Below are 144,179 nucleotides of genomic sequence, written 5' to 3' on the forward strand. Positions count from 1 at the left end.
TTTTGGCTAGGATCAAATGTCACTAAAAACTCACTTTTGAAGTATGTACATTTACACTCGATACCATATATCATAGCCTAGTTTTCTTACTTGGTGATTTTATTTTGGAGCACATCTAGCTAATAGCGATCTTGCTATCTTATCATCCATATTTAGGGCTTGTGACGTAGTATGTGGTCAGGTTCAGTCTCACTTAAGTGTGTAGAGAGAAAACATGGTGGCCATAACGAGGCGAACTAGTAAGTAGACACCAGCTCATCAGCTGATGAAGTGAAGCCTACATTTATAGGTACTTCAATCTTGATTACGTCCGCATGGTAACAGCATACCACGAGCAACCAAAAAGGTCCAGAAACTTCTTAGAGATGGAAGAAATCATTGGAGTATGTTTGCCTATATAGGTTCTGAACAGTACGGACTCAGGCACTGTAACACTAAAAACGGATGCAAAGCGTTGACAAGTAAGGCTAGACCTTCATAGGTGACTGATATCCCGAAGATTGCTTGAAAGGGTTGTTCTCTTATATAAATAGGAGAACTCAAAGATAAGGAGAGATTTCGCCAGATCAAATACAAATGTATCAGTCCATATTGGCATGACGTGCATTGGCACAACTGAAGTTTATATATATATATATATATATATATATACATATTGATAAAATATTGATAATAAATTGATAACACTCTTTCTACCAACGATCGCGAAAGACCAACAATTAATTATAATGATAGCAGATGGTCGATGGATTCTCTGGTTATTGAGAAATGAGATGTTTCGCAATTACTTCAACACCTCAAATCGGATAAGTCTGGTTGTTCCGTGAAATATTTACTATAGAATCATGAAAGCCTTGACAGATCTGATTGTTGAACCTCCGGTCATACTGGTTAATATGTCACTGAGTTAGTCTAAACTGCCAAGAGACCAAAAACCGTGGAATTATAAATCTAGTTTATAATACTAGGTGTAGAGACTTAATTGGTAACAATCATCCCGTTAGTCTGACCACGGTAGTCGCCAAAATATTAGAGAAGATCGTTCAGGTGGCTGTTCTAAGCTATATGGAACGGAATAATATTTTAGTCAGGGAACAACATGGTTTTATGAAAAATATTTCGTGCCTCATGAACCTTATTGTAGGACAAAATTGAGCAGTGTTGAAAGATATTAATATCCCGGTAGATGTTATTTGAATAGATCAAAGTAAAGCACTGGCAAAGTCTCTCACCCGGGCCTCAGATTAAAACTGGAAAGTTCTATAATTAATTTTGAAATTAGATAGGTGACTTTCGCAGTGATGTGAGATAATAGTTATGGATAAACGATACCTTGTTAACATGAGAATCTGTAAGAGTTGATTTCACCAGTATTCAATCACTTATCCTCTTCCTTCAATCTGTGTAAATTATTTATGAACTGTAGTAAAGTCATTTATCCTACTCTTTGGAGATGAAATCAATCTTTGGAGAGTCCGATAGGATACTGTCGTAGAGTGACTTCAATTCACCGGTCTAGTGGATGTATACGTGATCATCACGGTTTATTTCTGGTAAGAGCATAGTAACGCAAATAGATAACTGCAATAATTTATACAGCAAAACATTAAATGAAATCGTATTACCTAAAGCAATGGATTTTAATGATCTAGCAGTCATAATAAGCAAAGACCTTATAACTACCAGTAACTGTTGGACGGTTTTTTTCCTAGGGCCTTAGATTCTTGTAGACCATTTGAAAGTCATTTTGTCACTTGGATGAAGAAACGTCCGGGGCCGCGTTTGAAATAATGGATTCAAACAGCTAGTCCTCGTTTCAAGTATGAGGCAGATATGGTAGAAAGAGTTTAAAGTTGAGAAACCAAAGTAGTGAAATATCTCACTTGTCTGCCTCATGAAGATATACTGAGACATCTCAACCTATTTGTACCATCCTAAGTCAGGTTACAGGGTGATCTAACACTAGGTAACCAAATACTGAGCGATTATTTTGGCATTATTACATCTGATTTTGTTTTTCCATATACGACTGATCATCTGAGTAGAAATCCTAAGAAATTTCAAAAACCGAGATCAAATTGTTTACGTCTGCAGATTCGTTTCCTGCATAGAGCTGGAAACCACTGGAATTTTCCACTAGGAAGTGAATTATCAGAACCTTCTGTTATTATACTCAAAGCGAGACTGAATTTTTACTTTATTGCAAGTTTCAAAGGATAATATGGATTGATTGACCTCCTGACCTTACTATCAAGGTTTCGTGTGTGGACTAAGCTGTTTGTTCATATTTATTGCTTGGTTTTGTCCTGTGTACAAGGTCGTGCAACGATACAAGTTCGAACGGATTTACGAGTCTGTTCGTTTGGATTGTTGTTAGTGGAGGCTTTGGTCAACTGATAAACGTCCGAAATTTGCTCAGTGTTGTTATTTGTTCGCTTGTGAGTTGTTATCGTGCCCAACGATGAGTACTTACAATATACATATGGAAAAGTCGTTTCGTTTTGAGATAAGTCTTAACCTGTGAGCGTTTCTCACTTAAAATTCGAAAATTATTGATGACGTCTAAGATTTGACATTTCCAAGTAATTTGTAGATTGTGATGAAGTCGGAGAAAAGACATTTTCGCAAATGCGATAAAAATGATCTTTTTGTTATGATTTGCTTCGTCAGTATTTCGCAGAATGTTCAGAAATCATGACGTTTATGTTAATCTTTGAATAAAAGGTATTTTTCTTTGTAGTGAAATTATTACTAAAGCCTTAATTAGGTCTCTTTAGCGACTAATCAGAGATATATCTCTTATGTGACTTCTTAAATAATAACCATTAGAACAATTTTACTTTTCTTTATCCGGAAAAACTTGGATTTGGGCCTTAAATCATCTTATTCATGATGTTCTAGATGTCTTTTCTGGGTAAAAGGATCACAGAATAACAGTTGCGTACAAGAGTTATCGACTGGTTTTTGAATCTTTATCTGTAAATATTTAACTGAGTTCTAAAGCATCTGAGTATAACCGCTTTATCAGTGGTTTAGTTAACTTTGTGGGTCATTATATTTGCCATCATCTTGTATTTGAAGAACACCGATTTTTTCTACATTTTGGACAACCCTTTATCAGTACATAATTTTGGGAGTTTTAATGCTAAAATTAATTTGTGATATGCCTATAATAAACGAGTTGACACTGCTATAGCAGGTTATATAGTCCTATTCTATATAGAATAAGTGTGTGACTCATTGACACTAAAATCTTATGGTTCAGAGTGAATTCCAACAATTTTGAATGGAGCTAGTGTGTGACAGTCTGCAAAACTAGAGCGACTTGTTTTCTTTGAAGCTGTACACACATTAATGTCTAATATTTGCGAATATTTCGCCTGTACAACTAGGAAACATCAAAATCCAAATAGCATCGGGATGGAACAAGATAGATGTGAGATATTTTGGTAATAAATAAAAATAATATTTTAGTAATATCCCAACGAGTAGAAAAACTAAATCCTTAGACGTTTCGTGACTCAGTATAATCAACTTCTCTACTCGTTGGGGTATTATAAACATATTATTTTCTATTTATAGCAATCTACCCAATTCTTAATGTATTCAAAATTACGAAGTCAAACCTTGATGATGCTGTTATCGTGTAATGATAAGTTCAGTGCTAATGAGCTTCTCAGATATTTCTTCCAAGCTGACCGAAAATTTAAATGTTTACTTTATTACAAGTTACGAATGATAATACCGTAAGCACAGCCAAGGCTACCTAGTGTCTGATTTAAACAAGACCGCTTGTTACATTCAATTGCATCCATTTATTTATTTATAGCAATACATACATTCAGAAAGTAGTGGATTCCTAATCGAGTCTTTAAGTAAGTCTCGAAGAACCTGCAAACCTCAGAGTGATTAGCATTATCGTAGGCAAATACATCATGAGTTCAGGTCATATCAGTCCAGTTATAGCATTTTGAGTAAACATTAAATAGAATGAAAGCGAATTACGACTTAACACGAAAAACGTGATGACTCTTCGTCTCGTTTTGATTTATCTAATTTCTCTGCTCAGTCAACACTATCATGGTATTCTATTGTTTCTCTTCACCTCCTCAGCATTCTTTTTTGTTGGTCATTAAACTTTACAAGCATTCTTTGCCCTGTTGAAAATCTTTTTACCTAGTAAAAATAATAACTTGCTCATTTAGTAGATGTTTTATGTTTATTTGACAGCTATTATTGTAGTTACTCCAATCATTTTTACCATTTAAAGAGATGTTTGGTTTTCTAATTCGGCCATTCAATTCTGTACTAATTTCCAAACCTCTTATACCACCTTAAAGTATTGGTATCAAAATTGTTATCAATAACTTGGCTGTTTTATCTGCCATACTAATTACAGTTTGCGGTTACATGATTATAAGGAGTATCTAGGGGAATATTTTGCCTATTTCGAGAGGAAGAAAATATTTGCTTGAGGATTTAATGCATGTGCTAAATATTTAGGATACATGAAGCAAAGGGACCTGACTTTACTCTAAAATATTTCTTTATGCCTTAGAAACTAATAACTTGTCGTACTGACAAATAACTTTAATTTATACTCAGAAGTATTTTGTCATTTTTAAACGTTCTTACTGTGATCTATGCTTTTGACTTCCAGTTCAAATGTCTATAGTTTCCCTTCAAATCGGTCAATGTGGTAATCAAATTGGAGCAAAATATTTCAGTACTGTATATGATGACTGTTGTGCCAAGAAAAATCCACTTCTATCAAAAACTGACACAGAATATATTAGAGACTCGTTAAATACATTTTTCTACGAATCTTCAAGTAAACATTCCGTTTAGAATTTGACTTTGCTTCAGAAGGATGTTTGACAGCCAGGTGTGTTCAGATAGATATGGAAGAAAAGGTTATTGCCAGTGTCACTAAAAGTACCTGTCGGGAGAAGTGGAGTTATTCTCCTAATAGCTTTTTTACATCCAAATGTGGCTCAGGTACGTTAATATTAAGACCCTTTTTAGTCTAAATGATGTAACTACATGATAACAGTGCATATTCTTATTTCCAGTGATATTCTATTACATAAATTTGTTATGCTTTTTGGCAACTTAATGGTTGGCTATCTGTCGAACTGTTGCTTCAAAAAACAGTTAGGTGGTTGAGTAATCATGGACTAATAGTCACTCGATGGTGAACATAAGCATTTAAACCTTTTTACTCATTATACTAAGTAATTATGTTACATAAACGCCCTGGTAATCACAAACAACGAAACTAGTAAGTAGAAAATGGAAAGGTAACTGAATTGTCAAAGTTTTCTAAATGGCCAGAATCTGACTTATAATAATAACAGCTTTTAACTGCTGAGTCCTTCGCTGACGATCCAAATCGTCTAGCTTGTATTCCTTTGCATTGCTAAGATCAAAGTTTACTAATTATAAAAAAGTCCATATTTTGATGTTTTATTTAAAGTTTCCCCAAATTGACTTAGCTACATCAAATTGGTGTGTTAATATATGTGGTTTTTTAAGTTCAGAACACGCTCTTTAGTTAGTTAAATCACCACATGGAAATATGATCTATTTACATAAAAATTATAGCATCTGTAGGAATCCAAGAAGTTTAAAAGTTTCACTGAGCTTGAAAATGTGCACCAAATTAATGAATGCTTATAAATTTATTTCGACGAACTCTGTACAAAATGATAAAGTAAGGGTTATTATATGTACGTTGGCATAAATTTTATAATGTGATGGTGACCGCTTGGGGCTGACGAAAGCAACGAAGATGAGAAAGACAACACTGAAAGCACTAGACATCTGTTTAGATTTGTCGAAAATGGGGTTTAAAGGTCGTCTATTGACAAACGCATTTGAAGAAAACGAAATATTGATATAAACTGAGATTATTCAGTACTCCTTTAGAAACATTTTAACTGAGATACATCTAGTTGTTAATTGCCCACTGCTTCTGTAATCAATCAATTCTTAACTAGAGGCTGTTAACAACAAACGTGAAGAAACTAAAGAAGTTTTACGTACAGACATAAATTTATGGAACACAACTCTTGTCGTACTTTCTAACTTGAAGAGTTGATTTAACTTTGTTAATCAGGAGGTTCTATATCAGTTTACTTTATTCAAAAGCATACAGAAGAAGTGTACAAACTTACTAAATTTCTTTCACTAAAATACTATTAGTTGAATTAGGGCTTATAATGAACTGTTATCAGAGTAATCTATATTAATCAATGTGAGTCAGTGTTGCTCATTCTTCCTGTTTCAATTAAGTTTCTTCATATGAACATCGACTAACACTTCAGAGATTGGTCTCCTTATTTAAAATCTCACTGACAACTTTGCAATGTTGAGGTAACATAGTCATATTTAACAAAAAGCTTATATGATTAGGTTGTCATTAGATTGGTATCCCTCATTGTCATACAGAAAAGCACACACGAACTCTCACCACTTTTATTTTTAAAACTTACTATTGATGAACGTTAATGAAATTCAATTGTGATGAAATGTATCCCATTATTCTTCCGGTTGTGATTTCTAGGCAATAATTGGGCGTACGGTTATTTCGTTCATGGAAGTGAATTTGAAGATCAGATACAGCGTTTAATTCAGAATCAACTAGAAAATTGTGATTCACTAGATGGGATCTTGGTAACAATGAGTTTAGCTGGTGGGACAGGTTCCGGTGTGGGTACAAAAATACTCACGTAAGCTTAAATGTTAATCTTGTCGCATATTGATATATATCGGTCTGAATAAATATTTATTTCGAGACATAAACTGTTGATTTTTTCTGATATTTTAACTTTTTAAACCTTGTAAACAACCTATGCTGTGTATCTGTTTACTAACAACAATGATGTCCTTTGGTTAGTTAAACTCATTAGTTAACAGAAACGATATGAATTTAAACAGTCCTTAATAATGTGGTTATGTTCATTGTTTAATTATACCTGTTGGATTGAAAATATTTTCAGTTGTCAGTCTTTTATCTCGCAGTATTCTCTGTTATCTGCAAGCCTAACTTTATAAATTGCTTAGCTTAGTACCGACTGATATATTTACAAGGGTGCTAGAACACCTTTTTTGTCATTGTTGAAATATAAATTTATGTGCTTATAACTGGTAGTATTGGATTCCTGTTCGGTTATATGGATTACCGGTTACCGTCATACAGATTTACTAATACCACTGCTACTGTCGCAGCTCTCTTCGTTATGTTAATAAATTTGCAATTAATATTTAATCTTATAACTGTGTGTAATAATTTGTATATGTTATTGCAAAAAGTCTTGAGATTTTCCTTACTAAACTGATTAGGATGGACAACAAAACATCGAGGAATAAAATAAAGGTAATTAGTGAGGACATCAGCACCACTGCATATGTGCATACTGTGCGTATTGCCTCGATATTGCCTTAAGTTACAAGCATCATTAGCAAAAATGGATAGTGGCTATCATTACTCAGTAACTAAGTGGATAACGCGATGGCGTTTGAAACGAATGGTACTGGGTTCGAGTTTTAAAGTGAACACCAACTTTAAGATGCAGGTACATCCAGCCGATGAGCCCCGAATAGGACGAAACGCGCGTCCTAAATTCCACTGCTAACCACTACTCATTTGCTAATAACACTTGATAAGTTTCTGAAAGGCAAATCTGTTCACACTGATCACTAGCTGGATTTACATATACCATGCATTCTCCATTGTATTTCGTAGCATGTTGGAGAAGTTTATCGATAGGGTGGAAAATTGATAATCATTTGCCAAATGTCCGTATTGAATATACTAGTTTTTTTCTCTTGTTTACTAATGATTGGGATATACTTCAATTATGTTTACGTATTTGTTGTTCGGTTTCCATTTTTGTCTTGTATACCTCACAACTTCGACAGTTTTAAATATGTTAAATAGTTTCATGAGTAGTTTTTACTTCGTAAAGAAAATGTTTATTATAAGATTTTGAGGTTGTAAGGCTCTTGTTGGTTGAGACATTATCAATATACAAAATATGTATGTCCGTTAAATTGACACTGAAATTTTTAATGTTTTAAACATGACGAGTATGGAAATGATTATTCGGGATTCCGAAAGGACATCACATGAAGAAGTATGCTAATCCACTATTGGAATTAAGTGTATTATTAGGACACCTGTTAACAGACTGAATAAGTGTTTGACATATTTCTTTCTATTGTTGCCCTGAATGATTCTGAAAGGTATTGTTTAGGCACAAGCTATTTCAAATATAGGTGATATCATACTTTATTTTCAAAGTATAACAGGTATCGTTAGTGCAGTAATTTTCATTCAAAATACACGTGATACCCTATTCCCATCTTTTAAAAGCGGTCAAGGAGAACAAGCATACTAATATCTGAAATGTTCCAGTTAATTTTTCTTCTCCAAAAGACTCAATTTGAAGTAAAAGTACTGATTTGTACTATTCGTTTCATTTATTTAATCTTTTCCGGTATGATCACTTGATTTTTTATTTTACACATTGCTCACATTAATTTTCCTTACTCCTCTATTCATGCGAATTCCAACACCTTGAACGAAGATAAATTTCATGGTTTCTCATCAGCTGCTTGCAAACAAATATGTAATATAATGAAAATAAATTTATTTGCATATCTGATTATAGTAAATTTAAGCATTAATTTAGTGTTTACAAGTAATTCAATTTTAAGAACTTTTGTTCTCCATGTAATCGAGGGACAAAGTTTTATTTGCTTTTAAAACATTATTTTAATATCCCATATTAAAGTATAACAACTACTTGTATATCAAAAACTGTGTACTGTTCCTTTTTACTCATGACTTGATTCATCAAATAAACACATCTCATATTTTAGACATTTATCTGACATTATACCTAAAGCATGTGTGCTCACACAGTTGATATGGCCATTTACACGTGGTGAAGTATCTGTTCAAGCTTATAATGCTATACTTACACTTGGACATTTGTTGTCTCCATCTACAGCCAATAGTCTCGATGGTTTCATAATGCATCATAATGATACGTTACATGCTATTTGTTCAAATCGTCTTTTGGCTAGTGATCCAAATTGTCAAATCGGTATAGATCATTTAAATGCCCTTCTTACTCATCAGTTGGCTGGGATTTTACAGGTATGTATTATATATAGTTATAAATTCACCAAGTCCATATTATCTGGTATAATACAGTCACATCGTTTTATTATACACAATGCAATATCACTGACTTAAACGATTGAATAATGTTTAACGTTTCAAATAATATACATATTATGCTATAGATTTTATGTTGGGAAGAATATCTGGGTATTTCTATTTTCAAGGTTCTGAAGAGATTTGGTATTGTCGGGAAGTTAGCTTTTCCGTAGACTGAAGTTTAGGTAAATTATACAACTTATATTCACTTTCCTGAGATATTTTATTCGCTTATGTGTCTTAAGATTCTATGTCACCATTTTGTAAATTCTCTTTATTCTGATCCAGAAGAATTGTTAGTTTTTTATTACATTTCATCCATAACGTTTTAAGAGTATTATCCGGGCTGGATAAACGACTACATTTTTGCATTTTGGTTACAATAAATCACACACGAGTTCTCTTTCTTACCTCTGTAATACCAAGCACTGCTCCGCAGCACATTTTCGTCAGTGTATATTTTAGGAATAGTGTTGGAAGTAGTTAATCGTTTCGTTGTTTTATCTATCGTATTAGATAAATCAGTCTTTTTTGTTGCGTGGTCCTGGAAATCGCAAAAGTGACTCATTTAATGTTTTTCAATTCATATCTCATAGTGCAGAAAATATGTTTGTTTGTTTATCAAATAATAAACATGGAGCATTTAACTATCATACCTTACGAACGTAAAACAATACCACTGAAAATAAACTAAATGTGGATAAATTACGCAGAATTGACGCAGTTATCTGACTATAAATCAATGTGGAACGAGTGTGTACAATTACCAGCTATTAGTCAAGCCATATCGGTGGTTTTGCGTTTTCTGATTGACATTTGTGATATACATTTAAACAGTGCTTCGAAACTAACTGATAGGATTAAAAATCAGTCAAAGCGACATCAACCCATTGATTCCTTGTCCTGTTACATATTTCCAGGATCCTATTGTTCTTTACGTTTCATTTAGCTCTAGATTGCTTGGATTTTTCTTTCCAGTTGGTTTTATGATTTCTTAACCTTCGTGTCTATCTTTTGTTGTTTCTTTTTTTGTAAGCTGGTATAAACTTCGATAACTTGAACTGATATACCCTGTTTAAAGTATGGGACCCCATGCTGTTTCTCTTTATTTTCCTGTCGGTATAAGCAGATATAATTCTATTTACCTTCTCAGTGCATTACTATACTGAATAGGAAAATGAATGCGAATTAATAGCTTGAATCAAAATAATCGTCTACACATTGGTGTGATTGGAAAACTAAAAATATGGTGGTAAAATTCTACTAACATAACCCGTAATCAACCTAACAAAACAGTCATACATTGCATTGTATCATCAATTATTCGTTACTTGAGGAGATACATATATAACCAATAGAATAGAAATAACTTACTTAATTCTCAAACTATATAGTAGGCTGTTTTCAATTTTCGTCAATTACAAGTTGGTTTTATAAACTCATCACAGTGGCAGGACACAATAGTTGTAATGATAGGTTTATCATTATTTCCTTTGCATTTTATTATTTATAATGTGTTTTCGTTATCACTATGATCATCGTCCAAAAAAGTTCTTTTACTGCCTGAATCGTTTGGTTTATTGTGTTCTCATTTCTGACCACGATAGATTAGTGTTAGATAGTCCTTTACTCTAAGATTTATTGCAGATTAACGGCGTAACATGAAAGCTTTAAGCAGCTGAATCCCGCTTTTCCTACTAATAGTCCGTCCACTAACACTGATGTATATGCTGAAGGATCGATGAATAATGCATATATTCTTCTCTAATCTCAATTGAAACATCAGAAAGGTCACTTAAATATTGAGCATTATTTTTTTTATTTTTAAATTTCAAAATCATTTGATTATATACATATAATACAAGTCAATGACATAATGTAAATAGTCAGTCTCAATATGTACATGGCTGTAATATTTATATTAAAAATATGGATTACAAATTTAGGATTAATTGACAGTCATCTATAAACGGGAAAAGATATGGAAATATTCAGTGGATCAAAAATAAAAACTTGCGGTTAAGATAACATGACTACAGGATAACATAACTGTGTGATAAACACACATTAATATTCATACATATCCTGATCCCTCAGGTAATAGATTCTGAAGTTCTGTATTTTCATCTAATAATTATGAATTTAGAATGAAAAGATAGTAATAAGTTTATTGATTCTAGGCTGTTCTAAATCTAGTCACCTGACTGACTTATGTGCCTGGTCTTACGTTGTAGCTGACTGACTGAGTCAGCATATCTATTTGTCTATGTCGAATACATTCAAGTCGTCCATAGGTTTGTTGAGTGATGATTAAATCTGCATAATTTCGTCAAATATATTTACATTGTGTTAATTTGTTGCTGTAGTATCTATAGATTTATGAATATAAAATGACAGTAAATCTCGTGATTTCTATTTTTCTTCTTCAACAGCCCACTATAAATTATACTGAGACAGAATATTTTAAGGATAAAAAACGTTTAACATCTTATTTATTGGATCTATGTGGACATCCTGATTATCGAATAACTCGTTTACGTTGTTTACCGTATATGCCTGTAGAAAATCGTAAATTCTGTACAGAAACTTGGGCTCAATTAGCCCGTCATGCTAGACAAATGTTATTGATGGGTTCTGCTGTAGAAGATAGTAAGACTTTCGTTTTCTCTATACAGCTTCATTGTGTGTATGCTTTAGTTTTAATTTTTTGTAACACCTCATATGGAAGCATATATAGCTACTTACATAGTTACGCCTGTTACCTATCGTGGAGGAGCATAGACTGTCCACCAGTACTCTATCGAACTCTATCCTGGACGATTCTTTCCAGTTGTTTCCAGCTACTGTTCATCCTCCTTACGTCTGCTTCCAATTCCCAACACACTGTGTTCTTTGGGCTTCCTGTTTTCCGTTTCCCTTCAGGATTCCAAGTCAGCGCTTGCCTCATGATGCAGTTTGATGATTTCCGAAATGTATGACCTATCCTCTTCTAACCTCTTTTTCGAATCTCTTCTTGATCTGGAAGCTGGTTTGTTGTCCCACAGTAGGCTGTTGCTGATGGCATCCGGCCAACGCACACTGAGTATCCTGCATAGACAATTGTTTATAAATACTCGTACTGTTTTGATGTTGATTGTGGTAGTTCTCGAAGTTTCAAATCCGTACAGTAGAACTGTCTTGACGTTCGTACTGAAGATTGTGAATTTGATATTGGATGGCAGTTGTTCTGAGTTACATATGTTCTTCAGGTGTATGAGTGCTACCCTTGCTTTGCCAATCCTTACCCGTACGTCTGTATCCGACCTTCGTTATTTACCAATGATGTTTCCCAGGCACGTGAAAGATTCCACCTCTTCCAGAGTTTCTTCATCAAGTGTGATTGGATTGGTATTTTCTGTGTTGCACTTGAGGATCTTGCTTTTCCCCATTAAGTATATTGATACCTACTGATTCAGAGGCTTCTGCTACCCTGGTTGTCTTGACTTGTATTTGTTCGTGTGTATGGGAGAGAAGGGCCAGGTCATCTACGGAGTCCAAATCGTCTAGTTGTATTCAAGCTGTTCATTGTTTTCCATGCTCCCCGTCAGATATGAAGGTTTTCATAATTCAGTCAATCACCAGAAGAAAAGGAAAGGGGGAGAGTATCCAGCCTCGTCTGGCTCCGGTCCTCACTTGGAAAGCGTCTGTTAACTTTCCTCCATGCACGACTTTGCAGTGTAGTCCGTTGTATGAACTGCGGATGATGCTGACGATCTCAGGTACTGCATAGTGTCAAAGAGGGTTCCATAATGTCCTTGTATCCACACTGTCAAATGCTTTCTCATAGTCAAGGAAGTTGATGTATAGTGAGAAGTTGCGTTCAGTTGATTGTTTAACGATGATTTGTAGTGTCACGGTTTGGTCTGTGCACAACTGTTCCTTACGGGATCCAGCCCGTTGATTTTGAAGTTGAACGTCTACTGAATTTTTCATCTTGTTCAGCAAGACTTTGTTGAAAACGTTGCTAAAAAAACACTGACTGGAATAAACAAACATATTTACTGCTCCATATGTAAATGCGTACTGATCAATTCACTGCTCAAAATTATGTTGTAACATGGTAGTTTTCGGAAACTTTTAACTACTGGTGTTGTATCCTTTTTTATTGACTTCGTAAAATTTTCTCATTTTTTACCGATCTTATAAAACTGACGAATAACCCCTTAAATATTTGTTTGTATATTTAACTGCCTAGAAGTTCAATTTCATTATTAATAAAATGATGATTTTTAAAAAGAAATATTTACATAATTCTTAATTGTGTTCAATGGTATCGACGACACATTGTTTCAAAGTGGACTAGTTGAGTAATCCTGTATTAGAAGAATAGTTTCGATAATGCAATGAGAAGACGAAGATTATCAGAACTATGTGATATATTAGCGCAATACATTTCGAACAATCTGGTCACACATATACTTGTTAAGAGCATTTATATATAAAAATAAAAGGTCAACTAGACAGGAAACGGGGTAAGAGGAGATAAGGATAATGATAAGAGTAATAATAATAATAGTGTGAACACAATTTGAAACCTAATCACTCTGGATAATAAGTCAATATTACCAGGGTAGGTTTAAGGTAAGAACAAACTGTTTTTGAACACATAAAGGGGGTTTGAATTTTCGTATGGCTAAGGCTTCAATGAACCTTAGTATACGCCCTTTTACACTTTTATACAGCACTACAAAAGCTGAATTTAGATCAATCTTGTGACCTGTTTCAATTATATGTTTAGCAATAGAGGATGATGGATGTTTATCCTCTGCTCTTATCGGTTCACTTGATTGTATTTGTTTCTGAAGCCATTTGGGTACATGTTCACTCACCCTAATGTTGAGATCACGATTACTCCTCCCTATGTATTGCTAAACATATAATTGAAACAGGTCACAAGATTGATCTAAATTCAGCTTTTGTAGTGCTGTATAAAAGTGTAAAAGGGCGTATACTAAGGTTCATTGAAGCCTTAGCCATACGAAAATTCAAACCCCCTTTATGTGTTCAAAAACAGTTTGTTCTTACCTTAAACCTACCCTGGTAATATTGACTTATTATCCAGAGTGATTAGGTTTCAAATTGTGTTCACACTATTATTATTATTACTCTTATCATTATCCTTATCTCCTCTTACCCCGTTTCCTGTCTAGTTGACCTTTTATTTTTATATATAAATGCTCTTAACAAGTATATGTGTGACCAGATTGTTCGAAATGTATTGCGCTAATATATCACATAGTTCTGATAATCTTCATCTTCTCATTGCATTATCGAAATTTATCAAAGGGACTAATTGTTTTAAATTTCTTAAAAGAAGAATAGTTATTTAATTTTTTATATACTGGTAGTTAGAGTGCGGTGTAGGGTTTCTACTTTGATATTTTAGCCAATAACAAGACATTGTTGGTATAATGTCTGCAGTTAAGTTTTCCTTTTGATTATTTCTTTATGAAATAACTTGACTTTAGTTAAAATCTCTGTAATTATAAATAGTATTCTTTTGTCCATACTGACTAGGTTTCCTCTGATACAAAGTAACTAAATAAACGATTCTTCTTAATGCGCGATTCTTGTCTATTTTTTAATTCTAGCATACAAATTATATTTTTACTGTTTATGGTCTTTCAATGAATGTGGTCACATTTATAGATAAGCTCAAAATATCGAGTTACTGAAAATGTTGTGTTTAGTACTTAATTTCTGCTGAAAGTATATTTTCTCTATTAACAGCCTTCAGGTTATAAAATTTGGTCTTATGATAATATTTTAATGATAATAAAACTACCATTGTTTAACTATCTTTTCCGGCATTTAGAACTTGATTGGTCGGCCAGTGCTTCAAATAGTGGATCTAATAACCGAATTGAAAATTCACGGCTCCCATTACTTTCCTATTTATCTGTATTGCGAGGTGACGGAGCAAGTGATCATGTTCGAGATTCGAATACTTTTGTTCATTCACTTACCAGGGATCTTTTGATTTCTGGACCTCCACCAGCTCCTGTTCCTTCTTCTTTTGGCTCAGTTGTTCGTGGACATCATCGTCATTTTGGAGATTACCCTCGTAGTTTGTTTGTTGCTTCTAATGGGGGTGGTTCACGTATAGACATCGTCTCTACTGCTGAAACTAATCGCAAAGAATTATGGATGTCTGCAGCATCGTTAGGCGATACATCAGCTAGTTTAAAATATGTGTCTCTTCGTGCCTGGGAACTGTTTGCTTCTAGAGCATACATACATCAATATGAGAAATATGGACTGACAACAGATATCTTTATGGATTGTGTTGCTACAGTAGAGCAAATTGCACATTGTTATTCTACTCTGTCATGGTACTAAACGTTTGTGGGTTTCATTTTTTACTTACTCATCTTTTGTACATATTTTCGTTAATATTTAAAAATGAACCAATTCGATTTTATTTTCCATTCATTATTGTTTTTTGGTAGCGGTTTTACCTGGTTCCTGAACGCTTGAAATTCCTCTGTTGTTTTCTCTTTACCAGTCCTTTTATTTTATAAAATTAGTGACCACCATGTTCAAAAAACCTTCTTTCATTACATGTATGTTTTATTTTTCTTTGACAATATTTGCTAGCTCTTATCATGTGTTCTTAAAACCAATATTAACTTTTGATTTAATAGGATACGACTGTTTTCAGAAACATTAAACCGGCAGTCTTGCTTATTCCCGTAGTTTCTGGTTAAGTTCTCTGAGCTTATTGGCTTAACTGTATCGCTTTCAATGTCATTTTGAACAGCATATTTAGCGTGTAGCGGTAAAACCTCAAAATAAATAATTCTTTAGGTTTTTGACATTGATGCTGACCTTATTAGTTTTACTAGACACGCCCTAGTTGAAGGCGCTTAGTCATGCATTAGCATCAGATTGTGAGTAGATACGCTGTGCTACGCATCTCTTGCAACTACTAGCCAGCTAATATCAAACGCTTCTCAACATGTCGGCACTATAACTCCGAACTACATCCCTGATTTGATTGGTTTTATACCGTTCGATTATAAAGATGCTACGAACTAAAGCGTTGTCAAACTCTGAATATCTGTGGCATCTTTGGGATCGAATGCACTTTTCACTGCCAGCTTACAAACATTCTGTAGAGGTGCATTGAGACGTAAAGAATGGTTTCTTTACAATTCCGTTGAAATAGATGTGGCTGAGATTCAGGTTGTAAATAGCCATGTCCAATATCCCAAACTTCGGTTACTCGACAGTGTTGTTTCGCCGATTGCTAAATAGGCTTGTCTACTTTTAAGATGTTAAATAACTAGTTCGACACAATTGGATACGTCGTCATCAATATTCGAGTCTAGGTGTGTAGGCAGTGCGTTTGCGGCCGAGTAAGTCACGTGTCCGATTGAGTTAAGTTTTTGAGATTTGATAGACTGTATACTGTACTGCAGAACATATCGTCCGGTATTTCTGACTTGAGTGTCAATATGAAGCATCTAATGTCGAAGTCTGCTAAGCGTGAACATGTGCCTAATTAGTAATACATCACCTGTTCTTTCTTTTGTAGATCTTTACAAATTACAATAAGACTTGGCAATTATAATTAAAACACGTAACGATTGATGCTCAAGCATCTGTCAACTACTCATAATGTTGCACAATATTACTCTTTTTCTTCTCAATAAATTTATTTAAACATATACTATTTCTCATGCGGATTGCAGTTTTCATGTGCTGTGTTACGGGAATAAAGGCGATAACAGGAGACTTTTGGGGTTATGCCAAAGGTGTTTTAAAAGTGGAAGCAAAATCAGAGAAATCGGCGTATATTTAGGCGAAAAGTAGGCAATTCAGCAACGTTTGAAGCAGAGTGACATAAAGGGGAAAAAAACCTCATTATTTCCACGGACAGGTGAAAGAGCAGACATTGGCGCATTTTCCTATTATTTCCCCTTTTATTTTCCAACGCATTTTCCCCTTTGTTCGCCTTTATTTCCCGTTTATTGATTGATTGGGGTTCTTATCCTTTTGGAGCGAGGGAGGAAAAACCGTATTTCCATACTCTAGATGGGGACGAATAAATCCAATGAAGATTATGTGGAAAGTTCATCCATCGAACTGGCTGAAAATGCGCTTTAACCTTACCAGTGCAAGGTTTGCTCGGAAGGCATTTTTATCGCAGTTAGCGTAAGACTTCAAATCATATGGTATCAACACCCAGATCTTTTTCAACTTGGGATACCTCTACAAGGGAGTTGACTCAGTTGTAGTTGTAGTCTGCAACATGTCTCAGGCGGTCTACTTTACATTTCCAGTTGTTAAAGGTAAGTCCATTGTTATCTGCCCAAATTTGAAGTCGAGTTGGATTCACCTGAAGTGCCAGTTCACCCTCTTGGTTGCATATCTCTTCAGAGTTTCACATCAGCGAAAAGTAATAAATCTGATGATACCTGATGTGAAATATCGTTTACATATATCAAGAAAGGCACACTTGAAGCACCTGCCACGAAGAACTGAACACGAATTGCTTGAATGAAATCTACCATACGGTAAACACTCCTCAAACTTGTGCTCAACTTTTTCACTGCTTTGTAATTCTTCAATGAGTCATTTCACATGCTTCCACAAAAACGGGAATTAAACTCCATGACGTATGACCTTGACTATGAAATGCATCAGGACAATCAAGTAATCTAATGAAATTCTTCATGTCTTGGAAGTCAGTTTCGTGCAATACCTCGTAATTAATCCATACACTTCGAACATCAAGGAACGAGCATTTCAGCATTTATATGAGCGCCTTTTCCAGATTTCGTACGTTAATTCCTGCAATTAGTCGAGTGAAATAGGCTTATCTGGAAATGCCGAATCTTTCGGTAAACTGTACACACCCTTTTCGATGAAAGTAAGTAAGTGAGTCACAATTCCATCATGTTCAACGTCTTTCCTCGCCCTATTTCAGATTTCAAAACTTCCCATTTACTCTTCGAAGGCATCATGATTTGGATGTACATCCAGTTGTTCAATCACATGCTCCGTCGCGAAGCCTATTCTTAAGGACCAAGGACAGCATCACACTATGATTTACCAATTTCTTTTCCTCTTTTATTATTAACATACCTAGGTTCCTGCCTGGAGGATTTGGTGATCCCCTGCTACTAGACACGGAAGCCTGTTAAGCGAAAGCTTCTTCTATTCCGTCCACAACCATTTGAACCACTTGACTATGAAATGCATCAGGACAATCAAGTAATCTAATGAAATTCTTCATGTCTTGGAAGTCAGTTTCGTGCAATACCTCGTAATTAATCCATACACTTCGAACATCAAGGAACGAGCATTTCAGCATTTATATGAGCGCCTTTTCCAGATTTCGTACGTTAATTCCTGCAATTAGTCGAGTGAAATAGGCTTATCTGGAAATGTCGAATCTTTCGGTAAACTGTACACACCCTTTTCGATGAAAGTAAGTAAGTGAGTCACAATTCCATCATGTTCAACGTCTTTCCTCGCCCTATTTCAGATTTCAAAACTTCCCATTTACTCTTCGAAGGCATCATGATTTGGATGTACATCCAGTTGTTCAATCACATGCTCCATCGTGAAGCCAACATGATAATTATCAGTATTCGAATTGATGTGCTGACTAAAATTTCCTGGACTAGTTCAATTTAAGACAAATAGGACTTGATGAACACAACTGAAGTGGTCTCAGGTCCCTCAGTGGATGGCTTCAAGAGGAAACTTGACCAAAAAAATACTCACTCATAGATTGTCAGATCCCGCTTAGACCAGCCATGTCTGCAGCACATCTCACAATTCACAAGCTGTTGTCATTATCAGTTAGTCATTAACTCATCCATGTCTCGCTTATCATTGTCTCTGTTTATCTCTTTATTATTACACCTTGATCTCAAATTGTCTGCTTTATTAATAAACTAACTTATTTATTAAGTTCTTGAAACCGACATCTTCTGTATTCGAATTTTCCCTTCATTATTCTTCACATTGTAACCGACTGGACTTCTGTCGTGTGATTTATTAACCGCTGGTGTCCGGAGACCTTACTCTCATGAGAAAAACTCACTAACTCAGATTAGAAGATATACAAACCCACAAACATTTATCAAACGGACTAGAATTAGTGCGATCATATGGCTAGACCACCCGTACTTCACATTACCAATCTCCGGGAACTGTGTCGACACAATGATAAGATATCGCCAACAAATCGGTATGTGCAATTCATAATAAGCAAGAAATCAGTTATAAAGGAATTAACATATGGTGTAAATACTTCATTAAAGCTAGTCGATATAGATATGATATAAAAGCTTGCCTAATATGATTTCGTGGATTTTCAAACATTATCACGGTGTATGTTGAAATTGTTTCAAATAAGCACTGGAGTTTGTGAAAGCATGCAAACGTATTTTTTTAAGCATAAACACTTATTTAAACGTTTTCTTTGTTGAATTACTGGACCAAGTGTCAGAATGATAGCACTTCCAGAGAGATAATTCATTGATTAATATAAACCAGAATGTTAGTTTTGTGTGAAAGTTTTTTTCACTGTTAAAGATTCCTAACATTTTATGGTTGAAATGCATCGCTGTCTGTAACACCAATTTATATAAGTTTACCATTTGAGGCTATTTTATTCTCTTCTGTAATAACAAAATCAATAAATGATATAGAGTCGTTGCCGTAAGCAAACAGGTTTTTTCTTTCGTAGCCATAGTTTCTACTCTGAGAACTGGTAATAAACCAGCTAACTCCACAGTTCACCGTCTCAACCTAAAGTCCTGTTTGAAGAGACTGGTATCGGCTTATATACATAAGCCGTACTCTAGAAGTTTAATGAAAAGTACAAAAATCTCGTGGTTAATTCTCAGGCTTTGGCAGCCTTTTACTAAATTTGAGGTGACTGTCGTCGGAGATCATCCGTGATGAAGTCCACGAAAGCTGGTTTAACTGACGTGTTGGTGCCTGAACTGATTATTATTTATACATGGATCTTAAAGCAAAATGGGCATAAGTATCTACCTATTCTGTGGAACGGTTCTTAGTAATCCAAGATTACAGTCAACATGCTTTGTTAGATTTTCGAGACCTGTACCAAAGACGAAATAACACAAGCGATAGATGTCGCAAACCAGGCTTTCCTTCACGACGCAAGAGAAAGTAAATCAGTGTAGATGGTGATGCAAAGAAAAGGTAGACTTCATCAGATGTTATTATTGCATTTTGTTAAAGGCTTATCTTCAAAGAAATTTACTGTACTTTTTTCAGCTGGCTTAATTACCACTTACCAATCAAATCACAAGCTTTGGATTCAACAAACATTTTGACTTTACCTTATGTATATCAAGCACATTTCACATAACACTGTAGGACCTAACATCGTTCAATTCTAGGTTTACTTATTACATTGGGCATTTATTTGTCTACCATGAGCATGGAAACGTTTCATATTACGGTCATTACATGGTGGTTTCGCTTCAATTGACTCGTGAAATCAACTATTAAATTATTATAATATCCACAAAAACCCCTTCTGATAATGCTAATTGAAAGGTTAACCGTTTTTTTCATTTGTAGAATGCCCTAAACGAAAGTCCGACTCTTACGTGAGAAACATACCAACAACTTTATCCCTAATAGAAAGAATGTGGGAATATAAATTATTCGTGAAAAACACATATGTATATTTTATTTTTTGGTTTTTTGAGTACTACATCGATAACGTGAGTGAACTGTGATTGTGTGTTCATATCACAATGTTTTCTAAGAATTGTTCACTAAGTTCCGTAAAAACTACGTGTTAATATCCGCGTAAGAGAAGAGTACAACATTTTCGAGACGAGGTTCTGTCATTGTCGTTATCTGTATATTAGATGACTGAAAATAAACGGATTAAGTAAGAACTTGAATTTCAATGTTCCTCACCGTGTATCCAAGTACTTGAATTGACTAGCATGTATAGAAGTAATAAATAAAGTATGATATCACTTGATGGACACAATTAAACCGATATTATAGTAGTATTTGAACGAGTATGCAGTTGTGTGCATTTACTATATGTATTAAACGCCAAAGGTTCTCTAATGACAACGTTTACTTCTAAGCACACTACACAGTTCGTTCCTACTCTATATAAATAAATTCTATTGAATCACGTTAAACACCTCCTCTGGAAAGTTCAAGATATTAGTGTAACTATACCTATTCCCCTTCCGTGACAGACGTTAATCGGAATATTGCAAACCGATGTCCACTAAATGGTAATGTGACCTCCATTTCGAGGATAAAAGCAAATAAACTGCATTCCTTAAGACGTTTAATGGCTTTTTCAGATAAGGTTATGTATTTCCCTGTCTAATGACGGCGTTAATAAACCGAATTATCCTAGACAGTACCAATTTAAGTAGTTAACAGATGAGTATTACGGTGATGTTATCCAAATACTCTTAGCTCTGTGAAGCAATAATGTGACTGACCTCTCCAAGTAGCTTTAGTATACACTGTAAGCTTGTCCCACCTGGCATCGTATAAACCCGACATTTAAACCCGTTAACAACAACTCTCTACCTTCCTGTATTGCTGAGAATGTGAAAATAGGTAAATAGGGATTATTGAGTATTTTATTAGGAGATTTTTAATGCACAAAGTGCATTTGATTATGCATCATCTTGAAATATGTTCAAGTAACTTAGGTTTCCAGATGGTTGTGAGTATCTGTATAACTATGGTTGACATTTAATTGGTAGCAGCAATTACCCGCACTAATATGACGCTGGAACTGAATAGGGCATTCATTACGGAAATCACCAAACTGCACCACAAGGCAAGCGCTAGCTTGGAATCCTGAAGGGAAGCGAAAAAGAGGAAGGCCAAAGAACACACTGTGTCGGGAATTGGAAGCAAACATTTAAAGGATGAACAGCAGCTGGAAACAACCGGAAAGGATTGCTGGCGGGTGGCCTAAGCCCCTCTACGATGGGTATTTATTTATTTCAACACATAAATACCGGTACAAGAGGGCACCAAATATATATGCACACCATATTTGTGTGTGTGGGCTGTGATACTACCCGGGTGCCCAAACCGAAGCAGGTAGTTTCCTTAGGGGGCCACACCCCGAGCCTTTGACCTAAAGGTCTGATCCACAAGGCAGTGGAGCATCGTGAGGAGATGCATTCCCATGGTAGCCGGTGACCAACGATTGGTTCATACGCCATTTGTTCCTGCAAGATACTGGAGCCCATGTGCACCATTGGTTTGGGATCCGGTTAAAGCGCCAGACATTTGCTTTTCGTCCTCTCATTTTCGTAAACAACACCCCCGCCACGAGAAGGCAATGAGTAGGACTTCCCTGGCAGAGGCTGTATACGCGTGGCTGTGTGAGAGCATTTCGAGAGGGAGGGCGAACCCACCCCACTCTCGGTCGTACTAGGGCATTTGGGGGTAACAGGAGTATGTTGTCCCGGAGTCGGCAGCTGCACAGCATTGTTACCATGATATACCACTGGAAAACGGAGTTCCTACTTTGCATATGAATACTATGGGCACATATCACCTACAGTTATCTAAATTATGGGTTTTCTTACACTCCAAAAGTGAGAATTCGACAGTCCCAAATATAATGCAGATTACTAGAGAATTGTGCTCTACCTCTTGAAGTATACTTAATGTACTTTTCTCAATTTTCTCAAAGACAGTTAATAAACAAGTTATGAAATTTCATTGTTTTAGCAAGCATAATCTGCTGGAGTAAAATGACATATGAAATTTCTTTTCATAGTTGTACGTGACAGGTGTTTGTATCTTAAAGCAAATAAATGCTTAAATGTATAATGTCGTAAACATGTGTACACACATTAATTTACTGAATTATAACTGTTAAATACGATCCAATTCAGATCAAACAAATATGTCTGTTAATCTAACTGTAAATAAATTATAAGGAAAGTGGATTAAACATGAATCATTTTGATTTATTTGTTGGTCAAATAAATCTATTTCACCAGTCCTCGATTTTGCACCTTTTCTCATGTGTTCAAGATTTATAGTTAACGGCTAGGGAATCGGTTTGATCTTTCAATTAGCTAGTTTTTCAATGGTGACCTCAATTAACCCGTTTGAATTTCCCTAAAGGTTGCATTTACCTTGATGAAAAAACTCGTTAAAACCTTTAGTTTAAGGATCTGAAATTACTTAAGGTCTTGGCAGAATCTTGGAAATTTGGAGTAATTAGAAGTGTTGAGACTGTGTTGACCCTGAATTACTTGCAAACGAAATCCAGGGTTCCCCGAAAAACCATCAATTTTAAAATCACCCTATTCAAAACGTTTATTTGTCACCTAAATCATGCTGTTGCGTACTCTAGGAGGTCCTGAAAATAATCAATTTTTGTTCGTGAAATACTATTCGACAGAACTGCAATAGAGTATCAGTTTGAGGTTTAAGCTTGATCTAAATAAATTTAGCAAGGGAGGACATTTATAGTCAGAAATTCACTGCCACAATAACTTGCTAAAATAACTAGGATGCCATATATATAGCGTTCCTATATCTGAAGCATATAATAAGTAAAAACAGTCAATTATTTCACGAGAACCGACAGCAAAAGATACAAAACAAGTGTGAGCTAGGGGACAGGTTAACGTCCTGAACTTTAGGGTTATGAGACAATTGACAGGTTTGACGACGTATTTTCTGGAGAAGTTTGGTTACAAGGACTTCCGACGTCTGTCAGACTAATTATTTGTCCCCACACCCAACCGTTGGATTATGAGGACCTAACCGATATCAGCAAAAATGACTATGACCACCAATATAATGTCGGGAACTTCGAAATTTGCGCCAGATATATGGAGCAACTACTTTTCTACTGAACTTGAAGAATACAAGTCCTACAGTTGTTTATTATTGTTGAATTCGATATGGTGACAGTTCGCCATGAAACGCATCAATCACAGTCGTACCAGGAAAGCGATATGCTATTCGAGGCCTTTCTAGCAATTATGTGTACCTAGCATTCGCTTGAATTGTTTTATTTGTTTGATAGTAGCACAACTCACTAATTAACTACAATTTCATGTAATATACTATGTTAGGAAGTCACTTATATCACTTGGCTATTGGAATTTTGGCACCTTGGGCAAACTTTTAGGCCTTTATCGAATAGCTATATGAACAATTTATAACCTCCTTAACTGATATCCACTTAAACTTACAATCACGACGTCGGCAGTTCACAGATAAAATAGCTCTGTGTAATGAAAGAAAACCTTGTTTTACGGAAAAACAACAGCATCTATACAAGATAACCCATTATATAAAAAACACATTTATTTTACAGATCACAGGAGAGGTTATCAAATTAAAATATAAACAAATATATTAAGATGTAACAACAGAAATCTGATAACTTTGTACTTTGAGTACTGAAAAAAATGAATACCCCATCATTGCTGCTATGAAACAGATTGTTTAATAAGTGCACTTTCTAAGATTGCAGGAGCGTCAGGACGTTTGACCGGATCGTAATCCAAAAGTTTGAGAACGAACTCAGTCTAAATAAATGTAAATGGCGAAAACATTGTTTAACAAACTTTGATTAAAATCATTAGAGTAAAGAAACTTTGAAAAAATGTTTCTCAGATAATAATTGGAATGTCAGACATTCAAGATTACGATCATTGTCTTAATGGATTCAAAAAACGAACTAGATATTCTACGACATAGTCAATAAGGATTTCCAATCTAATCTTCACATATCAACTCAAATTATTTCGTGTGGAAATATGTGCCAGAGAGAGAAAGAGGGAGAGAGTCTATTTTTATAACTGTAGAATAGATGACTAGTAATACCACTGTTTCCGTTATACGTTAACAAATTAAAAACTTAAACATATCAAAACTGATCCATAATGAATCATAGACTATCAATAGAATGATAGAATCGTACGATATCGTTTTCTATCATGTGAAGAGCTTGAACAGACAATTTTTGTAAGAAAATTTGTAGAAAAAGAAACGAGCGTGTAAAAAGTAAAAGTTAATTAACTGATCTAGGCGTCAACAGAAATAGATCTCATCAACAAATAATGAAATAATAATACAAAAATCGATAATTAAAAAATACGTACTGAACTCAGTAAGTAGCTTTATAATACAAGCTAAAAATTATGCCGACTGCTCAGATTAAGCTGAATGAGTGTATTACTTTAACTCAGTGGTCACCAAAATACAGGAAAAACTGTACATGTAATAATGATCAGTTTGATAAAGAAGCACATATAAGCTGATCATAATAGTATAGCGATCTAAAGATAGCTTTTGTCATGTATTGACAATAACTATCTTCAAGTTAAGTTGATATCTTCACAAATCACTCAACCAAACAAAGATTAAGGACCCTATAACAAGTTAGTAGAATGCTATTAGGTCAGTAAGCTAAAAAACAAACAAATTATATAGTGTTTCAATGCAAGTGTAAGAGATTAATTTAAGCAAAATATTTACCTATCAAAGGTCAATGGCTGCATGTATTTATAAAAATCAAATCGATCCTACCTTGAACAAAAAAGCTCTACATAAAACATTGGACTTCTCACTCTGAACTCTTTAGTTGATCAAGTGTTAAGAACATACACAATGATAGAATCGAACTCCATACCATAGTGTGAGCGATACTAATTGTGAATTGGAATAATATACAAATCCAAATTAAAACATTTAAAGCAAACCAGCACAATTAGTCAATATAGAGTTGATAGGACGAGCTAGAATTAGGCCTTGTAGTTGCGAATTCATTGATTTGAGAGTAAAGGGGCTACAAAAATGATATTAACCACTTAATTATATCATTCGATCATATTTATTTTTGTGTTAATAATTTGTGTATAAGCAAGTGATTGTATTAAATAGAATATAGATTCCTATGGTTAGTGATTTGTTTTTTTTTAATCTTAAATCAGTAATTCGATCTTGTGACGAGCTATCACTCGATCACAGATTATCATTTATAGATTAGCATTTATTTTTCTCTTTTTATTTTGATATTCAAGAAATTGTTCGTCAACCTTTATAAAATCCTAATTTATAGCAAAAATATCTTTAATGAAACACTTTAACTTCCTGTCAAAAAACAAGCATTTTTGTCTTGTTTTATGTAAAATATCATCAAAACAACATGGTAAGAAATAAACTCACTTCGAATGGATTACAGATTGTAAATTCCCTAGGAAGTTTTTGATGTTTTGCTCGGGTCAATGTAAATATTCTTTCCATTGATGTATTAAATATTATCAACAATTCGATAAAGATCAATCCCAATGAAAAGATATCCACTTTATGATTATAATTATCCCCTCGTTCCTGAAAGTTTAGACGATTGAAAATTCACGGTTGGATTTACAAAAGTCATGACAACATTCGTTACATAATAACAGATATATACTTAGTGAAATACCAAGTATTGTTAATAGTGGGGTATACTATGGAACTAGACTTCAGCTTATTATAAGTGGGACATATAACGCCCTAAAGTAATTAAAGGCTCGTTACTGTCATAAACAAGGATTTAATAAATAACCTACTAGCATACTTAATGAACTACTGAGAAAACAGATCCTTTGTAATCCAATATAGAGGAATTTTTAAAGCAATTAGTCCCGAGCGATTATCATAATCGCTATAATCAAGAAGACGTGTTTGACCACAGTAAAGAGCCTTTAGCACAAAATAAGCAGTAGTGAAATAAATTCATTTCCTTTGGTCATTTAACTTATAAAAATTTAAACAAACGTATAAAAACATTTTGAACAGTGGTTAGACAGCATTCATTTTCATCAACCAAACTTGACGATAATATTAGCTTCTAGGGGATATTCTAAACTGAGTGAAAAATTTTATGAGTAAACTCTAAGGCATCTTATTCTCGTTCCTCCATAAAACAGACAATCAAGGAAACATACCAACCACTATGGTACGTGTGGCATTATGTTGTATCGATGGACTTATAAATTACAAGGAGTCCCTTGATCGACGGAATTTGTTTAAGACAGATAGTCATAAACTAAGTAGGCCAAGTGTAATACATCGTACCCAATCACAATTGATTGATCATTGGGTGGTGATCAATGTCATGCGCGTCTAGTCCTTATTAGTGCAGATCGAATGCTATCGATCATATGAAGCTGGGTGACACGAGATCGAATCCGCCAGGGAGCATCAGTCCCCTCAAGATTACAGGTACACCTTGCTGACGAGTGCCAAGTAGCACGAAACACGGGTCAGGGGTTCCCTGTCGACTACCTCCAACCACCATCTAATTTCACACCGTACCTAAGGCAAACGAACACATTGAATATGAACTCAACCATATCGCAGGTTTTTTTTAAATTCGACTAAACAGAATTGGAATTATTATTATTATTATTATTTTAACGCAGATATTGGTACAAGGAGGCACCAAATACATATGCACCACACAAATCTCATTTAATTTGTGTGAAGGCTGTGATACTGCCCGGGTGCCCAAACCGAAGCAGGTGGTTTCCTTAGGGGGCCACACCCCGAGCCTTTAGCCTACAGGTCTGACCCACAATGCAGTGCAACATCGTGAGGAGATGCAATCCCATGGTAGCTGGTGACCAACGATTGGTTCATACGCCGTTTGTTCCTTCAGGATACTGGTCCGACGGTTGTTGCTACCTTGACGTGGTGGTCGGGCTTGCCTATCGTGATGAACCAGTCGGGCTATGCTGGCTGAAACAATCGTTCCTCAAGGTCTTACCATACCAGACAGATTGGTTGAAGAACGGTAAGACTAAAGACAGCAAACCCAAGGTCAGAGGGCGAAGTCGCACTGCAGACTGTACAGAAGTATGACGGCAGTAAGGTGTTTCCATCAGACAACCAGCATGACAGCGATGCTGCCTTCCCACAAGGAGGGGTGGGGTGGGGTTAGAAAAGTTCGACCTTAAAAATGCACACCCGCCTTGTCCCACGAATATCCGTCTCTGGCGGTAAGGTCTCAACAAGTACGGAGCTAACACAAAAATTAGTAACTAGTAGTCACCATTTACAGAGACTTAATAATTTCAGCGAAAAAATTAAAAACCAGAGAAATGTGAGAACCGCCAACATAAATTATGTTTGTACAATAATACAATAGCTAATCAAATGACAATGATTTCTAAAACATAATTTAGCTAAAATATCTTACTTGCTCAGGACTCATGTATAGATCTGTTCCCACGTGATCAGTATGTCTACGTGTCAATACAGAACGCTTTTGTTGAGCAGTGCTAATTTCTTTCAAAGGATATAGTTGTCGATCGATAATTGCATTGTTATTATTATGCTCTGATTCACCATTCAAATCATTTACAATAGTAGTCACTGAAGGACATGAGGGCTGCTCCCCTTGTTTATTGCAATTAATACAAGAGCTGTCTGATTGATTTAATTTATCATCAACCATAGAAGTAACTAAACCAAAATCTGCAAGTTTAAGACGATTGGTTAAATCAAACAGGATATTTGAAGGTTTTAAATCACGATGCATTAAAGAATGATCATGTAAATAAGCTACAGCTTCAACAATTTGACGAAACATACAAATCAATTCAACTCGTGGTGGACGTGATTCTGGAATACTATGAGAAACAAGCCAATCACGTAAACTTATTGGAGAACATAATTGCATTTGAATGTACAAGTAGCATGTATATTTAGTTTCATTTTTAGATTTATCTTTGATGGATTGTTCTACAAGGCTTGAACCATCTAATGAAAATGTTTCAGTACTGATTTGATGATCAAAAACGATAAGACTGTCATCCAAACAAGCTTTTGAAAGCTTTCGATAGCTGAAATGCAATCAAAAATAAAACAACTAGAAAATATTCCTAATATAGAAAAAGGTTTGAGTCCTATAAACATCAGTCATAATTGAATGAGATTAACAGAGCATAAGATAATTCAAAACTTCTCACAAACTCTGAATATTTTGCTTCTCCAGCTGAGTAAGATTTTGAACAGACGATATAAAGTTGAAATAAGAGGATTATATTCGTTTAACACTTCGATAGGAAATTCGGTTATGAAGTAGGATTTTATAAATGGAAGCGAGCTATGATATTAGAAATGGATGAATAGAATGTCGATTGGTATATGCAATGCAGTGATACAGTGTAAACCGGTGAAGACTGTTTCCAAGATTGGAGGAATATTGACGTTAGCCTCCATTTGAACCGATACTAGAAGATAAAACAGCTAGCCGATAAAGTAGATTCTCTTCTATTTAAATAATATGCTTAAATACAAAATAGTGACACAAAATAAACACTACGACATGACATAAACGATTGGAGAATACCAGTTTTATGGACAGCTCACCCTCTAAAGAATTGAAACCTTGCCCATTTTATCATCTCCTACAAAATGATGCGGGATAGTTCAAAGGTGAAATTGTTAAGCAAGTGATACTTTTGACCTATTTAATGTATTATTCAGTTTTCATGAAAGTCACGTTTCTGTTCAATTTGCAAATTATAACCCCATGAGTGGAATATTGTTGTTGAAGGCACTCCTCGATCACTTGCTGATTACCACTAAGGAATAAATGCTAGAATGGAGGGTTCTTATGCTACAGGATAATAAAAATCAATAGTTCATTTTAAGTTGATTAGTCCATGTTTATTAACAAATAAAAATCCAGTCAGAATAATTCTAAACCTAGAGTTAATAACCCTAATTTAAATAATAAGAAATCACGCACCTGGAGTGATGAGACTCATTCAATCCTATTGAGCTTTTATCTACGCAAAGCGATACACTTGAATGGCGCGAATCGATATTTGACGAAAAGAGAGTATTTGATAGACAATTCTCATTGTTCCCACAATCTGTACAGTCGCCGCTTCTGGAAGTTAAGTCGTCAGATAAACCGAGTACTAATTCATCATGTGACTCTTGCCAACCAGCAGGAGGATATTCCTTCCAAGCCCGATGGTAGCGGACAATGCCTGGATGGTCAAGTGTAGCTAAAGCTGAGAGAAGCACAAAACAAAAAAGATGTCGCATGGAATTGTGTACAAAATCTATTTTTAATGCTGAAAAACTATTTCCATTATCGATCTATGAATGAACTAGAAATAGAACTTCAGAAAATCCACAGGTGAATTAACTAAACCAAAATACATGTATAAACGAAAAGAATAAATAGAATATTTCTAGCCTTAATAATGCCAGCAATAATATGAATTAAGATCACAATAATATAAGGAAATACGGGTTAGTTACTATTTTGGGGACAGAGATAATAAAGATTAAAACTGAATGGAAAAATACATAGGTAACTACTAAAAGCTAAGCAAAAATCATTCAGACTATAATTTAAAGTAATTAATACAACGGAAGGAATTAGAAATTTGATAACGTTCGATAATAGATACGAAATAGTACGGTCAGTATGATCAATAAAACTTGACTAAACTGATGGCGAAATAAGTAACACAGACATTCGATATCCGACCAATAATTAAGAATTGAATATGGGCCCACAATAGCTTATCAACTGAAATACAAGCGGTTCACACAGAGTGAGTCTACAGTACAAATCAACAGTGGACGACATTTGCAATGTATATATATATATATATATATATATATATATATATAGCATAGTCGGATGGATCGTGCTTTGCTCAATCGCTGAGTACTGTTACAGGTATGAGGGTGGTTATCACTTCCCGGTAGCCAATACCGTAGAAGGGTTCTTCTAGAGGTAACTGTAAAGAGAATTGAGTTATAGTTGGTTTTAGTTACCTGAGAGTGACCGCAGTACCCAATGGACAAGTGCTTGAGGCCGGTAAAACAATGTGTTAACTCAGTACTTGTTGAGACCTTACCGCCAGAGACGGATATTCGTGGGACAAGGCGGGTGTGCATTTTTAAGGTCGAACTTTTCTAACCCCACCCCACCCCTCCTTGTGGGAAGGCAGCATCGCTGTCATGCTGGTTGTCTGATGGAAACACCTTACTGCCGTCATACTTCTGTACAGTCTGCAGTGCGACTTCGCCCTCTGACCTTGGGTTTGCTGTCTTTAGTCTTACCGTTCTTCAACCAATCTGTCTGGTATGGTAAGACCTTGAGGAACGATTGTTTCAGCCAGCATAGCCCGACTGGTTCATCACGATAGGCAAGCCCGACCACCATATCAAAATAGCAGCAACGGTCGGGAGTTCATTCGCTAATCACACCTTACCATGACTAGTATATCGGTAATCAATCAGGCTTCAATTCACTTAAAGATTCCAAGTATTAAATGAATGGGAATTATTAGACTTCTTGATGTTAATTAAACTACCCATGTTGCATAATCATAGTTACATGAATATGAAAAGCTGAAAACAACAAAAAGGATAGTGTTCTCCCATAAAACACCCGCAGATTATGAATGATACAAAAAGCAACGGTAAATATATAAATATATACCTTAGATTTAAAAACTGTTGGAAGCTAGTTGGTTGTCAAGCCATCTCTATAAACTGGTTGAATGTTGAACAGATAATATAATGGTTATTCAATCAAATATCTACTTTCATATGAAATAACTAGCAAGATTTGTATAATAAAAGTCAGTGAATCACTATATCATTCCGATTTCGTTGACATTAAACAAGCTTGTAAATAAATATGCAACAAGCTTTTATGATCTTAAATTCACATAGTGTTTGCTATCGCGGTGAAGAAAGTTGTGCAATTCAAAATTATAAATATTATTATTTCATGCATACCTTTTACTTCTCGTAAAAATATATTTTTATCATCGTCGGTATCGTTCATTTTAATACGTTTGATAGCATAACGACAACCATCAAGACGATTTTCAACTTCAAACACTTGACCGAAACCACCACGTCCAAGTCGACGTATATACTTGAAATCTGTTTCAAATGATGAAACAAAACTAGGTGGTTGCATATTGACAGTATTAAGCAGAGACTGACATGAAGGATTTGTTGTTAAGTTATTCGGAGTTGAACATGATGGACATTTTGGTGAATCACACAAGTCTCCCGATGAACTATGTGTTTTGACAACAACTGATTCCAAATTACATGGCTCAGACTGAAACGAATAGTTTTTCAACCTAAATTAATGAAAAAACAATAACTACGTCAACAATAAATATACTTTTATTATATCCCGATGAATAGAAAATTGTATTTCTGACGTTTCGTGACTTGATGTACGTCACTTCTGTAGAACAAATAAAACTACGTAAATTTAAAGACAGAAAAATCCTACTTAAAATTAGTAGTAAGTCATTTTTAGTGCCAGTCACCGATCCAAAGTGTATTGATTTGAGCATTTATTTCGTATTCAATAAATCATGAACCCGGTGTGGCTAATATCAATTTTGATTGGTATTTTAGATAATGAATTTACAAAGCACGGGTTCCTGTACCCGCTTTTAGGTCATATTTAAGGTGTGAAGGTTAGTGGAACTACCCGGAGGTTTAAACTTTAGTAGGTAGGTGGAGAGAGATTCAAATGTAATGACTTAATAGTTGGACGCTGAGTGTTTTAGCTATTAAGCCACTCTTCTGCTTGGTGCCTTAGTGTTTTATCCATGATTAAACGCTTGTAACATAAAAAACTATCGCTTTTCTGCTTACTGTGTAGCACTGGCAACAAATAGCTACATCATATGTAGATTATAGGAATCAGCAAATGTTAAGAATGGTTGTCATAAATTGAAAGACTATTTTGAGAAAAATATATGACGGTATATTACTCAAAAATGACAGCTAATAGGAAAATTCGCAAAAAGTATCACAATTTACCACCTTCAGCCTACTGGAATGATGATAAGTCAGTTTAAGTAACTATTCATAAGAATTCGTAACAATCGAAATTCCCTACAAAGTTTCATTGTTCAATGTAAATTCGTAGAGCAAATAACGTGTATCATCAATAAAAACAAAATAATCACTAGCAGATATGCTTTGTTTGTAGGTAAAATGATTAAACAAATAGCTTGGACAGAAGTCACAAATCCTATAAAAGAACAATAACTATTAACTTCATTTTACTTCTAAAGAATCTAAGAGATTTGACAAAACAACAATTATTATTAATACCATTCTGAATTTCAATATTTTTATTAATAATGATGGACTATACTTGGTCCGTAATTATTTAATCTTCCACGTTTAAAAAATAACAAAATTGAATATATTCGCTACTGCTACTGTATTTATTACCATTTGAAAAGAATCAACAGCTCATCCTTTAGATACCTTATCATGTTTTTTTTCAAGGATGCATATTAAAACTCCATAGAAGTATGCTAACAAATATGTAGGCATTAAAATATTAGTTATAAGTATAAGTTTTGTCAAATAACAGTATTGTTGATTCATTCATCATCTTATACACTCGTGGTTGTTATCGATTATCTCTTTTTACATAATTTAGTAGGATATAAAACTCAAAGTTAATTCAACATTAGACTAAAACATTTAAAACGGTTTCAATAACGACTAAAGTATTTTACTATAAAAGAAAGATGTATTAGTCTAACACCAACCCACACCCTACTATTCTAAGCAACTCGCATTAGCTCATTGTTTTTTAATCTAAAGGATAACATACTAAAAAGATCGTATTACCCAATCTACATTTTTTGAAAACAATATAGGAGTATGGTTTAGATATACAGATAATTCTGTCCTAGATATCACTATCCAAGTGTAAAGATGTATTAGAATTAGGTGAATTCTAGGTATATAATTAAACTAACGTAAAACACATAAAATAGACTATTTACCAGTCGGTGTACTTTACAACCTTAAATCTCAATATTGTACAATTAGTGCAGTAAATAACTAACAATCAACTGGCAAATTACTAAAAGATAAATAGAATAGAAAAGGTTTATTTAAGCATATTGCCTTTTTTGGAAAAAAGAAACCTACTGTGTATCATAGTTAATTCTCGCATTCATTATCCAATGTGCCGTGAAATAAATTACTCCAGTCAAAACTACCAATTGCATGAAATGTGCAGACAGATTAAATCCTAACGACCTACTATTTTCAATACCAGACGGTGAATGATTTACAGCAATCTCACTGGCACGTAATAGGAGCATAAGTAAATCGTTTGCACTGTCAAGAAATTGTCCTGGTATACCACTAGTGTCACTCATTTCAATATCAGTCGAAGTTAAAGCCTTTTCAGGTATCGTTTCCGGTTGAAAATCATGTACAGGCTTGAATTGTCCCACATTACTTGGAAATCCTAAAGCGGTAGCTTTTTCAATTGTTTCTTCAACACTATCATATAAAATAAATGGTTGTGTATATTTTTCTAATTTGGGTGATTTTGAATAGGATGCTTGATAGTAGCCAGTTAAATCAGAACGACGATTATTCAGTGATTCAGCCGAATGTATAGATAAACTTTTAGACAGATTTATCGTTTCCGGATTGGGAAGATCAACACCATCTTCAGTCTGAATTAAAGGGATAGAACATGATAACATAATTATTTAGAATAATATTAGTTGAGAACTAATCTACGCGTACAGGAAAGCATAAAAAGGTCAATGAATTCTTTTATAACGCAAACATTTGAGAAAACTCACAACGGTTGACTTTAGCACTGATTAAATTTGAGTCTACCGTTTACTAGTGAACCAGTTTAAGACATCAAAGTAAATCTCAAAACTCAAATGAAATTGTGAAAAATGATTTTAGAATCCGTTAAATATGATATTAATTGGTGTCAGATCTACAAAACTTCAAGTCCGAATTCACATAATTGCTAAGTTCGTAATAAGCACAAACTCTACGGCACACTTAACCACAATGTAATATTTTAATAACCATGATGAAGAGAGGTTGTACTCTTGAATTACATTAAAAGTGGTTCATATAAACCTTACACAAAACACTTTATTGTAAACAAAATGTAGGACTTCGTAGAATATACAAGTGTTATTACATCGATTACTTTTGTACTTTATAAAACGGAGGGTCAAAACCATAGGTACTATAATAAAGTTTGTCTGAAGTACGGTTTCAGTGCTTGACAAACTGACTGATTATATCACTTCTAAAAATGAACCTTATGGTTAAGTTTACAACTTCTATTCAACACCACATGATTGCATTGCATGAACTTACTTGAACATATAGCTGACCATTTAAGCTGCCAAGATAAATAAGACGATCGCGTGATGGACATTTAGGTTTTTGTTTACGTGGTGAGGAAAGAGTATATTTCCCATTGAACAGATTCAAGCCCTTTCCTTTTAATGATCCAAAATTTGAAATGGCAGTTGTTTTTTTCAATTCATTCACCTTTTCAATTAATAGTAAGGCAACTCTGTCATCTAAAATGATTATTAACATTTCACCATTATTGGAAGTGAAATTGCAATGTCTACATAAAAAATACATGTACAACATTAATCGAACACAATGTCTGGAAAAAACGAGTGGGAAATTGTTATGTCTCGACAAGAATAAAGAATGGTAACTTTTGGGATCTACTGATGGACCAATACTAAATGTATATTTCTATTGTATAATTATTAAGTAACTAAACTATGCATATTCATATTCCTCTTATTATAAGTTTTATTTTGACCCATAAACTATTATTATACGTCTTACCATTCTTGAGTTATAATTACTTACTTTACTTACGCCTGTTACTGCTTGTGTAGGAGCATAGGCCGCTCACCAGCATTCTCCATCCAACCTTGCCCTGGGCAATCCTTTCCAGTTCCTATTCATCCTTTTCATATCTGCTTCCCAGTACTGCCAAGTTGTATCCCCTCATTTCCGTTGCTATTTGACTGGTCTTCCCGGTCTCCCACATTGTTCAGACGTTCCATGTACCTATAAAAATTGTTGCTCTGGTTGTTAGAAGGGGCATCGGCATCGTGGCTTCCGAAAAAACTCGGCTTTCACCATGAGGCGTCATAGTTCTTCTAAATGAAGACCTTCTAACTCCCAGGGCAGAGTTTAAATAGTTTGAATTATTTTTTCTGGTTAGCGTTTTTTAGCGAGTTAGTTTTCTACGGGATGGGGTCGCTAACCCCATGCCCCTCCTTTACCCGGGCTTGGGACCGGCAGTAACTCTAGAAGAGCTACAGGTGGAGTTTTTCTCGAATTATCCCGAGTATATTAATTCCTACCTTTCTCATTCACAGCCACATCTGGCTAATTCTTTTACAAATGTTATTTCATATTTTATTGGTACGTTGTGGTCTGTTTGACTGGTGTATAAACTCAGTATGTTTGAAATATAATGATTCATATTGCAGAGGCTGAGACTGGTGTTCTGGACTTAACTGGCTGGGCTAAGCGGAAAGCAGGGCCAATCAGAACTCTAGGCCGCTCATACGGGTTTACGCGTCATTGATCCGATCGATAAGTCACTGCACATTAATCGACGGTCACAAGTTATAACAGAAATAAATCATGATATGCACAAACGATAGATACTAAGCGAATTCAGACATTATGAATGATTCCATAGTTCTACCTACAGCAAAATATTTGAACTCGGAATAGAAGATATTATTGACGATTGAAATTATTTTGGTTCACGTGAATTGTCTAAATGAAATTAGCTCCGTTTGTATTCATGGATGATTCTTGGGTGAAATAATTAATGAACCATAATGTATGATAAAAAAGATCATGTACAGTTATTGTGGAAGTAATTATATATGTTGGGAAATGAATCTACTGAGATTAAGAAGTATTAAATACAACTCACTTTGTATACTCGATAAAAAAAAGTAAACTGTATTCGTATTTCCTAACAAGATTTCTTAATTAGCATAGAGATTTTAAAAACTAGTTTATTCAATCGACAGTCAATGGTATTACAGAAAAACCATAAAAATACATTTCTGGTTACGATGTTTCTGAAGGACGTCAAATTTGGAGACAGTTTATGTAACGGATTGACTTTAATCAGATGACTACTAAACACTAAGGAGTGTTGAACAGATATTTCCTTTCCCCTTCAGGACTCACAGCGGCATGCACTTATGAATCAAAAGGGATTAGACTTAAAACCTTCGGATATTGCAGCGAACGAGCAATTTTAGGTCGATGAGTTAGGGTCCGATTCTTCACACTAGTAGCCCCAAGTCAATCAAGAATGATCTACGACCATAAACCATAACCAACTATAATATCAGTTTCACATTCCCTACTTGGATTAGCTCCACTGATCACAATTTCCCATCAGAGCGTTGAGAATTCTTGTTCAGTCGAAACTAACAAAATCAGACCTTGTTTGCGAACACCTTACAACAATAATATTCATGATCTCACTGGTGACTAATGGGAATCTCTACTGCCACTACAGGGAGGCTAGAATTATTCTATCACTATCGTCTCTGAAGAACAGCTTGCGCTTGGAAATGATAATGGACTAGCATTAGTGACATTTAGACAGTATTTGAGTATGGTCGAAACTGGTATTAATGATTATGTAGTGCGGAACAGGGAACAGTTAATTGTGAAGTTAACATCTACTGACATTATAACTCATAGAGTAAGGTTACACCAGTCAACTACAACGTAGAACCTGGTAAATACGTGCATCCATCCAAATTACAATGCTCCACTAGCACAGAGAGATGAAATTATGAGCTAAAGTTCCAGAACAGTAGAGTTGGTAACAGTACGAGTGGTGATTGAAAAGATTAGGCATCGAAGATACTATTCAACAATATATATAACGAGGTGTTGTGACGAATTCAGAAGCTTAGAATTTGGGGGAACACAAAGAATGGATGTACCTGTGCAATTCCAAACGATTGTGATTCACGTCATTCAAAGTCTCCAATGATTGATCATGATAATCACGAGGACCCTAGCCAGGTAGTCTACACCAATTGTCAATAAATTTATGAACTGATGCCATGCTTTGGTTTATCCGCTCATAACTTTCTTCCAGCTTACTCCTACACCACACATCACCCGTCGAGGTAGGTGGCAGTTGGACATACGTAACACATATCTCAACCACCTCAGTTGATGGAGATTTACTATCAAGTGACTTGCCAACCTTACAAAGTACCTTATTCCTAACCCAGGCATAGCTTATTCTCTTCAGAATTTACTTGTCATAACCTTGAAAATAGAAATACCCAGATATTCTTCCCAACATAAAATCTATAGCACAATATGTATATTATTTGAAACGTTGAACATTAATCAATCGTTTAGGTCAGTGATATTGCATTGTGTACAATAAAACGATGTGACTGTATTATACCAGATAATATAGACTTGGTGAATTTATAACTATATATATATATATATATATATATATATATATATATATCAAGGTCAGTAAGATAGCAGTTGATTAAAAACCATCTCGCCATCCAGTGATAATCAACTAACTAAACTAAACTAAACATAAACAATAAAATATGCTTTGATAAAGAAGGAATCGCTAATGGTCATTTATATGACTAGTTTGTTTCTAAGCATAACTTGCTTCGATTATTACTTCATGGAATTATCATTGCATTGTCTGACACATTTCTCGACCTCCCATTACACCAAGTTTCTATGTTTGATCTTGTATTTATCTAAAATAACCGGGAATAGCCTTAAAATTTTCGTATTTTTTATTTATTACTTATTTGAACACATGAATATTGGGCACCAAATATATATGCGCCACACAAAACAATGAGAATTCGAAGAGAAATAGAAAAGAAAAAAAACTAAGGAGCGCAAAAGAAAAAGAGAACAATGACGAAGAGATTGGTGTAAGGTAGTGTGGTAGTAACGAGGGAACGGAAAGGTACAATCAGAAGAAATCTTTCAGTTAAGGAAGACACAACCACTTTTTATGAAGAAAGTAAAAAAAGGTTACAGCAGAATCGCCACTGGCTTCTATTCTGAGCCATATCTGATAACGTCTCTAGCCACTGTGTTGCATCATCTCTCGGACCCCAACCAGGGAGTCGTGAAGGACCAACACAAGCCAGTCCTTTGCAGCTTTCTTTCATACCACGACACCATATAATGCACTGACCACCTCTCCGCTTTTTCCAACCAGTCCCAGCGTCGGCAAATAATGCACGACGTGGAATTCTCTGGGACGACATTCATAGAACATCTCCAAGCCACCGAAATCGATTTTTCAAGATAGTGACACCTATTGAATTATCGCCCCTGTGCCCGAACACACGTCATTTATTCACCCTCTTTTTTATTCCTACTTTATGTATCCTTGTTTTTCGACTTAAACAGCAGCTCGCCTGTGGTGGAAACTCGGTTCTATCTAAATTTTCGTGATCTTATTGACAAATAAAGCCAAAGATATAAGGATAATATGACATTCTTAGATATATTATTCCAATCACTTGGATAATATTTTACTTAATTCCGTTTGGGTACCTGGATAGTATTAGTAACCTTTGCACAAACAGATGACTCAACCAGAGTGCATAACCCGGTACTTAGTAAATCATTTACAAGTTGTAACACTAATCGTCAAATGAGCTTCTAGGCTAGGTATGGTAATGAATGGTCGACGAACATCGACCCTCTAACATCCGAAGGAAAACAGTGAAGTCAAAAGTGAGTGTCATTGAGTTACAATTGATTTTCTCACAAAGTAAACAATAAAAGAACCAACTGCCTGATTTTAATACGACTTTTAGCAAAAGTTGACATCGATGGTTTATCGTATAGGATAACTAACTCGTAAATATTAGTTTGCAGATAAAAATCACACTACAACTAATTGGCTTAGAGCAACATATGAAGATACGTCATGTATGTTGCACCTGTAGTATATATAACACTTGACGTACACTGAATAGGAAAACTTACACATAAACAATGACAATGGTCTTAAGTTTTGTAGGTCCCTACGATAAATCCAAGCTTTTGAAATCCTTGATTTAAAGTTGTAGGACCATATTTCTTCAGACTGTAAACCTTTCGTTCTTGCAGTTATTGTATGTTTGTCTAGTCCAATATCCCAATACGGTTCTTCCATATCAATAAATGACTCATCCACAAACTTTTTTTGAGCATGCTAAAGATAAAAAAGCCAAGTATTAGGAGACAGTCATCATAAAGTGAGATCTATCCAATCCTGTTTTAAATTACCGATTATTGTTGTTAGACAACAGCTATGGGGTAATAGTGAAATCATATATGTATACATCAAATGTTATCCCAAGTATGATAATAGGTTAATCTTCCTTGTGACATTTTAATATGAGTGAGAACAAAAAAGAGAAAGATTTATAACATGATATTCTAGTAGCACTCTCATCATTCAGCTAAATTCAGATTTTATACTTGGCCGGACGCCGATTTATTACTAGAGTTCAGTATCTAGCTTTATTAACCAGAATATAATGTTATATTGTAATAAATCCAGTTACATGAAATGGCATTATTCAAATACAATTTAATAGGTTTTAGGTTAATAAAAGGTTCAACATCGCCGATTATTTGTTTACGCTGGGAATGGTAGTTAAGAGCAGAGAGGGTTAGAGTATGACATGGCACCAGGGACGAAAAAACGATGTATACGACTGGCATCTGTCGGTCTATCACGAATCCCTGGTTCAAGTCATGGAGACAGTAAGAGTCAGTAGCTAGACTTTGTCAGATATGGGTCTCAGTCAGTCAGCTACAACGTAGGTCCGGCGCTTTAACCGGATCACAAACCAATGGTCCACATGGGCTCCAGTATCCTGCGGGAACAAATGGCGTATGAACCAATCGTTGGTTACCGGCTACCATGGGATTGCATCTCCTTACGATGCTCCACTGCCTTGTGGGTTAGACCTTTAGGTCGAAGGCTCGGGGAGTGGCCCCCTAAGATAACCACCTGCTTCGGTTTGGGCACCCGGGCAGTATCACAGCCCACACGCAAATAATGAACTCTCTATATCTATGGAAACTACTTTTCTCGCTTCGGAAAACAATCAAATGATTCAAATTATTATCATTACTATTATTGTCAGTCAGTCAGTAGTCAGTCAGTAACAACGTAGAACTTCGTACGTACGTACATCAGTTCGAGTTGCCACACCACATTAGCACAGAGATGCAGTGGTCAATTCAAATCCCGTAGTGGTAGAGGTAATAAGAGTATAAGCAGTAATCGGGAAGATTGGTGTTTGGAGATGTTACTTAAAGAGTATAATACAGTGAAATAAATTTGAGAGGAGAAAAAAAAGAGACAAGGAGGAATAAGGAGATCAAAATTTGGGAGAACACAAAGAGTGTATGCACCTGCACCATTGCAAACGATTTTGAGCCATGTCATTCAGGGTCTCTAACCATCGGTTGCCATCATCTCGCGGTCCCCAACCAGGTAGTCTACACCTACCAATATGACTCAGTCTACTTGTCAGTGACTTCATGGACTTGTGCCATGTTTTGGTCCGGTCGCTTCTAGCTTTCTTCCAACCTACTCCTATACCACTGAACATCGCACGTCGAGGCAGTCGGTCGTTGGGCATACGTAACACGTGTCCCAGCCATCTCAACTGATGAAGTTTCACTACTTCATCAATTGATTTGCCATCCTTACCTAGTACCCGTTTCCTAACAACTGAGTTACTTACTCGATGGTCCCACGATATACGAGCAATATTTCGAAGACACCTATGATCAAATACTAGTAACCTACGAATATCCTCTACTCTTATTGACCATGTTTCACTGCCATAAAGTAGGACGGGACGAACTGCTGCACAGTAAACCCGTCCTTTGGTTGATAGACAGATATCTCGCCTACGCCATAAATGACGCAAGTTGGTAAAAGCTAGTCGAGCCTTCTGTATCCGTGCTGAGATTTCGTCAAACACCAGACCACAAGGGCTGATGAGACTTCCAAGATAAGTGAAGCGATCGACACGCTCAATTACTTCACTCCCTATCATTAGTTCGGGTGTCAATGCAACCCAATCCTGAAGCAACATTTTGCATTTCGAGGGGGAGAATCGCATCCCGAACATACCTGCATTGTTGCTTAGAGTGGTCAGAAGACTCTGCATTTTGTCAGCGTCTTCACCAAATAAAACTATGTCATCAGCATATTCTAAGTCAACAAGTGAACCTCCTGGTAGAAGTTCAACCCCTGTAAATTTAGATGAGGAGAGTGTTATCTCTAAAAGTACGTCGACCACAAAGTTGAACAAGAATGGGGAGAGTGGATAGCCCTGACGAACACCACTTGAGGTAATCAATTCTGATGACAGTTCGCCATAAGCTCTCACTCTACCAGTTGTGTTCGAGTAGAGAGCCTTTATAAGGTTAATGTACTTCTTTGGTACTCCTTTCAGTGACAAACACTGTCATAGAACCTCACGACCAACAGAGTCAAATGCCGCCTTAAGGTCGAGAAATATTACCATTGTGGGGCGTCTGAACGTATGTCTGTGTTCTAGAACCTGACGTAGTGTGAATATCTGATCCGTACAACCACGTCCAGGTCGAAAACCAGCCTGATTTTCTCTAGTCTGATCATCACGACCTTTATTTAGGCGTCGAAGTATTATTGAAGCTAATATTTTAGACACTATATTGGTCAAACTGATTCCTCTGTGATTGTCACAAGAGGACTTTTGTCCTTTCTTAAAAACTGGCACAATCAGTGATTGAGACCAGTCAGATGGGATTACGTCCAGTTCCCAAATTCTACCTAAGACCTCGGTTAATCTCACTGCTAATACTGGACCACCATCCTTAAAAATCTCAGGAGTAAACCTGTCAGGGCCTGCTGCTCTCCCTCGCTTCAGATTTCCGATGGCTTTTTCAACTTCGTAAAGAGACGGTGGACCTACATTAACTTGCCATTAAGGTTGACTAGAGATCGTGGGAAACTGAAGTGTGGCTGAAGGCCAGTTGAACTGATCCCTAAAGTGTTCTGCCCATCGATCCAATCTCCTGGATTGAGAATGTATGATATGTCCATCTTTCTCTGAGACTGTTTCGCTAACGGTCGGTTTCCTAATACCGGTTTCCTTAACAAGTCTGAACAATTGTCTGCTATTACCTATTGCCGCTGCCTTTTCCATCCCTCTTGCTTTCGCTAACCACCACTGTTCACGATCATTGCGTAGGCTTCTTGTCAGCTTGCGCTTAAGCTGACTCCGCTCCTCATTACGTTCAGAGCCAGGTGGAATGAGTTTCCGAACATCTATCAGTGCGATAGATGCTGCTGAGATTCAGTGTTGCTCCCTAACCTTGTGGTTTACCGTACAAGCAGATATCACTGCTGTTTCCACAACTTTTCGGATATCATTCCATGCTGCCTCGGGGTGGACATCACATACATGGCTGCCTAAATGTTTTCCTAGTTGTTCCTGAAATATACTCTTAGCTTGACTATCATAAAGTAGGGCCCTAAGAGGTTTTCTTGCAGCGTCTTTCCTACGTCCAGTAAGACACAGACAGATACGCGCTCGTACTAGAGCATGATCTGAATCTAGGCATGTGCTCCAGAATGAGCGACAGTCTTCTATCGAGCCCCTCCATCGGTGGCTGATAGCGATGTGATCTATTTGGGTCCAACGTTGGGACGAATTAGGGGGTCGCCATGTCAAAAGATGTTTTACCTTATGCTTAAAGTTAGTATTTTCAAGGAACAGGAGGTTATCTGAGCATAGCTGCAACAGACGGTCGCCATTATCTGTTCTTTGAGCCACGACACCATAAGATCCACCAAGGTGTCTTTCTCTATCGCTTATTTTACCTACTTGAGCATTAAAGTCACCGGCCATTATTACTACATCCGAACGCCTAGCTTTAAGGAGGAGGTCGGAGAGCTTTCTGTAAAACTCATCTTTTACATCATCTGAGCTGCAGTCAGTGGGAGAATAGGCAGAGACGACGAAGAGGCAACGACGAGTGTCTCTATCTTTTCGGATCCTTACTGTTCCGTTTAGTCGGACAGCGCACAAACGACTGTCTACTGGGATCCACTCTAAGAGAGCTAGTTCTGCCCTAGGACTCAATGCTATACCTACGCCTGCGAGGCCACGAGAAGCAGAATCTGGGCTTCCAGATACACGAAGTGTGAATCGAGTCGGTTCTATATTTTGGCATGGTGAGGTCAAATAGATGACGCTACTCGGATCCTGTATGCGCGTTTCGGAGACGCAGCACACATCGATGGCGCGGGATTCTAAAGTCCTAGCTAAGGAAGCCTGCTGTCCTATTTGGCACAGTGTTCGTACGTTAAAAGCTCCTACGTGTAGTTTAGAGCGTGGTTTCAGGAGACCAGGAATAGCGTTCCGCGTACTCGAATCGTTTGACCTAGCGGTGCGAGATGATAAAGAGACGTGAGAAGGGTTAGTCATGGAGATAAGAGAGGTATTAGGAGGTGTAGGAAGGATTTGAATGTGACCAACTTGGTCTCGTGTGCTGTTACGGGTATGAAGGCTGGTATCACTTCCCGGCTGCCCACACCGTGGAAGGGTATTTCTTGAGGAACCTGAAAAGGAAATTGGATTAGTGTTGGTCTTAACGACCTGGGAGCGTGACCGCAGTGCCCAAGGGACAACTGCTTGAGGCCGGACGCGCATGGCCTTTTCGTGGAAGGTTTTTAACGTGTTAGCTCCGTTCTTCAAAGGGCCTTACCGCCGGAGACGGATGTCCGTGAGGTAAGGTGAGATGTAACATTTTTAGGGTCGACCTTTTCTAACCCCACCCCTCCTTGTGGGAAGGCAGCATCGCTGTCATGCTGGTTGTCTGAGGGAAACACCTTACTGCTGTCACACCTCTCTACAGTCAGCAGTACGACTTCGCCCTCAGACCTCGAGTTGCTGCTTTTAGTCTTACCGTTCTCCAATCGACCTGCCTGGCATGGTAGGACCTACAGGAACATATGTTCCAGCCAATAAAGCTCGGTTGATTCATCACGATAGGCAAGCCCGACCACCGCATCAAGGTAGCAGCTACGGTCATTATTATTACTATTATTATTATTATTATTATTATTATTATTATTATTGTTATTATTATTATTATTTTCCACATTATTCACCCTCTTTTATACTTATACAGCGGCTCGTCTTTGGTGGAAATTCGACTGTATCTAAACGTTCTCGAGTCACTGTCCGGTTGAAAATTGTATGTTACCACCGAATACGAGAACTGAAGCAGTTTTTCTGAAACCACGTGCACCATTCAAACTGGCTGTCTTCAACGTTCGCACATTTATGCAGGTCGGACAACAGATAGGGCTGGCTATGTCTTTGGAAAGTCTTAATATTGATGTTTGTTGTCTATCCGAGACCCGTATTCAAGACTCTGGCGAAGTACTACAAATTCGATCTCCATCTGTCGCTTCGAAAAGCTTGTTTTACGTGCGCTTATCCGGGGACCCTGTGGCATCTTCGTCTGGTCTTGCTGGCGTTGGTGTCGCACTAAGCGCTAGAGCTGAGGCAGCACTAATCGATTGGATCCCCATTAACAATCGGTTATGTGCTGTTAGATTAGAAAGTTCCATCAAAGTGAGAAGAAATCGGCGTGAGAAACGATGTCTTTTCGTCATCTCCGCCTATGCCCCGACAGATTGCAACCCGGATGCAATCAAGGATGAATTTTACCACCAGTTATCTGTTCTTCTCCAGAAAGTGCGTTTGACAGATATTGTAGTACTAGCCGGAGACTTGAATGCTCAGGTCGTGCGTCTAGGCACAGAAGAGAGTCGTTTAGGTGGCCGATGGGGACTCATTGGTCGCAGGACAAATAACGGGGACCGTCTACTGCAACTTTGCACAGACCACAACCTGTTTCTGGCTAGCACTAACTCTCGGCACAGTCATCGCCGTTGTGCCACCTGGTGTCCTCCCTCTGCATCTCAAGCCTGGACTCAGATTGATCACATCGCGATCAGCTACCGCTGACGTGGTTGTGTACAAGACTGCCGCTCCTTTTGGAGTACCTATCTGGACTCTGACCATGCCTTGGTCTGCGCCAATCTTACCTTACTTTTCAGTGGACAACGAAGTGACCGCCACCAACGGATTGTTGTTAGCAAGCTGGTTGCAACTTCTGTTGCAAGTAAGTATCGAACCGAGCTAGCCTCTAGGCTAGCTACCATTCCACTGAAAAGTATAGATGAGCATTGGTTGCAATTGCATGACGCCATGAAAATGGCGGGTACAGTCAGTTGTGGGTTTGCGAAACGTCCCGCTTTTAAGCACTGGGTTTCTTCAGGTTCCTTACAACTCATTGAAGCCCGTCGGTCTACCCCGGGTGACCGTGAGTTTGACCACAAACGAAGGTTGTTACGTAGCGAAATCGGGCAAAGCTTGCGTAAGGACCGAGAAGCCTGGTGGTCGAAGCGTGCTAATGAGCTGGAAGCAGCAGCTGCATCTGGTAACTACCGGAAGCTCTTCCAGCTCATCCGAGCCACTGGCAGCAAGAAGTCTGGTGTGAGTGAAACAATCTGCGAGGATGATGGGATGCCAATCACTAACATCCATCGACGTCTTGGACGATGGGCAGAATTTTTCGAAGGGCAGTTCAACTGGCCTGCTGCTCCGGCAACATCGGTCAGACTGTCCTGCCCTCCATGGCCGGTGACGACCGATCCACCAAATGAGGCGGAAGTCCGCTAGGAACTCCAACTCTTGAAGCGTTACAAATCACCTGGCCCAGATGACTTACCTCCGACTCATTTTAAAGATGCTGGTGACTTTCTGACTAAAGAATTGACGACGTTTTTACAAAGGTTTGGGAACTAGAGAGTGTACCAACGTCATGGAATGAGTCGATAGTTGTCCCTATCTTTAAAAGGGTTCACGTCGTTCCTGTAACAACTATCGGGGATAAATCTACTTTCGATTGCGTCCAAGCTATTGGCTTCCGTCATACTTCGTAGGTTGTTCAAAACCCGAGAAAGATTGACTCGAGAGGAGCAGGCTGGGTTTCGTTCTGGTAGAGGATGTATTGATCATATCTTCACCCTCCGCCAAATGTTAGAACACCGTCATACTTTTCAAAGGCCAACAATCGTAGTGTTTCTTGACATCAGGGCTGCCTTCGATTCGTTGGACAGGACTGTTCTCTGGGATTGTCTATTGAAGAAGGGTGTGCCTGAGAAGTTTATTAACATCCTAAAAGCCCTATATACAAACACCTCAGGCAGAGTGAGGGCATACAACCACCTTTCTCCATTGTTCCTTTCAAGCAGTGGGGTTAGGCAGGGTTGCCCAATCTCACCATTCCTCTTCAACTTTGCCATCGATGACATTCTGGAACAGCTCTGATGGATGTAAGCAATGGCGGTGTTGATCTGTTGCCCGGAGAATGATTTCTCGACCTTGAGTATGCGGATGATATTGTCTTACTGTGCGATAAACCCCAAGACATGCAATTCGCACTTAATCAGTTGGCAGTCAGTGTCCATAGGTACGGTATGTGCTTTGCACCTACGAGGTGCAAAGTACTTCTACAAGACTGGCAGGATCCTAATCCTGTACTCACCCTGGATGGTGAGCAGATAGAAATAGTCGAGAAGTTCGTGTGTCTGGGTAGCTGCATAAGTGCTGGTGGGGGTGTGAGTGATGAGATCAATGCACGAATAGTGAAAGCCAGAGCGGCTTATGCCAATCTGGGCCACCTTTGGCGCCTTCGTGATGTTAGTCTGGATGTAAAAGGTCGGATTTACAACGCGTCGGTGAGAGCAGTTTTGCTCTATGCTTGTGAAACCTGGTCTCTCCGAGTTGAGGACGTTAGACGACTCTCTGTGTTCGATCATCGCTGTCTCCGAAGGATTGCTGACATTCAGTGGCAACACCATGTCAGTAATGCAGAGGTTTGGCATCGTGTGTTCGGGCACAGAGATGATAATGCAATTGGTGTCACCATCTTGAAACACCGACTTCGGTGGCTTGGAGATGTTCTATGAATGTCGTCCCAGAGAATTCCACGTCGTGCATTATTTGCCGACGCTGGGACTGGTTGGAAAAAGCGGAGAGGTGGTCAGTGCATTATATGGTGTCGTGGTATGAAAGAAAGCTGCAAAGGACTGGCTTGTGTTGGTCCTTCACGACTCCCTGGTTGGGGTCCGAGAGATGATGCAACACAGTGGCTAGAGACGTTATCAGATATGGCTCAGAATAGAAGCCAGTGGCGATTCTGCTGTAACCTTTTTTTACTTTCTTCATAAAAAGTGGTTGTGTCTTCCTTAACTGAAAGATTTCTTCTGATTGTACCTTTCCGTTCCCTCGTTACTACCACACTACCTTACACCAATCTCTTCGTTATTGTTCTCTTTTTTTACGCTCCTTACCTTTTTTTCTCTTCGAATTCTCATTGTTTTGTGTGGCGCATATATATTGGCGCTCTGTTGTACCAATATTCACATGTTCATATAAATAAATAGGCACATATATGCATCGGTCCAAGTTGCCATACCGTATTAGCAAAGCAAGATAAACACCAAATTCATAGAAGTAGTTAGTTCAATGGTGGTAATATATAAAAGAAAGATTGCATATAAGGATATAATACAGGAAGAAAGAGTAAGTTCATAGAAAGATATGAAGCGATTTCCATCACTTAGTTTAAGAGAAGACAAAGAGTGTATACACCGACGCCATTGTGATCGATTCTGAGCCATGTCACCAAGAGTCTCCAACCATTGGTTACAATAGTCACACGGACCCCAACCAACTAGTCTGCATTTATCAACGTGGCTAAGGCTAGAAGTTAGTGTCTTCAAGCACCATCCCCAACACCGTTTAGCATTGCACGTCGTGGTAATCGATGTTCAGGCATACGTAACACGTGGCCCAATCACCTCAGTCGATGAAGATTCACAACCTCATCAACTGACTTACCATCATTCCCTAATACCCTGCGTCTAACCTTACTATTACTTACCCGGTGATCCCAACAGACGCCAGCAATATTTCTAAGGCATCTGTGGTCAAATACTAGTAGCTTACGAGTATATTCTACTCTTAATGACCATGTTTCGCTGCCGTAAAGTAAAACAGAACGAACTGCCGCGCAGTATACTTTTTATTGATAGACGGATATCTCGCCTTCGTCATAGGTGACGTAAGTTGGCAAAAGCCAAATGAGCTTTTCGAATCCGTGCTGAGATTTCGTTAGACACTAACCCTTTGGGGCTGATCAGACTTCCAAGATAAGTGAAGTTGTCAACGCGTTCGACTAATTCACTCCCTATCATTAGTTCAGGTGTTGACGCAGGCCATTCCTGAAGCAACAACTTGCATTTAGAGAGAGAGAAGCGCATTCCAAACATTCTGGCATTGTCGCTTAGTGCTACCAGAAGAATCTGCATTTTATCAGCGTCTTCACCAAACAGGACTATGTCATCTGCGTATTCTAAGTCAATAAGTGGACCTCCTGGAAGGAGATCAATACCCGAGAATTCAGTCGACGAGAATGTTATTTCCATCAATAGGTCTATGATGAAGTTAAACAAAAATGGAGAAAGTGGACAGCCTTGACGGACACCACTTGAGGTTGCAAAAGCAGATGACAGTTCGCTATAAGCTCTGACTCGACTAGTAATGTTCGAGTAAAGAGCCTTCACAAGGTTTATGTACTTCTGAGGTACGCCTTTTAATGACAGACACTATCACAGAGTCTCGCGGTCTACGGAGTCAAATGCCGCTTTTAAATCAAAAAAGACCACCAAGTATGTCTGTGTTCGAGAACCTGACGGATGGTGAATATGTGGTCGATGCAGCCACGAACAGGTATGAAGCCAGCTTGATTCTCTCGTGTTTGCAGTTCACGAGTCTTAGGAGTCCGATAATTATCGAGGCTAGTATTTTAGATGCTGCATTAGTCAAACTAATCCCTCTATGGTTGTCATAGGATAATTTTGACCCCTTCTTATATATTGGGACGATCAGTGATTGTGACCAGTCAGATGAAATAACGTCCAACTCCCAGATTTTAGCTGAAATATTAGTCAACCTAATCGCTAAAATTGAACCACCATCCTTAAAGACCTCTACAGCCAATCCATCTGAACCAGCTGTGCTTCCTAATTTCGGATAAGCTATAGCTTTTTGAATTTCAATTAGAGTCGGAGAAACCTACTACAATGTTCCATTCAGGCTGTTTGGGATTGGTGGTTAGTTGTAGAACAGCTGGAGGTCAGCTGAACTGCTCCCTAAAGTGTTCTGCCCATCTTTCTAAACGTCTGGACTGAGAGCTGATAAGTGTCGTCTTTTCCCGAGATAGTCTCACTTACACTTGACTTCTTCATTATAGTTTCCTTTATTAGTCTGAAAAGCTGTCTGGTGTTACCTACAGATGCTGCTTTTTCCATCTCTTTTGCTTTCGTTGCCTACCACTGCTCATAGTCGTTCCTTAGACATTTGGTTAACCTAGATCTGATTTGTCTTCGCTCTTCATCGTGTTCAGAGCCTGGTGGGATGAGTTTACGAGAATCCATCAGTGCAAGAGACCTTGAAGAAATCCATTGGTTCTTTGTAACCCTGTGGTTTAAATCACTAGTAGATATCACTCCTATTTCCACAGCTGTTTGGATATCTTGCCAAGCAACATCTGGGCCAGCATCGTTTTCAGAACCACCTAAGTTTGACCTCAGTTGTTCCTGGAACCTACTTTTGGTTTTCTCGTTACTCAATTCAGTCCCAATGGGTCTTTTTAGTATGGATTTTTTGCGCCCAGTTAGGCGCAAGCAGATGCGTGCCCGTATTAGGGCATGGTCGGAGTCCAAACAGGTACTCCAGAATGAGCGACAATCTTCTACCGACCCTCTCCAACGATGACTGATGGCAATATGGTTTATTCGAATTCATCGTTGGTTTGGTGTAGGGGGTCTCCGTGTTAGACGATGTCTCTCCTTATGCTCAAAATTTGTGTTTGCTAAAAATGAACGATTGTCTGAGCACAGTTGCAGCAGACGATCACCATTATCTGTTCGCTATGCCGGAATAATAAAATACCCACCTAAATGTCTTTCTGTTTGGTTTAAACTACCTATTCGGGCATTAAAGTCACCTGCCACGAGTACTATGTCTGAACGTTTAGCTTTCTGCAGAAGTTCGGACAGCTTTCTGTAAAATTCATCTTTCACTTCATCCGAGATGCAGTTAGTGGGAGCGTAGGCAGAAACGACAAAAAGGCAACGATGTGTGTCCCTATCTTTTCGAGTTCTTACGGAGCCGTTGAGCCGAACAGCACATAAACGACTGTTAACGGGGATCCACTCTAACAGTGCTTGTTCCGCCCTCATACTTACTGCTATCCCTACTCCTGCCAGTCCACGAGAACTGGCCATCGGATCACCAGATACACGGAGGGTGTATCTCGTTGGCTCTCCGTTTTGACGAGGTGAGGTCAAGTGAATGACCACACTGGAATCCTGTATGCATGTTTCGGAGACACAGCATACATCAATGGTAAGAGACTCTAGGGTTTTAGCTAAGGAAGCCTGCTGACCGATTTGACATAGGGTGCGTACGTTGAAGGCTCCAATGTGTAGTTTGGAACGAGGTTTCAGTAGACCTGGGACAGTGTTCTGCGCACTAGAATCGTTGGCTATAGTGACATTTGAGGAGGAAGCCGAAAGAGGAAGTTTAGAGTTGAAAGTCGATGTAGGAGGAATAATAGGAATTGAAGAAGGAGGTTGATTATGAATACAGTGGTCTCGAGTGCTGTTAGAGGTATAAGGGCGGTTATCACTTCCCGGTTGTCCACACCGTGGAAGGGTTCTTCTGAAGGTACCTGAAAAGGAAATTAGATTAGAGGTGGTGTTAATGACCCGAGAGCGTGACCACAGTGCCCAAGGGACAAGTGCTTGAGGTTGGTCACACACGACCTTTTTATGAGTAATTTTTGTGTTAGCTCCGTACTTGTTGAGACCTTACCGCCGGAGACGGATGTCCGTGGGATAAGGTGAGGTGTGCATTTTTAAGGTCGAACTTTTCTAACCCCACCCCTCCTTGTGGGAAGGCAGCATCGCTGTCATGCTGGTTGTCTGAGGGAAACACCTTACTGCTGTCACACCTCTCTACAGTCAGCAGTACGACTTCGCCCTCAGACCTCGAGTTGCTGCTTTTAGTCTTACCGTTCTCCAATCGACCTGCCTGGCATGGTAGGACCTACAGGAACATATGTTCCAGCCAATATAGCTCGGTTGGGTCATCACGATAGGCAAGCCCGACCACCGCGTCAAGGTAGCAACAACGATCGAGAGACATGGGTCTAAATAGAAACCAATGGCGGTCGTGTTGTAGTTTTCTTTTACTTTATTCATAGGAGTGAGCGGAAGTCTTTCAAGTGAAAGTCTTCTTGGTTGTACTTTTTGTCTGAATTGTTTCTCCTATCATAAACTATGCTTGCTCGCTTATCTAATTTATTTATTTGTCTCGATTTCATCCACTCTCCGTCTACCTTTCCACAGTTTTGTTTTCGTATTTGTACGGTGTATGTTTATTGTGATGGACATTTATACTAGTACTTGCTTGTTTCAAATAAAAATAGATTGGTCCAACTGATTCAGTCAGAATTACACTGGTTTCGAAACAACGGTTATTATAATCACGAAGAACTTTGGCATTCTATTAAAGAATTTGCTTGCCACAATAATACCAGTTTTAGATGCACATTAAATACTCGTATAACTATTATTATCACGAAAATCCGGTTTCATAGAAAAGTCGCATAAAACAGTCCCATACGTATACTTAAATATTCCATAATGTCAGTGTTTGACAGCGTATATAAACAACTTACTGGAGTACCCAAAGGTAAGTTACAAATAGGTGAAGTCTTCTGCACAGCAGTAGTTGGGGTAGGAATTCCACCAGTTAACAGGCAAAGCTCGTATTGATGAACGCTCAAATTCCACTTTTCAACCCCCGATGGAGCACTTACAGCGCGGACTACGTTATTTACTCTGTATACTATAATGGTAGGATCGTTTGTATTTGGAGGTTCTTCAACCAACTTTTTATCAACATCAGAACTAGTACACCCATCACGGGTACAATTATATCTGATCTGTAAAACAAGCAAAGATGGGACATTTATTGGAATTAATTGGACGAAAAATGAAAATGAATTAAGAATACGAGCCATAGCACAAGAAACCCATAAAGGGAAGAAAAAATGAATGAGAACAAATTATCTCTGAATATTTAACAAAAAACCGGGACTCTTTGCTTTTTGTTTACTAACACACTATGGATAATCAAAAGAGGAAAAAACTACAAAAATCGAGACTATGCCTAAAATAAGCTGATAAAGCTCGACTTGATACGTAATCTTTTCATGGCAGATGTATTGCTTTTGTCTTAATACTACTAACCTTAGTTTCGCAAATATTACTGATAAGTCTCAGTTCAGAAATCGAAGAGAATATAACTAAACGATTTAGAATTGACAGTGGCCCATATTTAAAATACAGGCGCTGATAAATCAAGACACTAAAAGCCATAATAAATTTTAATTTACCTCTTTGAAAAGAGCATTAAGCGCTTGATTTGTTTCAAATTTGTGTGCCACATTATTCATATTTAGAATTGTCAGAATAGAATAACTTCATTAATAGTAGTAGGTTTAGGTGGTAGTCCACTTCGAAAATACTTGACACTTGAGTGTGTCATCAAGAGTGAACATAAATTAAAAATTTGGCCCTATATCTTATATAGAAAGCTATTAGTGTTTCCAACTTTCCCCCAGTCACAGAAAACGGAGGAACCAGAAATGTTCTATTTACTGAAGATTCTAATTTTGAATCATTTTTTATACTAAAAATATGGTTTATAAAAACGAGAGCTGAGGAATGTCCCACAGAGACAGAAATAATAGTAATGTATCAATCATCCATACGATAAAATACGCATGGAAATTATCGAGAAATACACCACATATAAAAAGAGATAAGTACCATTAATCTCAAAAATACAAAACAATGGATAACTGTAGCAGGATTAATACAACCTTGCATTGTGATTCATGTCTGATAGTTTTAAGCCACTACGTTACATGATCCCTAAACCCCATTCTAGGAGTCATTACATTCCGATAAATAAAAACTAAATTTTAACCAGATCTGCTGGATCTACTTGCACCTTATGAATTAGTTTTCTATGTTTCGGACTATAAGTTAGATAGACGGAATGAGAATGCCAAATATCTTACCTAAATGTAGTTTAGAACCGGTCAAACTTCAAACTTTTGGCCTAAAAATGTAAACGTTAAAGCAACAGAAGACAGGAAATGCTTTATCATTGTAGCCGATAATCAGCCTTATAAATTATCTATTTCCTTAGGATTATGGCCAAAGAAAGGAGATCTGAGCAAATGTGAGAACTGCAGAGGCATCACACGACTATTGGTACCCATAAAAGTTTTCAACAAAGTTTTGATGAACCAGATGAAATATTCGGTAGACGCCCAACTTCGAGATCAACGGGCCGGATCCTGTAAGGATCGGTTGTGCACAGACCAAACCGTGACACTACAAATCATCGTTGAACAATCAACTGAACGCAACTTCTCACTATACATCAACTTCCTTGACTATGAGAAAGCATTTGACAGTGTGGATACAAGGACCTTATATTTATTTATTTATTTATTTATTTATTTATTTATTTATTTATTTATTTATTTATTTATTTATTTGAACACATGAATATTGGTAAAACAGAGCGCCAATATATATGCGCCACACAAAACAATGAGAATTCGAAGAGAAATAGAAAAGAAAAAAAACTAAGGAGCGCAAAAGAAAAAGAGAACAATGACGAAGAGATTGGTGTAAGGTAGTGTGGTAGTAACGAGGGAACGGAAAGGTACAATCAGAAGAAATCTTTCAGTTAAGGAAGACACAACCACTTTTTATGAAGAAAGTAAAAAAGGTTACAGCAGAATCGCCACTGGCTTCTATTCTGAGCCATATCTGATAACGTCTCTAGCCACTGTGTTGCATCATCTCTCGGACCCCAACCAGGGAGTCGTGAAGGACCAACACAAGCCAGTCCTTTGCAGCTTTCTTTCATACCACGACACCATATAATGCACTGACCACCTCTCCGCTTTTTCCAACCAGTCCCAGCGTCGGCAAATAATGCACGACGTGGAATTCTCTGGGACGACATTCATAGAACATCTCCAAGCCACCGAAGTCGGTGTTTCAAGATGGTGACACCAATTGCATTATCATCTCTGTGCCCGAACACACGATGCCAAACCTCTGCATTACTGACATGGTGTTGCCACTGAATGTCAGCAATCCTTCGGAGACAGCGATGATCGAACACAGAGAGTCGTCTAACGTCCTCAACTCGGAGAGACCAGGTTTCACAAGCATAGAGCAAAACTGCTCTCACCGACGCGTTGTAAATCCGACCTTTTACATCCAGACTAACATCACGAAGGCGCCAAAGGTGGCCCAGATTGGCATAAGCCGCTCTGGCTTTCACTATTCGTGCATTGATCTCATCACTCACACCCCCACCAGCACTTATGCAGCTACCCAGACACACGAACTTCTCGACTATTTCTATCTGCTCACCATCCAGGGTGAGTACAGGATTAGGATCCTGCCAGTCTTGTAGAAGTACTTTGCACCTCGTAGGTGCAAAGCACATACCGTACCTATGGACACTGACTGCCAACTGATTAAGTGCGAATTGCATGTCTTGGGGTTTATCGCACAGTAAGACAATATCATCCGCATACTCAAGGTCGAGAAATCATTCTCCGGGCAACAGATCAACACCGCCATTGCTTACATCCATCAGAGCTGTTCCAGAATGTCATCGATGGCAAAGTTGAAGAGGAATGGTGAGATTGGGCAACCCTGCCTAACCCCACTGCTTGAAAGGAACAATGGAGAAAGGTGGTTGTATGCCCTCACTCTGCCTGAGGTGTTTGTATATAGGGCTTTTAGGATGTTAATAAACTTCTCAGGCACACCCTTCTTCAATAGACAATCCCAGAGAACAGTCCTGTCCAACGAATCGAAGGCAGCCCTGATGTCAAGAAACACTACGATTGTTGGCCTTTGAAAAGTATGACGGTGTTCTAACATTTGGCGGAGGGTGAAGATATGATCAATACATCCTCTACCAGAACGAAACCCAGCCTGCTCCTCTCGAGTCAATCTTTCTCGGGTTTTGAACAACCTACGAAGTATGACGGAAGCCAATAGCTTGGACGCAATCGAAAGTAGATTTATCCCCCGATAGTTGTTACAGGAACGACGTGAACCCTTTTTAAAGATAGGGACAACTATCGACTCATTCCATGACGTTGGTACACTCTCTAGTTCCCAAACCTTTGTAAAAAACGTCGTCAATTCTTTAGTCAGAAAGTCACCAGCATCTTTAAAATGAGTCGGAGGTAAGTCATCTGGGCCAAGTGATTTGTAACGCTTCAAGAGTTGGAGTTCCTAGCGGACTTCCGCCTCATTTGGTGGATCGGTCGTCACCGGCCATGGAGGGCAGGACAGTCTGACCGATGTTGCCGGAGCAGCAGGCCAGTTGAACTGCCCTTCGAAAAATTCTGCCCATCGTCCAAGACGTCGATGGATGTTAGTGATTGGCATCCCATCATCCTCGCAGATTGTTTCACTCACACCAGACTTCTTGCTGCCAGTGGCTCGGATGAGCTGGAAGAGCTTCCGGTAGTTACCAGATGCAGCTGCTGCTTCCAGCTCATTAGCACGCTTCGACCACCAGGCTTCTCGGTCCTTACGCAAGCTTTGCCCGATTTCGCTACGTAACAACCTTCGTTTGTGGTCAAACTCACGGTCACCCGGAGTAGACCGACGGGCTTCAATGAGTTGTAAGGAACCTGAAGAAACCCAGTGCTTAAAAGCGGGACGTTTCGCAAACCCACAACTGACTGTACCCGCCATTTTCATGGCGTCATGCAATTGCAACCAATGCTCATCTATACTTTTCAGTGGAATGGTAGCTAGCCTAGAGGCTAGCTCGGTTCGATACTTACTTGCAACAGAAGTTGCAACCAGCTTGCTAACAACAATCCGTTGGTGGCGGTCACTTCGTTGTCCACTGAAAAGTAAGGTAAGATTGGCGCAGACCAAGGCATGGTCAGAGTCCAGATAGGTACTCCAAAAGGAGCGGCAGTCTTGTACACAACCACGTCAGCGGTAGCTGATCGCGATGTGATCAATCTGAGTCCAGGCTTGAGATGCAGAGGGAGGACACCAGGTGGCACAACGGCGATGACTGTGCCGAGAGTTAGTGCTAGCCAGAAACAGGTTGTGGTCTGTGCAAAGTTGCAGTAGACGGTCCCCGTTATTTGTCCTGCGACCAATGAGTCCCCATCGGCCACCTAAACGACTCTCTTCTGTGCCTAGACGCACGACCTGAGCATTCAAGTCTCCGGCTAGTACTACAATATCTGTCAAACGCACTTTCTGGAGAAGAACAGATAACTGGTGGTAAAATTCATCCTTGATTGCATCCGGGTTGCAATCTGTCGGGGCATAGGCGGAGATGACGAAAAGACATCGTTTCTCACGCCGATTTCTTCTCACTTTGATGGAACTTTCTAATCTAACAGCACATAACCGATTGTTAATGGGGATCCAATCGATTAGTGCTGCCTCAGCTCTAGCGCTTAGTGCGACACCAACGCCAGCAAGACCAGACGAAGATGCCACAGGGTCCCCGGATAAGCGCACGTAAAACAAGCTTTTCGAAGCGACAGATGGAGATCGAATTTGTAGTACTTCGCCAGAGTCTTGAATACGGGTCTCGGATAGACAACAAACATCAATATTAAGACTTTCCAAAGACATAGCCAGCCCTATCTGTTGTCCGACCTGCATAAATGTGCGAACGTTGAAGACAGCCAGTTTGAATGGTGCACGTGGTTTCAGAAAAACTGCTTCAGTTCTCGTATTCGGTGGTAACATACAATTTTCAACCGGACAGTGACTCGAGAACGTTTAGATACAGTCGAATTTCCACCAAAGACGAGCCGCTGTATAAGTATAAAAGAGGGTGAATAATGTGGAAAATAATAATAATAATAATAATAATAATAATAATAATAATAATAATTGTTATGAACGGGGAATTAAGAAGCCCAGACAATTACGAAAGCTATTTTCTTGGGACGTTATTGCATTTCATTCAAAACCTGTAAAACACTTATATTTATTTTTGTCCCTATCTTATTCTACATAACACGAGCTTTCGTTCTATGTATCATTCACTAGCATACCCTTTTTTGTTCCAAAAATATTGTAATTTAAACATTATATTTTGCACTATAATTTCTACCCTAATTCCCTGTTCGGGCATAACTGTATTTTTCCAAATTATCCTACGTCGTGGTCAAGATATGCACTTATTTATTCATGTACATTTTTGTAGTAATCCGAATTCAGAGAATCCAGAGTTTAGTGTTCCAACTGTCTTGTCTTCTTTCACTCGCGTGCTTGCCAACCAATCAGGATTTAGAATAGTTCTCTCTACCCCAATCGAACTCACGCGTATTAGACTCAAGGTTAAGCCACTCAGCCTAACGCGTCAAGGTCATAATTTAGACTACACAGACCAAGGTCAAGTCATAACAAGTATCACGGGGTAAAAGCGATCCAAGGTCATAACAACTGGCGACGGAGAATTTTTTTTCTTTCCTATATTGATTGATCCAGTACAAAATGCCTGTTTCATTGGATGACCTTAAAACTATTCTTCAAATGCAGCAAGCACAAAATGAGGCAAATCAGACGAAGCTTTTGGATGCATTCGCACGAATGTTCTCATTACAGTCGTCCTCAGCTTGTCAATCAGATAAGCATGAAAGCATCATAAATTCTATTTCTGAATTCCAGTATGATCCTGAAGCTAATGTCATTTTCAGTTCGTGGTTTCACCGCTGTGAAGATATTTTCCGCGTTGAATGCTCGCATCTTGATGACGCAGCAAAAGTCCGCTTACTCTTAAGAAGACTGGGAACACAGGAATATAATAAATATGTGAATTTTATCTTGCCGCAAAATCCACGAGATGTATCATTCAAAGATACAGTCCAGATTTTATCTGATATTTTCGATGAACAGTCCTCATTATTTAATACTCGCTATAAATGCTTCCAAATAACGAAATCTCCAGAGGACGATTATCTCACGTATGCCGGGAAGGTAAATCGACAGTGCGAACGCTTCAAAATAAACGAAATCACAGCGGACCAATTTAAATGCTTGATTTTCATATGTGGTCTAAAGAATGAAGAAGATGCAGATGTCCGTACCAGAATGTTGGTACGCATTGAACAAGAACCAAATATGACATTACAAATGGTCACAACCGAATGTCAGCGGTTACTTAATCTCAAGCATGACACTGCGATGGTGCAACAGAAGGGTAAACCTTCCGGTTCTGATTCAATTAATGCGCTCCGATCCATAAAATCATCGAAACAAAACTGTACAAGCATGAAAAAACCTGCCAACCCCCCATCACCATGCTGGTTCTGCGGAGCATGGCATTTTGCAAAATTCTGTCCGTTTAAGAATCATAAATGCCGCAAATGTCATCGCATTGGCCACAAAGAAGGTCATTGTTCGTTAAATAAACGCAAGACTAAACATTGTAGTGAAAATTCAAAGCAACAATCAAATAGTCAGAATAAAACCACGTTTGCAACCTTTAAAGTTGGATTTAAAAATAGGCGGAAATTTGTAAATTTATTAGTAAATGGAAAACTTATACGACTTCAGTTAGACACTGCTTCTGATGTCACGTTGATTTCAAAGAACACATGGCACAAGTTAGGATGCCCATCCATCCGACCGACAGAACATGTCGCCCGAAATGCGTCAGGAGACATAGTAAAGTTGACAGGAGAGGTCCTATGCAATGTTCAACTTATGGGAAGTAAATTTACAGATGTTTGTTATCTAACAAATCGACACGATTTAGATCTATTGGGATTAGATTGGATTGCACATGTTGATACTTTGAACAAATTATTAGATGAGGTATGTTCTCAAAATGTTTCCTATGATTCTATCCAAATCCCTAATGATATTTCTAAATCAAATGCCTCCGACGAATCATCCTCTCTGGATATTAACGAATTAAATGCTTCTGATGAAACATGTTCTTATGATCTTTCTGAATCAAACAATTCAAATGTTATGTGTTCTCACCATGTCAAATCAAATACCGCCGATTCATTGCCTTCTCATAAAATTTCCAAATCGAATACTTCAGACAAAGTATGCGATGATGAAACTTCGGAATCTCATGTACTTCTTTCTAATGTTATGTCTACATCAAAGTCTTCTGCTTCCTCTCAATTGTCGTCCGTATCTTACATAAACCATCTTCGACAAATTCTTCCAGTGACAGCTGCTCGAATCGCTGAACACACTCGCCGCGATCCTATCTTAAGACGATTATCTACATTTATCCAGCGTGGTTGGCCCCCACGTATAACATCTCATGAACTGAAACAGTATTATCAACGACGCCAATCTTTATCCATCGTCAATGACTGTATAATGGTTGCTGATCGCGTAGTGGTTCCGCATAACTTACGCTCACTCGTCCTGAAACAACTGCATACAGCCCATCCAGGTACTGGAAGAATGAAAGCTATTGCTCGAAGTTATGTATATTGGCCTAATATCGATGAACACATCGAAGATTTCGTGCGTGCGTGCAGAAAATGTGCTGAGGTTTCTAAGTGTCCACGAAAAGCTGAACTACATTCCTGGCCATCTCCAGAAGAACCTTGGTCGCGTATACATGTTGATTTTGCTGGCCCATTCCAGGGTACGTACTTCCTCGTTTGTGTTGATGCTTATTCAAAATGGCCGGAGATTTTTCCTATAAATCAAATCACTTCGCAACAGACTATCATGAAGCTACGGCAGTTATTCTCCCGTTTTGGAGTTCCAGATGTTCTCGTGACAGATAACGGCACTCAGTTTATTTCTTCCATCTTCTCAGATTTCTGCAAGAGGTTTGGAGTCAAACATGTCCGTTCACCTCCGTACCATCCACAATCGAATGGTCAGGCCGAAAGGTTTGTAGATACCTTCAAAAGAGCGCTAATGAAGGCAAAAGGGGAGGGAAAGATAGAGGAGATTCTTGATGACTTTCTCTTGGTCTATAGAACAACTCCAAACCCATCAACACCAAATCAAATGTCCCCAGCAGAAATTATGTTTGGTAGAAAAGTAAGAACTGCCCTCGATGCCATGAAACCACAGCAAAGAGACATCGGAAAAAGAAACAGAAAGATGGAAAACCAATTTGATCGCCATCATGGGGCGAAACGCAGAATTTTCCAGAAAAATCAGAAAGTATACGTCCGCGATTTCCGATATTCACCTCCACAATGGACCAGTGGACGCATACTTAAGAGACAAGGGAACGTAATGTATGTGGTGGAAGTTGAAGGACAGAAGTGGACACGCCATGTCAACCACATACTGAAAAATGCTGGCACTTCACAGAAAACCGAGAAATTAGACTCAATGTGGAGAATCATTCTGGACAGTTTTGACATAAAATGCTCAGCGACTCAGAAGACCACGCAACCTGAACAAAGTCCTATTAGGAAAGCATCACGGAAACGCAGAAGACCAGATATTCTACAGGTAGACCCAAAGAGGAGAACATACGTTTCCGAAGGAAGATATCAATGATGATATCTCAGCACTTACCTGTATATAGTAACTAACCATTTTTTTTTCTTTTTTTTTAAAGGGGGAAGGTGTTATGAACGGGGAATTAAGAAGCCCAGACAATTACGAAAGCTATTTTCTTGGGACGTTATTGCATTTCATTCAAAACCTGTAAAACACTTATATTTATTTTTGTCCCTATCTTATTCTACATAACACGAGCTTTCGTTCTATGTATCATTCACTAGCATACCCTTTTTTGTTCCAAAAGTATTGTAATTTAAACATTATATTTTGCACTATAATTTCTACCCTAATTCCCTGTTCGGGCATAACTGTATTTTTCCAAATTATCCTACGTCGTGGTCAAGATATGCACTTATTTATTCATGTACATTTTTGTAGTAATCCGAATTCAGAGAATCCAGAGTTTAGTGTTCCAACTGTCTTGTCTTCTTTCACTCGCGTGCTTGCCAACCAATCAGGATTTAGAATAGTTCTCTCTACCCCAATCGAACTCACGCGTATTAGACTCAAGGTTAAGCCACTCAGCCTAACGCGTCAAGGTCATAATTTAGACTACACAGACCAAGGTCAAGTCATAACAAGTATCACGGGGTAAAAGCGATCCAAGGTCATAACAATAATAATAATGACAATAATAGTAACAATAATAATAGTATTAATAATGACAATAATTGTAATGATAATAATTTGAATCATTTGATTGTTTTCCGAAGCGAGAAAAGTAATTTCCATAGACATAAAGAGTTCACCATTTGTGTGTGGGCTGTGATACTGCCCGGGTGCCCAAACCGAAGCATGTGGTTATCTTAGGGGTCACACCACGAGCCTTTGACCTAAAGGTCTAACCCACAAGGCAGTGGAGCATCGTAAGGAGATGCAATCCCATGGTAGCCGGTGACCAACGATTGGTTCATACGCCATTTGTTCCCGCAGGATACTCGAGCCCATGTGCACCATTGGTTTGTGATCCGGTTAAAGCGCCGGACATTCGCTTTTCGTCCTCTCATTTTCGTAAACAACACCCCCGCCACGAGAAGGCAATGAGTAGGACTTCCCTGGCAGAGGCTGTATACGCGCGGCCGTGTGAGAGTATTTCGAGAGGGAGAGCGGAATCTCCCCACTCTCGGCCGTACCAGGGCGTTCGGGGGGACCTTATGGAACCCTCTTTAACACTATGCAGTACTTGGGATCGTCAACATCATCCGCAATTCATACAACGGACTACACTGCAAAGTCGTGCATGGAGGAAAGTTAACAGACGCTTTCCAAGTGAGGACCGGAGCCAGACGAGGCTGGATACTCTCCCCCTTTCCTTTTCTTCTGGTGATTGACTGAATTATGAAGACCTTCATATCTGACGGGAAGCATGGAATACGATGGACAGCTTGAATGCAACTAGACGATTTGGACTCCGTAGATGACCTGGCCCTTCTCTCCCATACACACGAACAAATACAAGTCAAGACAACCAGGGTAGCAGAAGCCTCTGAATCAGTAGGTATCAACAAACACAAGGGGAAAAGCAAGATCCTCAAATGCAACACAGAAAATACCAATCCAATCACACTTGATGAAGAAACTCTGGAAGAGGTGGAATCTTTCACGTGCCTGGGAAACATCATTGGTAAATAACGAAGGTCGGATACAGACGTACGGGTAAGGATTGGCAAAGCAAGGGTAGCACTCATACACCTGAAGAACATATGTAACTCAGAACAACTGCCATCCAATATCAAATTCACAATCTTCAGTACGAACGTCAAGACAGTTCTACTGTACGGATTTGAAACTTCGAGAACTACCACAATCAACATCAAAACAGTACGAGTATTTATAAACAATTGTCTATGCAGGATACTCAGTGTGCGTTGGCCGGATGCCACCAGCAACAGACTACTGTGGGACAACAAACCAGCTTCCAGATCAAGAAGAGATTCGGAAAAGAGGTTAGAAGTGGATAGGTCATACATTTCGGAAATCATCAAACTGCATCACGAGACTAGCGCTAACTTGGAATCCTGAAGGGAAACGGAGAACAGGAAGCCCAAAGAACACAGTGTGTCGGGAATTGGAAGCAGACGTAAGGAGGATGAACAGTAGCTGGGAACGACTGGAAAGAATCGTCCAGGATAGAGTACTGGTGGACAGTCTATGCTCCTCCACGATGAGTACAGGCCTAAGTAAGTTAGAATTACGGGACGTACATACTGGAGTAGCTCGAAATCAGTGTTTTCCAATTTTCATTAGTGGTGTTCTATATGAGTAACCAAGACCCCAGATGTACTTTCACTCTCAATTTCATACGGATACTTTGCTATGTGCAAGCAGAAAGGCTTTTCTGGGAGAGACGATAAGCGAGCAACTATATGAAAGTGATTTGAGAGCAAAGTTTTCTAGAGTGCACCCTTAAATTCTGAGGGCAACAGTTCTACCATCGTCTGAACCGAGTCTCAGGTAAGAGAGAAAACTGAAAATTACTGACCTAATATAATCAGAGTGAGAATCGAATTTTTATCACTGAGTGGAATTAGCTCAGTTAGTGGGCGTTTTAGAGGAGTTACTTTCTTCGAGAATTAACACAAACAAAGTGGTCGAATATTCTCATTTAGGAAGAATATTAGATTATTTCATGCGTATCCCAGGATTTCCAGATGAAACGTCAAACCCACCAAAGTTGGGAGTAAACAGATTCACTCACATTGGTATCTTTATGATAAATTCGAATAAAAAGGCAGGTGATCATATGACAGGAAATTACTTGTTTCCATTTGAGTTTACATGTTTTACACTTACGTGACTCAGAATATTTCAATTCATAGCTAATGTTTATTCGTTATTTTGCTTTTGTTATGGTTGATGTGAAAAATGAAATGCTGCTCAGGTGCAAAGACAGAAGTATGTGACATCGTTAAGGAATCACCATAACTTACTTACTTACACCTGTTACTCCTCGTGAAGCAGCATAGGCCGCTCACCAGCATTCTCCATCCAACCCTGTCCTGAGCAATCTTTTCCAGCTCCTTCCAGTTGTAATTCATCCTTTTCATATCTGCTTCTATTATCCGACGTAATGTGTTCTTTGGCCTTCCTCTTTTCCGCTTCCCTTCAGGATTCCAAGTTAGAGCTTGCCTCGTGATGCAGTTTGACGATTTGCGTAATGTATGTCCTATCCATTTCCATCGTCTTTTCCTAATTTCCTCTTCAGCTGGAAGTTGGTTTGTTCTCTCCCACAGAAGGCTATTGCTGATGGTATCCGGCCAATGGATGTTGAGTATCTTGCGTAGACAGCTATTTATAAATACTTGTACTTTCTTGATTGTGGTTGTTGTAGTTCTCCAAGTTTCAGCTCCATACAGTAGAATTGCCTTGACGTTCGTATTGAAGATTCTCACTTTGATATTGGTTGAAAGTTGTTTTGAGTTCCATATGTTCTTCAATTGTAGGAATGCGGCCCTTGCTTTGCCAATCCTCGCCTTTACGTCTGCATCTGAACCTCCATGTCTATCGACGATGCTTCCCAGATATGTGAAGGGAATCACCATAAGCCCTTAAATTAAAAGTTTTGGCCACAAAATAAAGTAATATTAAGTGTGTTAAGAAATCAGCCCGTCCACTAGTCCAGGGTCAGGTCAACTTTTAAATATAGTGCATTCACCTATAAAACATGTTTTGAAATATTTGAAACCACATACTAACATTTAGACACCTGTTAGATGGGTCCGAGCCCTACTTGTCACCAAGCACAGCTGGTGTTAGTTATAAGTAGTACGGACAAAATAACTATCAGTCTCGGTCTAATAATGGGGTCCCCAAAGTTGATTCAAAATTCCATAAACACGTCCACGTAAACTTTAACAAACTTCTTAGGCATAAAATTTTAATTTTTGATAACCTTGAGTTAAAGACCTCAGTCAGCTAAAAGATATTCTTTCTAGATTAAGTAAACTTTGTGAACTGTTAAATCAAATAACAAGCAATGCGATTTGCCACCAAATGTAACAGACTAACTTTGCCATTGTTAGGATTGAAAGCGAATGTTGAATGTTCTCGTCCTCCAGTTAATAGTGAATCTTCAGTGAGCATAAAATTTGAAGAGAATAAAGAGTCGATGCTCAGTGGTAATGCTTTAAGTGATGCACCACCTAATAGATCTGAGCCATTTGTCAGCTTTCTCTCCATCAAAAAAAGTTGGCCATCAAGAGAAGGAACAATACTATATGATTTCGTTTTTGTTATGAGCTAAAATATGTGATAGTTATTAAGCCGTCAGGATGATAAGGTACCTGGAGATCACTCAAGCTCTGAGAAACAAGAGGAGGGCCATCTATCTTCCAAAACAACTTTCCACTTCTTATATCTAAGCCGATGAACGAACCATCAACAGTATTTGCTATTAACACCCTACAATTTAAAAGCAATATTTTCTGAACATGAATTCGTACCCTTGCGAACCGTACGAATATATGCCTCTAACATGTATGTATACTACACATGTGAAAATACAAATGAAAAGGTATGTAGACAAAGAATTCAGAGACATAGTAATGACATCATTCGTCAGGCTGATCCTGACCCTTTTGAACGAAATCCAAGGTCGATCTAATCCGTCAATCGACAATCTTCAATCTGTAAAAACGGTTATCAAGTCAGTTGTATTAATTCTTGCTGCACTTTTTTTTGAAAATTCGGTTTTGGCTTGAAAACATCTACTGTTGGTCCTGATACTATTAGTTCCAGTAAGGCGTTTTAGTCTATTACTATATGATGTCTATAGAAGGGATTTCAACCTGAGTTTATTCGATCGCCGTTTTCGGAGATAAATAGTTCTAGTGGGAGCAAAAAGGTAGAAGCGAAAAATATGTCTGATGTGGATAAACTCAACGTTGTCAAGTCATGTAAGTGTATCACAGTCCGAAATTACGGTCGTGTTTTCGTTTATTAAGTTACTGAATATTTTATAATAATTTCCATCGCAGAAAAGATGCCACAGGTGTTCAGATTTTGACAACGCCTTTTCAAGTAACACCGTTATAATCGGAGTACTCTGACTCAGTCAAGTCAGAATTCAGAAATGAAGGAGTTCGAAGATATATTTGGAAGGCTATCGATACGTCGAGAAGCGTTTGGTCTAAGCTAGCAAGTAGTTGCAACCGATGCGTAGCATAGCGTACCCACTCTTGATCTGATGCGGACGCGTGACGGAGCGTCTTCATGAAGGACGTGTTCAGCAAAACTACTGAGGTCGGTATCAGTGTCGAAAATTCACAAAACTATTCATTAATTGGGTTTATCTACCACTAAGGCTCACTCCCCCACCCTAGTGGGGTGATGATTACCCTAAGACGTATTCAGCCGATAGTGCGCACCCTAAAAGCTTTTCGTTGGCGGACACTCTTCTGATAGCTTGCCATGTTAATTAGCACCTAGTCTTCCTTCCCTAATATAAGGGAATATGCGGTCAAATATAACAAAGAAAATTTAAAGAGAACAAGAACGAATATTGGTGCAGAAAAATATGAATTCATTTTATTTTGTTTGGTTCTCATCAACTGCCTACAACTTAAAATAGTTGAACATCAATGTTATTACAGATACTGACATACTTAAGGGGGAGAGCAAGTAAAAGAAAACACGAGAGGCAGAGTAGCCAATATTCATGAAGGAATGTTTTAGGTATGATTGCTCAGTCTAATTTTCTTTTAGTAAGGTATTTGTTAAGCAGTAGCATTTTAATTGGCCAAAGAAAATAAGTGTAAACAAGGTACGAGTAGACATACAACTGACAAATGGGGGATTCAGAAAGGAGCTGAAAGTATGAGATTATGTATGGTCATAAAATATAGTGCTAAAAACAGTATTGTGATATACAATTGACTATCTTCCTTTTTTTATCGAAGCTGTTGGAGCCCTTTTCATCTTTTTTTTGTATTATTTTTTTTACGTATCATAGGGTCTCGAGTAGGTTTGGTATATTATCGAATTGTCTAGTTTGCTTGTAATAGGATTACTGGGCAGTGTATCCAACGTCAGCTTTCACTGCACTACGAATACCGAGTAAAACGAGAGGAAGTGAGTCTGTCAACTGTGAGACGTTTGCAGCTAAGAGTGAAGCCTTCAACTGTCGCGAAGGTTGTTCTATCAGCCTGCAGGCTCGTCGGTAGTAGGTGGTTTTTCGAAATCTTATGATTCCTAGTAATGCAATAAGACAACGAGAAAGTCCGGATTTGAACTGGCGTCTGTGGTCTGTAGTGATAGTTGAGGGACAGCATAAGCATGCCACCTATCATTTGACAGAGGCGCAAGCCACTGTTTCAACAGTAGTGCTCCACACACAAAGACGTAAGAGTATGCATTTAAATCTGGTTAGTGTTATGTTATGACTTCGTAATCATCGCGTGATATAATCACCAATTAGAGCACCGACTTACATTGAGTTCTCATTGGTCCTCCGAGATAGTGGCTTCCCGATGAAACATCGCCGAACACTGACGTGATTGGTCGTCATTGTTTGAACGTCAAGCACCAAAAGAGTTATTAATTCTTCCTTGGGCTGGAGCAACGGAAGTGAGATGTTTTCGATAGATAAGTTGATCGAACCAACGTTTCTACGGAAGTCTATTTTCGGAGGATGCCTATGTTGCAACTTAGGTTGATTAGTTAGGAGCGACCTCAAACATCTAAATATATGTCAAAAGCTTTGGGTGTTTAAACAGGTAATCTGGCGCTCCTCTGTATACCGCACCACGATCTAAATAAAGACTTATCCACTACTAGTTTGGATTCTTCTATCAGTAGAACGAGAGGTACCTACCGGCGCGAAAAATGTAATAGTAAATGTCTTACTGACTCCATATGAACATGTGCGAAACTAGCCTATGGAGTTCTGAAAGTGAGTAAGGGATGTTTGTTGTGTCAAACACGTTAGATTTCTTGCAGCTTGCACAGGAGCATGCCTACTCCCTCGTCTTTATTCATACCAAGCCAACTGCGAGAACGACCCACGGGTGAACTCAAGGTAGTAATAAGAAGTTCAGAAATACAAAGATATATTCAAGGCCGACCTAGAAAACTTTAATGGTGCTGCAAAGATCGGAGTACTACTACGCAAACGTGGCACAGATGAAAATGAACGCTATATTAACTTAAGTTTCGCCAAGAATCCTAGTGACCTTTCTTCTCATACAACGGTCGTAACTTTGTCGCAAATTTTTGGTGGTCATTTTTATTCAACATTCTTTATCAATGTCTGAAGTTGGATAAAGCTGAAGACAATGACTGGGTGAAAGATTCTGGCATAGTAACTAGCGAGTGTGAGCGGTTCAAATTATCAGGAATGACAGACCAGTTTAAGTGTCTTGCTTTTGTGTGCAGCTTGCGGTCACCCGAAGATGCTATCAACAGTACCAGAATTCTGAGTAAGATTGAACAGTGTTCAAACATTACGCTATAAGAATTGGTTAGTGAATGTTAGAGGCTAGTGAGCTTAAAAGATGACACTTCTGTGGTTCAAAACAGTGGTCCGCCACCATATGTGCAATTAATTAATGGCCAAAAAGATTGTTTTCTACGAAAGCAGGGCAGCTCAAACAAACAGACTCCATCCTCGTGCTGTTCATGCGGCGAGTGGCATTATAAGATATTTTGTCCATGTAAACACTACTGCTAGAACCCTCCCATGTCGCGAATGAGAAGACAGAAGACAAGTGAAAGGATTGCTATTCCAAACAGTGTCAATTATGGTACAAAACTGTCAGGTATTTATAGTTTTTGTAAGAACGAAATCATCATTATAGTTCTTCAATCCACATACAGAGGGTTATTAGCATTTGTCCAAGAGGGATTCTGGAGTATCCTCGTCTCTTTCTAAGATTCTTAGAGCTTCCTCTAGCTCACCCATGGATTGTCCTCACAGTAGATGTCTAGTTGCATCAAGGTAATAGAAAGTGTGAACCACATGTTACTGGTTGTTGGATTGGAAATGTACTGTATCTAGTTCGGGGAAATGTTGGGATGTGTATGAAATATACAAATTAAATTCAAATGGACACAGAACATTGATTATACAAAGCCGACTACCGTTTCAAATGCTCATGAATCCACTTTAAAAAAAACAGGAGAACAAATTCAGAAGGTATAAAAGACGAAAGGGCAAAGTAGTACAACCATCAAGAATGATGGACCGCAAGAGGAGTGCGGTGGCCAAGTTTCAGGTGAACATGTGCAACACGTCTTACATAAGAAACCTTAACGACGGGAGGTGCGAGGACTGTCCAAAAGTGAACTCAAGGGAGCTAAAACAAAATCAGAAAGAGCAGGAGACATTTCATCCAATCATCTTTCGGAAGAAGATCCCGAAATCTTGACGTGTAGCTTCCCTATTGGACAAATGCTAAAAACCACTGTGTGTGGACTGGATGGCTGTAACGATGATTCCACTCCTACTAAAAACTATAAATACTTGACAGTTTAGTATCATATCTGACAGTGCTTAGAAAAGCATTCCCTCTCACTTGTCTTCTGTCTTCTAACTTGCAGTTTAGAGGGTTCTAGCGCTCCAGTGCTCAAGTTATACGCGGTATATTGAGAATCCAAGCTCTAGATATAACACTAACAAAATCGTCCTGAGATGCGCTTGATGGGAGCTCGAACATCTGTATGAGAACGTTTGTGCAACGTACTAAATACGCTTGGTCGATAATGTTTCGGCACGATTCGATGATCTCTAGGTATGTCCACCTGTTTAATATGTAATTTTAGGGTTGTCGAAGATAACTCGTATTGCATATCAGTACCTTTCTTTTGAAGCCGGGAAACTTTGAGAAGGCCGATTTCTCGGAAAATGTCCGGGGAAGTTATGTGAAAAAAGAGTCTGCCACCACATTATTTGGCACAGAAATTTGTTGTATATCTGGAATTTGTCCAGTTGTCTAGACTCTCGAGAGGAGTACTTGTCCTAAGATGAGCTAACAGAGATGGTGAGAGGTTTGTGGCCGGAAAACAGAGTGAATTATCGACCTTCTACAGAGTGTTGAAAGTGCCGTACAGCACAATACATAGCTAGGAGTTCGCTACCGAAGGTGTTATGCCTCGATTCGGTGTCTAGCAACCGTCTTAAGATGAATGTCAAAGGTTGTCAGGCGTAGTTAGCACATTGTTGCAAGCCTCCTCCGATTTGGCAATCGGAGGCGTCTTCTGCTAAACTAACGGGCACTCTGATGTGATGGTGTGCGAGTACAGTTTACTTTGCCGATAAGCTCCTTAATTATGGAGAATGATTTTTCGCGATATCTTCCAAATTGATGGATTTCCCATTTTCACGAAGGTCTCATAACAGACACATAACTTAGTACGAACTGCCTATAGAAACTTACTAGTCGGTCAAACGTGTGTAAATGCTTGGTTATGGTCGGTTCTGAGTAATCTAGAATGGTCGCCACTTTTGGTTTTCAGAGGTCGGGTGCCTTGAGCATCAATAGTAGTTCCGAGAAAATCTAGATGGTCGGTGCCCATTTGACATTTCTGAATGTTTACAGCAATGCCATATTTTTGGAGTCATTTGGAAACAAGGTTCAGATGCCGGAGATAAGATTCTTTGTCCGGACTTTTAATCATTAAGTCATCAACATACGCATGCACGAAGTTGAGACCTTCGAGATACATCATCGAGAATCTCTAGAAAGTTTGTGCAGCATTTCTTAAGCCGAATGGCATGCGCGAAATTCGTAGAGACCAAAAGGCGTGATGTTAGCGGTTTTAGAAATGTTGTCAGCAGCCATGGAATTCGGTTATATGCTTTGATCAAATCGGTTTTCGGAAAAACAGTTGTATATTTAAAGGTAGCAGCCAAATCGTGAATGTGAGACGAGTAGCGATCAGGAATGGTCTCTGCATTCAATCGCCGATAGTTACCAGTCAAACGTCAGTCGTTGCTGTCGTTTTTCGGGACCATATGCGAGCGTGATGTCCATGTTCTGTTTGATGGCCAAATGATTCCTAAGTCTATAACATGGTCGGATTTGTTTTTAGCCAACTGGGATCTTAAGAAACTGGTTGACACGCTTTCGAAAATACGGGTGGTTCTGTAGTCGTGATGTGGTGTGTAAAATTACTGGCTACATATGATAATCTTGGTTTTATTTGATACAGTTCGGTATGTTGTGAACAAAAAACTTGGTGAGGATAATCACTTTATAAATTAACTTAAAACTAGAGTTATTTGGTGAAATGTGAAAACCATATATCAAATACTTCATTTGCAAATCTCCCACCAATTGTCCTTTACATCCTTCATGATTCTTCCACTCCAACATTCCTTTCTGTTTTCTTCAGTTTAATCTTTTCAGCCTGTTTTGGCAGGCCTTCCGCTTCTGATTGATGTTGCATACTATTTATATCTGTCAGTATAAGTAGCATGCACCACAATGGTACTTATCGGGTATCCGTCAATAGTATGGACCAATTATATGCTTAACGGTGACTCGGGATAACCTGCAACTAGAAAATAAAGTTACACAAACAGATGATTTGGCATTGTCGTTCACTAACCTCGGTTCGCTCGTGTCGATGAGTAGATTATGTTGTTATAGCAGTCTGTAATAATGTCATAGAAACATCTACAATAACGAAAATTTAGTGAATGAGTTTGCGCAAACCCACGTTAAGTTAAACATGTCGATTACGGTATATAGTAATCGGTTTTCCATTCGGTGCATGTAAGTTGGAGATTGGATTATTTAGACAGTCGTTAGCATTTGCACTGAAAACGCTAACTTTGCATCACCACCGATGACGTACAGAACTTTCGTAACCACATCAGCGACGTATAGTAGACGGCTATGTTCGCCAGCTATGGTTGCCATCATTGCATGCCGGTGTGGAAGTTTCCAAAATGTTTGCCTGTCGGTTTAGAGCTCGGAAAATCGCAGGATTTCCTTCAATTTGAGGAATTTCCATGTGGATTCTGATACCAACACCAATCAAGTTATACCAATGGACGAGTAAAAATATCCCAAAATATGATTACCCTACAATGTTTCCAACCAATAATGCACAACCTACAAGCTTGTTGTTGACAAACAATCTTCTGGTAGCTTGCCATATTCATCAGCATCTGGTCGTCTTTCCCTAATATGAGGTAACGTATGGTACAATATAATAATGAAAGGAAATTTACGATGAAAATTTCAGTTTATCTTATTCATCTTTTCCAGGCGTGTTAGAAAAGAAAAAAAGAAATTGTAAGTGCATGTTGAAATACATTCGTACGTGTGTGAGGATGTAGAATTATGGTCTAAGTTCGTCATTAATTTTGATCTTATAATAGACCTAATCCTAAAATTGTAGATTTGTCATGATATGACTACTTAATCTATAAGATCTTACGTGTAAGTCACATCATTAACTACACTGACTTATCGTATCGTGACAATAAGTAATACGATACATTGTACTTCCAGAGAACACACTTAGGCTACAGAAATGATGATATATGTAAAGTGAATAAAGACGAATTATGCAGAATGACCACGTTCGCAAGGCTGAGCCATGCCATTTGATTGAATTGAACGAGTATTCCCGCGTTCATCATTGTTGATCCACTCTTCGTGTTTAGCGTTGAATAACTCTTCCCAGTTATACTATGTTCAGCTTTGAGGATTGAGTGGTCAGGATCAGAATTACTACAAGGAAATAAAACATGCGATAAAGAAAAAACTGGTACACATGCTGATTGATAACGTGCGATAGCGTGAAAAACAACTTTTGCATAATGATATTTCGAGAAAAGTTATACAAATATATTGGTATATTACAAAAAAATGCCAAAGTATCACAGAAATATTTGTTTTGTGGATTTATTAACTGCTACATATGATAGCTTTTGAATACAGAATGTACCTTTTGAAACCCCGAATGAATATAATAAATGATCGTTAGGATCACCCAACTTAATAAATCCGAACCAAATGGTTTATTAACACTGGTGATTGAATGAAGAGTAGTTCCACAAAGTGACTTGATTTATCAGATTATTGCACACTTGAAGCATCTAACACGAATTGCTTGAATAAAATCTACCATACGATAAACACTCCTCAAACTTGTGCTCAACTTTTTCACTGCTTTGTAATTCTTCAATGAATCATTTCACATGCGGGAATCGCCGTTAATTAAACTCCATGACGTATGACCTTGACTATGAAATGCATCAGGACAATCAAGTAATCTAATGAAATTCTTCATGTCTTGGAAGTCAGTTTCGTGCAATACCTCGTAATTAATCCATACACTTCGAACATCAAGGAACGAGCATTTCAGCATTTATATGAGCGCCTTTTCCAGATTTCGTACGTTAATTCCTGCAATTAGTCGAGTGAAATAGGCTTATCTGGAAATGTCGAATCTTTCGGTAAACTGTACACATCCTTTTCGATGAAAGTAAGTAAGTGAGTCACGATTCCATCATGTTCAACGTCTTTCCTCGTCCTATATCAGATTTCAAAACTTCCCATTTACTCTTCGAAGGCATCATGATTTGGATGTACATCCAGTTGTTCAATCACATGCTCCATCGTGAAGCCAACATGATAATTATCAGTATTCGAATTGATGTGCTGACTAAAATTTCCTGGACTAGTTCAATTTAAGACAAATAGGACTTGATGAACACAACTGAAGTGGTCTCAGGTCCCTCAGTGGATGGCTTCAAGAGGAAACCTAACCAGAAAAATACTCATGGATTGTCAGTTCCCACTTAGACCAGCCATGTCTGCAGCACATCTAACAATTCATAAGCTGTTGTCATTATTGATAAACTAACTAACTAATTTGTTTATTTGGTTATTAAAACCTGCATCTTACTTTGGCATTCGAACTTTTACTTTATTACTCTTCACATTGCAACCAACTGAACTTCTGTCGTGTGGTGTGTTAACCACTGATGTCCGGAGAGCTTACCCACTCAGATTAGAAGATATACAGACCCACAAATATGTATCAAACTGTCTAGAATTAGTGCGATCATGTGGCCAGACCACCCGTACGTCACATTACCAAACTCCTGTAACTGTTTCGACACATCAAGAGGCCAGGGCTGCGAAACCAATTGGTTTATACACTCTTTTAGATTACGAATATAGGCGACCTGGATGATCACGGTCTGCTCGGGTTGAATGTGTATGGTACGACCTGCTGGTCCACGTCAAGGTCTCGCCTCGAGGTTAATACTTCATATTGATTGCCCTCACGTAGTTTTTGGTTACCGTGGCTAATTTTGTAACCGTTCAGAACAAACAAAACGTTTTAGAAATTTCATGCAATTGGTTCCCTTGATGAATTTAAATAGAGCAAGAACAAACATTGATGCAGAATAGTATGAATTCATATTATTTCGAGGTTTCTCGTCAGCTGCTTACAAACCAAGATTTTGATAGAATTTTTACATGGAGATAGTGTGAAACAATCGACATAAATGAGTGTAAATAACTTGATTACAATAATAACTATATATATGCTAGAAACAAGTCAAAGGTCAAAAGAGGGGGGTTAATCCAGGGTAGGTGGTGTAATAATTTAGTGAGGTTCATAAATTGTGTGATAATTGTAGAGATTAATGGAATTAACTAATGATAAGGTAGATTACGTTATAATAATTAAATAGGGTTTGGAACGTTAAGATCATTTAAGAGGATCAGGTGGTGGAAATGTGTGAATAAAATTTATTTTAAGAATTAGGTAATAGGGGGGAGTATAAAAAATATCTTAGAATAAGTAGATGAATAAAATAACCAAAAACACAAAACAAACAAACAGAAACAAAAAAAGATTACAAAAAGATTACCAGGGTAGTGATAAGTTTATTACAGTCTCTTTTTGGATGCATAAGTCCGGTTTCAGTTTCTTAATTGCAATGGCTTCAGCAAAGCGGAGAGTGGTAGTAGTTCTTTGTCTATTGATAATTTTAAACGCGCGCATAATATCGACGGTATGCCCGGTGTCAAGTAGATGCCGAGCTATTGCACTGTTAAAAGCTTTAGTCCCTCGTAGCGTCAAGTTCTTCAGAATATGCTCAGAAATGCGAACCTGTACTATTCTCTCAGTTCTTCCAATGTATGTGCTACGGCACGTACATGTGAATTGGTAAATGCAGTTGGAGCAACTGAAGAAATGTACTGGTTAGAATATATTTGAAAACACAGTGCAACCATTGCCACATTAACCAGTCTGTCACCGACCAATGCACATTGATTGCCCTTGATCCTGACAAGGACCAGCAAAGTATTCGACATCCAAATACCTGTTCGCTGGATTATTTTTTAGGGCTCAGTGACATTTCAGTAGGCCTACAATCTCGTCATAAAGGTATTTGAAGGTGGGTATATTGAAACTGAGTGTATTAAAAGGGAACTTGTAATAAGCGTAGTAAAAGATATACTAAACCATCATTGTATACGGATATCACAATTTCATTGTCAGGACTAACAAAAAAACAGTCAGTCTTCCGTCCCTCCCAGACTTATACAGAAACTGAACTCAGATAAAAGAAATCACCTCCGAGTATATATTTCATTTGTATTACCCAATAAAGGCACAATATTTTTACAAAACACAAAATTTAATTCAATATGTGTATGGGACGACACAAACATGCATTTAGTTATTTCTAGTGGTGGGAGATTGAACTAGTTGTAGTACTTTCCAGTGGTTATTTCGAATTGTGAGCAACTATCGAGTAATGGATGAAAACGAGAAGAAGGCAAGAGAACTGATTGCTGAGGCACAAAAGAAGAATAAAAAAGGGTTCTTTTCTTTTGGTTTGGGGTGAGTCTTATTGAAACTTATATACTGGACCGTAAAATAGTAGCCTTAAACAAATTAGTTAAAAATAAAAGACATGGGTTTCACTAGTTATGGTGGCCTGTTAATTGATCGGTTTTTTAATGTCTCTAAGGCATCATACCCTCTCTCAGCTGGTGGATATTAATTGCCAGAACCAAAGCTACCATTATATAAATTTGCATACCATACTATTCATTATGCTCCCGGCTTGTAATATTAGCCCTAAAGTATGGTTAATACCGAGGTACCAAGTGGATAAATCAAGTTCTTTTAGCATAAGTGTTTTCTAACCTCTGGTATTTTAACGAACTTATTACTAATCACTGCTAACTTAATATTTTACATTAGTCAGTAATAAGGATAGGAGGTCTATCGACCTATATTAATCATTGCAGTTTGTAATACTGTGGAGGTCCAGTCTCGTTTTGAATATATCAACATAAGGTGCTGATATTACGTGTTTCGGTAGAGAATTCCAGTGGTTCACTACTCGGTGCGAGAGACGAAACTCCAGACGTAAACGATTTAATCTCGGTTTTTGAACTTTCTTCGAATGTCCTCTCAAATGATTAGTCCTAGACGGAAGTAAAATATATGACATGTTAACACCAGGGTCATCGTTCAGAATACGATAAGCCAATATTAGATCACCCCGTACTCTACGGTAAGATAACGGAACTAAGTTGAGGTGTCTCAGTCTGTCTTCATAAGATAGGCCAGACAGACCTTGTGCCATCTTAGTAGCTCGTCGTTGGACTCTTTCCAGCATCTCTGCTTCATACTTGAAACAAGGACTCGCTGCTCGAATCCCATATTCTAAATGTGGTCGCACATAAATCGGGTAGAATAGTCTAAACATTATCATCATCTAAGTACTGGAAAGACCTACGAATAGACCATAATACCCTATAGCCTTTCGCAGCAGCAGCCTTACAGTGACTAGTGGTTTTGAGATCACTGCTTAATATGACTCCTAAATCTTTATAGTGTCTTACTTTGGGTAGCACGAATCCAAATATTGTGTAATGATAAGATTCATTATAGTTATTTAATTGTATCACTACACTCTTATTAGGATTTACTTCTAGTGACCACCTGTCCAACCATGCCACCAATGAGCTAAGATCATTCTGTAATACTATCCCATCCGACATACTGTGTATGGGTCCAAATTTTTATGTCATCAGCGAAGAGTAGAACGAATGATTTTGCTACAGTTGGTAATTCATTTACATCAGTAGGATCTCGGAGTGTAAATAACTTCTACTAGTTTCTTGAGTAATATAAATCAACCTTTGTCCTATCAGGTACGTCCTTCATATTAGAAAGTTCGTCTCATACAGTTCAAAATCGTTGATAACAGAGGTGCATTTAGTAAGTACATAAGAAAGCATTAAATTCAACTTTGCTTGGTAATTTCAACTCATACATACATATAATGAATAAACAATAATTATTTTGCGTCGTGAAGTTTTATAAAATACCTTTCGTTCTCGTAGTGATTGCTGATGGTACTACAAAAATGCGACCTTTTACAACAGTAGTAGATAAAAAGAATATCACTTGGTTAATTCCCTGTCCGTCCTGTGTTAAAATTCGGATCAATGCCGATACACATTAGCCCTTACATAGTTTATTTTTGACCAAGTTCCATAATCTTTCTGCAAAATATCTTCAACTTATTCCAATCTAGTAGTCTATTATAGAAGTGGCTAACAAGTAACATCTTGCATAAACTCTCAACTACTTTTAATACCCTCCCGTATAAAACACAACCCTGTTATATTCGGTTTCTTTACTGGATATCAGATTAATAATCTAACATCGCTCATTGCTAGTGTCATATAAAGTCTTCCCAACAGTTATATCACACTGTCAAAAAGACTAAATCAAGCTATAGCATTGGCTTTAAAGCTATTGACTATTAATCTAGGTAATATTCGGAGCCCGATATTTTCTGGTTAGATTTAGCCAGGTCATCATAATTTGTAGTCTGAGACCCTAAGTAACTCCAAAATTAGTCGCAGTTTCAGTCACGCAATACAATCGTTCTTTATATTTTCTTAAGTGTAATACGGTGTTACAGTTTTATTCCCTCTTAACATTTCATGACTTTCCACTACCGTTGGTATTTCTAACTTGGTTTCAAATTTAATCTTACTAACTTGCACCTTGCTGACGTTAAGTGTGGTGTGCGGGATCACTTCATACGGACCGCATGCTCTATCTTTTCTTGTGAACGTTACTGTGTCAGTTTGGACATAGCAGGTGGTCATTCTCAAAATTGTTGTTATGTTGATAGTGTCGATGATAGAAACAATCTCATCTACAGTGCTGAAACTCGGGTTGCAAAGTAATAGCCTAGAGCACAAACTTATCGTGTATATATTGTTCGTATATATATATATATATATATATATATATATATATATATATATAATTTACATGTGCTTCTTACGTGAACTCTTATCCGTTCAGTGGTTTATAATTTATTGCTTACATTTTTACAGTATTGCCGTTTTTACTTGATGGATGTTTATGACTGTTATATTTCATTTTTTGATGTGTCAGATCTTTCTTCACTTTTCATTTTAGTTCGGACAAGACAGATGAAGTGATATCATTGTATGAGAAAGCGGGAAATTGTTTTAAGATGGCACACAATTGGACTGGTAAGGACTGGTTCAACAAACTATTTGATACATTTAGAGGCCGGTAATGCATTTCTAGAGGCTGCAAACCTAAGTTTGAGCCAAAAGTCAAAGCATGATGCAGCTACGCACTATGTGAACGCATCACTAGTTTTTAAGAAGGATGATCCAAAAAAGTCTATTCAATGTCTCACTAAAGCGATCGAAATATATACTGGTTAGTAGATCATTTTGTGTCTTATTTGTCGTTCATACATACACTACATTTACTTCACTAACATTACACAATGAATTTATACTTAAAATTAATTGCTTTGGATACAGCGCTTCATCAGTAGTAGATTTAATTTACCATTTGTAGGCTGGGTAGCATGGTTGATTGGGTTTCTGTGTCGCCTTTCACCTAAAAACCTCCTTTTCCCAACTTTTCTGTTTTTCAGTCACCTTTATAATGACATCGTGTAGGGAAACATATAAGTGCAACGAGTACATTATGGGTATGTGATTTCGTTTTTAATCATAAAGGCTTCAGGTTCAAACTCCGTTGCACCTTCAGTTTCGTAAACCGTGTGGTATCACTTGCTCTTCTACAAATATATATATATATATATATATTATATATATATATATATATTTCAGCTGAGAAGTATCTATTTAGTATACACACTTAAAAATTTTTATAGATTTCAATAAATTACTGTTCTGGTTCAATTCTGTCTATATACCTACTAGTTTCAACATTACTGATTACTGCCGTAAATCTATCACTAATAAATTATCGGCAGATTTGCATGTAAAAATATTCTCGTACTTTAACAGAATGTTTGATTGTGAAATCGGAACTATAGACAATACAATATCGAAATTTCTTACGAATTTTATGACAAGCCTAGTAAGTCATAAAAGTTAGCCTTGCTACTGGTTACTAACCTTTCTTCATTATTTTTAGATGATTTAATTAAGTGAAGTAAGGCTTCATAATGCTAAAGTCATTAAATGTCAATTGTTTACTCAGAATTCTCTCTATAAATAATAGACCTCATATGTCACACTGAATTACATGTAGTAGAAGTCTTACATTTCTTGCACTGAAGTAATCTGTTTCCGTCGTTAGGCTTTGTGTAAAAATAAAAATCATATTTCTGACTGAAGTGCTTAGCACGATCATTACATTAAAAGTGTTCACCACTATTAATACTTTTCACATTTCCATCCAAACTCCATAGGTGTTAAGGCATTTTCCCTACTAATAATAAGATTTTTCAGTTTTCTAAGATTTAGGTTGTGTAAAACAAGACATAAATGAACTTGCAATGGAATCAGCTAAATGAATATATTTTTTCCAAAATGTTCTTACTCTTGATTGAACACCTATTTCAATACTGTTCGGTATTTTTGTATTGTTGTGACTGAATGACTTCATGAATACACTTTTATACAAACAGATTTGCAACCATGAAGTAAACTGCTTAGGTTTAAGTTGGAATAAGTACCTACATCACAAGAAGAAAGGAACGGATAAAAATAGGAGAATGTCAATACAGAAAGGAAAAATTTAAACCAGAAAGAAAGCTGATTGTGGATTTTGAATTGTTCATGGTTCCAAAGGTAAAAGGTATGAATGCATTTAACTTAATCTTATTTCATCCGTGATTGAATGTTGAATAAGGAGGTAATTCAGCGTGACAAGTTTATAACCTAGGTGTCTCAATCAATTTATATGGACATTTTTATCGACTAATTTATGATCTAGTTTCATCAGTTTTTACGCACACATCACAGGATTTATTGTATTTTCTGTTATCAACTATATCAAGCGGTCGTTTGTTAATAGCTGCAAATGTGCTATATTAGTAAACGTCTATACAGGCTTAGTAATTTGTTTTATTCTATAAATATCTGTAAGGTACTTGTGGAGGACTATTTTGTCTCCTATTTCCTCATGTTTAACTGGAGCCGCGCTTGAACCCTCAGCTTCTCAGCATATTACATGTCAATTTATCGAATAACGTTTCTTCCAGATTGGGCCGTTTTTAAGTATTACATACACTACGCTATATACTACTAAGTTTTCTCGTATAATCTTTCTTGTTTTACATTTAGAGATGGGTCGGTTTACTATAGCTGCAAAACACCACATGACTATAGCTGAAATCTGTGAAAAGGATTTAGTAGATATTGAACAGGCGATTCGTCACTACGAACAGGCAGCTGATTATTACAAAGGTGAAGAATCTAGCAGTTCAGCGATGAAATGTCAGCTTGCCGTAGCTCAACTCGCCTCTCAGTTGGGACAATGTGATAAGGCTGCTAACTTGTTTGAAGAGGTATAATTGTTAAGTTGCTGTTATTCATATCTTAATATCGAAACTTTGTTTGGTAATTTTTGTCATTATGTTGATATAAGGATATTGATATAAGGACTATAGTCACCACTATCGTCCCTATGGTTACTGCTGGAACTATACTGTTATTATTGTTGTTATTTTCAGCATTATTGTATCCAAAATAAAAGTAAATATAATAAGAAGTTTAAAATGTATACTCAGCACTAAAATTTACAAGAAGCTTCGGAAGAATAGTTGTTTTATGAATCTTGTGCTTTACGGTAAGGTAGGTCTACGACCTCCAAGGGACGTGTGCTCTTTATGAATCTTGAATCTGTCTTGTTTAATATAACAATCAGTCGTATTATAACGAAAGCCATTGAGTGATTAAAAACAATGAGAACGTTTCGGTAAAGATCTTTTCAGATATTTTTTGAGATTTACGATCGTGTGTGTAGGTAATTTTTACATACAGTAGTCTATAACAAGGTGGAAGAGTGTTATGTCTCTAAAAAATCACCAAAGATAGTCAATCGTTTCCAAGTATTGAGTGTAAAAGACCACAAAAAAGAAGTGTTGCACCACTTAATAAAGCAATCAAAAGATTTCAGGTATTGTATATAAAAGTCTGTTAATAGAAGAGTGTCATTTCAAAATAACTAAAGTTACCCGAGGTTCCCAAGTATTGAATCGAATCGATGTTGCATCATTTAGCGACTTTGTCAAAAATTACCAAAGGGTTAAGTTATGTAATCGTTTCCGAGGTAATAAGAAATAATAATTTATACAGTAAATGCAGAAGACAACTGTCTACTTTACAAAGGTGAAGAATAATGTAATTGTTATCACTTACAGTTTGTAAGATTGGGAAGGAGGAATAATAATAAGAATATTGGATTGAACATGATTTTTGTACACAGATCAGGTTTGAAATGGCAAATCGTTATGGCTTCACGTGTGCACAAATTCCTCACCCAAACCTTCAAACCCGTGCTTTAAACTTTGTAGTTGGTTCTAAACAATGATTTCCGTAGTTGTATTTGACCAAGGGCGACCATGTATTCAAGGTTTGAGTTGTTGATTGATTTGCATTCTGTTCAGATAACCCACTGATTTGTGCGAAAACATACCTAGATTACCATAGTTAAAAACAATTCTTGGACAAGTAATTATGGATCTAGTGAGAAGGCATGATCAGTGGAGTTCAACCATGCTGGATATGAGGCAGGTAACCATGAAAAATAATGGAAGATTTTCGTGCAATGTTGTGAATTAATTGAAGTTAGACATTAACGCCGTTGGTTCCTGGCTCAGTTGTCTAGTGGTTGACCGTTCGCGTGCGAGACCTAAGGTCCCTTGGTTCGATTCCCGTGTTCAGGGCCGTGCATGCGCACTGCTGAGGAGTCCCATAGTATGACGAAACAGTTGTCCAATGCTTCTCAGTGGTTGTCTAACATTGATCGGTTCATGATTTCAGTGAAAGTTCAGTTGCGATTGGGTTGATCAATACTGTAAATATAGGAAAATATACTTGTCGATTAACATTATATATAACTCCATCTATCATTTTATTAGCAACTGAAGTTGTTTATAATACTTTAAGCACACTGATATTGTTGCTCATCCTTCTATAAAGTATGATACATTCTAATTAGCGCCTACTCTTGTAGTCCATTTTCAGGTATGTGACATCCAAATTTATTTTTATTTAGTATCCTAGATCCATAGACAAGTCAAGGTTAAACTCATAATTACCTATTACGTTATTAATATTTCTCTTGTAATTTATAATTGACAACATACTACCAAATATTCAAATCACGTATCCGACAATGGTTTCAATTATTTGTTGATTTCAAAAAGTTCAGTTTGAAATTTGTAGCAATTTAAAGTGTACCAGGTATTTGTCTGCACCGAGTTTTTTTCATCAAATATCTGTTTACATCTATTTCTATAAGTCCTTTTGTTGGGATATTCAGGAAAATATCCCAAAAATTATCCTGTTAAGCCTAATGCTTTCCTTGGACATGAAATGGTGTCATCTTATTGGTCAATGTTTGTTTAACGTGTCATTTTCCTACTGGCCATTATTGTACAATGTTATTTTCTATTTTGTGGTACGTTGTGGTCTGCTTGACTGGTATATAAACAAAGTATGTTTGAAATATAATGATTCATATATCCGAGGCTGAGACTTGTGTTCTGGACTCAACAACTGGGCTAGACAGGGAAGCGAGACCAATCAGAACCCTAGGTCGTTCTACGTGTTTGTGCGTCTTTGGTCCGATCAATAATTCACTACCCCTCAATCTGCAGTATTTTTCATGTTATAACACCTTTCAAGAGAATATGCTTCTTAATATTGGTCAGATCGGCTGTAAGTCAGGTTCACACATTACTGTGATGTGTACCGTAGTCTGTTACAACCTACCATAGTCCGATTGGTGGTCGAAATATTTTTAAAAAGAACGTGGCAAGCAGCATATTATCCACGAAATTTAGTTCTTATTTCGAAAATTTAACAGTGTCAAACTATTTGTCGTACATACGTGAAATTTCGTAGGTTGCGTCATAATTTTCACTTGTAAAGTGATAGATTTTGCGTTCCAATAAATAATTAACTTGAATGCATAATGTTGAAAATTCTCGAAATGTAAAGAAACCTAAGTCTAACATCTAGTTTTTAACGGTTGTTTAGCTCATATGTTAGATCGTAATGTAAACTAACTTCATACTATTAGATTATATTTTTTCCTAAATTATCTCCCTTTTTATTTACATTAAATGGATATTTTGCTTGTCTTAACAGTTCATTCCTGTTCGTTGTAACACCGAATCGAAGTTTAGACACTGAAAGAAATCCCCAGCATTCTATAATCTTTTAATAAACCACTTTTGTTCTCGTAGGTCACAAATGAACTTGTAAAATGTACTTTTTCGCGGTCGTCTATGGCTAATAAATGTAACACATTATTTTGAAATACAAATTGCAACTACTCAATTTTCACTAAAGTGTATCGACCAAATTTAAGTGTGAGAACTTTGTAAGTTAAGTAGGGAATATAATTATTTATAGATTATCTAATTCATAAGTGTTCTACTATAGGATTTGTTCGTTCTTAACATCATAACTGAATAATAGTTAAATGTTTATTAAAAACCAGAGTATTAAACGTCTTTTCCTATACTGTTTCACTTGTATGTAACTACTAGTTTGCGAATCGATCATGCTTATCGTAACAGTAATTTAATGACTAATGCACTCAGATTTCATTTAGTAGTTTGCAAGTTTAAATATTGACTTACCTTCTCTCCTTTAGCATCCCGTTAATGTTACTGACATAAAAAAAACACTATATTAAAATTGATTAAATAGATTTACACTTGTTAGAGGAGTTTTTGGTTTATTATTCTTATCATTATTATTGCTATTATTATTATTCAAGGCTTTGACTATTCCACTTTCCTGGAAGCACGTTAGTTTATGAACCAGCAAATATCAGGTCTTTTTCAGTTTGTCCATGATTGAACATAATCTACCAAATTCCTTGATACGGTCGAGAGTGAGGAGAGTCAGCTCTCCCTCTCGAAATGCTCTCATATGGCCACGTGCATACAACCACTGCCAGAGAAGTTCTACGCACTTCCTTCTCATGGCAGAGGTGTTATTTACGAAATTGGGAGGATAAAAAGCGAGTGTCCGGCGCTTTAACCGGGTTGGTAGGTATTGAGGGTCCACCTAGGGGAGTTGGAAAACCTTGGTTCCAAACCAATGGTGCACATGGGCTCCAGTATCCCGAGGGAACAAACGGCGTGTGAACCAACCGTTGGTTACCTGCTACCATGGGACTGCATCTCCTTACGATACTCCACTGCCTTGTGGGTCAGACCTTTACGCCGAAGGCTCCAGGTGTGCCCCCCTAAGAAAACCACCTGCTTCTGTTTGGGAACCCGAGAAGTAACACAGCCCACACACAAATCAAGTGACTTATTTGGCGCATATGTATTCGGTGTCCCTTTGTACCAATATTTATGTGTTCAAATAAATAAGTCTTCAGTATCGTACTTCTTACTAGTCATCATTAAGTTCCACCTATCTCCTGCTCAATTCTCGAACTCCCTGAGGTGAATTGTGCAAAAAAACTTTCCTTAATATCAAACATATCTAATGTTTGTAGGTATCATTACAAAGGTTTGATTTGATAATTTCAAATAAACTGGACATTGGGTAGATTGTTATTAATAAATCATATATTTGGTTATTTATTCTCTGAAGAAACGTCAGGAAATCAAGTTTTTCTACTCATTGGGATATTAAAAATATATCCCATGTTTGTGCAATTTTACTTAACAGACTTTTATTAATTTTTTTTTTTCAAGCAACCCAAATTTTCCTAACTTTTATAAAGGTATACTTTTTAGATGGTCAACATGACCCACATTATATAGTAGTCTTCATTCATGATTCTTTATAAGCACGTCTTCTTCCTTTTAATTTTCACCAGTTTTATTAGAAGTTACTTTTTACTCAGTTTTCTCCTTGACAATTTACGAAACTAACAGTATATAAACAGATTTAAGGAGATCAAAATCATTCTGAATAAAATATACCAACTAAACTGACTGGTAGACAGACTCGTACTTCGTTTTTATTATCCTTCTTTTTCACTTATGTGTTGTTCTGCTTCGATTTAGGCGCCCGGGTAGTATCTCAGCCTTCACACAAATCGAATGATGAAGTGTGGCGCATATATATTTGGTGCCCCCTTGTACCAGCGCTTATGCATTTAAGTGAAAATAATTTATATGTTGTCAGTCATTTACATTTATTTTAAAACTACTTTCATTACCATTTTTCATTGCAAGCTGATTTATTTAACATTCGTAACGTGTTTGATTTTATTTAAAATTCTAGTGAAATGCATTTCAATTGCGTTATGTTTTTTCTTGTTCACTACTTTTCTCACAGGCTGGTAAAGCGTCAATGGAAAACAACTTGTTGAAATATGGTGCTAAAGGACATCTTTTCAAGGCTGCCATTTGTCATTTCTGTGTGGATTTAATCAACGGTCAAAAAGCTCTGAAAACATATGAAGAATGTTATCCTATGTTTGCTGACTCCAGAGAGTGTGCTTTGATGAAGGTGAGCAATTAAGAATGCTTATATATACGTTTGTTACGTATTTGAGATATGTAAGTGTAGTGAAGGAGAACACGGGTGAGGACAACCAAATTGTATTTAGAACAAATTACAGAATTACTTGGTAAAATAGAAAAACCATATAGTAAATCGTTAATTTGCAAAATATTATTCTATCATATCAAACCGGACTGTTGCTTTTGCAAACCTCAATCCATTGTCTCGCATTTCATTGTTCATGCGATTTCTTACAAATTCCATTGTTTTCTCGCTCTTCTTTTCTTGATCTTCTCCATCTTCTGCTGCCAGACGTTACGTTCTTTTGACTCACGTTATATACTACTTATATCAATATAAGTAGCACGCACCACACTCGTCCCCCCTTTTAACAAGTTGCTGTCGTAGTCTTTCTGATCTCCGTACCGCTGTGTTCTTTGGTGCTTTTCATGATTCACACCCATGATGATCTTGAAACCATCTCTGTAGTTGACTAGTATTTACGCGCTTCTGCTTGTCTTCTCTCCGGATCGTGTAGACCGAGCCGCGTCTCTCCGTGATAACATACGGTCCTTCCCATTTTGGGGCCAGCTTCCCCGACCCTGCCCCCCCTGCTATGTTACTTTTTCGTCCTCTACACTTTACTAGGTCCCCCACTGCAAAGGGTTTCCACGTTCTCCTCTGTTGTTCTGCCTTCTTTGTGTTTGATATTTGTTTCTTTTCCACGTTCCTTATTGCCTCTCTCCTCTCTTTTCTTAACCTTGTTATCGTCCACTTCCGTTGTTGTGGCCAGGTCTTATTATGCATTGGAAGTCGTGGTTGTCTGCCATACATGAGCAAGAAAGGTGACTTCTTGGTTGTTCCTTGTGTGGAGGAACGATGTGCCAGCAAAATCAATGGTAACTCTTTCTCCCAATTTCCTCCTTTTGATGCTAACCATTCCTTTAACGTTCGATTGTTTCTCTCTGTAAGCCCGTTTGTCTGAGGATGATACGGTGTAGTTCGTATTCTCTTGATGCCAAACTGCTTTAAACGGGCTTTAAACTCGTCACTTTCAAAACAGGGACCCTGGTCAGTTAATATCATCTTCGGTATTCCGTGACACGCTACAATATGCCGGATTACCACCTCGGTCACTGTCCTTACCCGCTGGTCTGCAATGGGTACGGCATCTACCCAACGTGTAGCATGTTCCGTCATCACTAACAGGTACTGGTTACCGCTCGCCGTCTGTGGAAACGGTCCCATCACATCCACCGACCATAGATCACCGACTGCGGTTACTGGGATTGACTGTAATGGCGGTTGTCTGTATCGATCGCTTTTCATTAGCTGACACTGCTGGCAGGTTAACACGTATTCAGCCATATCGTCTCTCATGCTCGGCCAGTATGCACTTTGTCGTAGTAAGTCCGTCGTTCTTGCGATGCCTGTATGTGCTACCTGGTGACACTCGTGTATTACTTTACGCCGCCAGTCTTTCGGAATCACCGCCACCCAATTCTCATCATCGTCCTGCCAGGTCAGCACTCCATATGAGTTCACTCTCAGTCGTTCCTTTTGCCGAAGCAGCGTTATTACCTCCTTGTCCATTGTTCGTTTATCTACGTCTGCTCCCTCTTTTATCACTCTGATTACCTCTCGAAGGTTAGGGTCAGCTTTCTGCTGCCGGACGAGTTCTAATGGGTCTCCCTCTAAACTATTCACCGCGTATGCCGTTAGTGGCAGGTCGGCTTCCATGTCTGGTCTTGACAAGCAATCCGCCATTACGTTTTCTTTTCCTGGAACATGGCCGATACCGAAATCGTATTCTTGCAGGCGTATCATCCATCGCGCCAACTTCCCTCGGGGGTCTCTTGCTGTTTTCAACCACTGCAGGGGTTTATGGTCGGTCTCAATGTGAAATCGTCTACCTAAAAGGTACGGTCTCCATTTTTCCACTGCCCACACGATCGCTAAACACTCCTTTTCGATGGTTGAATACTTCTGTTCAGCGGGTGTGAGGACGCGACTCGCGTATTCCACCACTCTATCAGCCTGACTCAACACAGCACCTATACCATGATCACTCGCGTCTGTGGCCACTGTAAACAGTCTTCCCGGTTCAGGCAGTCTGAGCGTCATCTGGCGATCGTCTAGCATGTTTTTGATTCGGTTGAACGTTTGTTCGGCAGTCTCAGTCCACGTAAACTTGGTGCTGCTCAATAACTTATATAAGGGTGCTGCTATTTCGTTGAAATTCTTGACAAACCGACTGTAGAACGCCGCTCTTCCCAGGAACTGTCTCAACTTCCTTTTCGAATTAGGTACTGCAATATTTTTTATGGTAAGAATTTTCTCCGGCAATGGTTTTATTTCTCCATTTCCCACTTTATGTCCCAACAATGTGACGCTACTTTTCGCTATCTGCGACTTGTCCTTATTAATCCGAAGTCCAAATTCGTCAATTCGCTTTAAGACCGCTTCCACATGCTTGATGTGATCTGTTTCTGTTTGACTGTACACAACTACATCGTCGCCATATACCTCGACATTATCTAGATTCTTGAGCAGTAGTGTCATTAATCTTCTGAACGTGAACGGTGCACCCGCCAACCCGAACGGCATTCGTTTAAATTGATACTGTTTATCACGTACAGTAAACGCTGTCTTGCTTCGATCACTCTGTTTTATAGGCAGTTGCCAATATCCTGACCGTAAATCCAGCACTGTAAACACCGTGGCATTCTGTAGCCGATCTAATGTTTCCACCACTGTTGGCATTGCACAAGGCTTCAGGTCTGTTATATTATTCAATTCTCTGAAGTCGACACAAAATCTATACTTTCCATTTGGTTTCTTTACCAAGAGTACCGGCGAGCTATATGGGCTGTCCGCTTCCTCAATTATACCTTCTTTTAACATTTCCTGGACCTGACGATTTACCTCGGCCTCTAAATGCGCCGGGACACGACGTGTTGCAAATATATTTACTCGACTGTTCTTTATCGGTATTTCGTGCTTTACTCTGTCACAAAATCCATACGGCTCCCCATCTCCAGTGAATAGTTTCGCATACTTTTTGCATAACTCGTGAATGTTTGGTTTCTTTGACGAGACATCCGCTGCAACTCTTATTTCAGCCACTTCGCTACTTTCGTGTATTGTCAATGAACCATATTTCGTGACCACCTTACCGCTTCTTAAGTCAACTATCGCTTTTACTTCTCTTAGGAAATCTGCTCCTAATATCGGTCTCGATAAGCTTGTGGTTACGACGAACGGAAAATTTATCTCAGCATCCCCCAATTTTACGATACTGTTAGATACGCCAAACACCTCTAACATATGGCCCCCTATCGTGTGGACAGCTAATGTACACGGCTTGATTCTCTTACATTGCTCTTTGCCTATTAACGATACTGCTGCACCTGTATCGATCGGACAAACTAAATCTCGCTCATTTATGTTCACTCTCGTATATACTGCCCCTCTATCTACTAACGCAACAATCCCCAGATTCCTAGGATAGAAAGAACACTCGTTGTAACGTCTAACATATCTGCGTCTTCGTCTTGTTGGACAGTTTATCTTCCAATGTCCTGTCCCTCCACAAGCGTAACATTTATCGTTCCTTTTATTGTTCACTCGTATTGCTGCAATCTCACGCTCCAGCTCCTCAATCTTCTTCTCGACATTACTCATCTCCTGCTTTTCGCACCCGACCGGAGCTACTGTTCGCGTCATCAGCTGACGAGTCACCTTCGCCAGTTCACTGATATCCATCGGTTGCGCTGCGTTCACCAGTTTCAGCTGTTGGGAGACGGTGGCAGGCACACTCTCGATAAACTGTGACGCCAACAACTGTGCCTCCGACTCCTCATCCAGACTCGGCAGCGCACGGCGTAACAATCTGGTAAGCTCGACAGTCAGCACCAGTGGGTCACCATCGACCGGCAACCTCGCCAGCCGGAACTCCTGCAGCGCGTCCTCCCTGTCCACTGGGCTGTCAAACTCCGCCGCCAACCGCTCCGTGACTGTCTCTCATGTCGTCTTCCCGCCAGCACCGTCCAAGCTGTCATACACAGCCTTCGCCCTGCTTCTCAGAAGCGTCCCCAGCACCACCAGCTTCGCCTTCGGCTCCTTCACTCCCGCCAGCTCCGCCACGGCCTCAAACTCCTTCAGGAAGCTCAGCACATCTCCGTCCTCAAACTCCTTCGGCCATGGAATCTTCATCCTTAGTGGAGGCAGCGACACCAAATGTAGTGAAGGAGAACACGGGTGAGGACAACCAAATTGTATTTAGAACAAATTACAGAATTACTTGGTAAAATAGAAAAACCATATAGTAAATCGTTAATTTGCAAAATATTATTCTATCATATCAAACCGGACTGTTGCTTTTGCAAACCTCAATCCATTGTCTCGCATTTCATTGTTCATGCGATTTCTTACAAATTCCATTGTTTTCTCGCTCTTCTTTTCTTGATCTTCTCCATCTTCTGCTGCCAGACGTTACGTTCTTTTGACTCACGTTATATACTACTTATATCAATATAAGTAGCACGCACCACATAAGTATAACTGCTAAAATTCGATTTGATTTCGAATAAATTGACTAGAGAGTAGGTTGTTATTAATAGGAACAGTACATTTGCAACATCAAAAAACAAAAACGGGTCTTGAGCATCTTATTCAGGACGTTGCGTAAGTCGTTTTACCGGTGAATGACCGATTTTTTAAAGTTGAAACAAGTTTAAAACATTAGAAGAAGCAAGTAGCATAAGTATAGTTAGAAATATCAACACGTTTAATCATGATAGTCTTGTTTCAATTCAAGAAAACGTAGTTGCTCGTAAATTACAAATTGTGTGTCTACCCATTAGTAGCTTCTGACAAATCCCTTTTTCAGCAAAATAATAATTTGATCTCTTCGATTGTAGTCCAGTAATCTATTTTAAAGTGATTGACACTTATTCGAAGTAATAAATCATTTTCATTTTTCAAACAGAAATTATCAGAAGCTTTGGAACAAGAGAATGTAGAAGCTTTTACAACGGCCGTTCAAGAGTATGACAATATAACTCGACTTGAACCATGGATTACATCACTTCTCCTCAAACTTAAGAAAACAATAAGTGAAGAAGAGGATATCACGTAATTCTTAAGACTTGATGTTATTTATCTAAACAAATAAATAATTTACTACCAAATGTTATCATGTTGTGAACCATTCCAAATAACATTTAGTTGTTTCGTTTATTTTTTCGAGTTACCATTCATTTTTCTACACTTACGTATGTGCAATACACTATTTTCCTCCATTTTGCACGTACAACCAACCAAGACATTCCTGCGTATTGACTTACAGTTTCCTCTTGAGGTTAAGCTTTACAAACTACTATATAAAATTCATCCTATCATCATTTACACTTTTCCATATTTTCCTCTTTGTGTAACTGTATTTGTAAAATAGGTTTATTTTGTTTTGCAAGGTAAACTCTGCTATTTGTTGTTCATGTTTAATCGGGTAATTTCCACTATGAATAATATTTAATTACGCTCCTATTGTTATTTCTGTATCATGTTTAACAAACTTTCTTAGTGATAACAATTACTTGGTTTCTTTATTAGTGCTATTGTGATACACATTTATTCTTCTGACAGTGGATCTAACTTATGTAATAATTGTATGGTATCAGCGAGTACTTATTTAGTAATATTAAAAAAACTATGGCATATACATTTTATATTGGATTCTTAAGTTTTTGGTGTCACTGATATGGATGTTTGTCGTGATGGAAAGGGCAATAATTGGTTTTAGCGTTTATATGAATACAGGCAATACTTGACCAGACTGGACAATACAACATTACATATTAGATACAATATGATCAGACTACGTGCTAGGTCACGTTATACATGGTCCACAACTAATAGTTAATGATCGGATTATACCCCAGGTAATAGTTTTAGTACAGGCAGAAACCCAAGGTTCAGACCAGTAGTAGAAAAGAACTCAATGCTAAATGATGTCTCACAGATCTAGTAAAATTGGGTGATTATCTTCGCCCATTGACTAATAACACCGGCTAAGAAATAGTGTCATATTAGTTTTTCTGACTAAATTCATAAATGTGTCGGAAATAAATAGTAGTATTTAAACGTAGCAGTATGAAGTAAGATTCTATCCAAGGCTTAGGGCAAAATAAGGGGCAATTCCAAGCGATGTCATCTTAAATCCACAACTACATCAGGGGTGGACACCAGCTTGTGTATTCATCTTCAGGAACTGGACAGACCGACAGTCTGATAATGCAGTTTCGTTATCTCTGGGGACATCTAAGCAGCAGCGGATACCGACGTAGGCGGTGGGTGTCTTCGAAATACTTGCTCCAGACAAGGCCTTTAAGGACGTACGAAAAGAGTCCACCCTGTACATTAAGCTTAAATTCGAAATGATGCACTTCATGATCTCATCATACAATAAGGAAGTCTTGTTAGGTCCCGATAAGCATAATGAATGGTAACTTTTGGGATTCATTTGTGGACCAATAATATGCGTGTATTTTATCGTATGATTGCTAAATAATTAAACTGTTCATATTCATGTCCCTCTCATTATGAGCTTTTTTAACCTATGAACTGTTATTATACGATCTACCATTCTTGAATTATGCCCTGTCTAATTACTACTTCCCTCATTCACAGCCACATTTGGCTAATTCTTGTACAAATGTTGTTTCATATTTTATAGTACGATGTGGTCTGTCTGGTTGGTATATAAACCCAGTATGTTTGAGATAAATGATTCATATTGCAGAGGCTGAGATTAGTGTTCTGGACTAAACAGGCTGGGCTATGCAGGAAGCAGGACCAGTAAGTACTCTAGACTGCTTGTACGTGTTTTATGCGTCTCTGGTCCAATCGATAATTCACTGCTCTCTGGCAGTCACAGTTATAACAAGTCTCGACCACTGTGCTGTAATATTGGCGATCCACAGACCGAACTGTTTCTCCCGAGACACTAGAACTGTGTGTGTCATTCGTGGGGCAGTGCATGAACTTGACTTCCAAGACATCAAGAATTCTATTACACTACTTAGTTACCATAATGTGATTCATATTCAAGGTCATACGGGTAAGCGTTTGATTAATGATAATCCTTGCTCTCGTGTAAACATGGATAACTGAGGAGCTCAAAGCAGTTTACGGAGGTGAGCACAGGTTTGACAAATGTTTATCCAGTGGTAAATTTCATGTGTCTTTCGTCGTGTTAAATGCCTTAACTGTGATAAAATGGGGCATATTCAGTCGGTTTGTAAAACTACTTCGTAGTTCAGATCCTACTAATTTCGGTAGTTCTAATAATTATATGCTATCCTTATTTAAAAACTTTGAGTAATTCCCTTCATATTCAAAACGATTATATTTGTCCAGTGGTGCTTTTCACGATTTCATTGTTGACAGTGGTAGTATAAAATCCATCGTTCCAATTGGGAAATTGAAGCCATTAAATCCTAATGCTATAATTAAACAAAACTAAGTTTTTATTTTTAGTTTTACTAATCAAAAGCTCACCATTCTTGGGTGTTGTAATTTGCTGATTAGAAACGATTAATCTTCAATCCTAAATTTTGAATACTTCATCGCTGATTGTGGATAATCTATCATGGGTCTATAAAATTTACGAATGCTTCAGAGACAGCTTTCCTTATTGACCACTGAAGACAATTCTTATGAAATGCCTTATAACTTGTTCACTATGGAATATAAGTATGAAGAATTACGCACAGCTCCAAAGCTTCCTCATTCTGATACCCAAGCAAGAAATGTCAGCACCTCGAAAACAAAAATCAGTTCTGTTATGCTGCAAGATTCAAAAATCCGGAGACGACAGTTGATAAAGTCTCAGTGTGTAATTGCCAGTTCATACTCAAAAGAAACAATGATGAAATCGCTTATACAAAAAAAAATCGTCCGAATAATCGACGCTCACAGTCTGTGGATGTCACATATTATAATGGAACTGATTTTCGCAACCTACGAAAGGTCAGCTTAAAATGGTTGATAAATCTATGGTTCAAAAGCAGACCAGTCACAACAACAGAATACGTCACAAGGACCTAGATGAGTTCATTCCAAGTTCCACTGTCAGTTCTAATATTAATAAGTATATTATGGATCATAAATATTCTATACCTAATACACAACCGGACAGATACATGGTGGACCTGAGGAGAAGACGCGCAACAGACCACGGGGATCTGGATTTCCATTTAAGCCGTGGCGGTTGTGGTATTTGTACTAACTGATGATTCCTTTGTACTGGATTGTGTGTTTATTACGAATAGTAAATCTAATACGTCCAGTAGTGCTCACTTAGTTCTGTGTTAAATTTCACTGTTTCGGTGAATCTTAGTTTACACATTAATTGAAATTCTCTTAAATATTATAAAGATACTCATCTGAGAATGAAAGTGTTTGAAACAAAAATAAGGTTATTGACATTTTACTGCCATGCTTGTAAGGACTAATATTTGAGCACATAATAAGAACACTGAACAGAAGATTGAAGTTCCTGTGATTGACCCAACAACGTCCAATGGTAATGCAAAAACAGCCCTTTTTTAAATCATTTCACTTCCTATGCATCATTCTTGTCTTCATAGTTGTTGAATGCTACCCAAGACTGTCAGTTTTGTCCATGCGACCAAGCTTTATACAATCTAGCGAACAGCAGATAGAGCTTCTGTAAACATGCTTTCAGATAGTTGAACCTTCATATTACGCTTCTGATGGATAACTCAAATTACTGAGATCAGTTGGAACATGTTTACATACTTATTGAAAAACTGATGTTCTATAGGCGACTGCACGTAAAAATGGTAAACCTGCTTAATTACATAGGCCAGTTTTGTAGCCACACTTTACATCTACAGTGAAAAACACATTTATCATCTGTCAAATCATGAGAAAGTCAGCATTTGTTACTAACTTCACCAAATAAGGTCTGCTCACTTTCGAGGCGAATAAGGCAGCTTTTGGCCTGCAGACCATTGTTAACACAGTTAGCTAGCTAAACTTTCAGTAGGTTTTATATGCCTCGTTGTGCATAAGAACTTTTTTATCTCACCCGAAGTAAAGTTGGTTTTGTTTTTGCTCTCACCACCATATAGTTGGTTTATTACGTTCCAATCTTAGTCCTTTCTGTCAAGTAATTTTGACAGATTCTTCAACTAATTCCTAATTAGGATTTAAATTCCCGTCTCTACTAGTTTTGGTTTTATAGGGTTGAGAGATTTGATCGTCGTCGCTCAGATTCATGACATTTTCGACCCTTCGAGTATTCTCACTACATAAGAACGTTGCGAAACTCAAGGTGAATTACAGGGAAATTAGAACGAAAAATGGTTGCGTAACATACACAACTGCACTCTTGAGGTATTCCTGCTCACATTAGTCAATGGTGAGATAAAGCATAGGTTGTTGACAGGTAGATGGACAAAGTGCATTATGACATCCTCACTCTGGAAAACATCACCGTTCATTAATTGCGGGTTTCTGGACTATGCAGGTAAATTATTGATTACTGCTCAAAATTATCCGAGCCATGTATTTGGTAAACTAACATAAAATAATTCAATGATTGCTCATGGTCTTTGGTCATCCTATAAGATCAAGGTTTAAGATCTACAACTCCATAGTCATTTATGCTATTAAATTGATAAACCTTGTTTACTAAACATGGTTTACCATGACGTGCCTACCCAATATGTATGTTTATATCAAAGTCGTCTCAGTGCCTACATTGTCAGTCAGAGATATTGTTTTGTAGATCCTTTTGAAGAATGCATTCAGGCTTACCGATAGAACAGTGCACGGCTTCGTCTCCACGGCCGGGCCTCGGTTTCAATAATGTTCTTGTGCCGGATTTTTATCTTAGAGATGCCACAAGTATTCAGAGTTTGACAACACCCCAACCAGTAACACCTTATATAGTCGAGACGTGCTAGTCTAGTGAAATCAGAAACAAAGAGGCTCGAATATATATCTGATAGATGATTGATATATCGTGAAGTGACTAATCTAAGATGGCTAGCGGTCATATGAGAAGTAAAGCATGGCGTAGTCACTCGGGATCTGGTGGGGATGCATGACCGAGCATCTTCAGGTAGGTGAGTCCATTAAAACTAGTGAGGACAGCATCAAATATTGAAGACTTGTAGTGGGATCCCCAAAGCTGAACACGAGACTAGGGGAAATAGATATTCAACATTTGAAGCGGAGAAAAACCCGACGATGAAGAAGGCGGGAAGAATAAATCCATTTAATTCGAAATGATCAGATGACATGGCTTGGTCTTGCAGGCGTTGTCATCCTTGAGAGATTTCATATACCTTTTATTCATATTAAATATATTGTTCTATCTCTAGCTCAAGTGTGTTACGACGCGATGAGTTAGTGTAAATAATAACGTGATTTTCATGTAAGATCTTATAGACTAGTCAGTTACATCATGGCAAATCTACAATTTTAGGATTAAGTCTAATATTAGTGCAGTACTAATATCGATGTAGACCATAATTCTACAGACTTACATAGCTACTAAGGTTAGGGACTTCTTTACCGCTACAACGTTCACCACGATTTGTCAACCATTCAACTTCATGTGATCTGCACCCCTAACATAGAAGCGGTCCAACATGAAAAGAATTTCCAATTGGGTTAGTGTTATTTCGCAGTCACTACAATCTGGCATCAATCTCAATAAAGTAAATTGGTCAACAATACTTCCTCTTTGAAACGGACCATAATTTTCACAAGTTACGTACCCTAGGACAGTTAAATTTTCAGGTTTGTTTCTCGGCCAAAAATCATGCATTTTGATACCTCTTAGCATGGGATAACATCCTATGTAGTTGATGAGTGCGACTGTTGGACTTACTTTCATATTATTACCGTCGCCCACCATGAAAGTTTGATTAAACTGAATTGCTAAATTACAGTAGCCATAATTTCGTAATGAGCAACAGACAGTAACATATGGTAGTGTTAAGTTTAAGGAGTCATTTTGAACACTTTCTTTATTAACTCCGTTCTTATAGACTAGTTATTTAGCAACGTCTATTGTTGTTTGTTATGCATGTATCACTGAAAAAACATAACTTCATGATTTTTAAGTATCATTAACAAGGTTTGATTTGATAATTTCAAATAAACTGAGCATTGTGTAGATAAATAAAATAACATATTTACAGTATCTCAGTGAGTAGAAAAATGAGATTTTCTGACGTTTCATGACTCAGTGTGAGTCAATTCTTTAACGAAAAAATAACCAAACCAATAAATCCAAGTTTATATATTACATAGGAACAACGCAAGATATCAGATCAAGTTATACAATAATTGCTCAGATATCAAGTATGATCTTCACACAACTCTCTTTGATTTAATTTACCTCATTAATGTCTGGTTCAGTTTGGATTTTCCATCATTTTGATGAGAATGACTACGAGCCACAACTGCCTGCAATGAACAATACTTGTCCTCATAAAATAGTCCACATAACAGTCCGTAAACTAATGACAGTAACAAACAGCACTGTTACTTCTGATTGATTTGTTTCTACCATACTTTGCTTTCATCAAAATACCCGTAAACACTGTTCTACAGGACGCGATGTTAGTAAGTGATGGAAAATCAAACGATCTTACGAGTAATTAAACGCCAAAGCCATGTCACTACAATTTCCCTGACATGTTTGTCTGAAAATAAGCTAACTAACTCACCTGTCTTCTCCATCAGGTTTTCTATAAACATTTGATTTCGTATGATTTTATAATTGACTGCTCAGCTTTGGAGTAAATTTAGTTATCACATACTTTTTATTTGAGTAGAATATCGTTATTTGACTTATGAGAATATTATTGCTACTTATTAGAAAAACTTGTTGTTCATGTATATACGGTTTAGTTAGTACTCATAAATTTTCTCAAGTTACCTCTTTTGTACCTTCATGTAAGTTGGACGCATCAGCGTTATCGTTTTTTTGATCCAGCTGAACTAGAAAAAGAACCAATGAGAAAAACAAAGGCACAGATATGATTGAGTCTTTCGACTTTAGGATTTTACATTGTAGTTGTTACCTATGAATCCCAGTACCATGAACCTCGTGCTTTCAATAAAGAATCAATATCAACAAAGACAGCCAGGCTTATTAACCAACAGTTTAGTAACCTGTGAATACTTGAAAATGAAACGCCACTTCAAATCTATCCGTTGTTTTGTACTTATTAACATTTCGATCCTTAACTCACATCCATGTACAATTTTTACGTACATCTGACAGCTTGTACGTTTCCTAAGGATCTTGTTACATTAATTCTCCTTACAATATCTATTTATTTTTCAATTTTGCTCCACTATTATTTTGTGTGGTGATTTCACGGATCATTAAAATACAGGCATAATTATACTTGGATTCTCGTTTTCATAATGAGAGCAAGATAACGTGGTCACTAGAATCAACACCTGGAGATTCGAAACACTTTAGGAATCCAGCGTGTCAAATATAGAGTTTCAATACTGTTGTTTGCAGGTTGTCAAGATCTGGAGAACAATGAGCAGTGAGGCTGATAAACATGATGTCCAAGCTGACTTTGACAAACTAGTTAGGGGATCATGAAGTTAGGGATTGATGATCTATTCTAGAATCAGTTCGCTTACATACATTGAACAGAGCAATGGTCACCAGCATACTATCAGTGATGCACCGATTTCATGCTTGCAGAAACAGGAAAACTGAACATAATAATGAGCGATGAGTAGAAAACAACTGTAAGTTGTAGTACAACAGCTGAGAAGGGTTTCTTAGTGTTATAATTTCGTCAAGCATTCAGATACCTTGATGGAGATGTGCTGCTATTTTCATACACCACATATTTGAGATCTCACTCACAATATTACAACTAATCAGCTAGTCCATATCTCATTTAGGATGCCAACATCTGCGAACGTACTAAGTGACGGGTTTTTCCAAACTCCTCTATGTGATGGTTAGAAGTATTTGAATTATTATGCTAAATGGGAATTCCGAAAATAACGCAATTTAAGCCAAACACAACGAGGTGAGCACAAAAGAACGTGATGCAGTTGGAATTCGGAAAAAGGTGGACGTCAAGTACAAGGAATTCATTAATTCATACAAACACAACACCCCACATCGACCTATATAACCGAGGCCATTTCATTGGTAAATGCTGCGAAAAAGTGTTTTGGCAAGCGTGATCGGAACACATCGAACAGTACATGCAAATTGGTGTGAAGCAAACTCAGGTGAGTTCGAAAACAGGTGACTCACACCGACCAAAAGAGGGAAAAACAGTCTTCAAAGAGGTCTGTCTTAACCGAAAACTCAAAAAAAGAGGAATCTTCTGTCCCCCGTCTTTTAAATGGTATCCAGCAGGAAACGCATAGTAGCCGCAATCGCAAGGCTCGATCGGTTTCTAGCGAGAAACATAACCTGCCCTCCCAAATCGTCGACAACTCTCCGGAACCCCACAGTATGTTTGACGCAACTGTGGTTGCTTCTCATAGCAACGTTGACGAATGGGTACAGGTGTAAGGAAGAAACAACATGACAATATAAAAAGGGGATCCCGCCCCCATAAAAGTAGTCGAGAATTCGAAGGCTGATCACAGTGATGGATCAGTTATTTTTTGTAGAATCAAGGAGAGTGAAAGCTCTGAACCAAAACTTCGTTTTGAGCATGACATTGTGCTGATGAAACAGCTACTTGATCAACTCATGCCCCAAAATATCCCCGGAATCACCTTGCTGAAGGTGTACAGACTAGGTAGTCTAGCGAACTTGAAGCCTAATCAATCCAGACTGCTCAAAGTAGTATTCAAATCGTCAAATGAACGCGACCTAATTTTACAGAATAGACATAAATCAAGGGGTTCAGGAGTTTTAATCCGTAAGGACTTGCCGTTGGCAGACCGCGTAAAAAAGACAGGAAGCCGAAAAAGAGCTGCAACTTAGGTTAGACACTGACGAAAAGGACATAAATATTGTAAATTTTCGGGTTGTAAGGCTTCGACAGAGAATGGTGCCGAAGCCACTGCTGCTGATTGGTTTGGTCTATCGCAGTCCAAGCTCTGAGATAATTGAGGTCCTACTAAGCAGTCTCAATACTTGGTCACAAAGTGTTCGATGTCTAATCCTAGGGGAGTTTAATGCACCTATGGTAGACTGGGAAAATTTGCGAACTGAATCGTCAGATAATTCCTTCGAGCGGGAACTAGTTGATGCGGTTATCACATGTGCCTTAGTACAACGTGTGAAAGAAGCGGATAGGTACGACCCGGACACTGAATCATCCTTACTAGATCCTATATTTATTCACTATGAGGATGACGTTGCGAACCTCCATTACATGCCACTCCTAGGTAAAAAGTGATCACGCAGTCTTAACTTTCGACTTCCATATAACTGTCAATCACGAGCACACGCAAGCTCAATCAAAACCTAACGTCTGCAAAGCAAACACACCAGATATCATGCACTAAGCATCGTCAGTAGATTGGAAAATAGACCCAGGATCCTCAATTGAAACGGCTTGGGACGCACTTCGAAATTTATACTTAAACGTTAGCGCACCTCATATCCCTTGGACTATTACAAGGGGGTCGAGAAACTCTCCACCATGGTTCAGTAGGGAGGTCCGCATCCTTCCACATAAGAGAACAAAAATGTGTGTTACTAGAGACTGATGAGACAAAATCTCAGTATTGAAAAGCTCAGAATACCTGTCCCTCGACCCTCCATAAGTCTAGAAAGTTGTACGAAGAAAAAATCGTTAAGGAATCCATAGAATGTCCTAAACGCTTGTATTCCTATATAAACCAAAGAACAAAAATAAGAGGAAACAGTCCTGCACTATGGGGAGCCAGTACTGACGCATCATTAGTGGAGGGCGCTTTGGTAAGGCTCAAGTGTTCTCAAACTACTTTAGCAATGTATACACCATAGAAGCGCTCTTCCCATCAGAGAAAACAGATCCCCTCACACATACACTGGATAGCGTGACCATTAAAGAACTCGATGTCTTTGGTCTACTAAATAAGCTTGACATAGATAAATCCACGGGGCACGATGAATTGCATCCCAGGCTACTGAAAGAATTATCTAACTTCGTTGCGAAACCTTTAGGTATATGCTTTAATCTATCCGTAACGCAGGGTCGTTTACCAAAAGATTGGAAGAACGCCATCGTAAGTTCTGTTTCCAAAACAGGTACGAAACATAAACCTCAGAATTACCGACCCGTTAGTTTAACTAGTGTGGTTGATGAAATCTTAGAAAAGATTATTCGGAAGGAGCTGTTTAAGTATCTCGATAAAAACCGGGTCCTTTCGGAGAAGCAGCACGGTTTCAGAATAGGTTACTTTTGTCTCACTAACTTATTAGTCGCTCGTGAAAGCTGATGCTCTATTAAGGCGCAAACGTTACCTGTAAACTTAACCCACATTGATCTCAGCAAAGCTTTAGACAAAGTCCCGCACAACCGGCTGTTATATAAGCTAAGAAATATCGGGATTGGAGACAATCTATTGATGTAGATAAAAGACTTCTTATTTGGGCGTCAACAAAGAGTTCGGGTGAACTCAAAGTTATCTAGCTGGGAAACTGTGCTTAGTGGAGTGCCCCAGGGTACAGTTTTGGAGCCAGTGCTATTCCTCTTGTATGTAAATGACCTTCCTCGTCTCCTATCATCATCGTTCTTGCTATATGCTGACGATGTCAAGATATGGAGAACGATACGATGTGAGGTTGATAGCTTAGGACTCCAAAATGACCTGAAGAAGTTATCTGAATGGTCTCAAACCTGGCAGTTGCCGATAAATACTTCCAAGTGTGTTGTGATGCATATCGGTCATCAAGGTACAGGTACATACACGATGAATAACACTGAGCTACCTGTCGCCCAGACATATAATGACATAGGAGTCATCGTTAGTCAAGACTTAAAGACTACTGCACACTGCCGTGCAATAGCCGCCAAAGGTTTTAGAACGTTATGGTCAATACGTAGAGCTTTTAGTCATGTCGACGCCAAGACGTTGTTGACTATGTATACAGTGTTCGTAGGTCCTAGACTTGAGTACTGCATACAAGCGGCCAGACCCTGCCTAAAAAAAGACAGTGAGCTTCTGGAAAAGGTTCAGAGAACGGCAACTAAGCTGATTCTCGGAATAGCGAAGCTTCCGTATGAAGCTCGACTGGCCAAGCTGAACCTTTTCCCGTTGTCATATCGCAGAACTAGAGGCGACTTGATTGCAGTCTACAAATTGCCTAGTGATAAATTTGCACCTGATATGCCCTCATTTTTCTTGTCTTCCAAAACAGAGAATTTACGAGGACACTCCAAAAAAGTTCACAGGCCGAGAACAAATTACTTGTCAGCTGACTATCGACTTTCCTATCGAATCATCAACGAGTGGAATTCACTACCTCAGCACGTGGTTGAGGCTCCATCCGTCGACTCTTTCAAAAGAAAGTTCGACTAACTGAAAGACCACCATTGCCAGGACTAACACAGGCCATCAAGCCCCTTGTTCTTTCCAGAGTAAAACTGAATGGGTGACTACGACATTCAAATCATTACCCCTCATCGTAGAACTTGAGGTGATCGTATATTGGAACTCCGTATCTTAAATAATGATTTAGATGTTGAAATGTCCGTTTTTTCTCTTCTTCAGAACCACTTATCCCCGAGGCCACTGAAGGAAAGCTCATAGACTGGAATAAAATAAGCTCAGATTAAGATCCAGTTTCTCGCATCGATGGGTCAGTGCTTAGAACAACCTACGCAAATAAATAGTATCAGCCTCATTGATAAATAATTTTGTGGATAATCCGAAGCACTACAGGAAAACAAGTGCCAAGGATAAGAACAGTTCATCCGACCTTCAATCTTTATAGCTGAAGACAACAGTTATTGGACATTGTACACACTACGCACTTGTTTGAGACCTAGGCGTATGTATTGTTTGTTTACAACTATATGTAATAATAAGGTGTTTGTATACATTATATTGCTCTAATACATTGCGTTAATCAAGGAGGACATTATTTCGCTTACTGAAGTCCCAAAAACGTTTCTTAAAATCGAACTGTCACGTATAGTCCGAAAATTCGTCGTTGGTTGGACTGTAAATTTCGGTTTTCTTGAAAATGCCAATTATTCTGAAAATTCTCTTAAGTTCGCCCAAAATTTCTATAGGACTGAGACCTTTCAGAATGTCGAGTCAAAAAATTCACAGGATTGGCAGTTAGCTCAAACTGCCAATTAGCTTAAAGCTACCAATTGAGACAATTGGTAGTCCCAGTGTAATTATAATAAAGCTCTTCGTTTTGTTAGCAATGAGGCTTCAATTTCTGGAAAATAGGTGTCTGACTTTTTTTCGAACTAAATTTTTACTATGGATATGATTTTTTCACGAAAACTATGTTAATATATTGTATGGTGTCGTAATTCAGTATTCATTACAAATTCTATATTCACTGCTCGGTGCTTAAATATAAAGCTTTTGGTTTACTTGGTTTTGTCAATTATTTTGTTTCTGGGCTTTGTTTCGGTTCGAAAATAAGTTATAGACTTATCTGTACAGTTAGCAGTACGACATCCCCTTGAGACCTTGTGTTTGCTGCTTTTAGTCTTACTGTTCTTCAGCCGACCTGTATGGCATGGTAGGACCTTGAGGAACGATTGTTCCAGTCTGTGGAGCTCGATTGGCTGATCACGATAGGCTAGCTTGACCACCACATCAAGGTAGCAGCAACGGTCGGGTTGTTTATATACATGAATGTTATTTGTGCTCAGTCTGTTGTGGACTACATTGATCGCTTTTCCCTTCTAAATATGGCAGGTCTCTAGAGGTTCTCATAACCTCCATACTTCAAGGAGCATGTAATTGTTGTTTTGTGGTCTCAATTTCAAAAATTAACAAACTATCTAAACCTACAACCCTAATGCTATATTTAACATCCGTATACTTATAATAACTTATAGTGTTGTTAGATTTTGTCCATTATTTATTCACTGGTTTTATTTTTATTTATTAATAAAACTATCCGTATTAAATTGTACAAACAAACATGCCCTTAACGAGTATAACTAGACCAACCATTGATTTATGTCCCTTTGACTCCACGAGTTTAAGAAATCGAGTAGTATCATTAGCGTTTAGCATGTTAGTTGGCTCAGTTCAATGGGTAGTCCTGTATATCATAACTTTATTTTGTCTGCATAGTTCAGTTCGGTTTTTATTTCATTCTGTGGTGTTATTTGATTACTTATTAGAAGTGGTAGAATTCGATTAAAACGAATATGACTCCAAACCACCAAATAAACATATGTGATTGATGAAATGTGGCTGGCAACGTAATCTTGAATGTGTGTTTCGTCCTATTTGGGACTTAGTCGGAGATATCTGCACCACAGAGTTGGTGTTCACTCCGGGATTTCAGGCTTTTTTTTTCTTCCATACTAATCGCATCATACCTGCTTCGGTTTGGGCACCCGGGCAGTATCACAGCCCTCACACATATCGAATGAGATTTGTGTGGCGCATATGTATTTGGTGCCTCCTTGTACCAATATCTATGTGTTAAAATAAATAAATGAATAAATGTAATCGGATCATATGGTATTCAGTAGCTTAATTTGAAAGTTATTTTCCAGACTTTTCTCTGTTGTACATAACGCAGTTTAAATATGACTTTCCATTTTGTAATTATCAGGTACCATGAATGCAATTAACCCTAACAACTCTAATAGCCTAACCTCTGGCTTTGGTCATTCAAATGATATGAATTTTGTGAAAAGTAGTGAGAACCGTTTAGGTGATTCCAATAGTTTATCGTCTGTTGAATTAGCTCAATTACCAATGAACCCAATGTATACAAACGGCTCAACTGCAGAAACCGATGTTTTGAAGGCGAATTATGGGATTCCTGCTGATGAGTGTTGGTTGTTCAAACCACCGAAGCAGCACCAAACTCAAGGTTCTGTTGAACCCATAAGAACATGGTTACGTGCTATATTTGATTCGCCAGATTCCTGCTTTTTCCATTCGCGTCGAAATCTCCTCTCCCGCCTCGAAGCTATCATTCTGGCTGGGGGACAAACTGAAGCATATCAGTTTGGAGGCAGTGTCCCATCTCTGAATCTTATCACTTCAAGATATCCACCGCGTCCGAATACAGGTCGTACAGAACATTCTGTTTATGGATCTGTCGTATCCAATCGTCTGGTAACCGCTAGTTCATCAGACAGTATTTCGTTTCCTAGTCAACAGACAGTAACTAATCCTACAATGAACAGTGAGCATGTTAACATGAACACTTTCACACGTTCTCACAAACCAAGAATAAGTTTGCCACCTCAGTGCAGTGCAAGTAAATCAGTAAAAAATGGTTCTCATAATCCTAATTCATACTTGTCTAACTCTACTGGAGCGAACTTTTCTTTCAAACCGCCTAACAAGACTGGGTCGTGTGATGAGCTAGAAACTACGTCTGCAAACACCAATGTACAGGAAATTGCTAGAAGACAAGAAGACACATTAAAAGCAGAAGTTGCAGCTCTAGCAGCGGCAGCAGCTGCTGCCGGCAAACATGGTAGTCAGCATTCTCTTGCTTCTTTGTGTAGGAATAGCCCACATGGGAGCTACATAAACATCGCTAGTGCTCCAGAAAGCCCTCACTCAAGCACAACAAAGCTAAACCAACCTCAGCAAAATCACGACCATTTCTATGTAAAACAGTCTCTGTCGTTTTCTCAAGAGTTTGAAGGGCAAATTACAAACCAGCAACCAACACAAGATACTCATCTTGTTAATTATTCGTCTCATAGTCCTACTAGAAAAGACGTACTGTCCAACGTCCCTGCTCACGCTTCTAATGTGGCGAACATAAAACAAAACCCTTACAAAATTTTGCCTCAAAAGCCTTTGCTCACAAATATTGTTCCAGAAATGGGGGATGAATCTAGACAATCTCAGAAAATTTCGGTTTCAACACACCCATCATTATATCCTCTTGTGGTGAATGCCACCGGAAACGTGTACATGTCTTCGGCAGAACCTCGCAGTCATTTTGGTTTTCGGCCACTACAACAAATCTCTACTGGTTCATTCAATAAAACTGTTAATTTAGGATTAAGACGTACATCTGATGATCAACTTTTATCCTCCGGAAACCCAAACCAATAATTTTTCAGTCCGCTTTAGTCGAGTTCTAGTTTTTCTAGTTTGTTGTTACTTCGACATCAATTCTTCTTCTCAGAATCAAATGGCTAATATAACATTATGTCCATTATTAGTTAATCATTATAGTACTTATCCCTTATGTTTCAAATGCTAATTGTCACTGGCTTTTTTGCAAAGACTTCGCATTGTTCAGAAAAGGCTCTCCATTCGGCTTTTAGCTTTTTATTTACATTTTGTCAGCTTGCATTTCTCAGCCCTAGTGATTATGTTTTTGAAAAATTAATAGCATTTAATCATCTGATTATCTATATACATATATAGTCCGCTCACTTATAACAAGGTGCACTTCAAAAGCATAATACATTGGTTATGACCATTTTTGAATTTATTTCACAAAGTGTAATTTGACAATGTTTTTATTTTGGCATTTTGGTAACCTGGTAAACATTTATTATTTTAACTAATATTTATTTTTTTAATTTCTCTATACAAAGAGCTTTACTTGCATAACTTTAATTTGTACAGTTCAATTTTCCTTCAATTTAAGTTGTAACTTATTTACTTGTAATTTATCTTGTAGTGGGTTTTTACCAATGATGGATCCCGATATACCAGGTAAGCTTTATTCGAAAAATTTCGTAAGTTTACTTATACCGTTGCATTCTCACTGACTTACAGCAATGTATTTATAGAATAATGGTTTCCGATACACATTTGTACCAAGTTCTGTGTTGATGATAACTGAATGATTTTATTGATTTTTGTAAGTATTACTAATTTAAAAATAATTTCCATTCATTTTCACGTTTCAAGCGTAATAAACTTATTTTTTCAAATATGATTGATTAGAAGCTAAGCAACACTTGTTTTTTTAATTTCACATATCATCAAGTTCTATTTATACACTGGGTATTTCATCTCTAATTATCTGGAACCAGGATTTCCTCACCACTAAATACGATGGTCGAGGTGTTAATCTCTCAAGAATGTTGTTATGTCCTTCACTCGTCTTTTTAATCAATCGCTATCCAAGTCGTTACTTTATTTTAATATTTTCCGTCTTGTTGAATTTTTTTCATGTTGATATAAAGTTTCAAATTTGGTGTAAACAAATTTGTAGCACTTCTAGCGATGTTAACGGGTTCAATTTTGGATGACTTGACTATAGATATTTATATGTTCAACTTCGTACTCTCACTACAGAAATATAGACATGTAAATCTTAGTACTTCTAAAAGTTGTAGTATATAGCAACATAACAGTATAGCTGTACTTTGACTAAATTTGTTACTTGAACACTTCAGATTCTCCAGTTTAATATGTAAACGTTTTACCTACCCGATTGTTGATATTCTTGCTTGAACGTATATCTAAGAGACGGGTCTTGAATAAAACAAAACGTACTTTGTGGATTCTACTGCTAAACACATCCCATCTATTCTATAGGAGCTTCTTATTCCTGTTTTATTCGTATAGTTTGTTCCGTAGTGCTACTTATGCTTTTCTTTTCAGAATTCAAAGATAAGCAAACTGCTGTTGAGGATACATATCGACAAATGCGAAAACTATGTGAGAATTACAAATTGTTCGCGAAACCGGATGACTTGGATGAACTATATTCGACTAGCCTAAATTTAAGTTATATCCAAGATGATTACGAAACTATAAAACATGAATTATCAGTCATTAAAGCTAATCGTCAAATTGCTCGAGACGCACTCTTAGCTGCCGGATTTCAATGTCCCGATGATCCACCAACATAGTTTGTTAGTTTTTGAGTCTCGATTTCTTTTTTTAATTTTAGAATATTTTTGTGTTTTAATTTCTATTGCTTTATATGGTATGTAGCTAGAAGATTGATTTTTGTTAGGAACTATAAAGATTAATTCGTTTTGACTCAGTATATATATATATATATATATATATATATATATATATATATATATATATATATCGGATTTTCCATAAAACTATTATCCAAGTTTTTTGTATAGTGACTGATATTACCCACTAAGTTATCTAAATTGGATTAGGTTCAAAACTGTGACTTACTGGTTGATAAAGTATTTGTGTACATGTCCCCTTATTCTGTTGACCATAATGTTCCAAATATTCTTAAATCATAAACCAGCATCTATAACTATTAGCCAAGTAAAGTTTTCTATTCACTATCCACTTGAAAAATAATAAACTAATTAATTTGCTAAACGGTGTGGAAGTCCAAGTCTACCACTTGACTAAAGTTACTTTCACCTAGGATTAACGGTTAATAAATATTTCTCGTCGGAATTATTTATTAAATGAGAATTCATTTTCCAAGCTTTACAATCTCAAATATATATACGTATTTTTCAGGGTAATAGTAATCACAATAATACTGATAATGAAATTCTGTTAAACATAGTAACAGTCAGATAGAATAAACAGAGCTATTAAAACAATTTTTTAATAAGGGAAAGTAGTAATAAATTCACTTGGTATTGTTTACCTGAATCTTCCCATTGTTGATTAAAATTATCGTTGGGAAAGGATTGCTGAGCATGATAAGATAAAATGCTAAAATTGAGATGAAATGTAATCAGGCGAATCATAGAAACAGAAATGAACCAGTTGGGGAGTAGAAGGTCTATGAAGATGGAACGGGGAACAGAAGGCTATAAAGGAAGAAAAGTATGAAGAAGGATGAAAATCATGAGAAATTAAGACCATGTTAGAAGAAGAGGTTGTACAAATTTCTTCCGGACACACAATTATGGCTTCCCTAGATGTATAGCTGTTGCTTAGGCAATGTTCAGGAAATGCTATATAACTGCCTCGGGAACCTTCTACTTACCTTGTAAATGACTTTGGACGCAGAGTTCGCTTTGATTGAGTGACCTGTGTTTACAAGGTTTTTCGGTTTTTAAGCCGTTTCCTCCTCTTTCTAGCCAAGACGAGTAATATTCTTGAATTCCTTTAAACAAAGTGAGAAAACGCATTTGTATACACTCTTCATGATACATAAAAGAAGCGAATGTAAATGACAAGATTGTCCTCTCTCCTTATGTCGAGTCACAATTCCCTAATTCTCATAAATAACGGATTTTATTAACTGTGCAAATATTTGGTATTCCTTTCAAGGATTCATATGAACAGCTTAGAACTTTATCAAATAGGATTCGAAACTGTAATGTTTACTAGATTTCCTCCTGTTTAATTTCTTCCATATGTGGTAAATAAATGTATATAACATTTACTTTGAAGAAAACAAACTGTATTCTAGTTGTGTTTTAAAATTCTGGTGTTAATCTAAACGAATAGCTGTTTTCTTTTCATATTTTCGTGTTTATACACATCAATGATCCTAAACATAATCTGTGCGACATTTTAATAATCCCCTTACTGATGTGTTTTTTTCACTCACTATAAGATATAAGTCAGCTTTCTAAACTATATGTCTATCACAGAATTTCACTTATTTTTTCTTTTTCTTTTTCATTTCAGCTCTTAATCATCTATCTACACCGTGAGTACCAGCACTCAAACTTTGGCATCACCATAAAGTGTGTAATTCTTTTTTGTTTTACTGAAAATTGATTTCTAGTTTACTCTATTATATATTTACATTACTTCAACCTGATCATAGTTTTATTTGTTAACTAATTCATTGTTAGGAAAAATCGTAATTTACAGTTTATTTGGTTTTTTGAATTATTTATTTATCCCTCTTTTTTGTAGCGTTTAATCTGTTTCAATTTAATATTTCTAACACTCTAAATAGTATGAATATGTTCACTTGAGGTTGCCTAAAGTAGCTTTTCTCGCATTCTCATAGAAACACGTGTATTTATTGGCTTTTGTTCATGAATTACTATTATTATTACTACCTCTTCATATGTGTTTCCATGGTCATAAATTACTTCAATGAGAAATTGTTTTTTTGTGTGGTTCTTTGTGTTTACTGCTGTCCGATAATTTTTGGCGGATCATATTTTTCATCTGTTATGGGATAGCAGAATAATGGCCAGCAAGACTACTAGAATATGCAAATAACTAAGTCGTAAACTATAGGTAATTCAGTAAGGTTATGAGTTAAGACACAAATTAAACTCATTTTTGGGGATATCCTTATTTTGGAATATAACAAATATAGTTGATAAAGTTTACCTGTAATTAACAGGTAAGAGAATAAATGTAAAGTTGAAACTCCTATCTTGTTTCAAGATTTATCATAGATATTAGCTTTTAACTGAGCACGAACTACTGCATACATTCCTATAATAATGAGATGCAGTTTAGGTAACGGGTCCAATCATTGTAGATTCTTTTTGACCTAGATGAAATGTAGTATTTTAAAAGGAAATTATGACATTAGCTCATGTCTTATTATTTTTTTCTCAAGAAATAAAAATGTCAGTGGTTTTCTGTTAAAGGTAATTAATATTTTTTTCAACGATGTCGGAGAATGTTATATTTTGTATGACTTTCAGTCTCATGTCTGATAAAAAGCTTAGTAGAATGTAAAATAAATACGGAAAATCTATAGGTTGATAACTGAAGATTTTAATTCCAATATGTACATGATTTATTTAGACTCTTAGCTAGCTGGCTTAAAACCATCCAAGTGTAGCTCAGAAGAAACGGATTTTGCTAAAATCCAAAGTTAGTTACAGTTTCTAATAAACCAAGTTTGTAGTTAAAATCGTACGTGAGATTATAACAATGTTTCAACGTAATGTTTAGTCGATCAACATAGAGTTCTAAAAGTATGCATAAAATACTTCAATTCTACTATATATATTCAAGCGTCATACTTCTACTGTAGATACCGTGGCTTGTTGTATACGTGAAGTATTAACGTTATGATCACAGCACTCTTTCAACCAATGGGATGTATGTTCGAATCCCGTTTCACTTTCGTCGGCTTAGATTACTAGGTAATATCACTAACGCGTATGTTAACATTTTGGTTCAAAGTCAGGTAAATTACAGAAGCATTATTAAAAGTTGTTTTCACCTGGTATAGTGCGAAAGATAGAAAGCTGACATGGCTCAGAATCGATCATAATGGCTTAGGTGTGTATACTCTTTGTCTTCTCTTAGATCGTGAGATTAAAATTGCTTTATACCTTTATTCATGCGAAATAGTTCCTTCTTCCTGTATTATATCCTTATGCACAATCTTTCTTTTATATATTGCTACCATTGAAGTAAGTACTATGAATTTGGTGTTCATCTTGTGCTAATAAGGTATGGCAACTTTGACCGATGCATATATGTGCCTGGTCCTACGTTGCAGCTGACTGACATACACATAATCTCTGATAGTCTAACTCTATGATTTTTATGGTGTATTCTGAGTACAGCGTTTTTTTAACCCCTATCAAAGCTCTAGTCGTAGAACGGTACTCTTGATTCACCATCAGAAACTTAATCATAAGTCCATTTAGTCACGAATTAAGAATCAGGTTAAAAAATAAACTTTATCTAGCACTTTTTATCCATAAGGATGTTTTGGAATCAGATGCCTCATCAACTACTCAACGGTATGTTATGTCGTCTATATGATTGTTGTGATACTCGTTTCCAAGTTAAAATGTATATCCCTAAAAGCATCTATACTGTCAATAAAGTGCATAGAGCTTAAAATCCTATTTTATTTATTCTCTGCGAAATATATATTTTGAAATATTCATATCACCCGTTGATTCTATTGAGAATCATTATTCAAAATAGAATTCTCACTATTAATTCTATATAATCATTCATTTGATTAGAAATTTTCACTAAAATCATAACGGTAGAAATTTCGTCTGATATTCGAATTAGTTTGATGACAGGACGTTTAATAACATTCAAATGTCATTTGATACTGATTAAGTGAATCATACCGTTTTGGATGTTTTGGCTAATTCTGTTGGTTTTGGTTTATTATCTAGTTTCATGACCTCAAGTGAGTTAATAAATTGATTGACTTTCATGGAAATCTGTTATTCGGCCAGGTCGTTATTTTCTTTTAATGTACTGATATTCTGTCTGTCATTTTAACATTCCAAAATGAAATTATAGCAGTGGTACCAGAAGCAGAAACTGAATATATACACGAAACAATTAAACGATGATTACCGGACATCAGTAAGCTGACTGAAGTGCATTTATTATCAAGATGAAGCGGTGAGTGACGTGATATTTCTAATTACGTTAGTGAAATAAATCTAAATGACTCTACCAAGAGGTCAAAATCCTAAGAGGAACTTCTGATACAAAGTCCTGCAGTAAATACATTTTATTTTCGCTTTTGACTAAATAAATCTTAAGATGGAGTAAAATCTGTCTAAACTTTCATAAAATTAGTTGGTATCAGTATCCTAATAAACATGTATTGTCACTGCAACTATCCTTACTTGTACTCCTGTGGAGCGCAAACATGTTACACTGATTATTTCAGAAGTTAAATAAAAATTAATTGTTTAACAAATAATCAGGCTTTTCGATCATGTTATTTTCATAATCATTAACTGAATTACAATATTCATGTTTACCCTATTTTTGGATCTAGGTCAACTTTAATCTAATCAAATTTTTGATTAACAGTTATTAAGCTCTATTCCATTATTGAAATACAGTATATTCTGAAAATCAAGTTATTTCCGCTAGAATGATTAAGGTGGAATTAATAACATATTCCGAACATTCTATTCTTGACGCGTACATTATTAAATGTAATTTCTTGTTGAAGAATTTTTATAGACTTAATAAAACTTTAATTGATGTGCAATACTTGTTAAAAAGTATGACATAATACAATGTAAGCTAAATAAATACAACAAGCGTAATGAAAAACTATTTGTACATCAAATCATGTCCAAATCATATGAATAAAATGACGACGTTGCTTGCTATCAACCATCAGTCTATGGATTACTCCAAATAGAAAACGTTAGACTTGTCAACATTATAAGAAGCTCTTAATATCAATTTGAACAAACTGTTCATGCTCCCAGTTAGTTTAAATGACTAGTTTCATTCTGATAATTTATTAGATACCAATGAAGATTGGTTTAGACTGAACAATCGCTTGTAAATTCATTTAGAATGTAGGAGATATATTTACATAATGAAAACAAAATGAACTAATAGGAAAATAGTCTTTAACTTTATTAAGAACTGAGGCCACCTCAATTGGAGGATTTGATAGACAATAGAACTGTTAGTTTACAAAACAGAAATAAAATATTGTATATGTGGGAAACTTCATCTAGATTTGAGCGAAAAGTTCCAAAGCAGTTAGGCACTGAGTTAATATAAAAGGAAATTGTGTTTGTATCGTAAGCGGCTTTCTGGTAACTGGTTCAAAGTTCTACGAGTCAAGTCTTGGATTCCCTACATTGGTTGGCTAGATATCAAACTTATAAAGCAAAAACGACTGATATCTGGTTGATAAAGCAACTTGCTTCATCTACGAACTGAGTTGGCTGTATTCATAATCTGGGAATTAAAACATTTAGAACAAGCAAATGTAAACTGTATCTGTCTTTTGGATTTAATTGTTATCGGAACTGAATGCTCATGGTGCGAAATGTTACTTATCTATTAACTTGATTTCTAAAACGAAGGACAACTGGTATTTTATGTACTAATATCACAGAGATTTTCTCATCAATCTGAGAATTGTTTTTGATTTTGACTGTTGGCTCTATAAGTATTTCATTATCATTGTTAACCAGTCAATATGTGACGATTCTTAAAAGGAATTATAATACATGACCAAACAACACATGCCACCTGAGCCCGTAGTGTTTCAAGACATGCCACGTTCAACTATGTACAAGCTATGGTTAATGTGTAGATGATTGATTTAATTATACTGACCACCCACGCGTTTATTTTGGGGTCAGTCTCTCTGCCTGTAAATATATTGTAATCTTTTTCTTAGATAATTTAAAACACAGTTTCTTATGTAATCTTGTTTTCTTTATATGTCTAATTTGTCTGATCAAATATATAAGAGCATGAACAGTTACTGAACCGGACCAGATTGATGGGGATGTGAAATCCTCATATATTACATTTATAAAAAAAAACAATTTTTAGAACTCATAAACTGATTTAAAGTTAGCTTGGTTGATTGACTTCCGATATGTGGATCAATTTATTCCGAATGAAGTTCATTGTTTTATTTTCAATTTATCTTCATTGTATTAGTTAATGAACTGTGATTTGTATTAAGTTATAATTATTCCGTTCAGAAATTATAATCATTTCAATCGATTCATAGTTGATTAACTTTGCTTTCCTTTTTAGAAATATGTTTATGATTCTCTCCAAGTCGTGTTTTGACCGCTTGAGTTAAGTAAAGTCTTCAACCACACTAGACCATAGAACAAGACATAGTACATATTATAACAGTACTTTAGTAAATGGGACTAGAATGTACCAGACGGCGCTTGCTACTTGCAGCATATAACGCCTTAGAAAGTTGGTTTCATTAATAGCAATCTTGTTACTTCAAATGTGATCAATAAGCTAAAATTACTTAAAAACGGTCTATTGGATTTCGGATACTTCTTTGTTATACCCTGATGAGAAATCTAGTCTAGTTTCCGTAGCAATAACTTTTCTGTTAATCAGTTTTACTTGGCTATAATATATGGACAAATACTTATTGATGTAATTTTGTGGTTTCCGTGATTATTTTTACCGATTTGATCAAACATTTCCCCCAGTGATTTGATGAGTAATTTGTTGACAATTTTCGTAATTATGCATCTAGTGATACTCATAGCTTACGCTGAAATGTGTTGCCTTTGAAATGGTTAAAAGTGTTAGTAAAGTCGTTGTGACACTGAATACGGTTGAAATGCAGTTTCTATTTCATTCGTAGTAACAACCCACATATTCCTTAAGAAACCGTGTAAAATACATTTTTATGGTACAAGATATACAACAAATAGGGTGTATAACAGTCAGAATGAAATTAGTTTTACGAAGTTGTTTTGGACAATCTGACTATCAAAACGTAAGAACATAAAAATTCATATTATGGTATCCTCGAAAATAACTAACTCGTCATTTTTTCAGTAATAAGTCTGTACTTTGTGGAACCTAACAGTTATTGCATTGTCTTATGCAAATCAAGTCAAACATCATCCAAAGAATCTGACTAAGCTATTATTGCCTTTACGAGGAATTCCAGTGAGATTTTAAACCTTATATACATGAACTTAAGTACTGGTTAATTCGAATAAATTCACGAATATACCAGGATTTTAAAGATGTTGGTCCTACTAAAGCAAAACTTCTGCAATAAGGTATGTAAAAGTACTGAGAAGGAACTCATATTATTGCACGTTACCTAAGTCAACAGGGGATAACTGAAGTTGCTAATGGTTTTTTAAAGTATGCTAGCAGACATATGATAAATGCATGTCACTTTAATTTCCTAAACGTTATTTCACCGATCTTTGGTTTTATAGTAGCTATCTCATATTCATCGGATGTTTACTGTTATCAATGTGTGAAAATTGTTGTATCTAACCTAATAGTCTCTGATTTATAAAATTAGGGTTACTCGTTTTCAGTGGAACTTTAAGGGCTATTTGAAATTTAAAGATAGCTGTATTTACTCCACGTTCTAAAATGAACAATTTTTCGTGAAAAATTTGGTCGTTACTAGGTAGCCTCCATACTTGTTTCGCTTTTTTAATTGTTAAAAAGACCAGACACTAAAGGTCACAACAATACAATATATATAAATCGTGGTCGCTTGACCTAATCCCTGAAATGAACTAAGTGTTTAAACATCAAATCAATTTAATACTTTTAATAACTCGTTCAGGAGATATGAAATGACTGTATCAAATGGTTACTTCTATGTGTAGCAAATACTATGTTGATATACTAAAAACCTCTGAAAGTTAAAGAGAATGAATACGTGGATTGCTTTTTATACAGACAGTTTATTGCATCAACATCTAGTTTTCCTTTGGACACAACGATTTTTATCATACTGCGATTTCAACGAAAGAGACTGCAAACAAGGAATTAATTAAGAATTGTAAGCCGATTGATTCTGATCGAAGTTTAATGGTTTGATGCTTGCCAAGAGACCTTATGATCCTGGGTTCGGTCCCATATCGAGCTGTGAGTAGGCACTGAAACTTAGATGTAAAACAAAAGAGCTCCTTTGTTCCTCCTAGTTTTAGATTGTATTTCAACTGATATTGGTTCAAGATGAAAACTGATTTCCCACCGAGCAGTATCAACAAACTTCTACCTTAATCATAAAATTATCGGCACTATTATAACCGTCAACTCCGCCTGTAGCTCTTCTAGAGTTACTGCCGGTCCCAAGCCCGGGTAAAGGAGAAGGGTTGGGCATGGGGTTAGCGTCCCCATCCCGTAGAAAACTAACTCGCTAAAAAAACGCTAACCAGAAAAAATAATTCAAACCATTTTAACTCTGCCCTGAGAGTTAGAAGGTCTTCATTTAGAAGAATTATGACGCTTCATGGTGAAAGCCGAGTTTCTTCGGAAGCCACGATGCCGATGCCCCTTCTAACAACCAGAGCAAAAATTTTTGTAGGTACATGGAACGTCCGAACAATGTGGGAGACCGAGAAGACTAGTCAAATAGCAACGGAAATGAGGAGATACAATTTGGCAATACTGGGAATCAGTGAAACCCACTGGACCCAAGCTGGACAGAAAAGGCTAGCTACGGGAGAGATGCTGCTATACTACGGTCACGAAGAGGAAAATGCTCCACACACTCAGGGAGTCGCTCTAATGCTGTCCAAAGTAGCACGAAATGGACTTGTAGGATGGGAATCTCACGGATCCAGAATAATCAAAGCATCATTCAAAACAAAGAAGGAGGGGATCACAATGAATATTATCCAATGTTATGCACCCACCAATGATAGCAACGACGACATTAAAGATCAATTTTACGAGCGGCTGCAGTCAATCATAGAGAAATGCCCAAGAAAGGACCTCACCATTCTAATGGGAGATCTAAATGCCAAAGTTGGAATAGACAACACCGGATATGCAGGTATTATGGGACGACATGGACTGGGACAGAGAAACGAAAATGGAGAAAGATTTGCAAATTTGTGTGCATTCAACAAATTGGTCATAGGGGGCACAATATTTCCACACAAACGTATACACAAAGCTACATGGATCTCACCGGACTACACTACAGAGAACCAAATAGATCATATTTGCATCAACAAAAAATTCCGAAGGACAATAGAAGATGTGAGAACCAGGAGAGGAGCTGACGTGGCTTCAGATCACCACCTAGTTGTAGCCAATTTAAAACTGAAGCTAAAAAAGAACTGGACAAGTGGACAAACAGCACTACTAAGGTTCAATACAGCCTTCTTTCGAGATACTGACAAACTCAATGAATTCAAGATAGCTCTCAACAACAGGTTCCAAGTCTTACAAGATCTACTGAAGGAAGAAGAAACTACTATGGAGGACAACTGGAAAGGCATCAAAGAAGCATTTACTTCAACGTGTCAAGAGGTTCTGGGCCTAAAGAAACACCATCATAAGGAGTGGATCTCTATAGAAACTCTGGACAAGATCAAAGAAAGGAAGAACAAGAAGGCAGCAATTAACCACAGCCGAACACGAACAGAGAAAGTCCAAACACAAGCTGAATACATGGAAGCAAACAGGCAAGTGAAGAAAAGCATTAGAGCCGACAAGAAGAAATACGTGGAAGAACTAGGAACGACGGCGGAAAAAGCTGCAAGGGAAGGAAATATGAAACAACTTTACGATACAACGAAGAAACTATCAGGGAAATACAGTAAACCAGAGAGACCGGTCAAAAGCAAAGAAGGCAAGCCAATCACTGAAATTCAACAACAGCGGAACAGATGGGTAGAATACTTCGAGGAACTCCTGAATAGGCCGGCTCCAATGAATCCACCGGACATCGAAGCAAAACACACAGATCTTCCCATAGACGTCAACCCACCAACGAAGGAATAAATCAGAATGGCCGTCAGACAAATCAAGAGCGGGAAAGCAGCAGGACCCGACAATATACCAGTTGAAGCACTGAAGTCAGACATCGAAGTAGCTACAAACATGCTTCACCTTCTATTCAAAAAGATTTGGGAGGAGGAACAAGTGCCAATGGACTGGAAAGAAGGACACGTCATCAAGATTCCAAAGAAAGGAGATCTGAGCAAATGTGCAAACTACAGAGGAATCACACTACTGTCAGTACCAGGAGAAGTCTTTAACAGAGTTTTGCTGAACCGGATGAAAGATGCAGTAGACGCCCAACTTCGAGATCAACAAGCTGGATTCCGTAAGGATCGGTCGTGCACAGACAAAATTGCGACACTACGGATCATCGTTGAACAATCAATTGAGTGGAACTCGTCACTGTGCATCAACTTCATTGATTATGAAAAGGCATTTGACAGTGTAGATAGGAGGACGTTATGGAAACTTCTTCGACACTATGGAGTTCCTGAAAAGATTTTCAATATTATCCGGAACTCATATGACGGACTACAGTGCAAGGTCATGTATGGAGGACAGCTGACAGATGCATTCCAAGTAGGGACCGAAGTCAGACGAGGCTGTTTACTCTCTCCCTTCCTTTTTCTTCTGGTGGTCGACTGGATTATGAAGACCTCGACATCTGAAGGAAAACACGGAATACAATGGACAACTCAGAACCAGTTAGACGATTTGGACTTCGCAGATGACCTAGCTCTCCTATTTCATACACACGAACAGATGCAGATAAAGACAGCCAGTGTAGCAGCAGTCTCTGCATCAGTAGGCCTCAGCATACACAAGGGGAAAACAAAGGTCCTCAAATTCAAAGCGGAGAACAGCAATCCAATCACCCTTGATGGCGAAACTCTGGAAGATGTAGAATCCTTCACATATCTGGGAAGCATCGTCGATAGACATGGAGGTTCAGATGCAGACGTAAAGGCGAGGATTGGCAAAGCAAGGGCCGCATTCCTACAATTGAAGAACATATGGAACTCAAAACAACTTTCAACCAATATCAAAGTGAGAATCTTCAACACCAACGTCAAGGCAGTTCTAGTGTATGGAGCTGAAACTTGGAGAACTACAACAACCACAATCAAGAAGGTACAAGTATTTATAAATAGCTGTTTTCGCAAAATACTCAACATCCATTGGCCGGATACCATCAGCAACAGCCTTCTGTAGGAGAGAACAAATCAGCTTCCATCTGAAGAAGAAATTAGGAAAAGACGATGGAAATGGATAGGACATACATTACGCAAATCGTCAAACTGCATCACGAGACAAGCTCTAACTTGGAATCCTGAAGGGAAGCGGAAAAGAGGAAGGCCAAAGAACACATTACGTCGGATAATAGAAGCAGATATGAAAAGGATGAATTACAACTGGAAGGAGCTGGAAAGGATTGCCCAGGACACGGTTGGATGGAGAATGCTGGTGAGCGGCCTATGCTCCTTCACGAGGAGTAACAGGCGTAAGTAAGTAAAGTAAGTATTATAACCGTCATAATATGGTCGTTTATCTAACTTATAAACACAACAACTTCAAACTATTTTACAATAATCAATCACTCTAAAACTTCTGACCTACCTTTTATCAAACTATAAAACTCGAAAGTGAAGCTTTATGATACTGTGTATTTTGAATAACTGGAGAATTTGGAGACTAAACTCAAAGTTTGTAACAGCATACACTTCAAATCAGGCGGAAAAATAATTATTTACAAACTGACAGTTAAACTGAGAGTACATTCTTCAAGGATTACGCTGGACGTTTAAATCCACGTAAAATAATGCTGATACACCATTGTTGAACCTTTACATAATTATTATTCAAGGAAACAGATTGAATTATTTTGAATAAATAGATTTTCCACTTGCGTTCGACACGCAACAATCATCAGTAATCGATATCAACCATATCAACAAAGATCACTATATAAATCTTTGCAATAAAAGCTAAGTGACATGTATTTTATGTTTATTTAGGCGTTAAAAATAAGTTCCTTGTATGTTTTTTATCACTCATATAACGTGTTAAGTTATACATCAATAATCCTTCAGTGTTAAAACTAACCAGTTTTCGTTGGAGGAAACATTATAATGACTCGTTTGTGCAATGAAAAAAATTACTATATCAGTTGAATGTTAAAACTTTTTATGATAACAAAACGTAACTTAAAATGTTTTAGTTGTTAGATTATTTGAAATCAGCTATGTAACGATTTGATTGTTTAACTAGTTACCTGCTGTCAGAACTCAAACTAATTAACTTAGACATTATGTTGACTTATTTGATCGAACATATATTCAATCGAATAGTTGATATACAAGAATGAAAAATATCATAAATCACACTGAATGTTAGTGTTTACATAATATATGAGTTTACCTGACTACCAGTTAGCTTCGTTGAGACTTGCCTCCACTAAAAGAAGTAGATATTTGATCATTTTAATTATGGAGTCACAGAAAATTTTATTATTAAAATTCAAATGCTATATGAACTAGATTCGTTCAGTTTAGGTACATAAAATATTATGGAATTTTAAGAAAATAGCTGCCATCAATCTAACTTTCAGCTGCTGCGTCCCACAATAGGACGAAACGGCCGTCCAGTGCTTCTAGGTTTTCCATGGTGGTCTAGCTTCAATTGACTCATGATCTCAACTATTGAAATTACTACAATCTCCACAAAACTTCTGATACTAATAAATTTAGTATTTATTTACATAATACACTGTCTCAAAAATCTGTACAGGGAGTTTCAATGAGTATAATAAAATAAATTGATATAGAGTGAAGCTATTGTAAATATAACTCATAAAAGTAATTAAGAATTTCTGTATACCTTATAGTGTGATCAGTGAGTTTCATTATGAAAAATATCATTATCACTAACTCAAGTGAACATTCATGCAATAAATGAATTTTAAATAGTATTCTAATCATGTTTATTTTTGTCTAATATTTTGTACATAAGCAAGTAATTGGATTAAATGAAATACAATTTTGTTGAATAGCTATTTTGTCTTCTGAAATCTATTCTATCTGAAGGCGTGGTTCGATAAATTGGTCTTATGAGCAGTTAGCACTTTATAGAATAACATTATTACACATTATCGATCGATCAAATTTTTGTATCCATTAATCTAATACTCTCCAAACTATTTTTATCTTAGAAATCTTATTCACAAGTCACTCGGGTAAAAGACTTGGTAGCTCAACACATTATACCTTTCATGCGATTATTAGTGAGTACTGATAGAAAGATTTTGTGCTTATTGGTACAGTTAAAACAGTTTGCCATTAAACACCCTTTAATGACTAATTAGTCTATCCATCCCAGTTTTTGAATAAAAACGGAATCAGAATCGATCAGCAACATATTGAACATTCGAGTGATCCAATTTAGAATTCAACACATACAAATCATTAGTTGAAATCTTTCCGACAACAGTCTCCAACTAACCACTGTCCATCTATCTAATGATAGCATTATGAAAGTAGTTCCCTAATTCTGATAATCATTTGTTAGTATTTAGCATTTAGTGCTATAACCATGCAATTAATGTTTAATCTTTCGTGGAGTTTCGTGAATAAAGATGCGTTAAACAATTAGATTTATGAATATTTTTTGGTGATTTTTTAAAATTTTGCCATGTCTAAACCAGTATGACATTCTGTCGGGCCAGTTAATAAAATAATGTCCCAAACAAGTAAACTTGGTTCTTAGTTAGAGATAACGACAAATTCTGGATGACAACCAGCTCTGTTACTACAATACCAGTCTGTAATTAGAGTGCCATCGCTCACACACAAAGATATCTTAACGGTCTCAACGTATTTAATAAATGACTCTACATTTATCACAAGACTTTGCGTCATGGAAGTCAATATAAATTCTGTGCTATTTAAGATATCCGATAAATCAAACGGTAGTGATTACTAATATTTTATATATTTTTCATCATGAAAATCTCTACTATATTTCATTTTACCTTATTTGCCAAAAATTACCAAGTTATTTATCAATGATTTTGTCTATGTGATTCTGATACAACTCGTTTCTCCATAGATCATTGCGAAGGATCATAATTAATCAACACATCTGTAAAGTTTGTTAATGTTTTCATCAGTCAAACTAGATATCACACAGCTCAATGAACATTATTTATTGATAAATGAAATACAATCCATCATATCTGTACAGAACACTAATTAGAACATTAATTGTAGTAGTGTAGAAACTCGGTGACATTCGAACTTAGTAGTTATAAATAAATTTAAAAATGTTTGTTGATTCATTTGAAATCATTATTAAAATAAACATTCAATCTAAACATTGCTTCGGAAATTATTGGTCACAATCATTCTTTAAATTGAAGAAAATGAGTACGTGTTTATTAGTTTCTGTAAGTTCACAACAAGTTTTTTCTGTTAAATATAACTCGGTGCAACGTGTTATTAGTAAGGTCGATATATATATATATATATATATATATATATATATATATATATATATATATATATATATATATGGAGCAGTGAAATTTTCGAGCTTTTTGTTTGTGAATTACTTTTACTCACTTCAAATTACTTTTCATAATATAGTATGTAGTAGTAGATCATCGTTAGGATCTAAGTGAACATATCATGTACAACAAGTATCACTTCACACCAAAGATTAGAAAAAGACTAACGTACTTGAAAAAATACACACTCTTAATAAGCCACTGCAAATGTTGCATGTATTGCTTGTCAACACATGCATGTAATATTAATTTTATAAATAAAAAAACAGCAAATAATATATACGTTAATGTAATTTAACTGCGAAATGAATACAATCACTAACAGTGATCATTTATATTCAATACCTTATTCAACCTTCATTGAAGATACTAAGAAATTTAACTGAATATAAACCATATTAACTTGATTCTTTACTTATTCTTATGTTAAATATCTTTTAGTTGAGAATAAAAATTTCATATTGTTTAATACTACTCATCAGTAAGCTGAGTTAGTATTCACATTGATTTTCACGAATTATTAGTTACTCGTTTTGTATAGAAACTATTTTTTAAAAAAAACAAAAACAAACTATATTAAAGTGAATAGAGACTCAACTTACATGCAAAATAATGAATAATTAACGACTTCTTATTAATGAACCTTCATATACGAATGAATATATATACAACTGAACATAAACATACAGAGAATATTCACACCATAAATATTTGTATTTTCATAAGAAGTTTATATATAGATAATCAAGATTAAGAAAAATAAAGTTACATAAAAGACAGAGAAAGAAAAATTATTACATGTTTTTTAACAGATTGAAAAACTGACAAATTAACTACACACATACAAAGAAATAAGTCAACTATAATTGTGCATTGTTTATTGTTGTAGATGTGACTAAGGAATGGTCTGCTGTTGTATTCTTAATTGTGGATTGTAATAATTCGGTAGTTTCATCTAAAAGTTTGACAAAAATGTACAAGATATATTTATTGGTCTAAACAGTTCAAGTGTATAATATTGACGTAAATATTAAAATTTCAACCATGCTATAAATAGTGTTGCGGTTTGGGGCCTATGTACATACTTACACCTGTTGCTTCTCGTGAAGGAGCATAGGCCGCCCAACTCTGTCCTGGGCAAGGAGCTTATGTACTTATGCAAATATAACTTTCTATTCCCATAGTTTCAGAAGTAGAACATTTAACCAGTAAATTACATACATTTGGTTTGAATTAGGCTTAAATTTAAGCTATTGGATTTGTGCAAATAAAATAACTATGGACACACCATTCCTATTTAAACATTAAGAACACGAATTTCAGCAAAGTGATCTCTCTTCAAAGAATTTATTATCAAGCTGCACAATCGGATATACATATGTGAAAATTCTTTAAAGTATTAGTACCGTGAGAGCATATGAACAAAGAAGAAACAATATAATTATAACCTTTCTATTACATTATCATGTTTATTCTATTTTCATATGTCATCACGGTACTAATACGTAAAAAAATTTCACTTATGTATACACTATTGAACAGCTTTTTTATATCAATAAATTCCGTATTGGACACCAAAATAAATAAATTTCTGATTAGATACTTACGTGTCTCTTCAGTTGTTACATTTTGCTCATTCTCAGTATGTTCAATAGTTTTTACTTCTTCAGATGAATTATGATTAATTTGTTTATCAGACATTGATTCTTCATTTGAATTGATACATTCAGTCTGAAAAGTAAATCAACAGAAAATCAATACAAATTACTGTTCTCCCATAAAACAATAGTCCATTTTAATAGTTGGATTCATCAGTTAATTAAAGCTAGACCATCATGAAAAATCTGAAATCACTGGACGGTCACTTCGTCCTAATATGGGACTCTTTAGCATTGCTCATCCACAATCGCGCATTACCGAGAAGTTCCGCACTAGAACGAAACGGACGTCCAGTGCTTTCAGGTTTTTCATGGTGGTCTAGCTTCAATTGACTCATGAATTCAACCATTAAATTACTAAAATCTCCACAAAACCCTCTTGTGATAATAATCCTTTTTATCGTACTATGTTATATCATTTAAATTTAAAAGAAAGGACATATTTAGCGTGAATAGGTTGCTTAAAAATTATACCATATGCATTTTTAACGAACTAAAATACAGTTCTTAATGTTTAAGTGACTGATATCCAATGTTATTTTCAATCATGTTATATATTGACAGAAATTATAAGATAAATAAATGTAAATAGTATAAAGTGAGAGAAATAATGATCTAATTACAAATTAGATTAAATATTTGGTGAAAGACTACATAGTGACTACATATAAAGTGACATGAACTCTGTAAACAATAACAAATTTGGAGCTAAGTTCTAATTGAATTATTCATATATCTGGAAGATAATTATTAATGATTTAAAGATATGTGAATAATAATGGTAATGATTATGATATCTGAATTAAACTAATTTTAAGTCATGAAAATATAAAAGGGTAAAGGTTGTATGTTCATTAATGAAATCAAGTCATTCTATAATATAGATGACTACTAACTTATTGTGACTATGGTTGATAAAAGATAATAGGTTGAACATATTTCCTTTACACACATAAATCTGGTTTTTTAGTAAGAATAACTATGATTTTTAGCGTTCGGAAGATTAGGACTTACAAAATTTGGTAAAAAGTTACTAACCAGATAGACTATTGAGAATGATAGATGTATGTTGGCACCATAACTACTGTTTCAACAATGCCTAAGTGAACCTGGAAGGGTTTCACATGAACAGAAATGTAAGTCCCTAGAAACCCGGCCAAATTAAATGTATTCACATGCTACAATTATCAAAAATCTATTTACCCTAAACTTTCCTATTCTTCTGGATTAGTAATTCGGATAGTATAACTGAACAATTTGGTTATTTATTCTCTGAAGAAGTGACTTACACTAAGTCACGAAACGTCAGAAAATCCAATTTTCTACTCGTTGGGATATTACAAATATATTATTTTTATTTCTAACCTGAGGAAAATTTATTGAAAGAATATCCTTCGTTCATATAATAATGTTTTAAAATAATGAGAATTTTCAAACAGTTCTAATTAAACCGATTACCTTATATTCCATAACGGGCTTTTCCTTTTTAAAGGAGTGATGCTGTAAGGTTTATTTGGAAAAAAAACAACAACAGTAGAATATATTAAATTACAAGGTTATATACTTTCAATAAAGAATTAATCACTGAGCTTAAGAAGTTACTAAACTAAGACCAGTATGATCGTTGTTAACTAAATGGTTACTAATTCTTATACTGTAGCCAATAAATACGATATTTAAGTTCAACATATTTTTTAGTTACATTTAGTCATTGCACATTCAGTGAGTACAAAACCTTAAGGACTAAAATGTAATACTGAGTTCCGCCGAAAATATTTGATAGTCAATTGTGTCAAATAGTTTGAATGTAACATTTTTTAGTGTTACAATGCAACTGATGAGTTTAAACTGGAAGACTCTCATAGTTCGAGTAAAAATAGTTTAATTTTTGAAGATCAGTATCGACAAGTATAAGAGAACAATTTGTTACTCCTTTATAAATACGTTAAACTACTTATTGATAAACTTTGACAAACTATACGTTCATTTCAACTGAATTAAGATAGCTATGTAACTGTATAATTTCATGCCGGAAACCACACCATCTTCGATGAAGTAAATGATGCGAAATAGGTCAACTTTAATTTCAAAAGACACTTACTTATATAGGAATTTTATGCAAACTTGATTGTTTACTAGAGACTACATACTAAGAAAATATACAGAATCACTACAAAATCCTATGTTGTATAGTATACTGAACAAAGTCCAAACTAAATTAATGCACATCCATATTATCTAAAGTAAACGTTACATTGATAAAATACCATTGAAAAACTAGTACACTAGTCAACTATCATACTCAATTATAACGAATGTTATATTAACCAAAAACTACAGAATTGAAAACATCATCTCAAATTATAATTCTGTCCTAACATATTGTCAATGAATTTTCACGTATAATGAAGATTAATGCTATCAAATATGATATCTATATATGGATAAAATTAAATTTTTCTACCTTTGGTAAATGAATATGTACATTTTTCTTTAACCATTTGACTAGATTGACTTTTTTCTGTTAACAACAAAAAAAAAGAATTATAAAATGGTAATATGATCAGTATCAGAGTTATCAATCGAAATTACAATTTGTCATAAATTTATCCATCAGTAAATCAATTAACTAACCTTGTGTTCTTTGTCTTTCTCGCCTGATGAATTCTGTAATGATAGAAGGGAATAAATAACTATATTACAGTAGTAGTAGTAATTAGTATTTGAATATATAAATATATAATGCTAAACCATGTAAATTGATTATACTTTAACGAAGTGAAAATACTTACTGTCTGGATTTGTTGTACGTAACGTTTTATGTAGTACTACCAAGATTAATTTCAAAGAAATATAACATTGAACAGAGTCGTTTATTTATTTATTTTTAATGTTATATTTGTAATATCTTAATGAGTTTTTCTAATTTCGTTTGCCAATGAAGCTTGTGTTAAAATTGTGTAAACGTCATTTGCGTTATGAAGAAAATGAGATCTACACAATCATGAAAAGTTAGAAATTGAATTTTTTCTGCTTATTTGAATATTTCAAACATACTATGTTGCCATATGATGATAAGTGAATATTGTGAAAACCTAATGGAAACTATGCTCAAAATAGTTAATTCATTTGATTACTTAGAATATATCACTACAGTATTCTTTTTCCTGTTAGATAAATGAAAGTTATTTTTATATATGTGAACTATCAGCTAAATGATAGAATATTAAATGTTGATTTTATAGCAATATGGTTGGAGGTTGCCTGTTGAGTTATAGCTTCACCTTTCTTAAGAACAAATTAGGTGTATCACAAAAAGATAATCTCTATTATTGAAGATCAACTTTGCAAGTGCTATGATTCACTGATACTGTCTAAAATCAAGTTTAAATTATATTAATCTCTAACGAAATAATCCAAACAAATAATAGCTTGACCACTTATTCTTTATGCATAGAACAACTGGATGCGGCCATGTTGATAACAGCGATAATAATGATAATATCTAGTCCTCTATTATAGATTAGTAGAGAAGAGAAATGTATTATTTGATGGTTTGTTATTATTTACTGTCACAAACACCAACCACTACTTTCGATATCTGATTTAATGACTAACTATAAATGTAAATATTTGATCAACATGGTGAGATAAACTGATTAATGCTTTACAATAACAATCGTTTCACAATATAGTATGATCATTTAATAGTCAATTATTGTTATCTTTATTAACGTGTTATATTCATGAGTTATGAACTTAGTGTAGACTTCCAACCAGTAGTACATTACTAGCATGAATTGTTATGAATTATGGACTGTTTAAAAAAAAGATTGTACATATATTAGCCTAAACTTCAAGCCAATGAATTCAACTTCAGTTTATCATTAAGTTATAATTGCTGAACCATGGTTATCAAGACACATGTTCTTTTAAAACTATGAACTATTATCAGCTAAAAACTATAGGTGGATAATAGTAAGGTTTCTAATTGTAGTTTAATGCATAATTTACAATATTTGATGTCTGAAATTATTTCCCTGAATGTAAAATTAAACTAATTGACTGAATAATCAAGTTACCAAAGAAAAAAAATTAAGGCTAAAATGATTACCTCGGTTGTTTCAGATTGTTCTAGATTTTTGTCAATGATTTCAAAAGTTGATGGTTTTTCTGAACCATCTTCTTTGTCTGAAATTTCTTTTAATTTTGTATTTTTGTCTTTTTCTTCTTCTTCCTCTTCTGCTTCATCGTCACCTTCATTTTCTCGACTTTTCAATATTTCCATTGATGAAGTAACATCTGTTTTACACTGATCATTTTCTTTAACTACAACAGCTTCATTCTATTTATTTTTAAATATGAAAATTAATGAAAGAGTCAATGTTTACTTGATTCTCTTCTTGTTTATCTAGTTCACTATTATTTACTATTATTTCTTCTGATTGTATAGAATCATCTTTTATTGGATAGTGTTGATCCTAGAAAATAAAATTTCATATTATCAATTATTTGAATAGAAAATAGTTTACATGGTTTCTTTCTACTTTATTAGGACAAATCACTATTTCATCAGTGTTACAAATAGAGGTTTGTTCATCTGACATTTCTATTTTTTTATTTTACTGAATGTATCTTCAAAATCGTAGAATCTTTTTTTTTGTCTGAAACTCAATTTATTATTTATTGAGTTAACTAAATGAGGTCAATGTTTATATAAGAAACATTGGACAGTTTGATATGAATTTCATTGGTTAATTAATAATATTGTCATTATCATCATTATGATTAATTATTTTACATGTAATAGTTTCATTGTAAAAAATAAAGCTTAATCAAAATGAATGTATTTCATTGATAAATCACGTTTACAACTAGATATACATTTATGTAAGTATGTTTCTGAATCAATTTAATATTTAACAAACATATTTATAAAACATAAAGTTATCATTTCGTTATTGTTATCGGAAATAATAACGAATATGTTAAATAATTACCAAGTAATACAATGGTAACAATAATGTTTCATTTACCTTAATTATTGAATACAAATTAGAATATGGTTACTGAATTCAATTAAATTTGAAAATAATAATTGGGTATATACCTATAGATTGTTTTTTCAGTGATACAAAAAATTTATTTCATTTTTGCTTAGTAACTGAGTTAATATTCATTCTTCGGCAAGACTATAATTTATGGACGAGCCAATCAGATTTAAGATAATAGGTCTTGGATTTTGGCGCAAAATTCACTCACTCATTCGTCCAAATAGCGTCTTGGCATTTTAACTGATGTCAGTTTGTGATGAAAACCATAAATCTAAATTTTAACCTTTACCATCGACTGTAAATCATTGTCTTTATTCTTTAAACTGCTTTATAACCTTCATTTAGCTCTATTAAGTGGGTAGACACTCTCAAGGTCACTTTGGCATCGCTCAAAGGTTATCCATAAATTACAGTCTCATCCATTCTTCTTTTTGGCTTTTAGTCACATTACTTATATTAGGGTTAATGATACTATCAAACTATTCAAGTCGAAGTAAATGGGTCGAGGTTCACATCTGCAGTCCTATTGTTGAACATGAAGTGTATTTAATTACTGAATCATGATCACACCAATGACTGAATATTATAACAATGGAAAGAAGTATTTTTTTCTATACAACACATCAATCAAATATTCAGAGTAAGATGGGTAAAGGTTAAGCTTAAATAAACTGAAACATATCTTCAGTATTAGGAATCACTGGTTATTGGTTTAAGCCATATTACAACAGCCAGATTCCCTAAATGATGTTTACTGACATCAAGTAACGTGTTTTGAAATCTATCCGAATAATCCAGGTTCATTCTTCCCTTTAAAAAATATTCTAAGTCTTGAGTTCCAACATTCCTTCATACATTTTTTAACATTTTTTTTACCAATTCTATCTCAAATATATCCTATTTACTAATCAGTGATATTAATTCCATGCTGTTGATCATCTTTGATCTTGTCACTGTGAGATGCAACAACTTGGACAGATAATAAATCAATATGTTTGTAATATCCTAATGAGTAGAAAAATTAGATTTTCTGACGTTTCGTGACTCGGATTTAGTTATTAATTCTCTGAAGAAGTGGCTTACACTGAGTCACGAAACGTCAGAAAATCTCATTTTTCTACTCATTGGGATATTACAGATATACTGATTTATTTATAATAATTTAACCTATGCTCAATTTATTCGAAATTATCAAGTCAAACCTTGATAATGATACCTACAAATTGAACAGATGTTTATTTGCTACCGTAATCATGGTTAGTTATAGTTAACTAATCGAATCATGCAGTATTATCTCATAATTGAGTCATTGGAATGTTCAGTTATGAGATAATTAAATACTGCAGTATTATTATGTTCAGTATTGTTTAATTGTTGAGGTTGGAATTTTATATTCCTGTCATGAATTTTATTTTCTCTTCTTTATTAATCCTGAATCTAAGACTGTGTATCGTTTACCTCCAATTACTAAATATCAAACAAGATTCGCTTCAATATCAAGTCACCCCATCTAGTCTCTAAAATGCAACTTGAATGATAGGTTTTCCATTAACCCTAACGTGATAGTAGTTAGTTAGTGTATAAAAACATTATCTCATAGAAAATATAAACAGGATAACTACTATCAGTAATCATTGACATTTAAATCAATAAGTTGGTCACACAAAAACATTTGATAACCTTTTTTTTAAAATCAGTCATATAGAACTAAGTATCCACTTTTTATGTTCACTGAATTATGATTCTCTCGGATACATTTACATACAAATAATCACAAATAAATAGTTGTCAACTTGTAATGTAACATTTATACTGAACTATTGCACATTAAACTGAATTAGAATTCAACGCATTATTGCATAGTATATTAACATTCGATAAAAATTAATTGCAATTCATTTATTTGGTCATCAATGAGTTAGTCATTTAAAAAGACTCTTTAGTCATGTTATAACTTTAGGTTACTATATCTGTAATGATAATAAAAAGTTTTGTATTGTGCCAATTTTGCTGTAACCGTTTTATTTTTATTTATTTATTTTTTTGAAAACAAAACTATTCAATGTTTACAAATAAATAAATGTACAATTTACTCAAACAACTAAGTAGAACTTGAGTATTTATATAATAAAACATTTATCAAAATACACCTAATTCGACCGCTTTAATCAAACATGAACAAATTACATAAATACATTTTGATAATGTTATACTTACAAACATAGTTTGTAATAGTTAATAATAATGAACTTATCATGAACAATAATTTACCATTCTATTTATTTGGCACGTAATCATAAACACTGTTTCATTGATACGAAAATTATCTATCGATTATGACATGTGTCTAATATGATTAGTGTATGATTTCATTTTGCCTCTCTCTTATCGATATGTATCTTCAGAAATATGTAGTTAGAAACTATTTTATAAAATGACTAACTGACATTCTGGTGAGGTAAAAATGTAACCAGCTCATTGAGAGATATGAAAGCTATAAGGTTGATCCTATGTAGGTTAGTGATTGTATACCAGTGAGTTTTCTACTAGTCTGAGGCATCTGTCTGGTGTTCAATTTATAATACAAGCTATCTTGGAGAGTTTAAAAAACTTTTTGAAATGGCGGAATCGGACATCTCAGTTTGAAGATTGACGGTAGATATACTATGAGAAAGAGATGAATAATACTATGTTTAATAACAATCATGAGTCTGTTTGACCATTTTTAAATTATGTTCAAAGATTTATACGAATATTCGTCAAGATTAGAACGAATAGTTTGACAGTAATTGAGCGCCGAGTATAGAGAAGTCATTATATGTGAAAATTATATTTGAAATAATCTCAGCGATTGAAATTTAACTAATTCCAACGTTTCGTCCAGCTAACTTGTCTGGACTTCTTCAGGGTAATAATCAAAATCAAAGATGATGTATGGTTTATTTTATCTACTGGCTGAACTAAATTCCTTGGAATCAAATCAACTAATACCAACAACTTGAAGGTATCTGAAGACTAGTTTACTGTAATGCTAGAATTTTAAGTGGTATACAACCGTCAACTCATTACTGGAGAAACTAAATCCCACATCTACATGTCTTATACCAAGCATATTACTGTTAATTAACTGAATGAAGAAACAAACGTTGAACATTTTCACATTCAGCTCATCTGCTTATGATTATTTGAATGGGATTTTTATTTGTTTCAAAAAGTTCTAGCTTTGTCATGTGTGTCTGTTTAGTAGCTTAAAATTATCAATCCTAGTGTGTCATCATTGATTTTGACGACCCGTCATTTAACGTTCAATGATCATTCTTCCAAGGAAGGGATACACTTGGCTTTATAGATAATTTGACTGGGTTTATTTTTATTTTATCGATCATACGGATATAATAGCTGTTGCGCTGAATGATAATCCAGTCAGTCATCTACAATGTAGGATCAGGCACATACATACATCGATCCAAGTTGCCATACCTCATGAGCACAACACGATGAACACCAAATTCATAGAAGCAGTGACTTCAAAAAAACATTTCATATAAGGATATGATACAGGAAGAAAGGAATGGTTCGTAGAAAGAAAGATAAAAATCAACTTTATTCTCACAGTTTAAGGGAAGACAGAGTGTATAAACCTACGCGATTGTGATAGATTCTGAGCCATATCACCCAGAGTCTTCAACCATTGGTTGCAATAGTCACACCGATCCCAACCAAGTAGTCCGCATCTATCAACATGGCCTAGACCAGAAGTTAGTGACTTCAAACACTGATGCCACGTTTTGGTTTGGCCACCCCTAACTTCCTCCCATTCGTCTCCAACACAAGTCAGCATTGCTCGACGTGGTAATCGGTGTTCAGGCATACGTAACACGTGGCCCAACCATCTCATTCGATGAAGATTCACAACCTCATTAGCTGATCTACCATCATTCCCTAATACCCTGCGTCTAACATCACTATTACTTACCCGGTGATCCCAGTAGATGCAAGCAATATTTCTAAGACATCGGTCATTAAATACTAGTAACTTACGAGTATCCTCTACTCTTAATGGCCACGTTTAGCAGACGTAAAGTAGAACAGAACGAACTGCTGAAAAGTATACTCGTCCCTTAATTGATAGATAGATATCTCGCCTTCGCCATAGGTGACGTAAGTTGGCAAAAGCCAAACGAGCTTTTCGAATCCGTGCTGAGATTTCGTCAGACACCAACCCATTAGAGCTGATCAGACTTCCAAGATAAGTGAAATTGTCAACGCGTTCGACTACTTCACTCCCTATCCTTAGTTCAAGTGTTGACGCAGGCCAGTCCTGAAGCAACAACTTGCATTTAGAGAGAGAGGGAGAAGCGCATTCCAAATATTCTGGCATTGTCGCTTAGTGCTACCAGAAGACTCTGCATTCTATCAGCGTCTTCACCAAATAGGACTATGTCATCCGCGTACTCTAAGTCGATAAGTGGACCTCCTGGAAGGAGATCAATACCCGAGAATTCAGTAGACGAGAATGTTATTTCCATCAGTAGTTCTATGATGAAGTTAAACAAAAATGGAGAAAGTAGACAGCCTTGACGGACACCACTTGAGGTTGCAAAAGCAGATGACAGTTCACCATAAGCTCTGACTCGACTAGTAGTGTTCGAGTAAAGAGCCTTCACAAGGTTTATGTACTTCTGAGGTATGCTTTCCAATTACAGACACTGCCACTGAATCTCGCGGTCTGTCGAGTCAAATGCTGCTTTTAAGTCAAGAAAGACCACCATTGTCGGACGCCGATAAGTATGCCTGTGTTCTATAACCTGACGAATGGTGAATATGTGGTCGATGCAGCCACGACTAGGTCTGAAGCCAGTTTGGTTCTCTCGTGTTTGCAGTTCACGAGTCTTAGTTAAGCGTTTGATAATTATCGAGGCTAGTATTTTAGATGCTGTATTAGTCAAACTAATCCCTCTATGGTTGTCATAGGATAATTTTGACCCCTTCTTATATATTGGGACGATAAGTGATTGTGACCAGTTAGATGGGATAACGTCCAACTCCCAGATCTTAGCTAAAATATTAGTCAACCTAATCGCTAAAATGAGTGTCTGAGCACAGTTGCAGCAGACGATCACCATTATCCGTTCGCTATGCCGAAATACTAAAATACTCACCTAAATGTCTTTCTGTTTGGTTTAAACCACCTATTCGGGCATTAAAGTCACCTGTTACGAGTACTATGTCTGAACGTTTAGCTTTATGAAGAAGTTCGGACAGCTTTCTGTAAAATTCATCTTTCACTTCATCTGAGCTGCAGTCGGTAGGAGCGTAGGCACAAACGACAAAAAGGCAACGACGTGTGTCCCTATCCTTCCGAGTTCTTACGTAGCCGTTGAGCCGAACAGCACATAAACGACTGTTAACGGGGATCCACTCTAACAGTGTTTGTTCCGCCCTCATACTTACTGCTATCCCTACTCCTGCCAGTCCACGAGAGCTGGCCACCGCGTCACCAGATACACGGAAGGTGTATCTCGTTGGCTCCGTTTTTCTGAGGTGAGGTCAAGTGAATGACTACACTGGATTCCTGTATGCGTGTTTCGAGACACAGCATACATCAATGGTACGAGATTCTAGGGTTTTAGCCAAGGAAGCCTATTGACCGATTTGACATAGGGTTCGTACGTTGAAGGCTTCAATGTGTAGTTTGGAACGAGGTTTCAGTAGACCTGGGACAGAGTTTTGAGCACTAGAATCGTTAGCTATAGTGACATTTGAGGAGGAAGCCGAAAGAGGAAGTTTAGAGTTGAAAGTCGATGTAGGAGGAGTAATAGGAATTGAAGAGGGAGGTTGATTATGAATACAGTGGTCTCGAGTGCTGTTAGAGGTATGAGGGCGGTTATCACTTCCCGGTTGTCCACACCGTGGAAGAGTTGTTCTGGAGGTATCTGAAAAGGAAATTAGATTAGAGGTGGTCTTAGTGACCTGGGAGCGTGACCGCAGTGCCCAAGGGACAGCTGCTTGAGGTCGGTCACACACGACCCTTTTATGGGTAATTTTTGTGTTAGCTCCGTACTTTTTGGGACCTTACCGCCAGAGACGGATATCCGTGGGATAAGGCGAGGTGTGCATTTTTAGGGTCGACCTTTTCTAACCCCACCCCTCCTTGTGGGAAGGCAGCATCGCTGCCATGCTGGTTGTTTGACGGAAACACCTTACTGCTGTCACACCTCTGTACAGTCAGCAGTACGACTTCGCCTTCGGACCTTGGGTTTGTTGCTTTTAGTCTTACTGCTCGTCAACCGATTTGTCTGACATGGTAGGACCTTGAGGAACGGTTGTTCCAGCCAGTATAGCTCGGTTGCTTCATCACGATAGGCAAGCCCGACCACCACGTCAAGGTAGCAACAACGGTCGGGTCTCAGTTCAATGTGGCGCAAGTAAATGAGTGCTCGTATTAGAATAAGATAAGAGCCGAACCATGTACTCCGGAACGAGCGACAGTCTACTATCGAGCATCTCTAACGACGAATAATGGCAATATGGTTTATTTGAGTCCATAGTTGGTTTGGTGCAGGGGTTCTTCATGTTAGACGATGTTTCTCCTTATGCTTAAAATTAGTGTTTACTGAAAATAAACGATTGTCTGAGCACAGTTGCAGCAGACGATCACCATAATCTATTCACTGGACTGGGATACGAAATACCCATCTGAATGTCTTTCTGTTTGATTTAAGCTATCTAACTGGACATTAAAGCCACGTGCTACGAGTACTATGTCTGGGCGTTTACCTTTATGAAGGAGTTCAGGAAACTTTCTGTAAAATTCATCTTTCACCTCATCTGGGCTGCAGTCAGTGTGAGCGTAGGTAGAAACGACGAAAAGGCGATGACGTTTGTCCCTATCCTTCCGAGTTCTTACGGATCCGTTCAGCCAAACAGATGGGGTGTCATCAAAAACTAACGCTGAATAGCAATTACCAATGATATCCAATGGGGACTGTGTTACTATGCTAACTGATTAGGATTGGAAATGCAGAATACTGGATGTCACTTCAGTAGTCGAAAGTAACCTGCTTGTTAGAAGCAGTTAATATCGAGTTTTGGTGCCGTCAAGAGTACCCACTGTTGAAAAGTTTCAATGCAGGACGAAATGTTTGTTTACTACTTTTTGAACTTTGATAGAACTCCAAGAAATGTCGACGCATGATAAAAGTCATTAACCTATTGTTCAATCGATAAAATTAAAATAATCTAATCAATATTTATTATTGAATAGCAAAATTATTATTCAGTGTACTTCATGAAAATGACATTTTCCCGTTTATCCTCATAGCTTACTAAAGATAGCGAATAAAAGCGAAAGTAACCAGTTAAAGAGGGTTTGATTTCAACCTTATTGATCATGTTCTTACCTTAATCTGATCAAAGCATAATTATTTATAACTTATAGAGCGGTATGTTATTTAAATATTTATTTAAACAATCTTTTCTTACAAATAAACGTCTAACCGATCTATACAGTTTTCTAGATTGGTTTAAAAATTTCAGGTGAACATTAGAGCTAGTTAGTTTTTAGTCAGACTTGTCAATAATAAACGTTTGTCATGATTCGTTCAAAACAATCAGTTGTACTGTTACAACGTGCAAATAATTGAAATTAATAATGCGTGAAAGGCGAATTATATATACATGTAAACACAAGTTCACGTAAGTTAAGGTGAAACATTTAGTCAATAAACGCTTGACTACATTCATTCTAGTACAACATAAAGCAAATGAAGTATTGTCATTGATAGTGTCATCTTGAATTTTGAAGACTGAATATCCAACGTAGTGTGATTAGTAGAAATAAAATGGAGAATTAAAATAAATAAAACACATTCGTTCAATCAATAAAACTATTAAATGATTATCAACAAGGCATCATTGACTAACATAGATCATTATACTTTATATACCTTCCTAATCATCAACATAGAGCGACATGGTTTATTGTGATTCTACACATTATTCTCTGAAGAAAAAATCCCTACCAATTGAAAATTGTTTGTTCTTTTTTGTTATTTGTTGTAATTTCGTTTATGTATTGTCGAAAATTTTGTATACTATCAAAGTACTCTACTCTGTCAAATAGATGGTCTAAAAACGTATGACTTAAAACACATGGGTTGGAAGTATTAATCAATACATTCGATTCTTGAAACTGAGATAAACATATCAAAGGTGTAAATTAAGGGATGAAATAATAAGCTAATCATATGTAGTGAGTACAAGATTTATTCACACGTAACATATGAATTGAAAAAAAAAATTTCTTATGATCAGACAGATCGAATAAATCATAGTAATCAAAATTTAACAAACTGGTCAAAGAACCTAAGTGAAGTTAGTTAAATAATCAAGATAAATATCTAATAAATAAGCAGTACTACAGAAGTAACTATTTATATAGATTCTAAACATCACTTCATGTAGAATATCTCAATTAATAAAGTTTGTATACAATGAGGAGCAGAGTATTAAAGTTGATTACCGACTGAAACTGGAAACGTTTTATCTACTCCAGACAAACTGATATGGAAGATAAAAGCATACGAACACATAATAAATCATGATTTTTAGTACTTAAAACTCTATATCTTAGTTTAAATCACTAACTTATATTAGCTAGACCACAATTAAATACCAGGATACAATATCGCACAAAATCATGATTTGATTGAAGTCAGACATGTGTATCTTTCGATGCCTGAAGAGTGGTGTAGATTTTAAACATTCGTATGCGATACTGAAGGTCCTGAGTTTGACCTCCAATAGGAAGTCATGAATCTGCACAGTTGAAGAGTCCCTTACTAAAAGGAAACGGCTGTTCAGTGCCTCCTGGTTGTTAGTGATCATCTAGTTAAGGTTTATTCATAATCTGAACTATAAAGATTCTATAATCTCCAAAAACCCCGTATACTAATTATCTACTTTTCTATGAAATAACTCTTCGGCTTTCATTTCTTGGTATTGTGAGATTTAACTTCTCAAGTTTCTACATGTAGTTTGGAAGCTGACATAAGTGGATATAGTTTGTAAATTTCTCGGCAGAAAGTAATGAGTAATTATGTTAGATTATAAATTTTTAAATGGAAATGACTCAAATGTAAGCTATGATGAAATTTGGGAAGTGTTGTTCATTACTCGAGAGTTATCTAAAACAACTTGCTAATTTAATGGTACTTATGTTGGGGAGCGGTGAGAGGGCTTCGAGGAGTTTGAATCTCTCGAAAAGTGTTCACTGCTGCTGTTACAAATACGCATTTGATCATCATGATTTGGCATCCTGTACCCTTGTGTTTCCAGTTTTCCTGAGTTCGTTCAGTTTCTCAACAGATAAAAAAATCGAATTTTGTTTCCTTATTTATCTACTATCGCAAATTTGATATCAACCAATGATTTCATGATCGCCTAATGGGGATCTGAACTACACTCTTCTACGGTGAATCTCGATTCCAGGTACTGGTAAAGAAGAAGGGTTGCACATGGAATAAACAACACAATCTCATAGAAAACAAATGGCCTGAAAAAACCATAAACACAATGAACATTTCAAATTATTTTTTAAAATCTCCATTACCAGTTGAACCATATTAATTCAGCACAATCACCACAACTCATGGTGAAAAACTAGATTCTTCGGACGATGCACATTAAGACGACGATGATGACCATTCTCACAACCAGATCAACAATTCATATAAGTAGGTACATGCAATATCCTGACAATGTGGCAGATCAGCAGGATTAATCACATAGTTACGGAAATGACGAGATACAAGTTGACGATGCTCGGAATGAGTGAGAATTATTGGATGGAACCTGGACAGAGGAGATTAGATTTGTGAGAGATGCTGTTGTATTGTGATCACGAAGAACAAAATGCTTCTCACACACAGACAGTTGCTCTGATGCTATTCTGAGAAGCACGAGAAGCAGCTAACGAATGAGAATCTCATCTATACAGAATGATGAATACATTGGTCGGAACGAAGAAGGAGGGAATCACAATGAATATGATCCAATGTTATGCACCCACCAATGAGAGTAATGATGACGATGGAGATGAGTTTTACGAGAGACTGCAATCGATCATAGTGAATTGTTGATGAAATGACCTGACCATTCTGATGGGTGACCCACACACCAATGTCGGTAATGAGAACAGCGAATATGAAGATATCATGTGACAACATGGACTGATTAGGAGAAGGGAACAGGAATGTTGAGAGATTTGCAAATTTATGTGTATTCAACAACATGATTATATGTGACAGTATATTCTCCATCACAAACGCACACACAAATCTAAATTGATCACAACAAATCACATCGCACACCACAGAACCAGATCGTTAATAGTTGTTTTATTCAAATATTCAGATAGTCAGTTGAGAATATAAGAACCAAGAGACGATCTCACATAGATTCACATCACCATCATTTGCTGGTTGTCAACATGAGAGTGAATGTAAGGAAGCATTGGACAATTGGACATTTGGACAACTGGACATTTGGACAACTGGACAAGCAACATCATAAACGTTCAATACAGACTTCCATCTACATACTGACATAATCGACGAATTCAAGATAACTCTGAACAACAGGTTCCATGACTCACGAGATCTACTGAAATGAGAGGATACTATTATGGGGAGGAACTGGACAGGTTTTAAATAGAAAGTGACAGATTCAGAGTGTCATCTGTTGAACCGTAAGTATAGACAACTTATAGGATTGAAGAAAGGAGGAGAAAGAATGTAGCAGTTAACGACAGCCGAACAAGAACTGCGAGAGTCAAGTCGCAAATCGAATACACAGAAGTGATCATGAATGTATATGAACATTAGAGTTGACAAGTAGAAATATGTGGATGACCTAGCAATGACAGTGGAAAAATCTGCAAAAGAAGAACGTTTTAGACAACGAGGAAAGCAGTATGGAAATATAGCATACCAGAGAGATCTGTCAACAACAAGGAAGTGATAACAATCATTGAGACTAAAGGACAGAGTAGCATGTTTTGTAGAGCACTTTCATGAATTCTTGAATAGATCAGACACACTGAACCCATCAGACATTGGAGCAACACCAACAGACTCTCCTATAAATGTTAACCCGGTGAAGTAATTATGGTCATCAGGCAGATCGAGTGTGGGAGAGTAGAAGGTCGAGACACCATACCAGTCGACGCATTGAAGTCAGACGTAATGGTAACTGCAAACATGCTCCATATTTTATGCAGAAGGATTTCGGAGGAAGAACGAGTGGCATCAACTCGTCACTATATATCAGCTTCCTTGATTATGAGTAAACATCTGACAGTGTGGATAGGAGAACCCGATGGAAGCTTCTTCAACATTGTTGTGTACCTGAGACATTCGTCAACATCATCTGGAATTCTTACGACGGACTACAGCGGAATATTGTGCATGAAGAACAGCTGATAGATGCATTCCAAGTGAGTACCAGTGTCAGACAAATTTGTATACTTTTGCCTTTCCTCTTTTGTTCCGTTGTTATCTGGATTATGAAGACGTCCATATCGCAGGTGGAGCACGGAATACAATAGACAACTTGCATGCAAATAGAAAATTTGAACTTCGTACATGACCTAGATCATCTATCACCTACACAAGAATAAATCCAGGTCACGATAACCAATATAGCAGCCGTCTCAGCATCAGTAGATTTCAACATACATAAAAGAAAATAGCAAAATACTCAAATGCAACACGGAGAACATCAGCCTAATCACACCTGATGGAGCTCTAGAAGATGCGGAAAGTTTCAAGTAACTTGATAGCATCATCTATGAACAAGGAGGATCTGATGAAGATGTGAAAGTAATGATTGGTATAGAAAGGACAGCATTCCTACAACTGAAGAACATATAGAACTCAAAACAACTGTCAGTCAACATCAATGTCAGAATATTCAATATGAACGTGAATTCAGTTCTAGTGTACGGAATCGAAACTTCGAGAACCACTACAACCATCATCGAAACAGATCAGGTATTTATAAACAGTTGTCTACGCAGAATACTCAATATCCGTTTGTTAAATACCATCATCAACAGGTTACTGTGATGGAGAACAAACCAACTTCCAACTGAAAAGGAAATTAGGGAGAGATGTTGGATACGGATATGACATGTATTACGGAAATCATCACACTGCATCATGAGACAAGCTCTAACTTGAAATCGTGAATGTAGAAGGAAAAGAGGAAGGTCACAGAACACGTTGTGTCGAGAATTGGAAGCAGACATGAGAAGGATGAATGGCAACTGAAAACGACTGGAAATTATTGTCCATGATAAAGTTGGACGGCGAATGCTGGTGGGTGGTCTATGCTCCTCGGCGAGGGATAACAGGCGTAAGCATGTAAGTAAGTAAGTCTTAAACCTGGTGATTATGTTACTATAAAAATAATGTGCAGCTACCAGACTATGAAAAACATCGAAGACATTGTAGTAAGCCCATTCCACTACTGTATTATTTATCTGCTCATAGTAATTTAGACACTTAATCCACTATGTAAATTTCTGTCAGTCTGATTGAGCACATTTCAATTTTTTATCTATTCTCCCATTGGTTGTAATACATAAGTAATCAATAATTTATCCATACTTGATTAACGTTCATAAATATATATGGATTTTTAACACAAACAAACACAACACACTCTTGGTTTCCCTGTGTGCTTGCTTCGTGTACGCTTGCGGATTTTACCAATCTTTAACAGTAAACTATCTCTATAACTGGTGTTCAGGCTTTTAAATAATCTCGAGTAAATCCATAATTCTACTAGGAGATTCAGCCTGCATTAAATACTCAGTTAACGGGATACTATTTATTGCGGTCAGATATAAGTGAAATTAGTCTCTACAAAGTAGGTGAACCGCATTTAGACCACGCATTATTTCTCTACAACATAACTAACAAAATAATTTTTTTCTAAAGTGACGATCCGAACTGTATTCCATCAAAAAAGAAAACTTTATACATATCAACAGAAATCTAATGAAACATTGCGTTATGCTAGGTAGATCAGTATATTTTTTAAATTTATAATATTATTTATCAATAATATGTAACTGTCAGTAGCAAGTAAATATGAAGATTAACAATCATCGAAGTAAAATGTGATAAAATGTGTCTTCAAAGTTCTATTGTGAATATATTCATAAACGATTTTTCCAAGTTGAAACAGAAAAATTTTTTCTATACTTATCCCGCTTATTATTATTTAATCCTTTTCCCTAATAACATTTCTTTTCGCTGGTATTTGTGTAGTTTATTTGCTTCCGATAGAAATCACAAAAAATGAAGTCAGAATGATATTAAAAAGGCCGTTATATAATTTGGGGATGAAAACAGAGCGTTAATTATTTTCCTACTTTCCTCTTTTTGTCAATTTCGTGTCGTCTGTTAGTTGTAATATGAACTTTGACCGGGCATCAATAAGATATTTCGACTAATTTTATCTTTCTTCATTCATATAAATGAAAATTGTTTACATTAAGAACTAGACACAGAAGTACGCGTACATAACTTCTCTAAAAATAAAATCCAGAGCCTTTACTCCTTGTAACGAGAATCCAGTGATTCACATTTCCGACCTCAGTCGATTAAGAATATTAGATGACCATGATGTAATTTGGTTGGTAACACCTGTCTCATGAAAAGCATGAATGA

The 144,179-nt window shown here is 36.8% G+C and overlaps 5 protein-coding genes across 8 annotated transcripts; 3 read left to right on the forward strand and 2 right to left on the reverse strand.

The window, feature by feature from the left end:
* The first annotated feature begins 2,299 nt into the window (after window positions 1–2,299).
* TUBD1 (Tubulin delta chain) lies at window positions 2,300–22,318 on the forward strand. Its single transcript, XM_051214742.1, has 8 exons — window positions 2,300–2,438; window positions 4,661–4,831; window positions 4,867–4,998; window positions 6,566–6,731; window positions 8,887–9,166; window positions 11,662–11,878; window positions 15,084–18,151; window positions 18,201–22,318. The coding sequence occupies exons 2-7, from the start codon at window positions 4,666–4,668 to the stop codon at window positions 15,605–15,607; spliced, it is 1,485 nt and encodes a 494-aa protein (XP_051067930.1). The 5' UTR covers window positions 2,300–2,438; window positions 4,661–4,665; the 3' UTR covers window positions 15,608–18,151; window positions 18,201–22,318.
* Window positions 22,319–24,574: 2,256 nt separating this feature from the next.
* Window positions 24,575–66,535, reverse strand: EIF2AK3_1 (Eukaryotic translation initiation factor 2-alpha kinase 3). 2 transcript variants are annotated; one of them, XM_051219200.1, is made up of 12 exons: window positions 66,410–66,535; window positions 66,251–66,368; window positions 65,976–66,206; window positions 53,048–53,314; window positions 40,151–40,358; window positions 35,453–35,661; window positions 34,241–34,779; window positions 32,054–32,409; window positions 30,033–30,303; window positions 28,476–29,121; window positions 26,459–26,623; window positions 24,575–26,078 (listed from the first exon to the last, which is right to left on the reverse strand). In XM_051219200.1, exons 1-12 carry the CDS (start codon window positions 66,505–66,507, stop codon window positions 26,001–26,003), a joined length of 3,186 nt encoding a protein of 1,061 aa, XP_051067931.1. In that variant the 5' UTR covers window positions 66,508–66,535; the 3' UTR covers window positions 24,575–26,000. The 2 variants fall into 2 exon arrangements, with proteins under 2 accessions (XP_051067931.1, XP_051067932.1); XM_051219199.1 differs by having other exon boundaries at window positions 24,587–24,816.
* Window positions 66,536–76,404: 9,869 nt separating this feature from the next.
* Window positions 76,405–92,639, forward strand: MS3_00006587 (uncharacterized protein). 3 transcript variants are annotated; one of them, XM_051214744.1, is made up of 6 exons: window positions 76,405–76,784; window positions 79,374–79,474; window positions 79,512–79,670; window positions 81,557–81,780; window positions 86,750–86,923; window positions 91,908–92,639. In XM_051214744.1, exons 1-6 carry the CDS (start codon window positions 76,699–76,701, stop codon window positions 92,055–92,057), a joined length of 894 nt encoding a protein of 297 aa, XP_051067934.1. In that variant the 5' UTR covers window positions 76,405–76,698; the 3' UTR covers window positions 92,058–92,639. The 3 variants fall into 3 exon arrangements, with proteins under 3 accessions (XP_051067934.1, XP_035585482.2, XP_051067933.1); XM_035730809.2 differs by having other exon boundaries at window positions 79,398–79,474; XM_051214743.1 differs by lacking the exons at window positions 86,750–86,923; window positions 91,908–92,639 and having other exon boundaries at window positions 81,557–83,921.
* Window positions 92,640–103,904: 11,265 nt separating this feature from the next.
* On the forward strand, window positions 103,905–118,995 carry MS3_00006588 (uncharacterized protein). Its single transcript, XM_051214745.1, has 4 exons — window positions 103,905–103,943; window positions 105,708–107,791; window positions 108,689–108,942; window positions 110,660–118,995. The coding sequence occupies exon 2, from the start codon at window positions 105,713–105,715 to the stop codon at window positions 107,177–107,179; it is 1,467 nt and encodes a 488-aa protein (XP_051067935.1). The 5' UTR covers window positions 103,905–103,943; window positions 105,708–105,712; the 3' UTR covers window positions 107,180–107,791; window positions 108,689–108,942; window positions 110,660–118,995.
* Window positions 118,996–123,765: 4,770 nt separating this feature from the next.
* On the reverse strand, window positions 123,766–130,046 carry MS3_00006589 (uncharacterized protein). The gene is made up of 8 exons (XM_051214746.1): window positions 129,919–130,046; window positions 129,778–129,867; window positions 129,501–129,731; window positions 128,021–128,053; window positions 127,851–127,907; window positions 126,845–126,886; window positions 125,336–125,459; window positions 123,766–124,683 (listed from the first exon to the last, which is right to left on the reverse strand). Exons 1-8 carry the CDS (start codon window positions 129,991–129,993, stop codon window positions 124,589–124,591), a joined length of 747 nt encoding a protein of 248 aa, XP_051067936.1. The 5' UTR covers window positions 129,994–130,046; the 3' UTR covers window positions 123,766–124,588.
* Between the last annotated feature and the right edge of the window lie 14,133 nt (window positions 130,047–144,179).

Source organism: Schistosoma haematobium, chromosome 2 (assembly GCF_000699445.3).
Source record: "Schistosoma haematobium chromosome 2, whole genome shotgun sequence".
Classification (NCBI taxonomy): Eukaryota; Metazoa; Platyhelminthes; class Trematoda; order Strigeidida; family Schistosomatidae; genus Schistosoma; species Schistosoma haematobium.

Excerpts from the sequence above, each read along its gene's own strand:
- MS3_00006589 (XM_051214746.1), bottom strand. The coding sequence starts at position 129,993 with ATGTCAGATGAACAAACCTCTATTTGTAACACTGATGAAATAGTGATT. Across the intron at positions 129,732-129,777 it reads ATAAACAAGAAGAGAATCAA|AATGAAGCTGTTGTAGTTAA; the intron begins GTAAACATTGAC and ends AAAAATAAATAG. Across the intron at positions 124,684-125,335 it reads TGTAACAACTGAAGAGACAC|ATGAAACTACCGAATTATTA; the intron begins GTAAGTATCTAA and ends TCAAACTTTTAG.
- MS3_00006588 (XM_051214745.1), top strand. The coding sequence starts at position 105,713 with ATGAATGCAATTAACCCTAACAACTCTAATAGCCTAACCTCTGGCTTT.
- TUBD1 (XM_051214742.1), top strand. The coding sequence starts at position 4,666 with ATGTCTATAGTTTCCCTTCAAATCGGTCAATGTGGTAATCAAATTGGA. Across the intron at positions 4,999-6,565 it reads TACATCCAAATGTGGCTCAG|GCAATAATTGGGCGTACGGT; the intron begins GTACGTTAATAT and ends TGTGATTTCTAG. Across the intron at positions 6,732-8,886 it reads GTGGGTACAAAAATACTCAC|ACATTTATCTGACATTATAC; the intron begins GTAAGCTTAAAT and ends CTCATATTTTAG.
- EIF2AK3_1 (XM_051219199.1), bottom strand. The coding sequence starts at position 66,507 with ATGTCTCTGAATTCTTTGTCTACATACCTTTTCATTTGTATTTTCACA. Across the intron at positions 53,315-65,975 it reads TCAATCCTAACAATGGCAAA|ATCAGATATAATTGTACCCG; the intron begins GTTAGTCTGTTA and ends CTTGTTTTACAG. Across the intron at positions 40,359-53,047 it reads ACTTACCTTTGGGTACTCCA|CATGCTCAAAAAAAGTTTGT; the intron begins GTAAGTTGTTTA and ends TTTTATCTTTAG.
- MS3_00006587 (XM_051214744.1), top strand. The coding sequence starts at position 76,699 with ATGGATGAAAACGAGAAGAAGGCAAGAGAACTGATTGCTGAGGCACAA. Across the intron at positions 79,475-79,511 it reads GATGGCACACAATTGGACTG|AGGCCGGTAATGCATTTCTA; the intron begins GTAAGGACTGGT and ends TGATACATTTAG. Across the intron at positions 79,671-81,556 it reads AGCGATCGAAATATATACTG|AGATGGGTCGGTTTACTATA; the intron begins GTTAGTAGATCA and ends TTTTACATTTAG.